This window comes from Manihot esculenta, chromosome 12 (genome assembly GCF_001659605.2).
Source record: "Manihot esculenta cultivar AM560-2 chromosome 12, M.esculenta_v8, whole genome shotgun sequence".
NCBI classification, from domain to species: domain Eukaryota; kingdom Viridiplantae; phylum Streptophyta; class Magnoliopsida; order Malpighiales; family Euphorbiaceae; genus Manihot; species Manihot esculenta.
Window position 1 is genome coordinate 34175422 of NC_035172.2, and position 103841 is coordinate 34279262.

At 32.4% G+C, this 103841-nt stretch overlaps 9 protein-coding genes and 1 long non-coding RNA gene across 18 annotated transcripts; 3 read left to right on the forward strand and 7 right to left on the reverse strand.

Moving 5' to 3' along the window:
* Positions 1-1519: 1519 nt before the first annotated feature.
* On the reverse strand, positions 1520-2324 carry LOC110627710. The gene has a single exon (XM_021774060.2). It carries the CDS (start codon positions 2218-2220, stop codon positions 1705-1707), a length of 516 nt encoding a protein of 171 aa, XP_021629752.1. The 5' UTR covers positions 2221-2324; the 3' UTR covers positions 1520-1704.
* A 985-nt stretch (positions 2325-3309) lies between these two features.
* On the reverse strand, positions 3310-11076 carry LOC110628535 (UDP-N-acetylglucosamine transporter ROCK1). 3 transcript variants are annotated; one of them, XM_021775252.2, is made up of 8 exons: positions 10726-10865; positions 9648-9800; positions 9453-9501; positions 9097-9323; positions 5966-6164; positions 5729-5872; positions 5100-5174; positions 3310-3743 (listed from the first exon to the last, which is right to left on the reverse strand). In XM_021775252.2, exons 3-8 carry the CDS (start codon positions 9468-9470, stop codon positions 3582-3584), a joined length of 825 nt encoding a protein of 274 aa, XP_021630944.1. In that variant the 5' UTR covers positions 9471-9501; positions 9648-9800; positions 10726-10865; the 3' UTR covers positions 3310-3581. The 3 variants fall into 3 exon arrangements, 2 of the variants coding, with proteins under 2 accessions (XP_021630944.1, XP_021630943.1); XM_021775251.2 differs by lacking the exon at positions 9648-9800 and having other exon boundaries at positions 10726-11058; XR_002490076.2 differs by lacking the exons at positions 3310-3743; positions 9648-9800 and having other exon boundaries at positions 5596-5872; positions 10726-11076.
* A 12126-nt stretch (positions 11077-23202) lies between these two features.
* Positions 23203-30390, forward strand: LOC110628468 (asparagine synthetase [glutamine-hydrolyzing] 3). The gene is made up of 14 exons (XM_021775130.2): positions 23203-23478; positions 23844-23982; positions 24784-24879; positions 25194-25335; positions 25978-26073; positions 26538-26632; positions 27124-27285; positions 27817-27897; positions 27983-28204; positions 28334-28468; positions 29105-29185; positions 29309-29395; positions 29572-29679; positions 29846-30390. The coding sequence occupies exons 1-14, from the start codon at positions 23399-23401 to the stop codon at positions 30032-30034; spliced, it is 1713 nt and encodes a 570-aa protein (XP_021630822.1). The 5' UTR covers positions 23203-23398; the 3' UTR covers positions 30035-30390.
* Positions 30391-31121: 731 nt separating this feature from the next.
* On the reverse strand, positions 31122-35731 carry LOC110628613 (oxidation resistance protein 1). Its single transcript, XM_021775385.2, has 8 exons — positions 35156-35731; positions 34011-34534; positions 33804-33876; positions 32998-33078; positions 32852-32915; positions 32009-32096; positions 31770-31854; positions 31122-31509 (listed from the first exon to the last, which is right to left on the reverse strand). The coding sequence occupies exons 1-8, from the start codon at positions 35270-35272 to the stop codon at positions 31426-31428; spliced, it is 1116 nt and encodes a 371-aa protein (XP_021631077.1). The 5' UTR covers positions 35273-35731; the 3' UTR covers positions 31122-31425.
* A 7311-nt stretch (positions 35732-43042) lies between these two features.
* On the forward strand, positions 43043-45861 carry LOC110628852 (annexin D2). Its single transcript, XM_021775671.2, has 5 exons — positions 43043-43228; positions 44083-44228; positions 44376-44594; positions 44952-45164; positions 45306-45861. Exons 1-5 carry the CDS (start codon positions 43153-43155, stop codon positions 45600-45602), a joined length of 951 nt encoding a protein of 316 aa, XP_021631363.1. The 5' UTR covers positions 43043-43152; the 3' UTR covers positions 45603-45861.
* A 1746-nt stretch (positions 45862-47607) lies between these two features.
* On the reverse strand, positions 47608-52066 carry LOC110627388. Of its 2 annotated transcripts, none has more exons than XM_021773677.2 (6): positions 51922-52066; positions 50920-51072; positions 50742-50815; positions 49111-49240; positions 48678-48992; positions 47608-48115 (listed from the first exon to the last, which is right to left on the reverse strand). In XM_021773677.2, exons 2-6 carry the CDS (start codon positions 51034-51036, stop codon positions 47843-47845), a joined length of 909 nt encoding a protein of 302 aa, XP_021629369.1. In that variant the 5' UTR covers positions 51037-51072; positions 51922-52066; the 3' UTR covers positions 47608-47842. The 2 variants fall into 2 exon arrangements, with proteins under 2 accessions (XP_021629369.1, XP_021629371.1); XM_021773679.2 differs by having other exon boundaries at positions 50920-51087; positions 51922-52058.
* A 2621-nt stretch (positions 52067-54687) lies between these two features.
* On the reverse strand, positions 54688-55608 carry LOC110628644. The gene has a single exon (XM_021775424.2). The coding sequence runs from the start codon at positions 55509-55511 to the stop codon at positions 54876-54878; it is 636 nt and encodes a 211-aa protein (XP_021631116.1). The 5' UTR covers positions 55512-55608; the 3' UTR covers positions 54688-54875.
* Positions 55609-57852: 2244 nt separating this feature from the next.
* Positions 57853-58629, forward strand: LOC110627284. The gene is made up of 2 exons (XR_002489865.2): positions 57853-58122; positions 58240-58629. It is a non-coding gene; the product is annotated as an uncharacterized LOC110627284 (long non-coding RNA).
* Positions 58630-60124: 1495 nt separating this feature from the next.
* Positions 60125-88062, reverse strand: LOC110627270 (ABC transporter D family member 1). 6 transcript variants are annotated; one of them, XR_002489862.2, is made up of 28 exons: positions 87768-88061; positions 87527-87589; positions 87327-87390; positions 85051-85330; positions 81741-81965; positions 80087-80284; positions 79443-79897; positions 79157-79292; positions 79001-79079; positions 77701-77939; positions 77264-77568; positions 77072-77174; positions 76812-76970; positions 72981-73080; positions 72791-72899; positions 72191-72281; positions 71773-71897; positions 71476-71625; positions 71239-71311; positions 65342-65522; positions 65106-65264; positions 62761-62922; positions 62434-62670; positions 61477-61640; positions 61320-61372; positions 61158-61236; positions 60463-60878; positions 60125-60303 (listed from the first exon to the last, which is right to left on the reverse strand). XR_002489862.2 is itself a non-coding variant. In XM_021773520.2 (27 exons), the coding sequence occupies exons 3-27, from the start codon at positions 87386-87388 to the stop codon at positions 60792-60794; spliced, it is 3987 nt and encodes a 1328-aa protein (XP_021629212.1). In that variant the 5' UTR covers positions 87389-87390; positions 87527-87589; positions 87768-88062; the 3' UTR covers positions 60125-60791. The 6 variants fall into 6 exon arrangements, 5 of the variants coding, with proteins under 5 accessions (XP_021629212.1, XP_021629209.1, XP_021629211.1 ...); XM_021773520.2 differs by having other exon boundaries at positions 60125-60878; positions 61477-61616; positions 87768-88062; XM_021773517.2 differs by having other exon boundaries at positions 60125-60878.
* A 3676-nt stretch (positions 88063-91738) lies between these two features.
* LOC110628524 lies at positions 91739-96176 on the reverse strand. The gene is made up of 4 exons (XM_021775223.2): positions 95883-96176; positions 93893-95014; positions 92534-93407; positions 91739-92101 (listed from the first exon to the last, which is right to left on the reverse strand). The coding sequence occupies exons 2-4, from the start codon at positions 94859-94861 to the stop codon at positions 92037-92039; spliced, it is 1908 nt and encodes a 635-aa protein (XP_021630915.1). The 5' UTR covers positions 94862-95014; positions 95883-96176; the 3' UTR covers positions 91739-92036.
* Between the last annotated feature and the right edge of the window lie 7665 nt (positions 96177-103841).

Here is a 103841-nt window from a genome sequence, read left to right on the forward strand (position 1 = left end):
CTATTAGCAACCAATAGAAATACTAAACCAAAAAACAATAGGAATAAACTAGGACAATTCTAAACCTAATATTCCTAAATAATAATAATAATAGAATTGCAAATAAATAGAACTCTAAACTTGCTTATTTTACAATGAAAACCTAAATCAACATAATTCCTAATTGAATCTTCCTCATTGTCTTCCTTAACTGCATCAGTAGACAAAACAACAAATGATAAACAAGTCTTTCCAATCTTAAGTCATTTTCATGTGGAATCCAAGCACTTGCATAAACGGTAATGTTAGTGCCATAGTGGTAGCTTGCACAATTTACTAAGATATCATCAAGAAGTATGTTGATAAAAGTACATGAAATTTTCAGTGCAATCAAGCAGAATGATGATAAACAACGTATGTGAACCTGCACTGTAGAATAAAGGAGTTGACAATCCTGTTGACTAATCAGTAACAAGTGGATCTTTAGTTGACTGGTCAAGGACCAGAAAATAACATGCTCAGCTGTCAGGACCATCAATTACACGCACAAAAGAGAGGGGGAGAGAGAGAGAGAGCTCCAGACATAAACCACGCATCTAGGCTAAAAACAAAAGCAAGTTAAGCAAATCCACTGCACCGAGAAAGCCCTATTCCAACAGTATTAATTTAAAAAAAAAATACCAAAAGGAAACCTAATACTCATTAACCATTAATCAAAGGTAAGGAGAAGTTCAGATAATAACATGCATGTTAAATTGGTAATGCACTAGTATTTGATGCAGTTTCAGATAATCTTAAGTTATTAATCAATCAAAATCTCATTTATTTGTTTTTCAAAAAGTAACATAGGTGATTCAATAAACATGCCCCATTTGCAAGTATCATGCCCAAAATAGATTTTATTGCATTGAAATTTAAGATTTATCATCATTAATCCAAATTCTAAAATCTGTATAAAAGTATAACTTCATTCATTCAAAATAGGTGCCTACTGTCACATTTATCAAACCAATTCCTCAGTTAAGTGGTAAAACAAATCAGCCATAGGTACACTAAAGGAAGGAATGATAACCAACTCCAAAACCACCCAATCTCCTTCTCCTTCCCATGAAAAAGGTAAATCAGAGAGAAAGTGTGTGCATGGGTAAGAAATTACTGCAAAAATTACTGTATAGAAGTATAATGAAGTAGTCCATCTCTTTGCTAATATAGAACATCTCATCTCTTCATTCTAAATTCCATTTTGATTCTTTCTCATTTTTGAAGTAAAAAGTACAAGAAACAAAACAACAGAGACCACAAAGTGATACTAACTAAAAAAAATAAATGATAAGGATAAACCTAAATTTTGTGAAATAAACCTGAAATTTCACATTTCCAACTCACCTAAGAGCAACCATTTGAACTAGTAAGCAAATAGTATCCAAAATTTCTTATCTGTCTGTCTACTCCAGTCAACAAGACGTTCAAGCTTAAACTTTAAACTATGGCATATTTTCATGAAAAATAAAGCAAAGATACACACAAAAATGCAGTTAGTAAAGGAGAACAATTTTCTGAAGATAAAATAAATTCCCCTCTGAAAAGAGCAAGCCTTATTCATACTGTAGAACAGCCCAAACAGTACCGACCAAAAACATTCAATAAGCTTAAAAAAGCCCTAAATTATCAAATCAAACTAACAAACTCATATCTCATAACAAAAAATGGAAAGGAAAAAACTAACTATTGACTAGGACTCCTCATGCTGCTCCATGGAAACTTGGCCTTCTCCGCCATGGAGTCACGAACACCAGCACGACCTCTCCCTCTTCCCTGCTCATATCCAACTCTTTCTTCCTTCTTCCCGTCAAGCCAATGCTTTTTCCCCTCACCATCTTCCATAATACTAGACCTCCTCTGCTTGTTCATTCTCTCCTTCTCCTCCTCAATAAACTTCAAAGGAAACAGATTCGGAGATATAGAAAGTGGGTTTCTCAAGGTCACGTATGCCTTTTTGTAGTCAGGTTTGGCGATTAATAATCCGCGTATCTTTTTCTTCTTGCCTTCCATATTGAGAGTGCGGACCTTGTCGACCTCAAAACCGTAAAGGGACTCGAGGACGCGCTTGATTTCGATCTTGGAGGCGGAAGGGATAGTTTTCAAGGCAATTTCCTTGATGTTGTTGAAGGTTGTAGGAATTAGGAGCTTGATCGGGAGGTTTGCGAAGTGAACAACTCTTCTTCCCAGTCTGCTGCCCATCTGTTTGTGCTTTTGCTCCTTCAGCTATTCGAAAAATGAGTGTTCAACCAGTATTGCCTTTCGACGCCGCTGCTTCCCCAAAGTTCACGATCGAGTACCAGAGCGGTCTTCAATATTGGCTTTGGGCTGGACGTGGGTTCATTGTAATGGGCCAGAATGGAATGACCTTTTTATTTCTTAAGACCTGTCGAATAAAAAAAATCATAATTTTATAAATTTTTAAAATTAAAGTTTTTAATTTTAAATTAAAAAATTTTAACTTTTAAATTTATTATAAATGTAATAATTTTTTAAATTAATTTTAATAAAATTTAAATTAACTTACATTACATATTATATATTAATATTTTTATCACATAAATAGTTTAAATAATTACAATTAAATCTTAATTAAAATATTAAAATTTTAATTTAATAAAATTTTAAAATTATATAATTGAAATACTTAAATTTTTTTATTTAAATAATAATTTTAACTGAGTATTTTAAATAATTATAAATTTAATTTTTAATTAAAATTTAATTTATAGTAAAAATAGTTAATTTAAATTTAGTTAAAATTAATTTAAGAAATTATTATCATTATAATAAATTTAAAATTAAAATTTTTTAATACAAAATTAAAATTTTATTGTAAAATTAAAATTTTTTAAATCAATAGACTTTTTTAAAAAGAATCAATTGTTATCGATATTAATTTTTCATTTTTGAAAGATCCTTAAAATTAATTTAATTTGATGGGTTTTATTATATAATAAGTATAAAAAATGCTAATAAAAAAACCTTGGTAAAAAAAATTAGAAGTTCCAAATTTTCAAATTTACATCTTCAAATTGAAATCTTAAAGAGAAATTTTTTTTTTTTTTCACATTTACTTCAATTTAACCAATTAAACCATTAATCACGATCAATCTTTTTTAAATTTACCTATCATATGAAATAAATTATTATATTTAAAGCCTATTAAATTAAAAACCAAACATTTACCTTAACTTATATTTATATAAACACTTGAGAAGTTATGAAGGTATTATATGTTTTTCATCATGCATAACTACCTACATTCATCATTCCTCCAACAATTGAGCATTTTTCAGAAGGCCATAAATCCTATATAGTTCCTTTTTTTTTTTAATTTCCTCGCAATCAATACTTAATTCCAGATTTCATGAACCCAATATACTTGTTCATCAATTTTGCAAATGCATAGTACAACTTCCTTGTGCTCCAATCTGGTAGTGGTGAATATACTCCTAAAGGATATATGCAACTTTCCTCTGCAAATCTGGGATTTGCAAAACTAATAAAAACTTCGCCAACTGGGATGTGCTAATAATTCCCCTGCTACAGCGAAGTGTATTTCACAATTCCTTCTTTTTTACTCTATATGGATACCTTTGGTATATTGAAATGCTGCTAATGACGAGTGGTAGAGCCAGCAAACAATACAATGTCGGTGGTATCCCTTCAAAAATAAACTGCAGCATAGCTGTCACAAGTAGTGCAGAAACAATGACAAACCCCTGCATGCATTAGAAAGTTTTGTTGAGGTCACAGATGTCTTAATAATAAAAAAGAAAATTACTACTTAGACCTATGGTATGCAAAACTCACTATTTGATCTCTCTATTTTGAAAAATATACTCAAACATCCCAAGCATCTTAAAAAATCTACTAATTAGTCTCTCTATTAATTTTAGCCATTAATTATTCTACCGTTTAGTCCTTATGGTTTGAAAAATTCATTAGTTCGTCCCTCAAATTTTTAAAATATCTATTAATTAATCCCCTACATCAGAGTCATTTTAGACTTTTTTGCAATACTTAACGGCTAAAATTAACAAATAGACTAATTAATAAGCTTTTTAAAATTTCAGAAACATTTTAATGCATTTTTCAAAATAGAAGGACCAACTAATGAATTTTATCATACTACAGGGACTAAATAGTTAATTTTCCTAATAAAAAATTCGTTATTAAGAATCCTTCCAAATAGAATCTAAAATTTTTTAAATTGCCCAAATTTACTTAATGTTTCTCAAAAAAGAAAAATTGAGACAAAAAGAGGGCCAAAAAAAGAAAAATTGAGACAAAAGAGAGAGAGAGAGAGAGGGCAATTTTAATTAATGTTTCTCAAAAAAGAAAAACTGAGACAAAAAGTGGGCAAAAACGAGAGAGAGAGAGAGAGAGAGAGGGGGGGGGGGCAATTTTACTTAATGTTTCCCAAAAAAGAAAAATTGAGACAAAAAGAGGGCAAAAACGAGAGAGAGAGAGAGAGACTCCAACTCACATCCTTATAGTTGGCTGAAGTGATCACAATGAGAGAGAGAAAGAACTACATCTCTCACTAAATAAGCCACGCTAGTTACCAATATTAAAACTACAATTAATATAAATTAGGGAAAATTACTACTCCTTATGGTTTAGAGAAAGAACTACTTGATCCCTCTATTTTCAAAATGCATAGTTAATCCACATTTTTCAAACTGTTAACTATTCAATCCCTTCCGTGAATTACAAAAACTAAACATATATAATTTTGAAATTACAAGAATTGAATAGTTGATCTTTTGAAATTGCAAGGACTAACAATAGTATTTTTAAATTGCATGGATTAATTATATACAATAGTTTTTTAGCCCTTTCACATTTTATTAACAATTTAAATAAATGAAAGGACAACATAGTCAACAATTTGTCAAGACAGGGACTAAATCTTTAAGTCTGAAAAGATAAGAACTAACTAATTTATGTTAAAAATAGAGGGACTAAGCAGTTAGTTGCTTTATACCACAATAACTACATGGTAAATTTTCCTATAAATTAGAAGGTTTAGCTGAAAAGCCAGAATACAAATTTATTTACTTTTACAGAGTTACCTTTCTAACACCCCCTGCATGGCTTGTTACCAGGCCAACAAGTATTCCACCAAGAGCATTAGCTATAACTGGAATCTGAAACATAACAGAAGACAATTAATTCAGATTTAAGTAACGAATAACTTATCTGACAGAAGGAACAACAAAACAAAGAAAATTGTTAAATTTTTTGCTTGAGACTATCAAAAGTCATTTTCCATATTCCGTTTAGAATAATTTATACTTCTAAATTTCCCATATTTTTCATTTTCTCTTAAGATGCATGAGATCACTTCAAAAGCTCTAGAGAAGTTATTTTTGGGTTGGGTTCCATTAAGCCCTAAGAAGTATCAATTGCAAACCAGTTCAAACCAAAGATCTCTGCACCTTCGCCATCAGAATAGAAAAAATGGCAACTGTTTCCCAGCCTACATCTCAGCAATTAGTGAATCAAAACACAATTTTCTTAAATATAATGTTTTACTTTTAGGATGCTTATGGTTTACTTAGCCCCTACCAAGGAAAGAATTTTCACAAGATCCGAAATTTAAAACATCAATCAATCCCACTCCATCCCTTCACCACAATAGCAACTGCGAGGAGCTTCCTTTGTCTTTATCTGGGAAAGAATTTATCAGTAATATCATTACCATAGTCAGTGGAGTCCAACCATGAAAGAATCCATATTTTCTAATAGCTTCACCATCTGGAGACTTAGTGGTGCTGGCCAGCAAGCACAAGCTCCCAACAATGGACATTTCTACAGTCATCAAGTATGAAGAATGTTTCTTAACCTGTAACAAAAGGTAAACTGTAAGAGAAGGGCAGGGTCACGATTCACAAGTAAGAAAATATTTTAAATCAAATATTAAACCAGTTTCAGAAACCTGCGAAGCCCATTGACACAAAGCTGAAGCAAGGCCAGAAAGAACAGAAGCAACAAGAACAGGAACAATCCCATAAAATAGAATTTGATCAGGGTTACTACTGCTGGACCCTTTGCTGGACCCTTCACCAACACTAAGAAGAACAGCTGCCATGATCAACAAGAACAAAGCACCAATTTGCTGGATTGACTGCTTCTGCCTACACATTCAGCCTAGATATTAGGCTAAATGGAGATTCCACATGACTCAGAAATCCTATAGCTCATCATAACTAGTTTTATCTACACATACATACTCTATCATGTTTTTCTGCCTGATGAGCAGAAAAGTTAAAACCAAAGGAAAATGGAGAAGAAATTCTAAAAATGCTGTTATGGTCAAGGGTTGCCAATGAGGTCCAATTTTATTTCCCATACACATCAACTTTCCAATTAATTTTTGACATGCTTTGTTTTTGTAGTACTAGAGATGGCCTCATATATGTTGTAGTAACTAAAAATGGTTCTCTTATAAAAATCATACACTAAACGAACATACAACAAAAAAAAAAAAGAAAGTCGTTGTATAGTAGCTTCAGTTTCAGGATGGAATAAACTTAACTTGTAAACGTTGTCCAGATAGTATTTCAAGAGACAGAATGCCAAGATACCAATATATGTCATTTGCATGAAGAATAAATCATAATTTTTGGTCTTTCTTACACTATTTGTTTGTGAACACTATGGCAGAGTAGGGTGTACATGGTTCTTAGGGCCCCAAACTGAACTTATGTCTATTGTTTTGGTTTGACTCTGGCTCTTCATCCAAAACCGAACCGAAATTGTCCCAAACCATACCAAAACAATACTAAACCAAAGAATCAATTTTATACATATGTTTCAAGATATATTTTCCTAATTTTAATATATATATCATTAAAATTATAGAAAAAATTACAAAAAAAGTACCATATGGTTTCACCAGTTTTTCACTTCGGGTTTATTTCAAGATCTGTGGTTCCACATTAGCATGGGGTCTACAGATTGTCACTATTTGCAAATGGCACGATACTATGAGGTAATATTTAGACACACAATTGAACCCCATACCCTTAATTAAACCAAAGACTCTGGAAAACCCATGAAATCACAAATTACTTTTTTATACTTTTCCCAAATTTGTATATAGATATATTATCTAACTTATCTTTAATTACAAGTGTGTATGATTTAGTGTTATTTTTATTTTTTTTTAGGATAATGGCAAAAAAAAAAACTCTAAACTATTCGTATTTTAACAAATATATCGCAAACCGCAACTAATATATCCTAAACTAATCACATAAATTTATTTAACCATAACATTAAGTTTAACCGTTAAATTTGATGGAAATGTCACGTCATCATACTAATCCGTACCAAAAATTAATATAACTGATACTTGTTGAAAAAACTCTAAACTTTATCAATTTCAACAATTATACCCTAAACTTTCTTTTTAACAAATATGTCCCAAATCAATATTTCAATTTTATTTGATTTTTAATTTGGATTTGGTTTATTTATAATTTCGAACAACATATTTTTAAGACCCAATAATTCATTTTTCAATTTTTTTTTACATTGACAAGCGCAACTTTTTGTATAGTTGTAGGTCATAAGTATTGTGATAACATTAACTCTACTAAATTAAGAATCACAATTCTCTGAACTTAAAAAATTAATTATATTTATTATATTCACTTTGACTGGGCTGAAAGTCAATAATATGTTTAATAAATCTAAAATGGATAAATTCATTATACAATATATAAAATATAGTCATAAATTAAATTTACTTTTGCCATTTTATATTAATTAAACTAATTATTGACTTTCAACTCTATAAAAATAGTTATAATAAATATAATTAATGTTTAGATAATGAGAATTGTGATTCTTGATTTACTAGTACTATTATTAGCCCAACACTTATAATTGATAACTACGCAAAAAATTACACTTATCGAAAAAAAAAAATCAAAAAATGAATTATTGGCTCTTAGAAATATGTCATCTAAAATTATAAGTCGAATCAAAATTAAAAATCAAACAAATCAAAAACTGATTTGAAGTATATTTGTTAAAAAAAAGTTGAGGATGTAATTATTAAAATTGATAAAATTTGGGGTATTTTTGATAATTATATATTTGGATTATATTAAAATATTAATTTTTTAGTGCTGACTAGGATTATGACGTGATATTTTTGTTAAATCTAACTGTCAAACTAACGGTAGGGTATAAATAAATTTAAGGGGTTAGTTTAGAGTATATTAGTTAACTTTTATACTTTGAGATATATCTGTTAAGACACGAATAGTTCAGAATTTGTTTGACCATTATTCCCTTTTATTTTTTTCCAATAATTTTCAGTTCTAAATGGATTAAATTACCTTTTAATCCTTAATTATATAACCGAATCACATGTCAGTCATATATATATATATATATATATATATATATATATATCTTTTAATTAAAGATCATATATTTAAGAAATATATAGAAGGAAATGCAATATTCTTATTAAGATAATATAATATTTTCACTAAGAATTATATAAGTATATTTCTTATATTAATATCATTATTATTTTAATATAATATTATTATTTTTGTTATAGTTTGTCATTATAAATGTAAAATTGTTTTCTATTTTCAAATAAACATAAGGATGTAATATTACGTGTAAAAATAACAATTTGAACTAAAATTGAAACCAAAAAAAAAGTTAAAGTTAAAATAGAACCAGAAATATACTGAAATACCTTGGAACTGAACTAGAACCAAACTTTGGTTTGGTTCTTGGTCTGGTTCATAAAAATCAAAGAACCAAAGGTAGGTTCTTATCTAGAACAGTATTTGAACCAAAAAGGATCATCCCCCATGGCTAATCAACCATTAAAGCAAGCATTTGCTAACAGAATATGAAGTTTGAAATCAAGGAGCCAGATGCCAAGTGAATCATCCCAACGATAAAAAATAACACAAGCACAAATTAGTTTCTTGCTTTTATAACATTAAATGTTTGGCTAATGGATATCATCATTATAAGCTCAAAACCATTCAAAAGAGATGAACATTTTGACAAAACTAATATTGGGAAACATACCTCAATATTATAAACGTAAACAATGCAGTGAAAATTATTTTTGTCTGGTTCAGCATTGAGAATGTGAGTGAATCAAGATTCCTGTAAGAAATCTGCAGCAAGCTGTTTTGCAACGCATAAATAGCTGCAGGAAGTCCTGATGCAGTGAGAGAACCAACCAAAGTCCACTCCTTGGATAATTTCTTCAAACTACCATTTCTTGCCATGAGAATTAGGGCACATATTACCTAAGCCTCATAAATAAACAAGTAAATAATTACTTATCAGGAAAAGTACATTTTTTTTTCTTTTTACTATAATGGAATAAAATAACAACAAAAGGAAGACGATAGTCATATATATGACAAATGAATTACCTTAGCCATCTCACACATCAAGACTGAGGTAGTCACGATAACTTCTCGCCTGCATGAAAATGCATAATGCATTCACTAGCATTTCACAGATTACACAACAATTATTGATAACCAACATAAAAGGAGGGAAAAAAAAAAACTACCACAACTAAATTATACACTAACTTGATTTTAGATAAAAAGTGAGAAAATGACCTATAGATCCTGTCAAGAATAAAATCAAGATTGCAAAACTCCCATAATTCCACACATGGGATGCTGCAATGCTCCCAATGTGTGCTTCAGGTTCGAACTTGATACTTGAGATCCCATATCATTGGGCTCAAAGCCATTGGTCAAAAAATGAAGCTGCAAACTTCAGGGCGGTTCAATAAGATATAAAAGCTATAGCTTTTACTCTCAAGCACTAATAAGGCATTTCTAACATAGTGACCACAGCAACTTTAGCATTTTCATCCACAGGAAGAATGCAAAGCCAATTTTGACTTGAGAGCAACGTTGGATATGCAAATACCAAGTGTCTGCATTTTAGCTCATAGAATTGACAAATAACAAATAATTTTGAGAGAGAGGTAAAAATATGTGTACAAAGTGGTTCATATTAAACTCTAATTCGCAGCGAATTTAAACTCTATTATGGATTTACCCAATTGCAAAAAGTGAATCAGAGTATATCAGACACCATAACAGGATACTCAATCAAGAGAAATCACCCAAAACATATAGACCGCATTGTAATAAATCCAATGCAATAAGCCAAAAATACTGATAGTCCAAAAAAGTCCACAAAATTTAATGTTACTGTAGATCACTTTTGCAATGGTCTTATCATGTTGCAACCACACTTGGGCCACAAAAAATACAAGATAAATCTTCAAAACCAAAATTGTATATATGCAGTGTCCAGTTACTCTCCATGAAAATCCGCCAAACCCTTCTCTTTCCTTCCAAAAGTAAGTAAAACTGGAAAGGACATAAAACAGTAATGAATTTTACAACTGTTAAACGTGTGTTCCTTTCTCCTCTTTTTTCTTATCTCACCAAACACATGGATGGAAAGGAAAACTCATTTCCTTCACTTCTTTTTTCTCTTTTCATTTTCCTCAACAATTTACCTTCGCTTTTATTATTCTTCCAAATGATGCAAATTCAAAAGAAATTATGATACATTTCAAACAGTCAATTATTGCTATAATCTTCATGAGCATCTAATTACATTGCTGCACGATCGTTTGAAGGAAGAGCTACAAGCAGTTGAGATAAAAGAAACTACCCGGTGAAACGCTTGGAAATCAGAGGCTGAGCTCCGTATTGAAGAGTGAGTAAAATTGAATAAAGCCAAACCCTTGCATTCATTCCATCAGAGCCTGAGTTGGTTCCTTTGCGCTTCGTCGCCGCCGTCGCCGCCATTTTCGGCAAGCTTAGAAGGAGAGAGCGCTGGGTCTTATTGCTTTCTTCTTTTCGACTTCTCCGTTGCGTGGTGCGGTGTCCTTTGAATCTGATTGAAAGATGAAACTTCAAAAAAATATTTCAGGCAAGGAATAATTCCTTTTCCACTTTCGGTGGGTGGATCCTTCAACCTCGCGGACAAATACAAAAGCCGGGATTTACAGAAACGACGCCGTGCCACTCCCAGTCCATGCTGGATCTACTTACGACGTCGCTTAATCCTTATGGAGAAATTTATGGCAAAATATAAATTTACACCCAGTACAATCCACTGAACAAATAAATTTTGATAAAATATATAATTTGTTCTCTCTTTTTTTATACAAAATTATTTTATTTTTTAATTTTAATTTTAAAAATTATTTTATTCTTTAATTTTAATTTTATTCTATTTATTTCTTTCACTTTCATATGAGATAGCTTAATTCTTATAACTTATTTTTGATATTTACGTGTTAAGCTTAATTCTTTTTTTGCAGTGTAAGCTTAATTTTTATAACTGATTTTTAATATTCACGTATTACTACATTATAAATATTAAATTATTTAATAATTAAAAATTAAAAAAATAATATATATTTTTTAATTTTATAAAAATATTCAAAAATTAAAAGAATAAACAGAACATAAATAAAATTGCCAGAATAAAATAAAAGTGTTGGAATAAATTATATATTTAATCAAATTATAATCTATTTAAATGCTTAAATGTATAATTATTAATAATTAAATATAAATTAATTATATAGCCGATAATTTTAGTGAAAGAAGGTAAATTTAATTACACATATTATTAATTTCATTTTAAAAATTTTGAGGAGAGTTAACAATGCAAACTATTTCCGATTCTTTTAATGAGTTATTAATTTGTAATTAATTATAATTTTATAAATTTAAATATTTAATATATTATAATTTAAATTTAAATATAGAATAAATTAATTTGAAATAATACAGAGATATAAGCTAAAAATTATTGCTTAATCTTTCATAAATTGAAAATAGAAGTTTTACGAATAAAAATAATAAAAATAGAAGGATAAAAAATATCAAGCCATCAGAACTTTATTAGGTTGGATTTATTTTAAGAAAAATATTTTTTTAAAAAAAAATTATTATATTTTTTAATGTTTGAAATATTTAAAAATTTTAATTAATTGAAAATATTTTTTGCACATGAAAAATCAAATAATGTTTTATATTTTAAAAATTTTATTAAAATCTCTCTATACAAATTTATTAATATAATTTACTTTTTAATTAATAAATTTGCTTTTTAAATTAAAATTAAATAATAAAAAATAAATATTTGTATTGTTAAAAAAATATTTTATATAAAAAATATTACAATTTTTTTTTTTTAGTAAAGAATATTACAATTTATTTACCACAAACAAATGGAGCCTCAAAATTTAGATCACAGGGGTATACCTATTGTGTAAATGTGGGAATGAAGCTTTTGGAAGCTAATTAAAGTTTTTTATTTTGAAAAATGTAAACAATTAAATTTTACCTTATATTATCCTCCTTGTTTCACAGAAAATGATTTTTAAAAAAATAATTTTAATCTTTTAACATTTTATATATTAAAAAAATTTAGTAATAGAAAGTATTTTCATAATTAAAGAAAAAAATTAAGCATTTTTCAAGAAAATAATTTATTTTAAAAAATTTATTTTCCATATTTTAATAATATCATTTACTTATATATATATAATTGTTAATATATTTTATTTTTTAAATTAAAATTAAACAATAAAAAATAAATTATATTAGTAAAAATTTTCCAAAAAATATTTTTAAATATAAATTATTTTTTATAAATAAATAAAAATTCATTGTAATTATATATTGAGAGATTTATAATTTAGTCCTTAGATATCATCATTAATAATAAGTCAGTCCCTATATTTTCAGAAACCTATTAAAACGTTCTTATATTTTCTCTCTGTCAACAAGATAGTCCTTTCATCATCTTTTCTGTTAAAAATAGATAAAGAATGAGAGAGAAAATTTTTAAAATTCAATTTTTTCCTCAAATAAAATCCCTTATTTAGTCATTGAATATTGTTATTATTAACAAGTCAGTCCTTATATTTTTAGAAATCCATTAAAACATTCTTATCTTTTCTCATATCTATTAAAACGTTTCCATCGTTTCTTTCCATCAGTGAAATAGTCTCTATCTTTTCTCATATGTATTAAAATGTCCTTATCGTTTTTTTCCGTCAACGAAATAGTCCCTCCTCATCGTTTATTTCCGTCAATAAAATAGTCACTCCCTACATTTTCAAAAATCTATTAAAACGTCCTTATATTTTCTCATATGTATTAAAATATCCTTATTATTTATTTCCATCAATGAAATAGTTCATATATTTTATCACATCTATTAAAACGTTATTATCGTTACTTTTCATCCTCCTCCTCAAAAAAAAAAAAAAAAAAAGAAGATGATGATGAAGGAGAAGAAGAAAGAAGAAGAAAAAAAAGAATAAGAAGGAGAAGAAGAATATGATGATGATGAAGAAAAATAAGAAAAAGAAGAATCGCCTTCTCCTCCTCCTTAAAATAAGAAGAATAAAAATAAAAATCAAAGTAAAATAAAAAAAGAATAATAAGAAAAAGAAAAAGAAGAGGAAGAACCGATGAAGAAGGAGAAAAAGAAAAAGAAAGAGAATGAGGAGAAGAAGGAGGAGGAAAAAAGGGGGTAATTTAGCCTTTTACTATATTTTTAACGACAGAAATAGACGGAATAACTATTTTGGTGATGAAGAAAAAAGATAATAGCGTTTTAATAGTTTCTGAAAAATATAGAGACTGACTTGTTAATAATAGTAATACTCAGAGACTAAATTATAAATCTCTCTGATATATTTTAAATAAAAAATATATAACATTATAGATGTTTGGTGTTATCCTATATTTTTGTGTGATATTTAATTTGATTTTAGCATTTTGCTTAATTAAATTATTATTTTTATGTTATTTTGTCGATTTTTTTTATTTTGATGTAATATTAGTACTATCATTTTTATTGGAATTTCAACGTTTGAAGAATTGTTCTAAATATTATAAAATATAAATCATATTTTTCTGAAAAATAATTTTCATTTTTAACAAATTCTCAATTTCAGTTTCAATTACGAAAATTAGTTGATTTTGTTTTTATTTGAAAGACTTCAAATGAATTGATATTTGATTTCAATTTTCATAAAAAGCAAAATCGAAATCCTGACTGCAACATATATATTCTAAATTTTTATTATTTTAATAATATTTTTTTTAAATAAGAATTAATAAACCACAAATAGGATTTGAGATTTTTCAAATTTATTTAATATTTTAATAATATTTTAATCAATAATAATTAAAATAGGAAGATATAAGAACTGATTTATTTTAGAAAATAAATTATAAATTTATGCTTAAAAAACATTATTTTGGACAAAACATCAATGAAGATAGAAAACCATTACCTTACGCTAAATAAGGACCTCGTTTAGTGGAAGGTTAAAAAATTGAATATTAAATATTTTTTAAGAAAAAAAACAACAGTACTTGAAAATTAATGGGATTTGATATAAGGTTAAAACTAAAATTTGAATAAATATTTTTATATGTAATAAAAATATTATTTATTTATGAATAAAGTAATTTAAAAATATTTTATTAATTTATTAATTTTATAAAAATATATACTAATTAATTATTTTTTATTAAAAATATTTTAAATTTTCTCTCAACACTTAACTATTAAACGTTATTGTATTTTTTAAATTAAATAATAAATTTTCTTATATTATATAAACTAAATAATAATTTTATATTTTTCTTTTAATCTTTAATTTCTCACGGTACCTTCCCGGATTCCCCCTCTCTCTGCCTTTTTTTTTTCTTTTTAATTTTTCTTTTGTGAACAATTCCTTGCCCCACCCACAGAGTTTCCCACACATGCATATCATTTTTCTCATCTTATTCTCTTCTAATTTCATTTACTGTAAATTATTTCATTAATATTCATTCATTTAAATAATTTTAAAACTATAATTTTATTTTAAATAATTGTAATGAGAATATTATGCTCATGCAATTTTTTTTGTTTTTAACGTTTTTTCTGTTTTAGTTATTACTAAAAATAAAGAAATTTTTTTAGTTTTTATTTGATATTTCATTGAATCTTTTAATATGCTACACCATTTTTTTTTTTCAATCAGTTATAAGTAGGCTTATCCTGATAGACCTGAGAGGTCTGAGATTCGACTCCCCCAACCTCCTATTTAAAAAAAAAAAAAAAGTAGGCTTATCCTTTGTAAGAGAGTGAATTCCATTACGGATTTAATAAGTTCAATTAAGTGATTAAAAGCATTTTATTAAAAAAATGATAAAAAATATAACTCTTATTTAGTAAACTCGAATTTAAGTCCCCATATATTAAATTTTTCCTTAAAAAAAACTAATAAATCCACACATTTTATAAAATTAAACTTTAGATTTTTATTAAAAATTAAATATTTACATAAAAAAATAATTGATTAGTCCTTCTACTGTAGGCATTTTTTAAAAAAAAAAAAAATTGTAACCATTCGAGCCGACGAGATTAGTAATATTATACGCCAACGTATTGAGTAATATAATAGAAAAGTAAAGATTGTAAATACTGGTACTGTACTTTAAGTAGGCGACGACATTGCTCGTATTATTGATATGACATAATATTTTCTTATAAGCTAAAACCGTATAATAGCTTATGTGATAATATTTAATAAATTATGACACTCGGTCAAATAAGTATGCTCATAGAAAAAGATTTAGGTATTCTAATGTTAAGATTCGTTCTTTTTTGAATTGATCCAAACTTTTATAACACAAATTACCATAAAATCACTAGCTAACTCCATATTTTATATACAATTCAAAATAAATATTCTTACGCACTCTTTTTAAATGCAAAATACTTGCTTATATTTAACTTTTTTAATACATTACTGATATGAATGCCGGAGTAACTGCTAATTGGCGCCAAACACCTTACCTTATTTCTTTTACAAATTAACCAGTCATTTTAAGTTATTTTTAGCCAAATCAATAGTTTATATAATTTTAGTTGATTTTATTATTTAGTACTCAATTATTCATATTATTTAATTTTTTATTAATACTTATTTTCACATAAACCTAACATAATGATTACAAATTTTTATTCGATATTTGTTACACGTTTTTAATACTCATTGTAATATTTTGTAAATTTTTATATATTATATAATATATTTGTAACGACCCGGAAACCGATACCCTACCGTAACGGCCCGAACCGCCACCGGCGTTAGGATCCAGATCGGCTTAAGGCCGCCGGGACCCGTAGCAAGCCAAACATACCTCATATCACCTGGTCAAATCCCATACATGATCAAAACTTTAACATAAAAACTCAAACATCTGAAGTACAAACCGAACCTGACCTGTATGCGACATAATTGAAAACATAAAAGGACCCCTACTAGAGCCCTCATCAAAACTCTAGCTGGGTCTACATAGCATACATCAAGCCGGAGTCACATCCAGAGAACCAAACCTAACTTGTGCATGCATCAAGCCACAACACAAGACCTCCACTAGGGTCCTCATCCATTACCATAGCGTGATACACAACACATGCCACAAGATTAGTTCAAACATAACTCAACATCTAGCATAACATACATCATGCATTAAACAGGGACTAACCAAGTCTTAGGGCTAAGCACAGCACTATTCCATAAACATAACGCTACTATACTTGTATTACATTCTCTTACAAATCAATATACCAATTATAATACATGTCCACGCTAAAGGTACTAAGCTAATACTATTACATAAGCAAAACTTTTGCTCTTGACGTCTTCCTGGCCTACCGCTGACCTGCAAAACTGGGGTTAGGGAGAGGGGTGAGCTAAAAAGCCCAGTGAGTAGAAACAAAGAAAACAGTTCATTAATTACATGCTTTCATGAAATGCGTCACAGCACAAACAAGTCATATCACAGATTGGACCCAACCCCAAAACATCCCTTCCAGTCTCAGTATGCCCGGCCCAGCCGAGTCTCACAACCTTCGTATGCCTGGCCCGGCCAGGTCTTACAACAACTGTATATGTATGCCTGACCCGGCCAGGTCTCACAACATCTCTAGGGCTAGTGGGGTCGTCCTTGGTCCAATCTCCATCAACAGTAAATAATGCAATGCTTCATATTCGTGTAACTAGTGCAATCAACCTATTACATATAAACATGATGCATGAACATGCTCTAGGCATTTGATTTTATAAAATAAAAGATTAAGTTAGTTCTACTCACCTCTGGCAGACGCTGGACTGACTCTGCAACTGCTAACACTGCTGGCCTCTTCGGTCCCTCGGGTCCAATCCTACACATGTGGACTCGAATGAGGTGCCAAACACACTCTAAACAACTCATAAACAACCCCCTAAAACATCACTTAAACATGCATAGAAAACAACCTTGAAAAGGCTGGACAGGGCACTTTCGGCGGCACCTTCGGCGGCCGAACCCTCTCTCCAGAGACGAAACTCGGGCACTTTCGGCTGCACCTTCGGCGGCCGAAAGTGTAACGACCCGAAAATCGGACCGCTACCGGCGCTAGGATCCGGGTCGACTTAAGGCCGCCGGGACCCATAGCAAGCCTGACATGTAACCTGTAAACCTGTATAATCCCATACATGATCAACAACATGCATAAAAATTTAAACTTTTCTTTCATTCATTTCTCATACACCAAACTCAACCTGTGCATGCACTAAAACATAATCATAAACTTGACCCCTCTGTGGGATCTCATCAATGCCCCAATGGACGATATACATGCGTTGAGTTGGCTAACATCTGTATCATCAAATATCTAAGATCATGCATCAACAAGGGATTACAATACTCATAGGGTCAAGCACATCTATAACCTCAATATACCTCATTACATAACATACTATAATCTCTTACATCATTTTACAATTTATCATAGTACAATTGTCATGTCCACAATCTAACTATTACATAAACATACTTCAAAACTCTGGCTAACCTCCTGGTCTACCCTGTACCTGCACATCTGGGGTTAGGGGAGAGGGGTGAGCTACAAAGCCCAGTGAGCAGAATAGTGAAATCATATATTAAAATTTCATGCCATTATGTAATGCAACACATCACAACTAATCACATCTCGGATGGTATTGTCACCAATAGTCCTCTACATAGTCCAACTGTGCTGGGACGTAGAATGGGTACAACCGGTCTTTCCCTTATCATAACATATCATAATATACCAATGTGCCAGGGACGTAGAATGGGTACAACCTGGACTTTCTCTTACATCGTGCCAGGGACGTAGAATGGGTACAACCTGGACTTCCATACTATATCATGCCGTAACATCATCATGCCATATGAGGACTAAAGGATCATCCAATAACCAATCCACATCAACATCATAAATGCAATGCAACATATTCGTGAATACTAATGCAAACAACCTACTATATCTCATGGCATTCATGATGCATGGATCATGCTCAAAATTCATATTTCATTTATTTTAAAACTTAAGGTTTATTCCACTCACCTCTGGCTAGCTCTGACAAACTCTGTAGCAGCTGGCTCACTGCTGGGGTCCTCGGTTCCTCGGGTCCGAACCTACACAGGTGGACTCCAATGAGGGACCAAACATACATAAACATAACTCTAATATACTCCCCAAAAACCCCCTAAAACATCATGAAATAATCATAGAAATACATGCATGAAATGGCTGAACAGGGCACTTTCGGCGGCCGAAAGTCCCTCCAGAGTCGAAAGTCAGGCAGGTTCGGCGGCCGAAACTCCCAGACAGAGGCGAAACTCATGCATGTTCGGCGGCACCTTCGGCGGCCGAAAGTCCCAGACAGAGACAAAAGTCTCCTTTCGGGGGCAACTTCGGCAGCCGAAAGGCCTGCCTTCCCAGCCATGTTCGGCGGCCGAAAGTGCCTTCGGCTGCCGAACCTGGTTTCTGCCAAAGGGCAGAAACTTGGCTCCTTTATGCACATTTGCCTTCTAACTCTTCCAACATGCATATAACTCATCCAAATCATGCAATTATACATACAATGGTTCCTAGGGGCCTCAAACTAACTTAAACCCCAACTACAACACACAACAACAACACAATCCAACATACATTGTTCAAAACATATCATTAACTCAAAAACCTAACTATGAGCTAAACATGCATTCTACCCCATAGATCTTGCATAAAACTTACTTAAAATATATATTGAGCTTAAGATCGGCTCTTACCTCTTGAAGATCGGGAGAGAGACGACCTAGAACTCGAAGGTGAGAGAAGTTGGATTCTTGAACCTCCAAGCTCCAAAACTTTGCTCAAAAGCTCAAATCTTCAAAACAAAGCAAAAGCTTGTGAAAAACTTGAAAGATTTGAAGGGAAGAACTCAAAGATGGTGAGGAATGGCGGAAGGACTCACCTTGGCCGAAAATGGGGAAAAGCTCGCCCGTTTTCGGCTAAGGGACCCTTTTATAGTGGCTGGCCAGGCCACGTTCGGGGGCCGAAAGTGCTTCCGCATGCATGCCATGTTCGGCGGCCGAACTTGACTTTCAGCGGCCGAACCTGGACTTCCCTCACTCATGCTTTCGGGGGCCTAACGTGCCTCCAAAACGCATGCATGTTCGGTGGCCGAACTTTGAGTTTCGGCGGCCGAACCTGAGTTTCCTCCAAAGGTGTTTTCATTCAAAAACTCATTTCCTCTTTACTTAAAAATCATTAAAACAATTAAAACATTTTATGAAAACATGTTTCTACCCTACTAGAGGCTTCCGACATCCGAGATTCCACCGGACGGTAGGAATTCTGATACCGGAGTCTAGTCGGGTATTACAGAAAGTCCCACTCCAGAGATGAAAGTCAGGCACTTTCGGCGGCCGAATCCTTCCTTCGGCGGCCGAATCCTTCCTTCGGCGGCCGAAAGTCTGCTTTCAAGCCAAAACTCAACTTTCGGGGGCGAGGTTTTACCGTTCACACCCAGGGCTATCCCTCGCCTGGCCTCTTGCCACCTCGGGCTTTTCACTGGCGTATGAACAGCTCTTAACATCCCTTCACCCTCACGGGTTCCGGGCAGGATTTGTCCCCTTGGGTTCTCGACGTCGCATCCTTCCCCAAGTGGATTTGGCCCAAATTTCCCTTAGGAAATTAGGTCGCCTCCCCCACTACTCGAACCCTTGACCTCCCACTTTAAGAGAATAGTCTGGTGAGAGTGAGTACCAGTTGTTAGTGGGGGAGGCGACCTAATTTCCAAAGGGAAATTTGGGTCAAATCCACTTGGGGAAGGATGCGATGCGAGAACCCAAGGGGACAAATCCTGCCAGGAACCCGTGAGGGTGAATGGATGTTAAAAGCTGTTCATGACGCCAGTGGAAAGCCCGAGGTGGCGAGGCCAGGCGAGGGATAGCCCTGGGCCGTGAACGGTAACAGTGCCGGTGAAAGGGCCGGGCTGTTACAATATTAATTTTCAATAATAAGGAATTAAAGGAAAGTTTAAACTACATATTAATGTAATTAAAAAAAAAAGGTTGTTTTTGAACATACTATCTAACTCTATTTAGAAAAAATTGAATAAATATAAAAATTAAAAACAATAGATCTAAACTTCTAAGATATTAATAAAAGAAAAATTATTATGAATCACATTATATATTATATATTATGATACAATAAATACTCTTCTTAATGGTAAGAATATTAATTTTTATGATTTTTATCAAATTAAAATAGAAGGCAATATGCTAATTTAAAACTCAGTATATAATGTAGATAGATATGTAAAATCACAGTATTTTAGTATGAATTTTCAAAAAAAAAAGTAAAATTAGTTAAATTTTTATGGAAATAAATTTAAAAAATGATTTATATTTTTCAAAAAATTATTTAAAAATTTAAATAGTAACATTTTAATATAATTATTAAATAAAATTAAATTTTCAATGTAATAATAATATTATATAGAATACCTTATATTTTAGTTTATGAGTATTAACATAATTAATGGATCAATTTTTATATTTCTAAAATCTAACATTTAAATCTTTATATAATCAACCCGTTCAAATTAAAGGTATTTTCATCTATAATTACATTAGTGAACAGGTTAACGGAAGAATAAACATTTTAAATGCTTAAAGTATTATTGTGAATATTTAAATTATTTTTAATATAGGAGAGAATTTTATATCGTGTAAACTACATTTTAGCTTTTAAATTTTAATGTAAATAATAGGTCAATTTTTATATTTTTAAAATTAAATGTTTGAATTTTTTTATATTTAATCTGTCTAAAATTATAATATTTTCATTCATTATAAACATTAGTTCAAAACTAGTAAATAGTTAAATTTATTTTGAAAAGTATAGTTTTTTTCTAAAATATTATTTATAAAATTTTATTATCTATTTAAAAATTATTTGGGACTACTTAAAAATAGTCAAAGTTGTAAGTATTTTTAAAAGTTTTAAAATTATAAATATTAAAATATTTTAATAAATAAAAATTAAAAAATAAAAAGTGTTAAAAATTAATTAAATAAAATATTATTGACAAAAATTAATGAAATTTAAGTATTTTTTAAAATAAAAAATGAAAGATTAAAATGTTTAAATTATAATAAATGAGAACGAATCTATCGTAGAAGAATTTAAGTATATGATTTTAAAAATATTAGGATTAATTTATTAATTATACTTAAATTTAAAGATTTAAGTGCAATTTATATATTTAAAAAAATATAATAAAGATATTTTTATATTTTTAATGACAAAAATAAATAAGATAACCTCTAATTTAAATAGGAGAAATTTAAGTGTTGAATTTTAAAAATATAAGAATCAATATATTAATTATACTAAAATTTAGGAATGAAAATATAATTTACTTTATATATATATATATATATATATATATATATATATATAAAATTTATTAATCACTATAAAATTTAAATAATATAAATAATTAAAAATATAAAAAATATTTTTAACAATTATGTTATTTTCATATTTTTCTCATTTTTAAATTAGCATTAATTAATGAATCGTTTGTGAATTTATCGTGTTTTTTATTTATGCTTATTTGTTCAATTTATTTAAGCAGTTTAAAAAATATTCAGTTATATTAAAACTCAAATTTTATGGTCAAAACCTAAATTATTTTAAAATTTTAAAAAATAAAATTTCGAAATATTTTGTTCACATGGATTTCTCGTCAAACTATTATATAACATAAACTTTTGTTTTATCCTTACTTCTGTCAACTATTTATTATATATAACACATTTTTATTATTTTCAGTTTGTAATAATTATTAAAATTTTATTATATTTTATAAATTTTTATTTAAAATATATTTTTATTAAATTTTGTAATATAAAAATACTTAAAAAAATTATTAAAGATCTTTTTTTTTCTAAACCCAACAATCTTAACTTAATGCTAATATCATTAGGTTTATGAAAGTTAATTTTTTTAATTTAATTTTATTAACAAAAACAAATCTTGATATTGAGTATTCAAGAAAATAATAAATTTAAACATAACTAACGATTATTAAAAAAATAGATCATTATTTTTTTCTAAGAGTATGAAATATTTAATAAATAATTCTTATGTTTATGATTTAATTTTTATAAAATTTTTCTTTTTTAAATTATAATATAAAATTTAATTATGTAGAATTTAATTATAAGTAGGACTGAGAATTTTATATTTATATAAATTCTAAATTTCGTAGCTAATTAATTTTATTTTTGAATAAAATATAATTTAGATAAAATAAATAAATTTAACTAATTAAATTTAAATTTTAAAAATTATAAAAATTTTAACAGCCAATCATCTTTGGATAAAAATTTAGATACAATGTCAGTTGCATGTTAAAAAAAAAAGCCGAATATTTACATAAAAATTATTATATTTTTATAAAAAAATTATTAATTAATCAGGTATTTCTAATGTTCGCTTATCACTAAGAGATTTTATTTATTTATTTATTTTATTTTAATTATCGTAGAATGATTCACTGTATAATTTGTCTTTGTGTGGACAGTGGTACTTGGTCAAGACAAACACAGTGACATTAGAAAAAAAAAGGTTATTTCAGAAGATCCCAGACCGGGCCCCACCACCAACCCACCAACGGAATCTTTGAATCAAGGGGTCTGATTCCGAGACGCAAACCCTAGTAAAATTCACTTAAAATATTAACAAAATTCGAAAATCCACAAAAGCACGGCGTCTTTTTGAATACGGTTCAGAATCAACGGCCGTGATGTTCGCATTATAAGGCCTTCTCAATTCCTATTCATTTCAGCAGCCTCCACCGACTCTGTCGTGCTTTCTTCTTTCAGCTCCTCTGAGGGACTCCCGCAGAGAGAGAGAGTTGCCTCCTACAAGCTATCTAGCCATGTGTGGAATACTAGCAGTATTCGGTTGCGTAGACAACTCTCAAGCCAAACGCTCCCGTATCATCGAATTGTCTAGAAGGTGAAAATTTCTTGATTTTCCTCTTTTATAATTTCTCTTGCTTGTTCTTCTCTGTTTTCAAGTCTACATTTGGCATTTAATCTGAATCTCATTCAATTTATGCTTACATTTGCTTTTTTTCTCGAGCTTTTTCCTTTTTTCTTCTTAAAATTGTTAAGTTTTGACATTTAGTTCCCTTTTTTTTTCTTCTGATGCTTGTAACGAGTAATTCATTTTTCTTCTATGCTTTGTTTGAATAATGGGTTATCGTTGATGATTATGAAATTGTTTCTTCTTTTTTTTTTCAAAAAAGAAAAACTTGCTTTGTTTCAGAGTTTATTGTCTAACTGAAATGGCATGCTGTTCTGTTGATTTTGGAAGTATAGGTTAAGGCATAGAGGTCCTGACTGGAGTGGCCTGCATTGTCATGGAGACTGTTATCTTGCACATCAAAGATTGGCTATTGTAGACCCCACTTCTGGAGATCAGCCACTTTACAATGAGGACAAGACAGTCGTTGTCACGGTACTTCTCTTACTATTCTAATTATGATAATTTGTGGTGTTGGCTGAATTCTACTTCTGCCAATTGCATCCAAGGCAGAGACAGTAAGAGGTTTTAAGAATCTGTATATAAATATGATTTCCAGTTAATATGATTAATGCAGTTGTCATATAACTATAAGGAGATATAAGGTTGTATACTGTGATCCATATTGGGATACTGGTTTATAATGGAGGATCTCTGCTAAAAAATATTTAGCGGGATAAATATGCACGTGTATTACAGTATTAGATGGTTGGAGAGCATGTAATCTTGGACCAAGCAATTTATATACATATATTTTTATGCTATTATCATTTATCCATGTCTTTGGACTCTTATATCTAAGTTTTATGATAAGCACAATCTTAATCTTTTGACACGACTGTCTTGGCAAATCCAACGCAATGCCATGTCAATTTTGGGCTTTTAGAGATCAACAGCATGACCCTTAGCTGTACGATTAGAAACAATATAGGACTTGAAATGAGATTGATTGCCACGTCAATACAAATTTCCCATAATTTGATGGGTCATCAATTTTAAATTTTCCCTTAATGATATATTGTGGGGATTGCAAGTATTAAAGTTTCCTATGGCACCATTTGAAATTACAGGCATCCCGCAAGGGACCAGAAAAATTATTTTATCTCATAGCAATTATAAACAGAAAATCTTAATTTAAGGATATGAGAATTTCCTTAAAGTAATAATTCAAATTACAGTAAGAACTGCAAAAATGATATTTTTCGTTAATTTGATTCATGGAACTCTGTCTTTCAGGTCAATGGAGAGATATATAACCACAAGCAATTGCGGGAAAAGCTAAAGTCTCATCAGTTCCGAACTGGTAGTGATTGTGAAGTGATTGCCCATCTTGTAAGTGAGATTACTTTATATATTTTATTAGTGCATGCTGATGCGGGGTTGTACCAGAAAAAAAAGATACAAATACCTGTCATATCATTCAAACAAACTAAATATATCCAGTGCAAGAGCTTGAGAAATTACTAAGATAATAATTTTTTTCGTGTTGTTGCATATAGACTTACTATCCTCTTTTCTTACTTTTAATTTGTTCTTTTAATTTGTTCTTGTTGATTCCTGCCCCCCCCCCCCCCCCCAATCCTTCTTTTGCGTTTCTCCTCTTCTAGCCTTTACTTTTCATTTAACTTTGTCATTATCTTGGCCAGTATGAAGAATATGGAGAAAATTTTGTGGACATGTTGGATGGCATGTTCTCCTTTGTCCTTCTTGATACCCGTGACGAAAGTTTCATTGCAGCTCGGGATGCCATTGGTATTACCCCACTTTACATGGGCTGGGGCCTTGATGGTATGTTAGGTTGCCATGTTATATGTGCAACAAATTTGCTTTAGTTAAAGACTCTAAGAGCCTATTTGGAAGTTTTATTATTGTGTGCTATATATCGAGTGACACATTTAATAATCAAGCATACTGCAACTGTAATTTTCATATGAAGGTGTGGCATTAACAAAGAAAAGGAATGAAAACTTTTTGTGCCATTTTGTGCTATCTAAGTTGCAACTTGATAATTTAAAGTTGAAACACCTAAATGTTAAATCATCATTCTTCCTTAACCGAATGTAGGAAGGAAAGATACGATAAGGTACTGCTGTATTTCACCTTGTTTTGTCTCATTGATGAATTGTTGCTGATGGAAGGGTAGAGGCCCTCAATATGCTTGTGCAAAAATGGTGGGGTAGCCTGGTTGTTTTTGAATTTCAGGATGTACTTATAGATTAAATTTTAAGAGCTATATTTTGAAAAGGATTTGAAGGTTAAGGGGAAAAATTGATTAGCTGGAATTCTAAAGATCTAGTTGCAAATTTCTTGTTACAGTATAATATTGAAGTATGGTTTTGTTTTAACCAGTCTAATCAGCAGAGATCAGTTTGATAAATATGTGGGAATGTGCACATTTTTATATTAATTAAATTATTCTTTACTTTTCAGGATCGGTATGGTTTGCTTCTGAAATGAAAGCATTAAGTGATGATTGTGAACAATTCATATCTTTCCCACCAGGGCATATATATTCAAGCAAACAAGGTTTGTATGTGTTTGTGCTCGTCATAGGTTTCCTATATTATATCATGTTACTTCCATTGTAAGATCCCTATTATATCATGGTCTTCACTCTTAAATTTGCACGAGGTTTTTGTGAAGATGAAAGTTTCAACTTTGATAATTCCTCTTTTATTCCTTAACACTTACATTTATTCAAATTTTAAGTTGATATAACTGTTTATAGATTCAGTTCTATGATAAAGGGATCCGAAGAAAATGAAAATAAAGTCCATATGGATATTTTAAATCCTTCCCTTGTTTCTCACCCTCTTCTAGTAAAGGTGAAAAGGAAAACCTAAGGATGAATGCTGCATATTTCAGTCATATCAGACTAATGGTCTGGAAGACTTTGGTTGTAGAATGTATTTAATCCTTTTGACCATGCATCTTTTTAGTATATGTTTCCAATGCCATCACGTTTTGTTTGGTTGTTTGAATCTTTGCAGGAGGACTTAGAAGGTGGTATAACCCACCATGGTATTCAGAGCAAATACCATCAACCGCTTATGATCCCCTAATTTTACGGGAGGCCTTTGAGAAGGCATGTTCTATATTTTTCTTATGTGATTGCTTATATATAATCTTGTGCTAAAACAAATTGCTTTTTTTGAAGAATATCGTCTTTTCTGTTTGTATGTCTCTATGGGCAGGGGCAAAGCTAGGATTTGTAGGTAAAGGGCATCTTTTATAAAGATAATATATGTTATATATTTAAGTTTCTGATTTTTGCTAAAACAATATCTACAATAAACAGTATTGTCTTAGATAATTAGCAAAAAATAAATGTTTTATGTAAAGAATCTACATGACAATGTTCTCATTCATTTTTCTCCTTTTTCATTTCTCACAAATGTATCTTGTCCTTGCACTCTAGCGTGTCATCCAAAAAATTCATGTTCTTTTTGTTGAGAGTTTGGGAAAGGAAGAAAGAAAAGAAAAGAACTCTCGTATCCATTGATGTTGCTAACTGAATATTACTCTCTTTTCTTGTTTAATCTATTTCAACTGGTAAGTTATTTCCTTTTTGTGCAGGCTGTTGTCAAGAGACTTATGACAGATGTACCTTTTGGTGTACTTCTATCTGGAGGACTGGACTCATCACTTGTTGCAGCTGTCACTTGTCGTCATTTGGCTGATTCAGAAGCTGCTCGTCAGTGGGGATCACAACTACATACCTTTTGCATTGGTTTGAAGGTCTTAATATTACATTTACTGTCACACAGCCTTGTCTTGTACATCCTTAAAGTATTTAGAGAGTTTGACATTTGAAAAATGCTTTATGATATTTTTCTAAGGTGAGATGTCCAGGGATGTATGATAAGTAAGAGACTAAGAATTCAGTATGTTGTCATGCTCTCTCTCTCTCTCTCTCTCTTGTGCAACATGACATGATGAGGTTTTTGTTCAAATATATCTGCGATTATAGTGATACAATTAAAACATTGTATAAATTGAATTGACATGACTGATTGATTCATTACAATGTTTGCAATTGCTAGCATTATTGTGCATTAGGAAATATAGAACTGGTAGAATATAAAAATGCCAATTTGGTGACACCTAACCCTTGGCATGCCTTGAGGCAGTTGTATGAGAAATGAGATGGAAGATTGTAACAACCTTTTGTCCTTTTTATGTCGTTTTTTCCCAATATTGCTCTGTATGTATTTCTCATCCCAGCTATGTTCTCTGTCCATTCAATTTATTTTCTTTTTTGCTATTCAGGGTTCTCCTGATCTGAAAGCTGCAAGGGAGGTAGCAAACTATCTCCAAACTCGTCACCATGAGTTTCACTTTACAGTTCAGGTAATGACTGTTTTTGAAACTTAAACATGAGAAAGAATCCATTCCATGTATTTCTGGTAATTGTTGGTTTTTATTGCCCCATCAGGAAGGAATTGATGCTCTTGAGGAAGTCATTTATCATATTGAAACATATGATGTGACGACTATTAGAGCCAGCACTCCAATGTTTCTTATGTCACGAAAAATCAAATCCTTAGGAGTTAAAATGGTTATTTCTGGGGAAGGTTCAGATGAAATCTTTGGAGGTTACCTGTATTTTCACAAGGCACCCAACAAGGAAGAGTTTCACCAGGAGACATGTCGAAAGGTACTCATTTTTTTTCCTGTCTATTATGAGTGCAAATGTATGTGTGGCCTAGTTATCACTTAACTGAATATGTTATTACTCGTGAAACATTGTTTTATACCGTTGATTGTTTCTTCAATAATTAAACAGATCAAGGCTCTTCATCTTTATGATTGCTTGAGGGCGAATAAATCAACGTCAGCATGGGGTGTTGAGTCTCGAGTACCCTTTTTGGACAAAGAATTCATCAATATTGCAATGAGCATAGATCCAGAGTGGAAAATGGTATAACCTCTATTCACCTGGGGCTTATATTATATGCCTTGATGCGCAATCCACGAGAAACTGCTTTTTTATATAATATGAACTATTGGAACCACTAATCGGACCAATTAAAATAAAGTGATATAACCTAGTCATTACAAGAGCAAGTTCTGAAATAAAATCCAGACCAAAAGTTTCTCACCCATGACCCATCCCATCTAGGAAGCGCGACAAAATCCATTGAAGAGTCTCAAGGTCATGGTCAACCTTTTCAAAATGATATATACCCTTATTCATGAGTATATACATAAACTCACCTTTCATACTAAGTGCTTGAATGATGCCAGTTTTGTGGTTTGTTTTCTTTTGCATGTATAGGTTCCCTATTTTGACACTTGATGGAAGGTGCATGCTCTAAATTGTCAGGCATGTTGAAAGTGTTTTGACACTTTATACCGTCATCAGCTTCTGTATTGTTAATTTTATTTGCATATAAATAAAAAATGTGTAAATTGGAATTGTTATATGTCTTGACCTCAATAATTCTTTCCTGTTGGTCCATGATTGCTGACAAATTGTTGAGAAGGTTGGATGTTTGAGGTTCTCTTTCATTGGTTCTTATAATATTACAATGGTTACTTGCATTTATCCTGACAGATCAGGCCTGATCTTGGAAGGATAGAGAAGTGGGTCTTGCGCAATGCATTTGATGATGAGAAGAACCCTTATCTTCCAAAGGTTTATAACTTTCTTCTTCTGCTATGTTTTCCACCATTTAGGGAATTACCTCTTGCCCTTTAATATCCTTGCACAATGTCTATGGAGGAATTCTTGACGTGTTTGTTTTTCTCTTGGATTCAGCACATATTGTACAGGCAGAAGGAACAGTTCAGTGATGGAGTTGGGTATAGCTGGATTGATGGTTTGAGAGATCATGCAGAAAAACATGTATGTATACCTGGGACTTGTGGAGCATTTTCATTTTGGATTTTCTTTATCTCAATTATGTTGCATTGTTTTTTTAGCGTAAAATATTAATTTCAGTTTTTACTAATTTATTTAATTATAATTTTTAAATTTATCCTTACTGTATGTGAACAATTAGTAATTGTATAAATGGACAGGTCACAGATGCAACATTGATGAATGCTAGGTTTATTTACCCAGAAAATACTCCTACCACAAAAGAGGCATATTACTACAGAACCATCTTTGAGAAATTCTTCCCTAAGGTGTGTCACTGTCTTCTATAATCTACTAGCCTTTTATTCTCTGTTGGTTCTCTCCAATTTCTACGTCATACATCTATCCGATGCATTTATTTGTTTCATGATGCTGCTTAGTTCTTTCTTTCTGTTCAACTCTTATGACGTCAAGTAATCTCCCATTTCTGAGCAGAATGCTGCAAGGTCGACTGTTCCTGGAGGCCCAAGCATAGCGTGCAGTACTGCAAAAGCAGTGGAATGGGATGCAGCATGGGCTAAAAATCCTGACCCTTCTGGTCGTGCCGCTCTTGGTGTTCATGCAGACGCATACAAGGAAACGGAGGATTCGAAGACTGAAAATCTGATGAATGGTTCCCCTTGAACAATAAAAGAAAGGATTGTAGAGAAGACTGCAACAGTTGCTTAATTGCGGACTTTTCAGCAGGCTTCTGGAACACTGGAACACACAGAGAGAGAAGATAGTGATGACAGAAGCCCTCTCATTCATTTCTACTTTGTTTAAGGAGATGATTATGAGACGAGTTACCTCCTATTCTCTCTCTCTCCTCTCTCTATCCACCCCTCTCTCTCTTTTTGTGATACTAGTGTTATGTAAAGTTCGTCATCATTAGAACCCAGAGTCTATGTTTGCTAGGTTTCTTCTGTTTATTTATGTAACTTCGGAGGGTAATAAACTTATTTGATGTTATGACTTCAGTCCGAATTTTCTTTTTTCAATATCTTCCTCTCCAAACAAACTTCAATCAATACTTGTGTTGTTTAAGAAGTTGATTAGATAAGATTCCTGCGATCAAATTGCGCTTTCACTGAACCTGAAGATAATCTCCTGGATTTAATACGTAGCATTTTTGTATTATAATTTTATGAATAAAAAATATCGTAAAAATACATGTAGAAGAAAATATTATTGGCCTCTAATGTTGTTTTCTAGCTCCATAGGTGATTATTAGTGATTTGGAACATTAAAATTGGAAACAACCATTGCTAGACAATCAAAGAAGCAAATCTCACATAAAGAAAAATAGAAATTCGCTGAATTTCTGTAGTATAGACATCATAACAAATTTTTTTCCCCCATATCTCATAAAATTATAATAAGAATAGCCATGCCAAGAATTTTGAGGTTCAAAATGGTTTAGGTTGCATTTGGACGGAGAATCTGAAATTCAAGGACATAAATACGAGTTTTTAGTTCAATCATATTTAAGAAATTTCGGAATGCTTGGAGGAATAAGATTACAATGCTTAGCAGACGTTAGAAAGAAAAAATTGAATTTTCTTTTTGGAAATTCTTCTTAGAAAAAAAAAAATTGATTACAATGCCCAACTTTTCTCTGCCAGGTTCACATTGTAATCTCCCCTGTCGGTCGAATCACAGCCACTGTGATTTGGAGGAAGGTGCATAAGTACGAGATTGTTCATTTTCTATCTCAACAATGCATATGAGGTAAATCTCAAATAAAGCTCTCTTCCTTTTTGCTTTATATATCCCTCAGCAAGTTACTTATCAACAAATCAGAAGTTTGAGATTATTGTTATGCTTGTATTATCAGCACTTCACAGTCAATGTCCAAGTTACAAAACTTTCATCACAACTCGTAAACACTCTTCATATATACAGGCTCTATGTACAAATGTTAACAGTGAATGTAGTTGCTTTTTGCGGAATTAGTCATCGTTGAGCATCAAACAAAGCCAGCTCATCCATATTGACAATCATAGTGAAACAAGATCTGCCATATGCTTGCATATTTACCACCGGCATATCCCAGGAGCCTCCGTTCTGCTTAAAGCAAGTATTTCCTCGTACTTTGAACCATATACAAATCCCCACAGCTACAGTTTGAAAGAAGTAAAAAAAGGTTGAACTTTTGCATATTTAAAAAAGCTGGTACTAAAAGCAAAATGCACTCGAGTATCGGTGAGCTTTGTTAAATATCAAGTGCATGGAGAAATACTTCAATACACTAAGTGCATTAAAATGAATAGTGTATTCCTCCCTCAAATTCATGTGAAATGTAGAAAGTAGGTCCAATATGAAATTAAGAGTTATTCTTGTATTATTTTCCCACATGAAAGATTAGCTCTGTGCATACCTCAATCTCTTTAACTTCAAAATCTTCAGAGTGTGCAAGACAAGGATTTCCATAAGTCTCTGACACTGAGCTTGATCCGTTTATTCTACGATGGAAATTAACAATAACAATATCAATTAACCGGTATAATCTGAATGTGGTCACTTTCAACTAATTAGATTCTTGCAAGTGAAAGTGCAATTCACATCACTCAAATGGTTGTAGAAATGAGTGCATAAATAATAGGTAATTGGACTCACAGATCCCCATCCAAGTAGAGGGCAAAGTGGCCACCCCCACCAATTGCCAGAAAATCAGTAGAGCACAGAGTGAAATATCGATTTGCACCTGTTTCAATACAACCATTAGTAACTGCTAAAGGAAAGATTCTAAACCAGATGTTCAACATTACAATTCATAATCAGCATCCTTTTATAAAAAACTTGGGCGAGGCCTCATGTGTTTGTTTGTGCCGTACCTTTTATAACCTGTTCTTCAATTATGTGGAAGGTTCTTCAACTAAGTTTCCACATATTTCAGATATCCACAAATGTCATATTGAATCTTAGATTAACATCATGGAACTGTTATCTTGAAACCTATCTATGTCGTGATTTGATTTGAACTTTATCTAAACGTGATGTTCAAACATGATTTTCATAGATTTTATATTCAAGCATTTCCAAGCACTAAAAGCGAAGTATTGAGAATAGTATTTAGCATAATAGAAGTTTTAGCATATAGGACTGTAATGTATAATGTCCTTGTATAGAATTAGAATTTAGAAGGATTAGCGTAATTTCACGTTGCTTATGTCACTCATGTTGCAGCCATTGGAACTCTGAGATAAAGGGGAGAAACTACATTATGTCACAAAGCAAAATATCAGTGGAAAACTCCTATTTAAACCCATTTATCAAGGGAATATACTTGCATGAAAAAGACATCAATGGCACCCATTAAAAAAAAAAAGCAAATATAAGTCACTTTTCCAATCTTTCAGGGTAAAAAATGACATTTTAACAGAAGAACAAAATCAAAACCAATAATTCCTTCCCAAGCTGCAAATCAAATTTGTTGCACAGGGGCAGAGCGGGGTATACCTGTGGGACGGTATAGCATAGGATGGCCAGGTTTATTTGTAAAAACAAAGGTATTGTTTGTTCCCTGTCCAAAATTCAATGTTAACATGCTTTTCAAAGAAAACATCATCCAAAAGAATTAGAGGGAAACATCTAATCAGCAGCACCTGATATTTCCTCTTGTTGGTTGGTCTTAGGGGTGCCTCAACCAAGCCACCAAAAACTGCACCTTTTCTGTCTCCAACAACCTGAAAGAAATTTGAATCAATCAAATAAGCATTTTTATCCCCAATTGAAAACATCTATGGACGTGATGAAACATGAAATCAGTAATAATGAGCTAGAAGAAAAGACTTCAGAGTATACAGTTGCAGTTGACCCTGCAGCTACAGTAAAATGATAAATTAAATAATAAATAAACCATGAATGACTCAAGAATGATAAAATAATTCATTTAAAGTAGAAAAAATTAGACATGTCAGAATCATTGTTTATACAGAAAATACTGTAATAGTGAATTAAAGAGAACAGACCTCTAAGTGTAGCTGTATAGACCTATATTCAATATTTTATGTCATGTTGCTGATACATTTACCAAATTGTTATTGTGTTTAGACATCCTTATTTTTTCTTCTACAGGCTGGTAACTTATCCAGCAGGTTAAGAATAACTGGGATCTATCCAATCATTTACCTTAGGAACCAAAGATCAAGAATATACTGTTGCAGAGTAACTAGGAGAGGATAATTTTCCTCAGAAACACACATCATAGTAGCACAGGATACACAGAATATCAATGCATATGCCACACAATTAAGATTTGTTAATAAGTCAAATCATAAACAGGAATAGAAAATCACGATTTTTTAATATGCACAGCAACCTCAGTAAAACAATATGAAAAAGGACATGCAAACAAAAAAAGAACAAAGAAAAAAAAATCATACTAAGACAAAAGATAATAAGCAATCACCAGCAGACTTGGTCCAGGCCAAAGCATGCTTCTTCTATATAAGGTAGATAGTGATATCCCGTGCCTCCACGTACTGCAAATAATAAACACATGAGTGCATGCACATATTGAGAATAGATAGATAAATTGAATAGCCATAATGAGCAAGCTGCACATATTTACAAAGCTGAAATTTATTTTTAATTTAAAAGTTAAGAGTTGTTAAACCTGTAAAGCAATAACCATTTCCTCCCTTGAACAAGTGCTGGAAGTGAAGCATAAAGAGCACTTCTTGCTTTCTCTGAAAGCAGCATTGAAGGCTCAGAAGAACCTGGAAGATCTTCCAACTCAACAGGTTCTTTCTCATTTTGCATATGTTTCATTTCCAGTCCATCAAAATTATCATCAGTCTCATCAGCTAATTTCATGTCAGATTCACCCTTACGCTCTTGACTCCGAAATCCACCAATTCTAGCAGCTTGGTAAATAGTTCTAAGAGATTGTTTACCCCTAGAAAGTAAGCCCTTCCTTTTACCACTCTCCTTCCTTACATTTTCAGATGGCTGGTCAATCACTTCTGCTGTATTATCATTTTTCTCATCTGCATTTGTATTATCTCCAGTATCTGAAGATGACAATAAAGAATAGAGGAATGCAGTAAAGGAAGAAGTATCCGGCCCATCAACTAAATCCCTATTATCCTCTTCGGTAATAGACTCTAGCTGACTATTTTTGGGCTCACTCTGGTCGTCCTGTCCAAATAATAAATCAATAGTTATGATTGGGCAACATCCCAACGGTTCTACACTTGCAATTATTACATTTGAATGCTCAAATAAATGGAAGAAAAGCAATGGCGACTTGAAATAAGAGTATAATTTATTAAGCTATCAGTTGACATTTTTAATTTGTAATGGGTTAACTTCATGCTCTGTTAAGGGTTAACAGGAAAAAGGTAATAAGATTAGAATCAAACATTCTTGTAAACGCTCCCAGGAGTTAGTAAAATGTATTCAGCTTTTCATTGGTGAATTTTAGCTAAAAAATCAGCCCAATTATTCAAATGCTTCCAAAATTATATATGAGAAAGAAAAAGGAATATGCATCACCCTCATTCCACCAACCCATAAGAAAGCAAAGGGAAACACTATAGAAACATTAAAAAAATTACTAGAACATCACAAACCAAAACACCAAGGACATCAATTATTTACAGTCAGGCAATCCATCATCAATCTAGAAATGGGTATTTAAATAACAACTCATTAATGGAATTATCAAGGTTTAACACCAAAATGAAAAGGAATCCTTCAAAACAAAATAAGGGAGCATCAATGCGCAATTACAGATAGAAACAGAACAGAGATACTTACAGTGAGAGGAGGAGGAGGTTGCTTAGAGGGTTTATCAGAGATAGGGTTGAGGAAGACGGTGGTGAGATCAGACACAAAGTGAACTGCTTTGCTCCTAAATGACTTCGTTTTTCCCATAGTTATGTTGAATTTTTGCTAGAAATAGAGATCAGATAATGGATTTCCACCACAGACCCGCTTCAACAAAGATTCTCTCATTACACACAGAATTCATGATCCTTTTTCAATCTTTCTCGCTTCTGCCATACCAGCTCTGGGAGAAGAAGAAGAGTATTTTCAAAGTTACTCTTGGAAATTAGCTATTTCTGACTTGTTACACCCCTTGAAGCTGCAAGGAGACACGATGACACCTGACCCACCAACGAGTCACGACCAGAGCTTAACCAACGATTCCTATGGGAGCTTTTGAAGAATCTAGCTGAGCAAACAGAACTTTTGCTGTTGCAACCACGAAGCATAAGGCCAAGCAGGTGGGTTGGACCATCTAGCCCATCAGACGGTTTTAGGTTTTCGGAATCTTCAATTTTAAGGGATTGACATTTTCAACATTTATATTTTGACTACTACTCAAGGATGATGAGCATTTTCTGTGGCAGTGGTTTGGATAGACGGAAAGTCAGATGAGGAAAAAAAAAAAGTGCAATAAATTTAATGCAACATTTTATTTTGTGTGGATAAATGAGAAAAATAAATAAAATATACTTTACTTTTCTTTAATTATATATTCTTTTCCTAATTCAAAGAGAAAACAACTAAATATGGAAGCTTTTTTTTTTCTGTGAAATTACATTTATGTTTTTATTCTTATTTTGTTTCATCAATTTCTATTTGTAATTTATCCAAATACAAAAAGAAACATAAATAAAGAAAAAATAAATAATATTTTCCTTTTTTTAAAATTATCCAAAAATAGAAGTTATAAAATTAATTAATATATTTTTTTATAAAATTAAGAAATAATATTTTTTTAAATTATAAAAATTAAATAATAAAATATTTAATGAATAAAATTAATTATTAGATTTTGAAATATTAATAATATTTTAATATATTTTTTAAAATTAAAAAATTAATTAATGAGTTTTTATAATATAAAAATTAAATAATAATTTTTTTATATTAATCGGTGTTATATTTAATAATTTTTTTTTTTGAAATAACAAGAAAACTTCATTAATTCAAAGAGAACAAAGAAATAATATGAAGAGGAGGGATATCAATCCAAACTCCTTGACCTGACTCAGAATGAGCCGATGTTGCTAAAACATGAGCGACATCATTCGTAGATCTATGAACAAAAACACACTTTGCTTCCTCATAACTAGATAGAAGCAGTTTACAATCTTGAACCAAAAGGATCATCTAACAAAACACAATTAACTGACATCACAAGTACCTGAGCATCCAATTCGAAAAGAACTCGATCCCATCCACACTCTTTAATCCAGCTCAATGCTTCCCGGAATGCTATAGCTTCAGCACACTTTGCATCCATCTGGCTATAAAAAGAGCCTGCTCTAGCAGCCACAAAACTCCCATCATCCTTCCGGATTACACAACCGAAACCTACCGAACCTCGTTGCAAGCTTAAAGAGGCGTCAATGTTCGCCTTGATCCAACCGTGCGGCGGAGGAGACCAAATCGGGCGAGCCGGGTCAACAATGGTGCTTACTGAGGACACGACCCGAGCTGCTTTCCATTGCTGCAAAAAATTCAGAGCCATGAAGAACACACCACTCGCAGTCTGACCCTGGCCCTTCCATACAACATTGTTCCTATTTTGCCACAAAGCCCATAAGATCATTAGCATAAGGGAGGCATTTTCCACAGAAGCAGAAGAGAAGGCTAAAGAAAACCACTCATTTAAAGAAGATACAGAAGGCGCAGGCCAATTATATTTAATAAATTTATATTTATATATTTAATTAATTTCTAATAACCCACTAATTGAACTGACCCGCCAATTCATATCCACTCGATCCCTCCACCGAGTCAACATCAGGTCTGGATTCAATAACACTGCCATGAACTATTAATCAAAACAAGTTTTTAGAAATCTAAGTATGAAAATTACAATATAAAAGATTACAATTCAATAAGTTTCAGAAATATACAAATGAAAATTACAACTGATATTAAAATTAACTCCTTGATCTACTCACCTCGTTAAAAAATAAAAAAAAAATCTGAAAAAAAAACTTAAAAAAGAAAATAAAAGAAAAAAATTCCACGAAATTGGAATTGCGCCTTGTTCAAAGCTTAAAGATGGTGAAGGTGGCGAATCAGCTCCTTTTTCTTCCTACTTTTTTGCATTGTTTTATTGGAAAATTTTCACATGTATAATATTCAATTTATATATTATTATAATATAAAAAATGAGTGTAAATAATAATTTTAAAATAATAAAAATTATGAAATAAAAGAAATAATATTTAAAAAATGAAAATTAATATTTTAAATAAAAATATATGATTTTTTATATATTTTTTAATTAATTTTATACTAGTAAATTATAAAAAAATTTAGACGAATGTTATTTATCATTTTGCATAAATGTATTATGAACTACATATAATTATAAATTATAAAGTTTTTATCTACCATGTATTTATTTATTGATCTCTTTAAATTAAGTGGAGAGTTTTATCCTTATAAATATAAAAGTTTTTTTTTAATAATTTTTTTTAAATTATTAATTATTAATTTTATTAATCATATGATCACTCAAAATTATTATATAATAATATTTTTTTATTAATTTAAGTGATAGACGTCCAAACTAAGAATATGAAATATGAGAATCAGAATTCTCGTAATTGAGAACTCGATTATGATAAGAAGAGAAATTAATTGAATCAAATTAATTTAAAAATTCAGTTGAATATATTTCAGTTTAATTCAGTTTTTAATTTTAAAAATGTAATACTCGGCTAGACTCCGGTATCGGAATTTCTACCGTCCGGTGGAATCTCGGATGTCGAAAACCTCTAGAAGGGTAAAATCATATTTTTATAAAATGTTTTAATGCATTTTATGATTTTAAGCAAGAAAGAAATTGAGTTTTGAATGAAAAAGACTATGGAGGCATTTCCAGGTTCGGCCGCCGAACTTGCATGAGTTTTGGAGGCACCTTAGGCTGCCGAAGGGTGGTTTGACCAGCCCTATATAAGGACTCTATGGCCGAAGAGGGCGAGTTTTCTCCCCATTTTCGGTCAACGGTGAGTCCATACTCTCTCATGGTCGTTTTTGACGATTTTCCTCCAATCTTTCAAGTTTTAACAAGTGTTTGCTTGGTTTTTCGAAGATTTGTGAGCTTTGAGCAAGTTTTGAAGCTTGGAGACCCAAGGAGTGAAATTTCTCCCATCTCCGAGTTGGATCGTCTTTCCTCTCGATCTTCAAGAGGTAAGCTTAGATCCCACCTTTCTCTTATGTTTTAAACGAGTTTTATGGAAGTTTTTGGGGTAGAAATGCATTTATAGGTTTATGTTGTGTTTATGAGCAATGTGAGTTGAATATGTTTGATCATGTATGGGATTTAACAGGTATACAGGATGTACGTTGGCTTGCTACGGGTCCCGGCGGCCTTAAGCCGATCTGGATCCTAGCGCTGGTGGCGGTCCGGTTTCCGGGTCATTACAGATTGGTATCAGAGCCCTAGGTTCATATGGTCGGACATAGAGTGTCGGGCTCATAGATGTTCTAGAAGGTCAAGCACAATAGGAAAAATCATGTCCACCAGGATAGGATATAGAGTCCTGTCTTGAATGTTGATGTGAAATGCCATGATTTTATGCATGTGCATTGACGATATGCTATGTATGTGATGTATGTGATGCGGGTTCATGTGTTTGTACATGAACCATTTGATGCTAATGTTTGTTTGATGTGCTTTGGTTGGGGTTTAGGTTAGTTTGGGACCCCTATATGCTTGTTGGTTTGAGTTTGCATGTTGTAGAATAGGTAAATGCATGATTGAATGGTTTGGGAGGCAAATGTGCTTGTTGGAGGCTGAGTTCTGCCCTTTGGAAGAACTCAGGTTCGGCAGCCGAAGGAACTTTCGGCCACCGAACCTGCCTGTGGAGGCAAGCCTTTGGCTGCCGAACCCTGCCCCCGAAAGTGGACTTTCGGCTCTAGAAGGGAGTTTCGGCCGCCGAAGGTGCCGCCGAACATGCATGAGTTTCGTCTCTGGAAGGAACCTTCGGTCGCCGAAAGTGCCGCCGAAGGTGCCACCGAAGGTGCCTGACTTTCGGCTCTGGAGGGACTTTTGGCCGCCGAACCTGCCGCCGAAAGTGCCCTGTTCAGCCTTCCTTTGCATGATTTATGTGATTGTTTTAAGGTGTTTTAGGGGGGGTGTTTGGGGAGTATTTTAGAGTCATGTTTATGTTTGTTTGGTCCCTCATTTGAGTCCACTTGTGTAGGTTCGGACCCGAGGAACCGAGGACCCCAGCAGTGAGTTAGCTGCTTCAGTGTCTTGTCAGAGCTAGCCGGAGGTGAGTAGAATGACTCTTTATGTTTCAAAGTAAATAATGAAAGTTTTAGCATGATTCACGCATCATGAATGCCATAAGATATATTAGGGTGCTTGCATTAGAATTCATGAATATGTTGTATTGCATATTATGTTGTTGATGTGGATGAATGTTGGATGATCCTTTAGCCCGCACTATGATATGATATGATATGAGATAGTGATGATACGGTATGAAAGACCAGTGAGACCCATTCTACGCCCCTGGCACTACTATGTAAGAGAAAGACCAGTGAGGCCCAGTCTACGCCCCTGGCATATTGGAATGTTATATTATGTTAATGTAAGAGAAAGACCAGTGAGGCCCATTCTACGCCCCTGGCACTATTGGAATGTGTAGTGGGCTATCGGTGACAAGTTCATCCTTGATGTGATTTGTCTGTGATGTGATACATTCCATAATAGCATATGTTTTAAATGCTTTATTATTCTGCTTACTGGGCTCTAGTAGCTCACCCCACTCCCCTTATCCCCCAGGTTTGCAGGTACGAGATAGATCAGGAAGTCAGCTAGAGTAAAGTCATGGTTATGTAATAGCCAGTGGTGGACATAATGAATATTGAAATGTAATGAATAGTATTAAACAGTTATGTAATGTAATGACGTTATTGAGGATTAGAGTTGTGTTTGACTCCAGTATGTTGTTAATCCCTTTTGTTATATAATCTTTCAAATGTAATGGTTTAATGATGTTTTGTGTAGACCAAACTTAATATATGTTATGTTACTCCATTGGAGAAATTGATGAGGACTCCAGTGTGGGGTTTGATGCTTATGATCATAAGTTGTGCATGCACAGGTTGAGTTTGGTGATTGAATGAGAAAGTTTAAAATTTTTATGAATATGTTTGATCATGTATGGGATTTAACAGGTATACAGGATGTACGTTGACTTACTACGGATCCCGGCGGCCTTAAACCGATCTGGATCCTAGCGCCGGTAGCGGTCCGGTTTTCGAGTCGTTATAAAAAATTTCAGTTATTTCGATTCGATTCGATTTAAAAAAAAAACCGAATCGATTAGTGATAATAATATATTATTTTTAATAATACAGAGAGTTAGATTATATTAAAATTAAAATATTTTAATTAAATTTTAAAATACTAAAAATAAGGAGTAAAAAATAAAAAATTTATTAAAAATTAAACAGAGCGAATCGAATCGAATCAGATTGATTCAATTCGATTTAATTTTTAACTAAAATTTAGTTTGATTCAATTTATATAAATATTAAAATTTTAATTTTTAATTTATTTAATTTAATTTAATTTTAAAACGTAGAGAGCGCGAATGCTTAGCCTAGTTATAACAAAGGCCCACCTAACATAAGGCATAAAATTTTTATGGATCGTGCTTCTTACTATTGAGAGCCTGTACAAAATAATTATCAAAATTTTAATTATTATGAATATTTTTTATCTATTAAAGTGATATAATTTAAATTTTTAGAAAAAATAATTAATTAATTTATTTTTTTATAATATAAATTATTGAAAATATAAATTCAAATTATATATTTTATTACATCCATTTAAGTATTATTTTAATTTCAACGTTGAAGCGATTGACTAATTTCAGACACTTTATTTTCATGTTTTATAAATAATTAAAATATTAAAGAATATTTTTGATAAAATTAATTAGTTATATTATTTTTCATGCTATTAACAAATAATTTAATATTCATTTAAAAGATAAACATTTTTTTGTGTAAAAAAATGTCATTTGTAATGATTATAAACATTTTGTTAAAGTTCGTCAAATATAACTGTTTATAAATAATTCTATATAAAATATTCATTAAAACCATATATGTGTAATAGTATTCTAAAAAAATAAATATCCCATAAAAATATAATTTTATATTATTAATAAGAAATTAATAATAAAAAATTATATTTTTTAAATTTTAATCATTAATATAATATTACATTCTTTAAAAAATAATGGATTAACATTGTAATTCTATTAATTAAAATCATCAAACGAAACTAATAAGCTGTATTCAAAAAAAAAATTAAAATTCTTTAAATAAAAGAAATGTTAGCCACAATTATTTACAGACAAAAATAATTATCTAATACTTTTTATTTATATATTAATTATTATTATTATTAATTTTTAATTAATTATTAATTATTAATTATTAATTATTAATTATTATATATTTTAATCAATAAAATTGAAAAGGTAGTATTTCTCTTTAGATAATGCAATATTCTGAATAAGGGTCTAGTTGAAAGTAAATTATACATTAAAAAAACACGTGGAGGGACAGGTTAGAATTTTCCAGAAGTGGGTGCAGTGAAGACGTGTGTCACATGCGATTTATTTTTCAAAAATATCATTCAAGCAGTGCTTAGTTGTCACACCGTCATCATTGCCTTTGATGCAGAAATTACTATAATAATGCCATATGATATAAATATATATAATTGAGCAGCTGCTTTTTGACTCATTATTAAATAATTCTTAATTCTGTAAAAAAAATATTATTTATATTCAATTATATAAACCTAATTAATCATAATTTAAAAATGACAATTTATTTTATATTTTTTCGAAACTATAATAGACTTTATATATATATTTTTTGAATAATAGACTTTATATTAATTGAATAGATTTATACATTTTAATATATATATAATATTTTCACTATTTCATGATATTCACTCTTATAGGATTTTTTTTCTTCATCCGATTTAATTCATAAATCATTATTTTTTAAAATAATATTTATTTAACATTTTAAATGTATGTGTGTTTAACACATATGGATGACAGTTAAATTTTTAATTTTTGAATTCAAACTAAATTTTAGAAAAAAAATTTTAAAATTCAATAAAACTCATTAAATCGATTGATTTAACTGCACGTAATTTAATTCATTGCTAAAATATGTCGAATTGATTTAAAATTTAAATTTAAATTTATCATAAGAGAGTTAGCTCGTGCGATATGATGAGAATAAAAAAATATATTCGACTATCCTATAGCACTATTAATATACACACCGAAAGAAAATTAAATAATTTTTTTAAAAAATAAATATATATATATATATTTACATAAAAAAATATGTGATTCTATCAAATTTATAAATTTTAAATTTTATTTTCTCTATTTTCTCTAAATTTTAGAATATAAAAATAAAATTTAATAATTTTAGAAATTATTAATGTGTGAAATTCAATTTGAATTCATTTATTTTTTGAGTATATTAATCTATATTTTATGGTAATGTATATTTAATAATCCTCCATATATCAAATATTTCAATTTTTAAATATATTTATGGTAATAAATTATGGAAATGAAATTATATTATATAATATACCTGCATGCAAATTATAAATGAGGTCAAAAGCCAGACCAAGCAAGCTCAGCCTCAGCTCAATTTCAGTGCAGCGTTTTCGATTGCTTGCATACACTGGTAAATACTTGACGATAAGAGAGTGAGAAGCAATGTCGACCCTTAAAGTTCCTGCCCATGTTCCATCTCCATCCGAGGATGCTGAGCAGCTCCACAAAGCCTTTGAAGGTCTTCTCTCTCTCTCTCTCTCTCTCTCTCTGAGATCCATCTCATTATTTGATGGTCCTAGTAATTTGATCAGTCCACTCTTTCCATTTATTTGAATGCTGATCGTGAAATTCTGTATCAGATCATATGTAGTCAATGGTTAATTAGATGATCGCAGTTAATTTCTTTAAAATTATTGGTCTGATTTTTAGTCAAAAACTGGGTTTGGGAGGGTTTTGATGTTTGATCTTGTACCTTTTTTTTATTGTTAGATTACATTTGCTGGGCTTTGAGTGTTGATGTTAAGAAATAGCATACTTAATCAACAGTAGTTTTTTTTTGGATTTTTTAAAAAAATTGGAGCAGACCTGTGAGCCAAGCTGAATCGCCAGTTTCAGTTGATTGTAAGGTCGGGAAAGGAGAACTAAGGCTAGCCTCTGGGGTCTCAGTTCTAGGCCCAAGGAGAGCCTTTCTGTTTGGATAGCAATTTTGATTTCTTTGGAATAAAGAGTTCCAATTGCAAAAGTTTACTTCTGCCTTACCGTTTATTTTATGGCCTATTGACAATGACCAAAAACAAGAAACATTATGGAAAAAAAAAATAGCAAGAAGAAGAATTTGAACGTGTTTAATTAGCATTTTTAGAGGTCTTTTGGAATATGATCACCAAATGTCTGTATATTTATAACTAATTAATTGTGAGAGATCTAATTTTCAGTGAATTAGCATGATCCTTATGAATTGATCTATCAATTGATGTCCTGATTTGATGTGGTGATTAATTTATATTCACAGCGACGTCTATGTCTCTCTGACATTTTGCTCCCCTGTATTAAGATGGATCTATTCTAATATGTTTTGATCATGTTTTGCAGGATGGGGTACAAATGAGTCTCTGATCATCTCCATTTTAGCACATAGGACTGCTCCTCAACGCAACTTAATTCGAAAGACTTATGCTGAAGCTTATGGGGAAGATCTCCTTAAAGCCCTGGACAAAGAACTTTCTAGTGACTTTGAGGTTTGTTTTTTTGATGCACCAAATGATCTGTTCAAAATAAGAATGCAATCCCCTTCTTATTTGTGAGGGGACTTGAGGCACCGTTTCATTAGTGTTTTGATAGCTAGAGCTAATTCTTAATTATGCAAATTTGGTTATCTAATGCAGAGATCTGTATTGTTATGGACTCTGGATCCTGCTGAGCGTGATGCATATTTGGCAAATGAAGCTACAAAGAGGTTCACTTCAAGCAATTGGGTTCTCATGGAAATTGCTTGTACTAGGTCTTCTCTTGAACTATTTAAGGTTAGACAGGCATATCATGCTCGTTATAAGAGGTCTATTGAGGAAGATGTTGCTTATCACACAACTGGAGACTTCCGCAAGGTACTTCCATAAACCTCTTAATTTGGGGGTTTCATCCTCATATGTTTGTTGATTTGCTGATTAAACATCGAGAACTACTGAATATTAGTGATTTATCAGAACTCAAGTGGACATATGTGAATGAAAGTATTAGTTTTAATGTATTTTTCCAGTTTGCATTACTTTATTTTCATATTCTTTTTCAAACAAGCCAACTATTTTCTTTGGAATTGGGATAAATATGCATAGAGAATATGCACTATCCAGAATTTATAAATTAATTTGTAGGCCTTCTTTGAATTTGTGTTCTTTCTTCTACATAGAACTTTTTTTTTTTCTTTTTTGGTTGCTTTGGCTTGAAGTTGAATTCCTGTGCAGCTGTTGGTTCCTCTTGTGAGTTCATTCCGATATGAGGGAGAAGAGGTGAACATGTCATTGGCAAAGTCTGAGGCTAAGATACTTCATGGGAAGATCTCAGACAAAGCTTATAGTGATGATGAGATCATCAGGATCCTGTCTACTAGGAGCAAGGCACAGCTTAATGCGACACTCAATCACTACAACAATGCATTTGGGAATGCCATCAACAAGGTATTAGCATCGGATAATTTTTTTTTTTGGCTATTGGTCCTTTAAATAATTCCAAATTCCTTTTATGGTGCATCAAATTTTCATGTTGAGTTGCTGTGAAATCATTATTTGTCTAAACATGTGAAAGAAATCTGTTTGTAGAATTTGAAGGCTGACCCTAAAGATGAGTTCCTTCTATTACTGAGAGCAACAATCAAGTGCTTGACCTCTCCTGAGAAATACTTTGAGAAGGTTCTGCGCCTGGCTATCAACAAGCTGGGGACAGACGAATGGGCTCTTACTAGAGTTGTCACCACCAGGGCAGAGGTGGATATGCAGCGTATTAAAGAGGAATACCATCGCCGAAACAGTGTCCCTCTGGATCGTGCCATTGCTGGAGACACTTCTGGAGACTATGAGAAAATGCTTCTTGCGTTGATCGGCCATGGGGATATTTGAGCCATTCCTTCTGGATGCAGAAGAATTTATCATTTGAATCATATGTTGTTTGGTGTGAGATGTGTATTGCATGGACAGATGTACTGCTATTTTGGTTTCTTTTTTCCTGCAATGTTTTTGGTACCTTGCTTCATGTTAGTGTGGAATGGAAGAAGTGAATGTTTTCTATTAAATATAAAATCAATATGGAAGGGACTTAGTGGCCACAGTTGATATGTTACTGAGACTTCATTTAAAGAACAAGAATATTTTATCTCCATTTTATTCTTCTCTTCTACAGCCCTCTGGGTGAAATAAGAGGCTGGGGCCTTGGGGAGAGGGTAATGGCATTGGTGCAGTGGCATTGGAAAGGTTTAGATATTACAGGTCGGGAACTTTGTCTGAACCAGAATTAAAGACGAAGGATTTTATTTTAATAAATTAATTGCAATGAGTGAAAAAATGAAATAACCACCAAAATTGAGAGAGGACTGTTTCTTTATTTTTATTATATTTTTGGACAATTGTCAAGTATATTAGATGGGCAAGTAGTGCATTCTTCCGTGTGTAAATGAGATTTCCCTGAAATGAGTTAAAGGGAAGCACTATAATCTATCATTCATTATCGATTGCTGCCTTTGATGGGTAAAGGCTACAGAGATGTTCATTTACCTTTCGATTCGAATGATTTGTATCTTTAATGATTTATTTTGTAATAAAAAAATTTAAATAAATATTAAAAAATTATATATGATTTTATATTTTTTAAAAATGAAAATTTTACAAATTAAAGAAAAAATAAATTTTTTAATTTTAAATAAAAAATTTAATAAAAAAATAAATTAAAGGATTATATAGAAAGATTAACTTATTACATCTCTGGACAGATGTACACAATTGTCTTAAAAGAACAATTTCCCTCATTTATTTATCATTCAGATAAAATTCACTTGTAACCCTTATAACAGTAAAAGTTCTTAAATTTCAATTTGTAACATAAAATTCTATTAATATTAATATAATTAATATAATTAACATAGAAGTACCTGTTATAATAATATATTTCCTAATAACAAATTAGCAAAATGACTTAAACATCCTTTAAAACAAAAAATAGATATATTTTAAAAATCAATTCTCTCCAACTCCTCTCCTCTTCCCTTTTTATCTCTCATTATACTCTCACATACACCCATATTCTGTCTCTAATTTTAATTATCTCTGTCTTTCCTCTCAATTCTAATTTTAAAAATGACTGCACTTTGCCCTCTTAATAAAAATTTAATTCAAGGAACTTACCTTTTCACTTGCAGGTATAATAATCCCTTGGAGGCTTTACACTTACCTTTTCATTGGAAGCAAATGCATTGGTTTTCAATCCATTGATGAGGACAATGAGAGAGAATTGGGTGAAATTAAGAGTTTACATATAATAAAATAAAATCATGATAGGATTAAGGAGTAGGTGTGGAAAAAAGAGGAAGAACAGAGAAAGGAAATCAGGGTTTTCAATCCATTGATGAGGACAATGAGAGAGAGAATTGGGTGAAATTAAGAGTTTGCATCTAATAAAATAAAATCATGATAGGATTAAGTAGGAGTTGAAAGAGAAGAAGAACAGAAAGGGAATCAGGTTGGGAGAGAAAATAAATTACAGCGGAAAGAAGAAGGATGAGAGAGGCATGGGTGCTTGAGGATAAATAAGTCATTTTAAAATGTTTTTATATATATAATTTTAAAAGTAAATTTCATAATCGGAAAAGCTGGCATAGCAAGGACTTTAATTTTATGTTACAAATCAAAGTTTAAAGTAATTTTTGCTAAATAAAAGGCCAATAGACCAAAATAAATGCAAAAGAAAGAAGCCTTAGTTAAATAAATTACAAAGGTAGTTAAGCAAATTATATTCTCTATTCGAATTTAGACTTACCCAAACTCGATTCATAATAACAAGTAAACTGAAGGTTCTATAAATGTACCGACAGTAAAAAAGGTGGTCGGAAAGAAGCGATCAAGAGGATAGAAATAACTAAATCAGGCATGATTAAGATTTAAGAAGTAGAAATAACTCAACTGGCCATCCGATCCAGTACATTAATCTAAATGTCAAATGGGTTATACATAATCCAAAGCCATCATACACCACTCTAACGTCGAAAGGGCACTTCACTAGGGGAAACACAAGCGCTCACACAGGAATAATGTAGAACAATAACGTTACCTGAATCATGCAAATATAGCTAGTTAGATTGGCCCACAAGTTACACCAATGCGATGCTGCTCTCACCACCAGGAGGCTTGCGAACACCACCAAAGTAGTCCCTGGATTCTGACTTTCCATCGGCAAAGATGTTACTGCCACTAATTTCTTTCAGTTTAGCATTGCTTAGTGGCTTTTCTGCAGATCCTGGAGGAAAATCTCCCTTGAAAATGTTATTGCCTGTCAACTCTTGAAACTTCTGGTTGTGTATTTTCTTTGATGTTCTCTTAACTGGTTCTTCACCAAACAGGATATTACTCTGACCTCCAGCAGGCTATAGAAATTACAGAACAAAGTTCAGTAGTGGCTTCAAAAGCTCAATGGAAATTATATAATGCAAAGTCATGAATCAATCATGCCAGTATTCACATGCAATTAAGCAATTTTTCATAAACCAACTAGAGAATAAAAAGAAAAAGTTAAAACATGGAATGGAGGTGGAGAAAGTCAGTTATTGCTGTCGATTGTAAAAGGTGTATTCTGTAAGCTTGATGATAAATTCCAAGAATAATTCAGAACTTCAAACATTCTTGAAAATATCATATAAAAATTAGCATGCAAAATAAGAGAGAGATTTGATCATTATGGGCGTCTTTTGCATTTAACAACCACCATGCAGTTGAATTGCATCTCCAACCATATAATTTTTTAGTCTAGGAGTTCCCAGCTAATTTTTGCCGTGCTAGGGGTTATTTCTGAAATGTTGCACGGTTGATTGATTCGTTATGCCAGAACAATAAAGTAGCACCAAATAACTTTTCACCTTCTTATCCAAATAAAAGTATGACAATATAAACAAGTAAAGAAAGATTGTTCAATGCACAAAAATAACTCACATTAGAAACTTTTACAGAAGTGCGTATATTTCGTGGGGCAGGTTTCTCAATGTCTTTGTTTTCTTTTGGTTCCAATGTGCGAGCAGCAGCTAAGGATCGAGGTTTGATTTCGGGGGAAGGGGCAAAGATGTCATGCCCACTGATCTCCTTGAATTTTGCGTTTGATATCTGCTTTTTACTCTTCATGTCAGATTCACTTTGCAAAGTCCCGCTTAACTCACGCTGTTTTGCTACTTCAGGAAGAGAGGTAGGCTTCTTAGGAGAGATTCTCTCCTCAGCATTAAATGATATTTGACTAATTCCATTCATTGCTTGCTGAAGATGCAACCATTGGAATCGTATAAGGAATTCAGCTATTATGATTAATCTTTGATATGCAAGTAATCAAGAATTATTATCCAAAATTCTGATTATAGAAATGTCAAATAAGTACCTGATAAACACGCACACTAGTTTTGTTAATTGGATTACTGGCACCAGATTCAGATGCATCTCCTCCACCATTAGCTTTAAATATACCACTGCCAGTCATTTCCTTTAATTTATACCCTGAACAAGGCTTCCTGAGCAAGGCAAAAGAAACAGTGAGTTGGCTTACATAATATATGCACAAACTTGTTACGAAGTCCATGAGGTGAACTCTCTTTGATAATGCCTTGAAAGATGCATGTGGACTCAAATATAAAATTAGCAAGATATCTAGGAAAAAATACATAGTCAAGAAGAGTAAACCAATATGGGGAAAAGTAGAAAGCTTTTGTGCTCAATCAGTTCCTCATTAGTTGTGAATTCTGCAATAATTTGAATACATGAAGAGTTAACTTTGAAAGAAATAGTGGCCAAGTCAATTAGCACTTCAATATCATCCAAATGACTACATCAATTATAGGCCTTGGATAAAGGAAGTGTATATATATATATAATCCCAATGTGTTTCAAAAATATCTATAAATGTCTCCCCCTTTCCTTCCCAACAAACATTTCAAAATTCTTGGACTAGTAGTAGCTATACTCCCCAATAAATATTCAAGTCTTATTTTCCCTCCCCATCCCATATTCTTGAACCAGGTTGATTACTGATAAATATTAAAGTCTCCATTTCAAACTTCTCATGAAAAATCAAATCATATTTGCAAAAGTATTAGGCTTTAAGTCCCTCCTCCTTTTGATTCAACAGACTGTGTCTGTACAACTTGAAATTTTATTCAACAAGGATAAATAGACCATATATGGGCTTTCTTTTTAGTTCAATAAACAAAAAGCAATGCAGTTTCTTTTCAATGTTTACTCGATATTACTTTATGATCGTCAATGTTCAACCATAGAAAGGGAAAAAAAAGAAAGAACGCAGATGTCAAGGCAGAAAGCCAACATAAGTACTCCTTACCCTGTATCTTGCTTAAACTTTTGTTGCAAAACAAGTTGGCCACAATAATGTTAGCAGCTATTGGCAGCCACCTTAAAGATAACACCATTGTTGGCTTCAGTATCACTACTTCTTCTGAATTTTGATGCGGGGTTAAGTTAGCATTGCCTGATAAGCGATCTAACATTCGAGAGTCTAGCTAAAATTGTAGGGTCAATCAGATAATGACAACTTATATGGATGCAAAAGACCAAATCATTTGTAGAAATAGGCTGTGTAAGAACTGTCCGAAAGAGTAAACATATTAAGCTGCCTCTCATAATTGTTGCATGAATAGTTCTCATTCTAGAAAATTTAAAGGAAAAAAAACTGTTTTATTAGAGGAAAAACAATTTGAACACTTAAAACCTTTCTAAACCAAGTTGCATTACTTGCATGGCCAGGAAAGAACCCAAATTTAGGAAATATTTTAGAAGGCAGCTTAGCATTTAACTTGCAACACATCGGAAAAACAGACCATTCAGTTTTCAACTTAGTAGCTCATTGAATTATGTATTACCCAAATTTAAGCTTTACTTTAAAGGAAAACAGAAAATGCAGCACTAGATCTGATTCCAAAAGCTGAAAACAGCTACAAATCTTTCGCATTCTTCACTACAATTACTTTTCGAAGTCCAAAAAGACAGAACGATCCTTACTTCTTCATGAGACTATCAGCTTCTTCATCGGTGACCTGACCTCCAAACAGAACCTTGCCGATCCTATCCGACGGCTGATAATGCAGCAAAAAATAAATAAAAACAATAACAAAAAAAAGTACTTTATTATCTTTTTCTCGTTGAACGGAACTTAGTTTAGTAGAATTAAGAAATAAACCTGGTGAGAGCGGTGGGCGGTGACCTTGGCCGGAGATTCAGAAGGAGGAGCCTCCTTCCACGTGAGGAGATCGGCGGTGGAAGTGTGTGGCTTTCTCACTGGTGTATTTCTCTCCATTTTTGTTTTTGGAAAATCTGCGTACGTGTGCTTGGTCTGCGAGTAAACAATCCGTTTCGAGTTTTAGATATATAAGAGAGAGAAATAGAAAAATCTGTTTTTCCTTTTGTTAATTGAAAAAAGGACTGAAGAAATTTTATTTTAGCCCTTGAACTTTAGAGTCATGTTCAAATAAACCCAAAATTTTAAAATAATCCAGACCTCATTTAAGTTTTTTGCAAAAAATTTGAAAATAATATTTTTATTATTAATTATATATTTCTAAATATTTAAAGTTATTACTTGTATTCCACGATAATCACCGTCATTTTAGAACATTTTTGTTTCAATTTACCAATTGTTTTATTTTTTTTATATATTTTCTTACTATTTTTACTAATTTTTAAATTATTTAATATTAATATATAAAAAATATAACTATTAAAATGATATTTTAAATAAATTATTATAATTTTTAAAAAATTAATTAAGACTATCAGATAGTATCATAATATTTAATTGAAATAAAATAAAAAGAAAACAAATACATTTAACGCAATTATTAGCAGAAATCCAAAAATCAAAAGCAATCTAAATTCAAGAAATTAAAATTTCAAATCAACAAAAATCCAAATTTTTCTGGAAGATCATACGAACCCCAAAAAAAATCCCATATCAATAAATACAAAGTATAGAACCCTAGATTGAGAAATTCGATACAAACTCAGATAAATGAAAGGTGAAACTACAGTAGATCTAGATCAAATCCTCATAAAGTAATTAAATCCAAAACACCAAGAACAGAAATAAAAAACACCGTAAACATAAATCGCCGATGCTGGCTCATAGCAAATCGTTATCACACAAATGATCCAAATCAAACTCTCATGGCAGCGAAATTGATACCTGTTAGCATTTTTCCAAGGTATGCAGCTCGTACGACATTATCGTTGGGCATGAATGAAATCTTTATTTTTTCCTTGAGGAAGATGACTGAATCTTCTGAAACTAAATTCGATTCGAGTTTCTTTCGGTAAAGATAAAAGTGAATGAAATCTTCAACTTTTCATTAAAATCAATTAAGAATGATGATGAATGTTGTTCAAATTTTATTGGTATCCAGTGAAGATGATGATAAATGGTGTTTAAATTTCATTGGTATTACAGATCTGTTGCTGTTCTAATTTACTGTTGAATTCTTTTTTTTTTCTTCTTATTTTAGTTAAAATTATAAAAATTAGTATTAAAAAATGAAAATTTAGTATTTTATTATTTAATTTTTAAAAAATTATTTTAAAGGAAAAATGGATCGACTTAGACTTAATAAAAAAAGTCTGAATTAATTAGGTCAAAAACTTCATTTAACCGTGATTAGAAGTCAACTTAAATTTAAGGACAAAAATAGAATTAGATGAATTAAAAAAAAATAAATTCAAGATTTCAGTATGCCATAAAAAATTTATTTTTTAGATAAAAAATAATGAAAATGAGATATTTGCTTTTTTTGATTGACATGATGTAACTCTATTTTTCATAATATATATATATTTATTAGAAAAGATAATGAAAAAATTCAGATAGATATATTTATTATTTGAGAGAGAAAAAAAGGTAGTTCTGACGGAAAAAAAAGATCTGCAAAATTGAGATGGTGAAAAGGAAATATGAGGAATGAGAGAAAGAGAACACCGACATTTCTGTTGGTTGTGTTGATAATATTAGATAAAAGAAAATTGCCAAGAAAAGAGAGATACTTTATTTTCTCGCTATTTAGGAAACATTTATTTAAGCATAAAAGGTGCCGTTGGAGGTAGGGGACCGAAATTTTAGTGTTTATAAAAACCGAACCGAACCGAACCGATTTTGGTCAGAAACCGAACCGAATCGGTCTGATTCGGTTCGATTCGGTTCGGTTTGATCGGTTTCGAATTTTAATAATTTTTTTTATTTTTTACACTTTATTTTTAATATTTTAAAATTTAATTAAAATATTTTTATTTTAATATGATTTAATTTCTCTATATTATTGAAAAAACATATTATTATTACTAATCAGTTCGGTTCGGTTTTTTCGATTTTTTTCTGATAAAAAACGAACCGAACTGAAATCACCAAAATTTTTGAAATTAAAAACCGAATCGAACCGAAATATATAAAAAACCGAACTAAATTTTTAAATCGATTCGATTCGGTCGGTTTTTTCGATTTGAACCGAATACTGCTCACCCCTAGTAGGAGGGGTGGATTTGTGGGCTTTTTTTTTTTTTTTAAATGAACTCGTTCGATTTAATTTAATGAAAAAAAAGGGTTGAATCCATATGATTTATGGTTTTTTTTTTCATATAAATTCAACACATTAACATGAGTTTATAATTAAAAAAAATATTAATTCTATTAAAGTATATAAACATCATATTGCTAAAAATATTTAAAAAATATTGTTTATACAAAATATTTTTTGAAAAAAATATTTTTTTAAAAAATAATTTATTTTATTATTTATTTATAATATTAAAAAATAATGAATATTAATAAATTTATATATAATGATGTTAATAAAATTTTAAAAAGTTTAGAAAACTGATCTTATAAAAATATTTTTTATAAAAAATAATATGTATTTATAAAATATAAACATTTATGGAAAATAATTTATATTTAAAAAATATTTATTTTATAAAAAAATATTTTTATACAAAGTATTTTCTAAAAGGGTAATTTATTTTGTATTTTTTTATAATACTAAAAAAAAGAATATTAATAAATATATATATATTTTAATTAACAAGATTTTAAAATGAAAATTGAAATTCATTTTCCTTTAAAAATACTTAATTTTTTATTTGATTAGAAAAATATTTAATTAATTAATTTTTTAAGTGATCTCAGTATTAAAAATGTGAAAAATATTTTTTTTTTAAAAAAATTATTTTTTCTAAAGTAAATGAGGCTAACCATTTATTATTATGTATTTATATGAAATTTATCATATGATTTTAATTAAAATAATAATTATTGAGGAATTAAGTGCCTATATTAATAATGTAAATAAAATTATTCTTAATTAGTACTAGAATTTCATTTTCAGCTTTTTTCTCTACTTCTTTCTTTTTTCTTAATTTCACCTCATATATCCTTAGTTTATTAGAGTATCAAGTTAGATTAGTCCAGTAATTAGTAAAGTGTTGTGAATAAGTATTTATTGTATATATTTACAGAAAATAATATATATTTTTTTATAAAAATAGATGACTTTATTCATTTATTATTTAATATTAATTTAAAAATAAAATATATTAATAAATTTATATAGAATAAAATCTTTAATAATAATGCCATTAAATAAAACTTTTATTACAAGGTTTTTATGCATAACAATATTTATATTATTAATGTTTTTTTTATAATGGTGGAATATTCAACTTAAATATTTCAAAAATTCTATTTGAATTAGAATATAAGAATAAAATTCATTTGATTAAATTTAAGTTTAGAATTTTAGCTTTTTCAATGGAGTTAAAATTTGGATTGCATATTTGCATTATATCCTTAATAATAATATTTTTGATAAAACAAGTGAATATATATATATATGAATAATGGAAAAATAATTAATTCAATAATTAAATTTGAGTTATTTCTTTTAAAAATATAATAAATTATATTATTACACTAAAAATATAATAAATTATATTATTACACTAAAAATTATATTATTGCAAAACGTTGAGATTCACAAATCCCAATTGAAATAATTAATATCAATAATAAGATCAAAGCCAAAAATAAAAAATAAAAAATAATAAGAAAAAGTGATACACCAAAGTGGCAAAGTAGTGGAGATATGCTTTGGCAGAGGCCTATAGTGTTTCAAAGGCACCCACCATTGCAAATATCTCATAATCTTCACATTTACATCCACTTTCTCTGCAGCATCCATACTCTTCTCTCAACTTCCCATTTCTCTTCTTCTTCTTCTTCTCCATGGCCGCCATTTCTGAAACCCTAACCTTCATTGCTATTTGCAGTGATGGAGGTTTAACACCATCAACAAGTAAACCACAACTCTTCTTTGATGAGCCGATCATCATAACCCACTTTTCAATTTCCATTTCTGGTGATTCCACAACTGTTTTCCATGGAATCTCAGCTCGACCCAAGAGTTGTGATCCTCCTGTTATTTTACCAAGAATTGGGTTTGTGTTTCTCCACCGTAGCTCAAAAACCACACTCTCTTCCTTCAAGTTGTCAATGGAGAACTCTCTGTCTAGATCAGTTCCTGAAGATGAACACTCTAACGAGAACGACTGGTTCCAAAACAGGCTTGATTTGGAGGAGATTTCTTGGCTGTTTAGCTGGATCAACTTCCTGTTATTTCCAGCAGAGAGATAGAATCTAACAAAAAGGTTGCCATGAGACTTGAGTTCTAGGTTTTTGGCTTGTAATAAGCTTATTTCACAGCTCAGAGAGGAAGGGTAGAGAGAAGAGGCACCCATTTAAAGAAATTATGAAGATGAGAGGCTTAGGGTTTGTGTGGTGAAGAGAAGATTTGGCTATGGAGATTGTTTATATAGAGGCTTCTATGCAACTGTGCATGGATAGTGGGAATTTGGTGGGAAGGTGGGATTTGCTTTTGAAGAAGAATCAGTGTGAAATAATTAAAAATGAGTCATAATGTTTAGATTATATTTAATTAAAATAAGCCCTTTGCAAATCATGAAGGGTTGGATTATCTTATTAAACGACCCTTGCAAGTTGAAATGGCATTTGGATTACAGTGGTTCTATTTGCTTTTCAAGATTCCTAGGTTTTAATAATAACCTTAATTATATTTGCAAATCTTCAGAATGATTCATGCATGTTGAAGTAAGTGGATATAAATGAGGGTGATTTGATTTGATTTTTTAATTCCTCTATCTAATAATTTTTTTTTATTCTACTTTTCACATATATTAAAAATATAATTATTTTTATTAACTTTTTAATTATACTTATTTTAAATACATTAAATTTTTATTTTTTTAAAAATAAAATAAAATTAAATAGAATTATAATAGTTAATTATAGTTAAAAAAGTGAATAATAATTTTAAAATAATAAATAAAATTGATAAAAATTATGAAATCAAGAAAATAATATTTTGAATTTTTTTTTCAGAAATATGCTGGATTAAAACTGTGAGTGTTTTAGAAATTTTTAATGCGTTGGAAATCTTAATTTAAGGTAATTATGTGACTAATTAAACATAGACTTAATTATTGAATGAAAGAAATTCTTTAAATCAGTATTTGCTATAAACTTATTACTTTCCAGTTATTAAGAAGTAACATATTTGCAACGGATTTCGCAATTTAATACTAAAATTCTTTTTTTTTTTTTTTATTTACCAGTGTATTTAAAAGCAGTTTTTAATATATTAGTACTCTAATAATGGATTTTAAATATGTTCTTAAAATTTTAAATTAAAAAAATGTATATATTTTAGTAATAGATTTGAAATTTTATTGCTAGACTGATTTTATTACGTAATAATGGTAAAAAAAATTTTTATACTGTTCATACTTTTACATATATATCTTAAATTATAAAAATTAATTAATATATTCTAAACTAACCCTAAATTTATGAATAAATTTGATTATTACATTTAACAGAAATACAATATCATTATCCTAATCAACATTAAAAATTAATATTTTAATATAATCTAAATATATAATTATTAAAAGAATTTTAAATTTCATCAATTTTAATAATTATACTCTAAATTCTTTTTTTAATTTTTAATTTTAATTTGACTTATTTATAATTTTAAATGATATATTTTTAATAGCCAATAACTTATTTTTTTTATTTTTTTATCGATAAATGTAATTTTTTACGTATATTATTAGCAAATCAATAATCATAATTCTCACCATCTAAAAATATAATTATACTTATCATATCTATTTTAATAAAGTTAAAAGTTAATGACAAAATAAATTTAATTTAGGACTATATTTTATACATTATACAATGAATTTATTCAATTTAAATTTATTAAACAGATCATTATTTGACTTTCGGTCTAATTAAAATGAATATAATAAATATAATTGATTTTTTAAGTTAAGAAAATCATGATTTTTAATTTATTAGACTTAATATTATCACAATACTTATAATCTATAACTTTACAAAAAGTTGCATTTATCGATGTAAAAAAAATTAAAAAATGAGTTATCGAGTCTTAAAAATATATCATCTGAAATTATAAATAAATCAAATAAAAATTAAAAATCAAATAAAATTAAAATATTGATTTAGAATATATTTATTAAAAAGAAAATTTAAGATATAATTATTGAAATTGATGAAATTAAAAGTGTTTTTAATAGATTATTAGTTATATTAAAATATTAATTTTTAGTATTAAATAGAATGATTACGTGATATTGGTTAAATTTTATGGTAGGATATAAATAAATTTATGTGATCACTTCGAATTATATTAGTTAATTTTTATAGTTTAACATATATATTTGTTAAAATACGAATAATTAAGAATTTTTTTTTGCGATTATCCATAATATCTGTTGTTAAAAATACATAACTTGAAATATATCTACAATTTAGTAGGAGTTCAAATTTGTTTTTAATTTGGGGTAATTTATGGAGACATCACTGAAATTTGACCAAATCCATAAAATAGTCCTCCACTGATTTTGTATAACAATTTAATACAATATTTAGAAATAATATAATTAATTCATTTTGTTAAATTAGAGGTTAAACGGCCATTAATATAAAATAAAATGATCAAATTGTTCTTTAATAAAAAATTATTAAATAAAACCTGCTCTAGAAACCTCTCATTCCTCTCGTCTTGACCCTCTGTCATTGCAAGATTGAGCAGACTATGGGATTGCGTTTGCTCATCGTTGTTCATCGCACAATTCATTGGATTTCATCGAGATTGAGTCTCTGCCTTAATCCCATGGTCTGTTCGATGGAATTCCATTGAGATTGAGCAGATCATGTGATTGAGTAGATCAGTTGTTACAAGGTCCTATGAAGTTAGACCTATAAAACTGTTACACTTGAGAGCATCTCTATCTTCTTCAGGTGAGAAACTCCTCGAAACCTAACTAATTTGTTGAATCATCCCCTGCATGTGTATTTTTAAAGCATATGAATGTAGGAGATAACATTTAATCATGTATGGTTGTTGGGACTTCTCAGCAATGGATTTGGAGCTACACAAGGAATGGTGGGGAATAATCTCATCTAAGTTGTCTCAAAATTGTAAGTTCAAGTAGATCAATACCCAATCTAGCAAGTTCATAATCTAGACAGCGATAAGAGGGAGGAGGGAGAGAGAAAGGACCACAGAAGGAGTCTGTTGGAGGCTAGAGCATGGATTGAGCTTTCCAAAATAGAGCTCCTTATCCCTCTAGATTTTCAGAGGTGTCTTAGTTTTAATATTTTGACAAAACTAATAAATTCCATTGTGTTTTTATAGTTTGCGGAGGGAAATATGAGAACTTGTATAATCATGGAGTTTTCTGTTGGAGAGGGCATGTGAGCTTTCCAAAATAAAACCCCTTGTCTCTGTGTACTCCTTATTCTGCATCCTGTTGTTCCTCTCATCTCTTGTATTTTGGTTTGGACTCCCTTAATCCCTCTCAAACGGTAGAAAAACAAAAGTTATTTTGAATCTTTGTAAGGAATGGAGAGGAGAGATTAATTAAAAATATGATCCATTTGGGTATTTGAAATTGAAGTGTTAAAAAGAAAAATCCATCACCATCATCGGATAAAATTGAGGAACTTTATATGGAAATCAAAGAACTAACTAAAGAATAACTATAAAAAACCAAGTAGACAAATTAAGAAAACCTTAACAAAATCTCGTACCACACAGCAAAAGGATTCCACTTTACAACTCAAAAGCCTTATCTAAGATTAATTGTATTAATATCCCTTAGAGATCTCTAGCAGATACTGCTTTTATTTTTTTATTATATATAATTTTTTTAATTAATAATTATGAAATTACAGTTATTTGATCTTCATTGGTATAATACTGAGTCCATTGTTTGTGATAAACACGTCTGCAAGAAAATGAAAATGGAGGCTGTGCTTATCTTCGCTATTAAACTAAACTTTCTTGATAAAGGGTAAGTTGAGGTTCATTTTCGGTCAAATCTTCTTCCTAAACGATTTTTAAATGCATTTAGTTGCTCCATTTATTTTGTAATAAAAAAATTTTAATAGATGCTTATAAAATGGTCATAAATAAATTAAACGGATTAAATTTTAAAAAGTTTAAATTTGATTTATTAAAATTTTTTAATTAAATTTTAAAAAATTTAAATTTAATTTATTTAAACTTTTTCAAATTTAGTATTTATTTATATCCAACTCGAGTGGAACATAATAGATTCAGGTTCAAGTCATTTAACAAACTAGTAAAAATAAATTTAATTTTTATCGAGTTTAATTCCGAATAGTTTTATAAATAATTTAATTTTTTTTTAAATTGATGTAAATAATTTAATTTATTTATGATTATAATAAATTTTAATTTAAAATTAATAAATTTAAAATTAAATAATTTTAATTAAATAATAAATTTTAACAAATTAAATATTATAGCATTTTAAATTTCGTTTATTGACTAAATGAGTTTAAAAGTTAAGTTTAAATTTGACTCATTTATAAAATAAATCAAGTCTAGTTGAGTTTTAATAATTCACGAATAGCTTGAATAGATTGATTAATGTAAACCCAATAACGTTATATTTTATTTTATTTTAATTATTTTTTATAAGTTAAAATATGTTCTCTTCTACTTGTATCATTTCTTTATTGCAATTCACCAACTTTTTCATGCCTTTCTTGAAGGCCAAACAGTTTCAGAAATTTATCTGTAACAGCAGTTGATAACAACTCGATTGTAAATTTCAAAGAATTTATGACTCATCATGTTACATGTAGAATTGAGTTTCATAGAGATTTATCTATAACAGCAGTAGATAACAACTAGATCATAAATTTCAAAGAATTTATGGCTCATCATGTTACAAAATTGAGTTTCAAATAAATCGATGGAGAAAAGTGTTCATGAAAGAACTCAAGCAAAATAGAAATTTCATTGGAGGCAACAGGCTTTTTAAGTTTTACTACATCTCGAATCACATTTTTTTTTTAAATTACAAAGAAATTCATCACCACGATTTGGAATTTTGTCTCTTCCTCTCTATATGCATTGATGTCCAATCACCCACACTTGCTCACTTGCTCCTGCAGTCGAGAAACATAAAGGAAAACAAGACATACCGGAAAAAGCTAATCGTTTTGCTGCTTTATATTATTGAGGCCAATTCAAATAATCAAGCATTCAATTCATACAACAAAGTGGACCCCAAAAAAAAAAGGTAGCCCTGAAAAAAGAGAGTATACCTGTACACCAGACCACATGAAATCCCTGCAAGGATTCTGAAATTGGGTTTTCTTCTTTTTCATTCTTCTGCTGTGTTTGTTTGCAAAAAGAACTACACCTCTGGTATATGATTAAGATGAACATATCCGATTATAATGAACGGTTAAAACATGGTGGGCAGCTTTTTTCTTTTAGCCGGGACTCGTGCATTGCATTAAACAAAATAATAATTTGAAACATGTATAATTCTTTCTGAATGGAAATGACTTTGTCCTGTTCCACCACTGCATATGAATCTGCTGCTATCATTTACAAGCTTCAATCATCAAATGCTGATGCCACTCCCACGTCATTGCTTTATCGTCCGAAGCTCCCAGTTACCCTCACCGTCAGTAAGCCGTAATTCCAAAGAATGGAATGGTATTAGCGCAGGACGCTGCTAAAGGAGAAGAAAAATGTGAGAGACGATAATTGAACTTCTAATCGTAATAATAGAAAGGCTAATTGATCACATCACATTGCAAATGTTCTGTAAATTAATATATTTATCATAAGCATTGAAATGCAGAATTATTGTTTTTTCAAATCAGAACGAATCAAACAAGATGTTCTAAGTTCTAACCCATGACCATGATTCAAGTGGTAGAAAGCTTAATCTAGCAAATGAAATACAGCATGGTTTCACTTTCCATCATAATCAACACACCAAACTTGCCTGTGAGGATGTCACAACTGTGATGTTCATATCATGAGCAAGCTCATAAAGTTGTTCCTCAACATCAACGCTCGTGGCACTGAAAGACGAGATATAATTAAGATACCATTATGTTATATATAACTGGCCAAATTTTGGGTGAGGTTGAAAAAAATGACATACTTCGTACACTCATCAAGAATGCCAAATTTAGGCTTGTGAAAGAAGAGGCGAGCCTTGCAAAACAAAAACACTTGTCAAACAGTGCTATAATCCAATTGTACGATTCTGTTTCTTCCTCAATTCACATTTGAAGATGGCACAGATTATCTTTTCTCACCATGCCTAATCTCTGTTGTTCTCCAAGAGAAAGAATGTCTTCCCAATTCAGATTAGCATCCCAGCCACCTTCGTCCCTTTCCAGAAGATAATTTAGTCTAACATTCTCCAGAATAGCTTTCAAACGTGCATCCAGAATTTCTGTGGTGTCATCAGATATTTTATCTGAAATTTGACATGGTCAAAACACCAAAGGAACAATAGAATGAAGAAGTTTGCATCTCAGAAAATTACAATACCACTACGAAGGGGAAAAATAATGCCCAAGCAAGCAAATTCTAAAATCTCGTTAACTTATTTGATGACAAATAAAAAAAGATTGCAATACCTTACATAAAACACTCCTAACTAATTGCATATAATTGTTAATTTCATTAGTACAGCTAATGAAAGGAGTTTGCATCTTTAAAGAAAGGAGCTGTTGGAAAACCATCCACGACTGAAATTTGGCATATAACTATAAGCAATGTCTGTCCCTGAATGACAATAGCTGATAGCGATAGAGACTAAGAGAAAGCTACATCAACAATTCCAAGGTTCTCTGGATAATTTGTTGCAAGGACCAGCAATTGTTTGTGTTCCCTACACATGTTCCACTTCAAGATATTTTTCAAATGCATCAAAGAAGAACAAGCATGGAACTGATAGAGGTGATATCAGCATTTCCAATTTTCCACAAATAAAATGCCACGCTTCATCATCGGCTGGGAAACAACTAAAAACTGGAAATAAAAATTGAAAAAGGGAGAAAATTTTGCCATGAATGTTATAGATATACATATGTTTGGTGTCTATATGTATATATGTATATCCTCATTTTTTATTAATCAAATTGTTAATCAGCAGGAGCGCAAAACCCATGCAATGCCTTGCCGGATGAATGTATTTAGACTCTCAACCATGTGAATAAGAGACATCAGAGGCTATCAAGGATTTACATTACATGTGAGTTCTTTACCTTCACGATGTAGCTTTAATGTCATCTGTACTGCCTCATCATGAGAGAGAGGATATATGATTTGATCTCTCAAGGTTCCAAAGCATGTGTATGGCTGTTGAGGAACATAGAAGATGCCACAACCAGATTCACTATCTCCATTAATATGTCGTGATGGTTTGGAAAGTCTACCACTCACAATGGGCCAAAGACCTCTAAGGACTCTGAAAACGGAACTTTTCCCACTTCCATTTGGACCTTAAACATTTGGTATGATGTCATAAAAAAGTGCAAACACCTAAGATGTAACTTTGCATGTTCAGGTAGATAAAGAAATTAATTCACTACCTGTGACAAGCAAGCTTTTTCCTTGTACTATGTCAAACGTCAACTGCTTTGCCAACAATTTCTGTGCTGGGGAAATGATATCAACCTCCGTAAAGGAAATGAAATCTTTTGCATCAACATCATTCTCCTTAGACGGGGACAGTTTATCAGTTGGCCAATCCCCTGGTTGGCAAACAATTTTAGCAGTTTCTAGATATAATCAAATAAAACCAAGCTAAAGGATTATTTTGAGCATCCACATATAAATATTGATGGCATAATCTGCATGTAAATAAAGATAAGAGTGGTTTAAGTGCCACAATGAAAGGACCATAATTATATTATTACTAGGAAAAATTACTTTTATATCTCCAAAATATGTCAAAATTAACTCATATATCTCTCTATTTTTAAAACTAAACATATTAGTACATGTATCTTGACTCCGTAAAACTGAAGATCCCTCTGCCAAAATAGTTTTTTTTTTTTTTATAAGTTTGACAAAGTTAAAATACAAGAGCTAAACTATTTATTTTTAATAAGTTGAAGGACACAAGTGTAATTTTGACATGACCCAAGGATTAGAACATTTTATATTTTTAAGGGTATTTTACTCATTTCAAAGATAATTAATGGAAAATTGAACGGATGAACCTCCAATTTAACGGAGTCGAAATACAAGAAATAAACTACTGAGTTTTAAAAATAGAAAGACGTGTTAAGTTTGACAGACCTACGTAAAAGTACTTTATCCTTATTATTATATACATTAGTTAAGATTTTGAAAGAATTATTTTAAACATAATAAAATAATGATATTTTTATCATGAAGGGAATTTGTATAATAATTTAGTCTCAAGAAGGCTTCTTTGAACAAAAAATAATAGAAAGCATTATTGAGATCAGGATTCCAAAATAGCTGTGATGAAATGCACAGGAAGCTAGAAGTAGTACCTGGTGCAGTTGCAGTCGAGAAAAAACTAAATTTAGAAATTATTTTGGTTTAATATTTCATTGTATAATTAAGGGCATTAGCTTTCTATTATTTAGTAAATTTAATAAGGAAGTAGTCTTTCTAATCTTTTGGAAGTATATTAAAACTCTTTAACTATTCCTAAATAACAATATACTTCCAAAAGATTAGAAAGACTACTTCCTTATTAAATTTACTAAATAATAGAAAGCTAATGCCCTTAACTATACAATGAAATATTAAACCAAAATAATTTCTAAATTTAGTTTTTTCTCAACTGCAACTGCACCAGGTACTACTTCTAGCTTCCTGTGCATTTCATCACAGCTATTCTGGAATCCTGATCTCAATAATGCTTATTCACCTTGCAACATTGCAAAAGAGACCCACAGCAGTTTTCCATTAAACCATCCCACCTTATCTCTGTAACTGTAAGTGACTTTCTCCTCTTTCCTCATCCCCTTGTGGGTTAGTCTAAGCATTTCAATATTCTTTCAGAGCAAGTTAAACAAAATAACTTCTAGCTGTCAGAAATTTCCTAAGAAAAAAATAAAGGCAAACCTTCTCAAGCATGCAAATCCTTACTTTGTACAAAGAAACATGTTGAATCCCACATCGGTTGTGGAAAGGGGTAATGTGCCCCTTATATGAGCCATAGGCACTCCTCCCCCTTGAGCTAGCTTTTGGGGTGAGTTAGGCCTGACCCAAATTTAACATGTTATCAGAGCCTCCCATCCGATATTGGGCGCCCCATAAATGTGCCACGCACCAGTAAAAAATTCTGGGCGTGAGAGGGTGTGTTGAATCCCACGTCGGTTATGGAAAGGGGTAATGTGCCCCTTATATGAGCCATAGGCACTCCTCCCCCTTGAGCTAGCTTTTGGGGTGAGTTAGGCCTGGCCCAAATTTAACAAAACATATAGGCTCTTTAACAGGACATACAATGCATATTTATACATAGGGAAGGACCTACAAGCAAAAATACTGCTACCATAATTACATCCATTTGTTTGCTACATTCCACTAATTTCAAATGCATTTACTGATACCTTAGTAAGATAGGTTACAGTTGTATCACATCATGACAAATACCAAGCGAAGTGTAAAAACATCTCTTCATACTTTTTTATTTTTAGTGTAGTATTCATACTGCTTTCTTTTGACTACATGCATGCCATTTATTTTAATCCGACCCTACACAAAATTTCCCCTGTTTGTTTCTCTCAACTTCATGCCTTTTTAACTTCAGTTGCAAATGATATGCAAAGCTATCAATTCTGCTTGCTTGTGGAATAATATCAAAAGAACTCTCAATCTCCTTTTCTTTTTCCGCACAGTTAAACCTTTTTTTGGGGGGGTATAAAGAAAACGACCAACAGAATGCAGGACTTACCAAACTGAGCAGCATCTAGAATCTCTTCAAGCTCAAAAAGTCTATTTACACCACCAGAAAGCTCAAGGAACTTCTTATGCAGTTCAAGAATGTCCCCAAAGGCTAAAAAGCTCTGTGAAACGACAGAGGCTAAGAAACGCAATGCATGTGCCAGCTCCGCTGAAAAATATTTAACAGCATGTAGGAGAGAAGCAGAAAGAAAGCTACAATCAAGTTAATTACAATTGTAATCTCACCTTGATTTGAGGTCAAAGCTCGGTCTCCCTTGTGTTCCATAGCATACAACAAGCTCAAGCCCCAAGTAACATTATGTGGGAGTTGCTTGGTGACAAAATCATCCAGGATACCGTATAACCATTTCTTCTTTAGAAGTAACAGAGAATGGTCAAGCAGTTCCCTGAATCTTGAGTCGATCATCTGCTTAATACATGAAACTTATAAATTGAGGATAAGATGACATAACATTACCATGGAGTAATAGTGGAAAATATTTCCGTAAGTGCATTGCAATACAAAATTGACATGCAGGACCGTGATTGCTAGTAAAGCAGCTACCACAAATCTCTAACCAAAAATCAACTTTATTCCATGTCTATGGTCTAGAGGCAAAGCATATAGGAATATAGTCATAAATCATGATGGCTGTTAAATTTGGGCCAAGCCTAACTCATACCAAAAGCTAGCTCAAGGGGGAGGAGTGCCTATGGCCCATATAAGGGGCACATTACCCATTTCCACAACCGATGTGGGATTCAACACACCCCCTCACGCCCAGAATTTTTACTGGTGCGTGGCACATTTATAGGGCGCCCAACATCGGATGGGGAGGCTCTGATACCATGTGTAACATCCTTTGGGCCCACACCAGTGAATATTGTCCACTTTGGGTCAAGGGATTGAAACATGTCAGTAACATCCTCTGGGCCAACATCATTAGCACTATACAAACATGCCAGCATCACAGACTTGTGTCTAGCAGAATCTACGTTGAAAAATAGTTCCAGAGTTGTAAATTTTTGCAGGCCAGTTCAAGCGGCTTACAGATAGTCATCAACCCATTCATGTAAAGTTTAATTTCTAAGTAGTTTAACAGTACAATGAAAACTTTAGGCAAGTGATTTGCACTTCAGGATAGAGACAATAGGATCACTATACAATAGTGTTGACTTATTTGCTAATCCTAACTGATTCTAGGGATATGATTTGATTTGATTTGATTAGGATCCTTAATTATCTCTGTAATTATTATTTGATTATTTGCTTCCTGTTTAGATATAATTCTTTGTGTATAAATAGTCATATAAACCAATTGTAAAGATTAAGAGTGAAATACAAGAATTCTCTAAATTTTCTCAAAAATCTTCATGGTATCAGAGCCTTTTTCTGATTTTAGGGTTCAAATTTAATTTTTTCCTCTTTAGGGTTTCAAAACCCTAGATCTACCTTTTTTTGTACTAATCCATTTAGGAGCCTTTCCTCCTCTCACCACTGGCACCAGGACTGTCGCTGGCCGATCGCCCAGTTCCAACGCCGAAAAAGCCCGCACATGAGGCTCACGCGCCTCCCTTTCCCGGCGCGTGACCAATCGCCTGACGCTGCTTCGCGGCTCCGATCACTTCGGCGATGATTCCGACCATCTTTCCGGCCTTCCCGTGCCGCTACCTGGTCCTTTGGTGAATCAATTGGACTCTCTTGTGTGTACAACCTTGGGTTCCTCCTATTCTTTCACGATTCACAAATCTTTACCATGGCAGAAGGTAAAAGGATCTCGACTCCTAACTCTGATTCCTCGTCCTTCGGTACCGCATCTAACTTTGTAAAGTCAGGTAATGCTTCCTCTCTTAATAATGTTCCATGGATTATCGATTCTAGTGCAAATAGACACATGACAAGCTCTTCTAAAGGCTTTCTCAATTATTTTCCTTCTCTAACCAAATATAGTGTCAAAATTGTTGATGGCTCTTTTACTCCCATATCCGGAACAAGTTCTGTTATTTGCACATCCAATATTAAATTATCATCTGTCCTTCATGTTCCCCACTTTCCTGTCAACCTTTTATCTGTCAGTGCTATTACCAATGCCCTTAATTGTAAAATTGAATTCTTTCCTGATTATTGTGTTATTCAGGATCTTCACACAGGAAAGAGGATTGGCAATGGTAGGCTGCATGATGGCTTATATATGTTGAAGGGTGATCCAGGTTCTTCGATATCTCAAGCCTGTTTTGGAGAAAATAAGGATGTCAATCAGGAAATAATACAGTGGCACAGACGGTTAGGGCAGGCATCATTTTTTGCCTTAGAAAAACTTTATCCTAATTTGTTTGCTAGAACTCAGTTTGATTCTCCATTTTGTGATGCTTGTGAGTATGCTAAACACACTAAAACATCCTATCCTTTGAGTCATACTAAAAGTCAAATTCCTTTTGCGACTATTCATTCTGATGTTTGGGGGCCTACTCAAACTGTCTCCTTGTCCGGTAATCGATGGTTTGTCACCTTTATTGATTGTTGCACTCGAATGACTTGGGTCTATTTGATTAAAGCTAAAAGTGATGTCTTTTCTTGTTTTCAATCCTTTCATAAAATGGTTTGTACTCAATTTGATACTAAGGTGAAAATTTTGAGAACTGACAATGGAAGAGAATACACGGATAGTAGCTTTTCTGCTTATTTGGAGAGTAATGGGATAGTACAACAGACTAGTTGTCCTTATACTAGTGCTCAAAATGGCGTTGCTGAAAGGAAAAATAGGCATCTATTGGAGGTAGCTCGATCTCTTATGTTCACCATGAATCTACCCAAAGCATATTGGGGAGATGCAATTCTTGCATCTGCTTATCTTATCAATAGAATGTCTCTCAAGACCCTTGACTTTATGAGTCCTTTGGCGGTTCTACAAGGGAAGAATTCATACGTTGTTCCACCAAAAGTATTTGGGTGTGTTTGCTTTGTCCATACTAGGACGGCAGGAAAATTGGATCCCAAGGCCCTTAAATGTGTGTTTGTTGGGTATTCTACAACACAGAAGGGATACAAGTATTATCATCCTCTAGGAAATACTTAGTTAGTATGGATGTTACCTTCCAAGAAATTGAATCCTACTTCAGTACCACCCACTCACCTCTTCAGGGGGAGAATAATGAGCAAGAAGAGGTGATCCCGAATTCTATGATTCTGAATGATATCGTTCAACTAGAAAGTTTGAGTTCTAGTAGACAGGGGGAGATGTCCAATCAGGGAAAGAGAACTGGTCGTTTGGACAAGCCAGATTTGAGAAGGTATTCGAGGAGAGACAAGGCAGAAGAAGCCATTATGCAGTCTACTCAGAGTCAAGAATCTTCTCCTGGTGAGTTACCCAGTCATGAATCTTCTTCTGGTGAGTTACCCACAACTCTTTCTTCTGGTAAGTTACCCACAACTCTTAAATGTTTCAATGACTTAGATAAACCTATTGCACAAAGAAAAGGGGTCAGATCTTGTACTAAACACTCTATTTCTAACTTTGTTTCTTATGAATCTTTATCTCCTTCCTATAGAGCCTTTGCCTTGTCTATTTCCACAGTGTCTATTCCACAGGATTGGAAGAAAGCTCTTGCAGATCCTAAATGGAAGAAAGCAATGATTGAAGAGATGAAAGCATTGGCTAAAAATGAGATTTGGGAGCTTGTCACTCTCCCACCTGAGAAGAAACTCGTTGGTTGTAAATGGGTGTTCATAGTGAAACACAAAGCTGATGGCACAATTGAACGGTTTAAGGCCAGATTGGTTGCTAAAAGATTCATCCAAACCTATGGAGTGGATTACCAAGAGACATTTGCCCCAGTTGCAAAAATGAACTCAATCAGAGTTTTGTTATCCTGCACAGCCAACTTGGACTGGGACTTGCAACAGTTTGATGTGAAAAATGCTTTCCTCCATGGAGATTTAGAGGAAGAAGTGTTCATGGAAATTCCTCCTGGGTTCGCTGATGAGAAGACACAAGGAAAGGTGTGCAGGTTAAAAAAGGCTTTGTATGGGCTAAAACAATCTCCTAGAGCTTGGTTTGACAGGTTTAGCAGAGCCATGATGTCCTTTGGTTAACAACAAAGCAATGCTGATCACACTCTGTTTATCAAACATTACAAGGGTAAGATCACCCTTCTTATTGTTTATGTTGATGATATAGTGGTGACAGGCAATGACAAAGAGGAAATGACTCAACTAAAGAGGTTGTTAGCTTAGGAATTTGAAATCAAAGATCTAGGAAAACTGCAATATTTCCTAGGTATCGAGGTGGCTAGATCAGAAAAAGGAATTTTCATCTCCCAAAGAAAGTATATTCTGGATCTGTTGGAAGAAACTGGTATGATGGGGTGTAAACCAGCAAAATCTCCCATTGAAAGTAATCACAAGCTGGAAGCAGGAACTGGTGAGTCCGTGGATATTGGAAGATACCAGAGATTGGTAGGAAGGTTGATTTATCTCTCACACACTCGACCGGATATAGCCTATGTTGTTAGCTTAGTCAGCCAATTCATGCATGACCCTCGCGAAACTCATATGCAAGCTATACTTCACATCTTAAGATACCTAAAGTCTGCGCCAGGGAAAGGACTTCTTTACTCCAAATATGGTCACCTCCGAGTTGAAGCTTTTACAGATGCAGATTGGGCAGGATCTCTCGATGACAGGAGATCCACCTCTGGCTACTGCACAGTTGTGGGAGGGAACCTTGTCACCTGGAGGAGCAAAAAACAAAGTGTTGCTCGGTCAAGTGCTAAAGCAGAATACAGAGCAATGACCCAAAGTGTGTGTGAACTCTTATGGTTACAGAAGTTATTGGAGGAGTTGAGGTTGCTCGAGAGAGACAAGATAACTTTATATTGTAACAATAAAGCTGCTACAAGTATAGCACAAAATCCAGTCCAACATGACCGGACGAAGCACATTGAAATTGATCGGCACTTCAATAAAGAAAAAATAACAGACGGTGTCTTGAGCCTAGTTCATGTAACTTCTACTGAGCAACTTGCAGATGTGTTTACTAAAGGGCTCAACAACAAGATCTACCATAATCTGATTTCTTATTTTTAAGTTGGGCATGTACGACATCTTTGCACCAACTTGAAGCGGAGTGTTGACTTATTTGCTAATCCTAACTGATTCTAGGGATATGATTTGATTTGATTTGATTAGGATCCTTAATTATCTCTGTAATTATTATTTGATTATTTGCTTCCTGTTTAGATATAATTCTTTGTGTATAAATAGTCAAATAAACCAATTGTAAAGATTAAGAGTGAAATATAAGAATTCTCTAAATTTTTTCAAAAATCTTCAAATAGTAATCAAGCTTTAATTTGAATAAAAAAGAAAGCTGTCAGACTTCTTTGCCTATTCTGACTCAGGTTGTAACCCAGAAGAAGGGGGGAAGGGGGGAATGTCTCATAAAAGTGTGAGAAATCTTATGGTTACCGGTGAACTTTACAGAAAAGAAAATTTGTTAGTCCCTTGTGAGTACTGAATCTGGATTCAAAGATGACACTATTGTAATATACTCCTTACTTTTTGGTGAATTTCCATGTCCGAAATCCTGTATTCAACCTATAACATATGGTTCATGATTGGTGATCATTCAATGTCCGGAACATTAAGCTGTTTTACACAACAGCAAAAGCACCAAAATACATGCTAATATGTTATGAAGTCAAACATGTTTTATTTATTCAGTCTAAAGGTATTTTATTCCATGCCTGATATGCTGGAAATCTCAATAGCAGAACCAGTATGGGGACAGCAATTGCCCCCCGGTGACCCCACTTATTTTCTTTGAATATATTATTTTAATATTATTTTGCTCTATGCCTGCCAAAGTAAACTTTCCACCGATGACACCACCCATTTCTTCACTTTAATTGTATTTTATGCTGCTAAAATTTTAGATTTGCCCCATTGAATTTTTAAATTTGAACCCAAAGTAATCTTGCTTTCATTGACCCATATGTATACGTACACTCTATTGACAAATATCACTGGATTTGCCACTGTTAAACCCTAATGTTAATATAAGCACACATCTAATTAAAGGTTACAGCTTCTCCAAATTCTCTCTCTGCATAACATGCATAATGATGAAATGCAAGTAGCTTACAGCTTTTTCTCGTGTGCCACCTCCAAAGAAAGCAATAGACTCAGCATGCATACGCAGTCTTTCATGTATGAACCTAATTTATGTATGACAAAGTTAGAACAGCTTATACAACAAAATGAAGCACCAAAATTTGTTATGATTATCATATACATCAAAACATAGACCATTTTTACCCCTTCTTAACATGTAAAATACAAGTCAACACCAAATAAACAAGGATATACTAGATTCGATCACCTAAAAGTTCCTTCAAGTTGTTGTGCTTGACTTGTAAGATCACCAAAGTCGGGAGTTGTAGTTCTCAAAAAACCCAGTCCAAGCAGCATATAAGCATACAATATGGCAACTCCTTTCTGACCCATTAAGAGCTTCATTCTCCAGGTGAACCTTAAAAATTGAGCAGTGGAATCATCATTAGCACATGAATATGGTAAAGAGATCAAAAGTACTTATCAGAACGTTAAATCAGGCATCTGAAAAATAAGAAATTAATGCCATAATATGGTAATTAGATCAATTTGCATAAGTACTCACCATAAGATGTCAACTGATGGCTTTATCATTCCAGTTAATAGTCCAGAAAAGTCTCTGGATAGCTTTTCAAGATCATGAGTGATTCTCTGATCAGCATCAATATTTTTCCCCAACATATGGAATACCTGCAAGAACACATGTTTTGACATGGCTTTTGACGGCAGAGACAAGAGTTAAATGAAAGACTATATGCACATATAAACATATAGCTCAACTAATTTAAGACCATTTTCAAAAATAAAGTTGCCTGAACTTAAAAGAATGCATGATCAATAAATTTTCCATTTATTGTAAATGCCAGCTAATAATAGCAACTGTTAATACATTGTATAATGTTTTCTATGCACATAAGCACTGGACAATTCAACTGAGAAACAAACTACAATAATAGATGGTAAGCACTTACAAACTTGATTACCTTGTAAAATGCGTTGTTTCTCAAGTATTTCTTTAGTAGATGCTGAGTCAAACAAATCCTCCATCCAAGAGCCAACCTGGCTTTCAAGTGCCTGTGAAGGAAGAAAGAATTTACTCAGGAAGGCCAGTGTAGATTACATTGTTTTTGAAGATTGGTGATGAGCAGAAGTGCAGAACCTTTATCGGCAAAACAGCCCAAGCATGAAAATTAGGCTAAAAGTTTGTAATATAGGAATAAATAGGGCAAATGGCCTGAATCCACCACCCATTTCTTTGGAGTAAAACTATATTCAATCCAGAAGATGATAATTAAAGCTTAAATTCCCATACAAGCACCAATCCCACTCCCCAAGCCTTTAAAGAGAGGAAAACCAAAAAAATGGGGCCATGTTCAGTTAGTTACGCTTTAATTCATGCCAGAATATGAGTGAAAGTCACCATAAGTAATATCGAACCCAGGCAAAGAAGACCGACAGCTGTATGAATCACATGTCTAGTCGTCAATAACACACATAGTTGCCACACATAAACAGTAGATATTAATTTGAACAAATTGGTACAGTTAGAGTGCTTCTACAAGTAAATTTAACACTAGAATTACCTCAATGAAGGTGCAATAAACGAGGATGCAGCACTTTGAAGAATACTAACACCAATTAATTGAATAAAGGATGTTTTATCTTGCTCCAAAACATATTTTAAAGTGGTTCCTGCAAAAATTAATGCATTAAAAAAGAAAGAAACTATTCATTGGATTATCAAAAGCATACAGTCAATCATGGATGATATACCATTCAGTGAGGCAATCCGATCTGTGACCCATGTTCTTGAAAGAACAAGAAAAGCAAGTGCAAGTAAATGTGCCCCTTGTTTATCCAGAACAGTCGATGCCTGAAATGAAAGCATTGAAAAAGAAAGTGGAAAAAGAAAAAGAAGGTATAATCAAGCCAAAGCAGATAAAGGAGACAAAATTTTGGGGCATTGTGTAGGCTGTAATGTGCCATTCAGTAACTTGAGAAATTCGAATGCAAGTCAGCAAAAGGCCACAAATATATTATACAGTCATGGCAGCAAACATCAAGATGATAGGTAGTGCCAGAAGTATGAAGTCAACGTGCCTAATATTTATGAAGTTATAAGTTCAACAGTAGGTTGTGGTAGCCTTCTTCATTTTTTTAAATAATTACAAATCAGTCGCACAAACTAGATTTAGAAAAAACCTTATTTGTCAAGTAATATTTTAAGTAACTTACTATAAAGTCCATGTATTTTGACATTATTAACTACTTGGTTCCTCTATTTGATAAATATACTAAAAAGTCTCTGTATTTTGTTTCTGTCAACATTTTCATTCCTCCACCCATTTTTTAATTAATTAGAGTGTTAGTCAATGGACTAAAATGTAGTTTAATGAGAGAATATTTTACCACTTCCACTCCTCTGTCTCCTGTTTCTATCTCTCTCCCATATTTCTCTGTTTACTCTATCCTACTTTCTCCTACAGCTCTAGCTCTACTTTCCCTCGCCTCCTCTCCTTTTGCATCATTCACCACTTTCTTATTCTTATTTCATGTCCCAATCAGAATACAGAGATCACAAAAATGGACCAACTGAAATATAAAATTTGGCTGAAACTGGCCTCCATATCCAGATGGAGTCATCCTCAAGTGCAACAGTGAAGGTGGAGGGAAGCTGTTGGATGAAAGGTTGATGATGTCAACGAGGGAGGCCTTGATGCCAGACAGAGGAGGTAGAGACATCATGCATCAGCACTAGACTGTAGATCCCTATTGAATGCAATTCACACTATTTAATGTAATTCCCTCTGTCTCCTCAGTTTTCTTGTGTTGATTGAAATTATGCAACTTGCGGACATGAATTTGTGAAAATCTATTTTTATACATTTGGATTATACTATAATTTTATTGAAAATTGTGTATTTTTAGATCAATGATGGATGATTATAAAAGTGGTGGAGATGCGAGATGAGAGATGAGAGATGAGAGATGAGGAAAGGAAGAAACATGAGAAAGAAAGAGAAATGTGGAGAAAGAAACAACAGGGGAAGAAAGAGAAAAAGTTGAGGCGAGAGGAAGAGAGATAGAGATAGAGAGAGAGAGAGAGTGTGTGTGATGAGCAGAAGCATGCACTCAGCAGAAACCCAAACATGCAATCTGCACAAGGGGTCAGAACACGTGGAAAGTATATTTTGGAAGGACGAAAATCTCATCGCAGGGGCAGGACAGAAATTAGTTGTAGCAAGTGGCAAGGTGCATGTGATTAGGGTACCTCCACATTATAAATAGCAGAAATAACAGGGGGGAAATAACAGGGGGGAGAGCAGACAAATTTTCTTTATTCTTTTTTAGGAACAGATATTCTCTGTTTGCGAGGGGGAAATGAAAGCATATTTCCTTGTAACCCATCATTGAAATTTCTGAAATACACACCTTGTTTGGAATTCATCTTCTCTTTTATTATTTCTTATTAATTTTGAGGATTCCTTACTCTATCAGAAAGATAGTATTTAAAAATTTTCTTTCTCTTTGGACCAGTGTGTGTGAACTCCACACACTCTCAGCAAAGATAGCTAAAAGGTGTGTGAACTCTCAGCAACGCCATGTTGAGCACTAGTATAAGGACAACTAGTCTGGTGTAATATCTCATTACTCTCCAAATAAGCAGAAAAGCTACTATCCATATATTCTCTTCCATTGTCAGTTCTCAAAATTTTTACCTTAATATCAAATTGAGTACAAACCATCTTATGAAAGGATTAAAAACAAGAAAAAACATCACTTTTAGCTTTAATCAAATAGACCCAAGTCATTCGAGTGCAACAATCAATAAAAGTGACAAACCATCGATTACCAGACAAAGAGACAGTTTGAGTAGGCCCCCAAACATCAGAATGAATAGTCGCAAAAGGAATTTGACTTTTATTATGACTCAAAGGATAGGATGTTCTAGTGTGTTTAGCATACTCACAAGCATCACAAAATAGAGAATCAAACTGAGTTCTAGCAAATAAATTATGATAAAGTTTTTCTAAGGCAAAAAATGATGGATGCCCTAACCGTTTGTGCCACTGTATTATTTCCTGATTGACATCCTTATTTTCTCCAAAACAAGCTTGAGATATCGAAGAACCTAGATCACCCTCCAACATATATAAGCCATCATGCAGCCTACCATTGCCAATCCTCTTTCCTGTGCAAAGATTCTGAATAACACAATGATCAGGAAATAATTCAATTTTACAATTAAGGGCATTGGTAATAGTACTGACAGATAAAAGGTTGACAGGAAAGTGGGGAACATGAAGGATAGATGATAATTTAATGTTAGATGTGCAAATAACAGAACCTGTTCCGGATATGGGAGTAAAAGAGCCATAAGCAATTCTGACACTATCTTTGGTTAGAGAAGGAAAATAATTGAGAAAGCCTTTAGAAGAGCCTGTCATGTGTCTATTTGCACCAGAATCGATAATCCATGGAACATTATTAAGAGAGGAAGCATTACCTGACTTTACAAAGTTAGATGTGGCACCGGAGGACGAGTAATCAGAGTTAGGAATCGAGACCCTTTTACTTTCTATCATGGTAAAGATTTATGAACCGTGAAAGAATAGGAGGTACCCAAGGTTGTACACACAAGAGAGCCCAATCGATTCACCAAAAGACCGGGTAGCGGCACGAGAAAGATGGTCAAAATCGTCGCCGAAGTGATTGGAGCCGCGAAGCAGCGTCAGGCGATTGGTCATGCGTCGGGAAGGGGAGGTGTGTGAGCCTCATGTGCGGGCTTTTTCGGCGTCAGAACTAGACGATTGGCCGGCGACAGTCGTAGTGCCGGCGGTGAGAGGAGGAAAGGCTCCTATATGGGTTAGTACCAAAAAAGGTAGATCTAGGGTTTTGAAACCCTAAAGAGGAAAAAATTGAATTTGAACCCTAAAATCAGGAAAAAGCTCTGATACCATGAAGAATTTTGGAAAAATTTAGAGAATTTTGTATTTCACTCTTAATCTTTACAATTGGTTTATATAACTATTTATACACAAAGAATTATATCTCAACAGGAAGCAAATAATCAAATAATAATTACAGAGATAATTAAGGATCCTAATCAAATCAAATCATATCCCTATAATCAGTTAGGATCAGCAAATAAGTAGACACTTTTCAAAGACAAGACTTTTATTATAAAATCAATTGAATTTTATACTAAGCGGATTGAAATAAATTCTAGAATGAGAATTGTTGCAAAGTACTCTAAGTGCTAGAAATAAGGAATCTACTGAGGTTTGAGGTGCATCCCTAATGCTTTGATCTTGTTGTTTATGGCCTTAAAATCAATCTCCACAAAAGTGTTGATAAAGGAGTCAACTGCATCAAGGGGTAACATAAATTAAATTCATGATACAAGTTGAATTTCTAAAACTCTAGGCATGGAATCCAATTGAAGGAGATTGAAAGGAGCCTAATGTATAACTTTGCCCTGAACATGCTCCATTGAATTCATAAACCACCTAATCTCTTATTTTCATGACTGATAAATGTGTTAGATACATGCATTAGCTGATTAGCATAAATAAATTCTTGGTGAAGGCACAAAAGACTCACCAGTATTCTAAACATTGCAGCTACTCTCAATGCCAATACCCTTGGTGCCCTTTGGAGTTGTGGAAAAATTGGCAAAGGAAGACCAGCATCTGCCCTGGGAGATGCCACTATCACCTCTGAAATATATGATTGTGCCTTTGACTTTGAGAATGCAGAATCCTAGACATAAGTTATATTGAGTTCTAGACTAAATGAATTACATCAAATTAAGCACAATAGTCCATATAGACCAAAAAAAAAAGTTCTTAGGATAAAGGCACCTTATCACTTGTGGCAAATGCACGTTGAACTACCACTGCATCACTTCTACGCTCTGTCGCAGTAGTCTTCTTGACATTGGTCATCAGGGAACTAGAATCCTTTCTGAAGTCTCAATGATTTCAGAAAACACATACGCATTTTCTCATCCAAAATTTAAAATGAAATAATGGTTTTCCAACTCAAAATCAAACCTTTTGTAACTAACTTGCCAGCCTCCTTCTCCATCCAAGGACAAAACAACATCATGAAATGCAACTAAAGCTGGACGGTGCGATATGGTTATGCATGAAGTTCCCATAGCTCGAACTTTAGTGCAAAAGCGCTCCTCCATGTCAGTAGTCACTGCACTGGTGCACTCATCAAGAATTGCAAATTTAGGCCTGTGGTAGAACAGTCTGGCCATCCCTAACCTTTGTTGCTCTCCTAAAGACAATTCCTCACCCCAATTAACCTCCTGTTCAGCTGGATAACGGTCTAATAGATACTCGAGATCAACCTACAAAGCAGCAACCAAATCTCCAACAGTGTAAAATCTCATTGAATAATGTTACAGGTAAACAAGCAACAGTCACTACATTTTGAGGAAAGACCAAAGGAAGAAAAAAAAGGGATAGGACAAGACAATTACATTTTTCAAGAGCTCCATCATTCCAGTAGGCGTGAGTGGTTCAACCTCTTGATCCACAGTGAGAGGATATATTAACTGATCACGAAGTGTGCCTATAACCGTATATGGCCTTTGTGGCACATAGAAAATCTCCTTATTAAGATCAGAACCAACACCAGGTTTTACAATATGGCCAGATAACAAGGGCCAAAGGCCACCCAGAACTCGGAAAAGGGAGCTCTTCCCACTACCATTTGGACCTTCAGCAAAAAATAACAAATACATTTTTTAAATTAAAGCATATCAAGAAAGCTAGTATTCATATAAACATATTTTGACTCCTAGTTTCCATTAATTGAAAGAAGAAAATTAAGGTTAAGAAAACACAGAAAAGTAAGGAAGACAAGCTACTTATGTATTTGAACAAGATAACACGGAATAGCAGAGGTGTAAGGATAAATTATTCAAGCTTGCTTACAACTTACAATTGTTTCTTAAGTGCGTGATAGGTGCCCACCAGATGCTTAACAAAAAGGTTGTCAATCAGTTAGGATCCCACTAAAGCAAGGTCAGAGGATGGAAAAACTCAAAATAATGTACTCAAAATTTTTATTTATATATTTTTCAGTTTTAAATATGTTTCCATTAATAGTGTAATAGTAATTTTTTGCACCCATTTCGTTTAAAATTTTATCAATGAAATGTAGCCTAAATAGGAATTTATAAGTTATGATCTTAAAAAAAAGGCCCAAAAAAGAGTTGGGTTTTCTATTAGTGGAGTTACAATAATATACACAAAGAAGAAAGAAGGAAGAGGAAGACAGAAAGAAAGAGCTGCATGAGTACACAGCTCTCTCTCCCTCTCCTCTGCTTCTTCTGTCCTGCACTCAGCCACTCATTATATAACAAAGTTTGTTGGACATTTCCCAATATGCACAGCTACAGATGAAAGATTGTGATCCGTGTTGGACATTCCCATATTCAATAATTCATAATGGCCAATCCAGCATTGGCCATCATTTTCCCATTATGTCCACAAAATAAGCCAATAAAAGATCAATATTTGTCCTGATCAAGTACTTCATATCAACAAGGGATTGGAGATAAAGCTCCTGTGAACTGTCATTCTTCGGTATTATTACACCGGATCTACAAAATTTGAGATTCAGGTGCCTTGGTTTCCCACAAACAGATTCTTGCTAACAGCAAAAGCTGATATTAGAGCAGTAAGGAACCATACTGACAGGACAAGAAACAAAACTGACAGAAGGAAATAAAGAAAAGGGCGATCTCTTTAACTTTCAAGTTCAACAAGGCTAACCTGTAATCAACAGATTGGATCCTGATTCAACCTTCAGAGTCAGATCTTCCACCAAAACATTACCAGTTGGGGTGACAACCTAGGAGGCAAAACTACTATAAGAACACAGAGTGCACAACATAAAACAAGGTTAAAAATATCCACAATTTCAAGTACCTTGACACCAGAAAACTCAACATGGTCAGCTTCACTAAAGTAGTTGCCACTTCCAATTTTTTGCAGATAAGCTCTATCATCAGAATTTAGCTCTCTTGATACGACTATCAACTCATAAATGCGACCAGCATAACCACTACAATAACACAAATATTAGGTCGAACATAGCCACAATCAGGTGCAAGGCATGCTCAATGACAATCAATCAATTTTCTTGAGGAAGAGGAGCAATAAATAAAGTTTCCTTGGAGACCTACAGTGGCATAAATCATGGATTATGAACTACCTGAGACGATTAAGCTGTCTTGCACTTCTAGAAAGAGTTCCCAAGGACTGAAATAGTGACGTTATGACGCTGGTATGATATCTTAAGTTGCTTAACATTGTTGCCCTTCCCAAAGTTGATGTATCAGGTCTAAGAGGGCCAGCAAAAAAGGGCTCCATAGTCAGTATAACTGCAACTGTAGCACCAAGATACTTCAACAAGAAGTCTTGAATCATGCCAAACCACCAATGGTCATGAAGGGCAACTCTCATATGTTTAACAAGATCCTTAAACTTCTGCTGAATGTGTGATTCTTCTCTACATTCTCCACCATAAAATGCTATACTTTCTGCATGGGCCCTTAAACGTGAATGAAGCTGCCGATATTCACCTTCCAACTGTTGTTCTTTTGACATCAGTTTCCCAAAAGCAGGAGAAAAGTTTCTAATCATAGTTCCTGCTCCCACAACATAGGCCTGAGAACGTTACGATAATGTGTCAAGTGGAAAACTGTTAAGACTGAAATGTCATCATACTAAGCTGCAAGTCTATTAGTTGCCATTCAAAAGAATAATTTACAGAAACATAAAGAGTAATGAGAAGTGTGACAAATATAAAGAATACTGAGAAGTCTGATAAATATGATAGATGAGAATAAAGATTACCAATATCCAAAAGAAATATTTTGGGCCAGCATATGAACAGAGGCGCCAAGTATAGAGAAGACTGTCAGTAACTGCTGTCAAGTCATCCTGTACTAATTCGCTCAACTCTGAACAGAACCTTGGCACATCACTTGCAATTCGTTGCTCAGGATTAGTAATCCGACAATCAACATGTGACATCCTATAGTACGCCATGTTCTGGAACCCAAATTATAAAATAACACAGAATATAATTCAGGCATCAAACAAAGGCATCAAAATGCATTCATCAGGCAACATTTCAAAAGTTACTTTTTTTTCTGTGCCAAAAAGGTTCAGGCCACATAATTTAAAGTAAAGAATGGAGACAAAAATTGTAGTTTCTGCTAAATTGCAAGTTCCTTTGCTGTTTGCTAGAATGAGATTTGGAAGACTATCATCTAGAAATTTAGTGCCATTTGGAGCTAGCAGTTAAGGGTTGAAAACTCGACATAAAAATTGTTTGGTAAACAAAAAACAAAAGCTACCTGTTGAAATTCTAAAAGATGACTTTTGATTTTTTATAACTGAAAGTTGTATAAGCTATAAATCCTAGTTTTGGGACCCAAAAATCGGCATTCATAAAAATACACCATCAAATTTCAAAATAATTATGATAATATTTGCTAAGAATTTAACAATAAAAAATTTGTTATTTCTACTTTCAACCTTTTGAATATATACAAAGTTACAAACATTTATGCCTGCCAGATAGATACCAACTTGTTGAAATGAAAAAAATAACTGATAAAAAAATAAAAGTATTAAATAATTCCATACATGCAGATGCCTACATCACTATGACTTTATTTAAAAGAGAGATTCATTTGTATATAATAAATAAAACTGATCATATAATTCGTAACAAAAATTAAAATGCCCCTAATCGGTAATTTTACAATTCAACTGCAATTCCAAGTTTCCAACCATTATATTATCAAATTCTTTACAATCAATTGCAACCACTAACTACAAATAGATATTTGATAGCCATTTAGCAACCACTCACAGCTGGCCATAATTGCTAAATCAAATATATGGTTAATATCTACACCTAAAGACACATGCAAGGTGTGGACACACATGCGGTCAGACCCACTTATGAATGCCACACTGATGATACAAAACATGCAAAATTATTACTTAAAACCAAATAAGAAGGTTCACAACTTCACATGAAACACTGCCTAGGGAATTATAATTACAAAATGTTTCAATACAAGAAAACTATAGAAAAGGTTCACATGCAAGAACAAAATGAAAGGTCAGCCTCAAATTATGACTTATCACAATTATTATTTTTAGTAACATAAAAGCTAAATGATGACCAAGTCATTGTCAACTTGGATACTAAAGAAAAAAAAGGAGCTTTTTCCGCCACTACTTAACACACATCATTTCCTCAAGGAGAACAAAGAAAATCAACTCCTTAATTAAAGATTGATTGAGATAGATTCACAGGATTCTAAATTCAAATCATATGGTTAATGCAATAAAAATATAGCAAAATGTGAGGGGATGAGGAAGACTTTATGCAACCAAGTCAGAATTAACCAAACTAGAGCACAGAAATAAAATCAATAAAAAATAGTTATTTCCCACAAACATAAAAACTAAAAAAAGTTACTGTGATTACCTCAAAATAATTTGCATGGATATGTTTTGTCAATATTTTTCTGAAACACAGACTTAAGGTCCCAGTAACGTATTTTGAAGTAGAATGAATAACTGATAGAAGAAAACATAATAAGATGTTTTCAGATATCAGCCGGAAAAATAATGGTACACGTCGGAGAAAAGCAGCACGGAACAGAAATCCCTGTACTTTTGCTAATCTGTTGCTCAAAGCAGTCCTCAGCACCTGAAAAAAGTGCAAAAGCACGTTTGTACTTAAGTAACCATCATTTTCAAGAATTCAGGTGTATGCAATCAAAATGGGGATGTAACTCAAACTAACTCAAATGAGTGAATCCAAGTGTATTTGGCATGCATCAAGTGAATAAATGAATAAAGGAAATCAAAGGACAATGGATCAAGTTGGTGCTCGTACCATAAATTCAGTAAGAGCAGTAACGAGCACCCAATATTTTTTTTTCTTTTCAATTTTTTCCATCTTTCCATCTCAGCAATATAGCAAAACTTCCCAGAAAAGTAACAGCATAATGAAAATAAAAGATATGAATGGATAAAATCATTGGGAACACAAGATACACTGATTAGGTAACAATAGGGCTGTGCAATCGGTCGGTTTGGTTTCAAACCGAACCGAACCGAAAAAACCAAAAACCGAATTATAAAAATATTAAAAACCGAAAGAACCGATTATAAAAATATAACCGAATCGAATCGAACCGATAAAAATCGGTTCGGTTCGGTTCGATTCAAACCGAAATCTGTAATTTTTTTTAATTTTCTGCTTTTAATTTCAGTAGAATAATTTAATAAACATTTCACATAAATTTATCAATAAATATTGTTTGAATACATAATAATAATATTTAAAAAATCCATAAAAATCCATATAAAATTTAAAAATATATATAAAATCAGTATTTCTATGTATAAAATCGGTTTTTCGGTTTTTCAGTTATTTAATACGTTTAAACCAAACCGAACCGAAAACCAAATAAATTGAAAAATATTAACCGAACCGAACCTTCTGATTAACCGAACCATTAAACCGAAATTGATCGGTTTGGTTCGGTTTTTCGGTTCAGACCGATTTATGCTCTCCCCTAGGTAACAAAGAAAAGGTAAAAGGTAGTGATTGAGTTTAAGTACACTCATGACTTGTAGACTAGTTATCTAATTCAAAACCAGTCATTTTTTATTTCTTCTTTCTCATTTCATGGTAACAATTTCAACAATACAATTTCTTTTCCCCCAAATCGCAGTACAGATTAGATGCCTATGTGATGGCATCGAAAAAGTTGCTTACCCACTTCAAACACCTTTTCTCCTAAAAGTGGAATCTCACCCAACAGAAAAAAATAAAGGGGAAAATGCAACAAAATCCTCAGCTCTATGTACAACAAAATCCTGTTGCCTCAGTTACAACAGAATTTTCCATCACCAGTGATGAAGTTCTATGTACACCACCAATCCTACTTCTGTTGTGTTAGTTCATTGTCCTCATTCCCAAGTAAGAGCACCAAAAGTTGCAAGCTTTTATGTATTTACAGAAAAAGGTTCAGCAAATATCAATAATATTATGCTTTCTATGTGCTTTTCTGTTCTGATCATTTTGTAACTAACAAGACATCGTCAGTCTTTCTCAACAAATGATAACGACCATGTATCTCTTCAAATTAAAAGAAACCAAAGGTTTCACTATTCTCAGTTAAGTCTGCTCATCCAATCATTGAGTTGTTAATATGTGACATTCCAAGAACCAAGCCTGCATCAGACATTCAGACTGTCATAACTTAGAAGGATTGTGTAACAGGAAGCTTTGATTAGGTTTCGAGATCGAGAAAGAAGAATCAGATTGAAGAGAAGAACAGATTTGAGAAGACAGAAGAGAGAAGAAAGAAGAAGAAATAGAGCGAGAGAGAGAGAGAGAGAGAGAGAGAGAGAAAGAAAAGAGAAGAAGATTTCAAAGGATGAGGTAATCTTTGTATTGAATTCTTCAATGAATCATCTGATACAATCTCTAACTGTTTTCCCTCCTGTTCTAACTGCTTTCTCTCCAATTCCAACAGATTAGCTGCTCACACTACTCACTACCAGGGTTCCCGCCAGCTTATTTAGTCAACATCCTCTCCAATCACCTTCTTTCCCTCTCTTTTTTTAAACCTTCTCCTCTTATACGTAACAGATTGCAGGGCAAGAAAGACTCTTTAGAGAATGGACCAAAAACCCATCACTCACCAGATTATGGATAGATTAATCTGATGCACAAAGAAACTTTGTGAAAACTGACAAGTAGAAGGGAAGAGTCAGAAGACAAATGGCTTAAAGAGGTTTTTTCCACCATTTGTACTAAGAAAACTGCTTGAAATATACAAAGGGTATAAATGGTATAATGATCAACTAGGGCGCAAAAAACTTTGAAAATATTCCTTGCAAATTAAAACCCTACAATATCTCAGATCACTTTAGGGCTTCAAAAGAGCAGTTCAAATTTACAAATATAATTCTTACAGCAAACTTACCAGGGTTATTACGCCTCTTCAATTGCTATAAACATAAAACTAGTCTTAGAGACCTTATCTACAAACTTCAGCTTTTGGGTTAAATGGTTTCATGACATCATATCAGTTTATTTAAAGCCAAAAGATCAGGAGTTCGAATCTTGATCACCCCCATTTATTAATTAAAATTTTCAGCACAAGGTGATCCTATGCTTGTTCACGCTCAACCCCTATGGGCTTTCACATGCACAAGTGTGTTAGAGGTATGAAACTAAACTTGAAGCTCACATCTATAAGCTTGAGCTTTGAGGATGAGTAATTTCTTGATATAAACCAAAGGGGAAAAGTAATCAAACCTCATGAACCCCAATTCATCTAAGGCACGCCATGGCAAAATGTTACTGGGAGCCTACACCAACATAAATAATACATGCTCTACTCGTAGTGATCTATCTCATCTTGTTCCCATCTTCTATACTCAGTTTTGATACTAGGTCACTTTTTGTTCCCTGACCTTTATTCAAGATGTAACAATAACTACACCTTTAATCTAATGCAATGGCAAATTTGTCACATATGACTAGCTTGGTGGAAGAATATGAATGCCAGCACTAAAAAGAGACAAGGAGAAAAAACTTTAAAACCATAAGTGAAGGTAAGAACATCGTTGCCAGTATTTATTGTATATTTTGTCAAATATATCCTATGATATATAGCATATGCTGCACAATCAAGAAACACAATTTGCTACAAGAAAAACTTTGAGAAGGGAGGAAAACACAATAAATGACTGCACAGAGAACAAAGACTTACTGCTATGGCTACCATAGTGAAGAGGTCCCTTGCTCCCATTTTGCCCATATCAGACAAAAGAACAGCAGCTAACACATGAAGTGGTTTCAAACTTCCTTTATTTTGAATGGTTTTCTTCAAATAATATTCATCTGTAACCTGCTTGTCCAATTTGTCATTATTGTCTTTAAGCCCATTGGAATAACCAAAAGAATCAGGCTTTTTACTGCTATGTCGTGACTGCACATATGCAGCAGTCCCACCAACTACTAAGATGCCAGTAGCAAGCAGTAGAGATTTCCTGTTTGGACAATAAATATACCATGGTTCATCACTGAAATAGAAGACAGATTGTGTTTCTGAAAATTGTATGCAGTACGCTACAGTCAATAAACAACTTTCTACCATGAGGATATCTAACAGAACAGATAAATATAAGAATTAATAAGAGAGAGAAGAAGAGAAGTATCTGCCACAAGCACAACCAAAATGGATGGATAAAAAGCAACACTAGAAGAGTTCTCCAACCAAATGGATGGCAGATGAATGATAAAAGAATAACAAAATCAGAGATTATAATTAAGTGAAGGAACAAAGGTATAATAACAATAGAAGAACAACAGGGAATGTAGGTAACAGAACACGGGTCTGAGAGTCTGAGACAGAGACTACAAGGAGTTTGGCTTGCTTGCTTAAAGGGCCTAGATGAGCAGGGAGCTGCCTAAAGAGAGAAGAGAAGGAAACATTAAAGTAAACCAAGTTTTACTAAATAGGGGAGGTTGTTATTTGCAGAAAACAGTCTTCTGTGTTCTATTTTCAGTTTTATAGTTCATTCAAAATGGAAAATGCCGTCAGTTTCACCTGGATTTTTTACTGCATTCTGTTAATAACATATTGTACTGGAATTGGATAATGTATCAATGTCAGAGTGAGATGTCTATGATGAGTGACAACAATAGGGTAGTCAAGGTGGATAGTGAAAGTAGCAATAACAAGGCTGAACGTGGAGGATAACAACAGCAATAACATCCATATGACTGAATGCTTTGGTTGTCATTAGGGTGACACAGAAACCAACAATGGCAGGATTGAGACGGTGCCGATAATGATGGTGTAGTGGTGACAGCATTAGTGTCAACTAGCAAGTGGTAATGGCGATGCTGGTTAATACAGGGGCTCTACAAACCTATCTAAAATATAATATTATTTATAACAGAATTTTTCTTATTATAGTAGTATAATTCCTTATATTTAAAGTATTCCTAGTGTTTTTAGGATTCTTATTTTGGTACACTTGTCCAAGAATGATTAGGATCTCTACTCTTCTAAATGGGCATTTTATGCACCATATACAGTTTTAAATTTTTTTTCTACTTAAAAAAAAAATTCTATCCCTCATATGAGCTAAAGGATTTCTCGTTAAGGAAAATAAAGTTTATTCAGAAGTATTTTTGAAAAGTAAAAAGAATTGAGCCAAGTGGTGCCTAAACCTATCAAATGCACCCTTAATATAGATGCTCTCAAAGTGATCACTATATGAACATAACAACTTCATTAAATGGTGATAAACCCATAACATTCTGAACCTCTAAGACTATCCACATACATGCTAAGTGTGGAAATATACAGCAATTCTGATGCCTAATTATTAGGAGTAAATCAGTGTGTATATTATTTGTTAGGAAAGTTATTCAGAATCATTGATGCATGGGATTGACAACTGTGATTGTCAACTGTAGATAGTTTTTCTATTTGTATCCCAGGAATAGTCTTTATATACTTACGTAGCCTCTCAAGGCTGCATATCAAATATAATTAATAATAGATCATTATCATTCTTCCTCTTTTCTCCACATAAAGTTCTATTTGTTATGGCATATAAGTCTTTAGAAAACATTTTTTTTTCCCATAATCTAATTGCAATAACTTGACTGAATCCGAGTTAACTGTGATGTTTATACATCATAACCAATTGATCATCCTCAAAACTTCATGGGAAACACCCTATCCCCTTTCCATAGTTATCATCTACTTGCTTAAAAGCCTTAAAAATCACCTTATTAGTTCATCTCTTAAGCTATTTTAATAGCCAGCAGTAAACAAAAAAGAATCAGAGTCAAGAGGCTGTACAAAACTGAACGCTGAATAATAGCAAATGGGTAGGCTAAATGCACTGCCTATTGAACACATAACTAGACTATAACACCTAACATTGGGATAAAACTTAAGTCGATTAAAGAATACCCTATGAAATAATTTTTTTCTTAAAAAATAAAACATGGAAGAACTGTCAATACCTTCTAGAGGCAAGGAGACTTTGACCCTGCTTAGTTAGTTGCAACAGTTGAAGGGACGGCATGGCTGAAAATAAAGTTGATTGAAGCTTAAAAACAGCGAAAATAGCAAGCATTCAATCAAGAAACACGAGTCCAGCTAAAAAAATCAATTCAATTCAATTCATCGTAAGAAATTGCTAGTAAACTTTAGCATGCCTCACCTTTAGCTGATGGTATTGTTCAGAACAGCACTCAGTCTTCTGTCCCTCTCATCCTTCGCTGCCCTATATAGTGAGCATGATTTGTTTGAAATGGGTTATGATCGACTGTTATCCAATTTCCAATTAGGCACAAAATCTAAATTAAGCAGCAAATAGTAAATTTGTCTTTAATGAAACACGATTGCAGCAGAAAAGTATAAAACCCAAAGAGATTCTTCTTAAAAAATCGCAAACTTCTTACCCTCTCAGTAAAAGGGCTGTTTGTTTTTATCTTAATATCGTAGGAGTGCTGCAGATTATCAAGAATCTACAGAGCAAAAAGATTGCGGAGGAGGAGAAAGATGAAACAGAAATGGGTAGCAGAGAAAAAAAAATCCTCAAAACATTTAGAACGATACTTGGAGGATCGAAAATCCGGGGATTTGAACCACTGGAGGTAACATCTGGTGGTACAGGCATCGCTGCAACTTTTGCGTAAGAGACTGGGACTGCAGCCATTGCAGTTCATCCTCATGTTTTTTCCTTCGGATAATTCTTTTTTCTAAAATAAAAGGGCATAAATTAATTTTTCATTTTTAAATTATGTCAATTAATTTAATATATATTACTGCATTCTTAAAATTTCATAATTTAATTTCGGTATTTTAACTTTAACCAAATTTTTTTTACCATTTTCTAGTGTCACGGCTCACTTATTGGTTCTAGCCAAGTCTCCAATTGAATAGGCCGAGTGTTTCGGTATGCGATATTAGGTTATTAGGGCACAGTAATACAAAATAGTAAATTAAAAGCCACCAAAACTAAACAAATCAAACCAAGAAAAAATACATTGAAACCAAACCGCAAATTACCAACCGCAATCGCACCTAACCTAAACCACCGAATAAGGAGACCACGTGCTTAGAAATCCAAGCAAGGCACAACACACCAGTACCGCTAGAACCCTAATAAAATGAGATCTAGAAGAGTATTCAGATGATAATATCTGCATAAAGAATTGATTCGATAGATTGATCGTTGATCCGTAATTGGTTTCATATAGGTCTTTCTATATTTGATCTTGAGAAAAGGGCAGGTCTTTCTATATTTGATCTTGAGAAAAGGGACTTGCAAAATATGAGAAAGTAATTAGGGTTCACCGAGATGTTTCGATGGAAATCCTCTAAAGCTCAAGTTATATCAGAAGTTATCTGAGATTTATTAATACGAAGAGAAAGTAAAATAAATAATACTAAAGCATTTAAAGGAGTTTTTCAAATGGCATGTATTTTGAGAGTTTTTCTACGAGTGTATTAGAGAGAGTGGGATTCTTCTGTGAGTGTGTGAGAAATATTAACTTTCAGTGAGTTAGTTTCTGAAAGAGAGCTTTTGAGATACCAAACTCTTTTTTAGGATAAGATCAGTGATATATATAATAGAAAGTCATCCTAATGACGTCCAATCTCAAGTCCCATCAAATCATACACGGATAGTCTTTAGCAGCTGTGTTAGGCAGCTAATAAATGTGGTGCAGGTTCAATCCATACCTTATCTATCATGTATGTCACGTTAGTTAGGCTTTCCACACACGCATTTAATACTGCGAAGGGGATTAAGGGGATCGACCATCGTGTTGGAGGTTGGTGCTTCATTCTAGTTTCATCAGATCATGCTCGATCTACATGACCTTTATCAAGGTTGGTAGTCTCCATATTTAACTCCTGTGTGTGGTACGAGCAGAGATCAGCCTACTCGTTCAGGGTATTGAAAAAGTCAGGGATGCTAATGGTCTGATATTTATATTCTATAGGTCGGACTTTCTACAGTCTGGTGATCTAGGTGGAAAGGTTCGCACATCCCTTCCAAATCGCATGTACACATGTCATGATCTTAGCGGGCTCTACTTTTTATATGTTACGGTTGGAGGAGCAAACTTATTTCCATTGAGCCATTGTGCACGGTTTCTGACACGTTTTACTTCAAGAAACACGTTTTCATCGTTATCGATTTCAAAAAGGCACTATTAAATAAAAGCAATAATTGTCCGATATCTTTTTTAAGAATTTTGAATTTTAAATTCTCTAGCTTATAAAAATCTTCTTTTGGACGCTTTAAAACACTTTGGTATCTTCAAATTATTTCCTTCTTACTTCAAACTCCCTCCTCCTTCGGCCCTTCCTTTGAAAAATTTCTTACTTTAGGTATGTCTCCTTCTTTCAAAACTCCTTTAGGATTCCCCCAGTAGAGGGATTGCGATCTAATGTTACCTCAAATAACCTTCAGAAAGCCATTATTGAAGAGTTGCTTTGCACGGAGTCTTATTAGATCAAAGCTCCACACGGTAAAAAACTATTATTTACTTGAAACAGTTTGACTATGGTCTGTCTTTTCCTCTTTCTCGTTTATTTGTTGAGATCTTTCAGTTCTATCGAGTGTCTCCTCGAATGTTGACTCCTATTTTGTTTATACATGTCTTTTGAGGCGGTGTGTTGGGGATGAGGACTTAGATCATCTATAAACCTCTTTAGTTTTTTTCTTTTAGGATTCTCAAGTCAAATAACATGTTTTAGAATTTTAGTAGCTATATAGATTTGTCTATTTTTAGAGGCCAAAAGATTCTATATGTCATTAGCTTGAGAATTTTGCTATTGTCCATTTGAGTGGAGAATGTTTTGAGAGGACATTGATTTTAAATATATTTTTTTGTCTGAATGGGAACAACTATAATTTTTTCATTTAACCTATTTCTCTTATAAGTTTTTAAATGTCTGCGACTCTTTTTTCAAGGGCAATTGTTATGCAACTAATATATATTAACTGATTTCTTTCATTTTATTTGCTTCTCTAAAATGCTAGGATCTTTAGTCGATTTTGGTCTAACGGCAGGTTAGCCTCTAAAATTCATTTGTGGGCTGATTTTTTAATTTTTAGACCTTAGAGACTTTCTCCTAAACTATGTATTTTAAGCCTTTAGCCTTTTATGAATGAATCATTCACTTCTGACAAAAGTTGTAGTAATAATGATAATAATACTTTTAAAAATATATCATATTTTCATCCTTCAATTATATAAAATTAAAATTATATACTTAAATTCCTTAAATATAAATAATTTAATCTAATTATATTAACTTTAGTCCAATTATATTAACTTTATCAGACAGAAAGTCTCTACGTATTAAAACATAATGTACACTTTTCAATTTAAAAAAATCGAAGTACTAAATTTAAATTATTTTTTTACTTTAAAAATAAATAAATATATATATATATATATCATATTCTAAATAATTTATTGATTAAAATATAATTTATCTAAAATAAAAGAAATTATTTAATTGGGTCCTATTAGCTTTATTTGAAACAATTTATTATGTATGGAAAAAATGAATTATTTGATAACCATGTATTTTAAATAATATAATTAATAAAAAAAAGAATTTCCACCAAACAAAGTGATTTTAGTCGGAGTAAATAGAATAATCACGAATAATTCTCCACCTCTAGACCCAAATCCCACGATAACCAAATCACCTAAAATTAATTAACAATACATGATTTCGATTGGATTAACACGTAGATTTATTTAAAGTTTTTTTTTTTAATAAAAATAATAATTAATAAATTATTTAAAATAATAAATTAATAAATTAATAATTTTTTTCATAACATTTAAATTAAATAATAATTTGAAAAAAAAAAAAAGAAAAAGCTTTGTAATTCTCTATAAGATTACTGTTCCACACTAAATTTCCACTGGCCTCGGCTCAAAACAAAAGAGTGGGCACGTGGGCAAGTTGGGCTGCGTTTTCAAATGAATGACGTTTGATGCCGTGCGCTTCCTACCCGTACTGTGCATAGTTTCACAGTTTGAACCAATTTCGGTTTAAAAAGATTCTAATACAAAATGGTTATGTTTTGAGTCAGTTTTAAACTTTAGTTTAATTCCGATCCAACCAGTTCAAAATTCCAAAAATTAAATCAACTGGTTCTGTCTCAAGTTCAATAAAGGTGGTTTTAGGCCAGTTCATGAACAAAAACAGTTGAGCCGGTTCAGTTCACGGTTTGAACCGGCCAATGGCTTTTAACCCATAGTGTATATCAGCAGAAAGACCATCATCTGCAGGGTCCCAAAATGTTGACCTGTTAACATCTGGTAATGGAATCTGCTTTTTTTGTCTAAAATTGTCAAATACATGATTGATTTTGAACCCCAGATGAAGACTGATCCAATCAACCAAGTACAGAGCATGAGGATTTTATATACACAAAAGCTTTCTTTAAATTCACTCAAAAATAGCTCTTCACATTCTCTAGGCTATAATTGTTCTCTACACTCAAAAACCTTATCTTCCATTTTCTACAGTTGAAACAAACAAGAATTGTGGGACAGAGAGTAAGGAAATAATAGAATTTAACACTATTACACATTTCTGCTGAACCTGCTTCTCATGAAACCAAGCAAGATTCAGAAGCCCATTTTCAAACTCAAATGCATTGATGAGGTTCAAGATAGTTCTTCATTGCACCTTCATGTCGTCCCTTCCAAATTCCGATTCATTTCCGGAATCTGCACACTGTACCCTTGCTTTATGTCTGTACCAAGTCAAGTGTCCAACACATCATTTAGGAGTTCAATGAACATAAGCTTACACATTACATAGCAAGTGTTGGAGGATATTCTTTCCTATTTCTATAGGAGAATGTGAGAAATTAACTAATATATTTACGACGAGCAGTTTATAGTGAGGACTAATCGGGCGTACTCGAATTAATGGGCATATAGTTTGAGCTTGTAATTGGACTAAGAGGGTGAACCACGTTAAATTTTTGTATTATCACAACATAATCGAACAAAAATAACTCAGATCTACCGATAATATATGATTCTCGATTAAAGAATTATCTTCTTGGGTCATAGCACATTGTCAAATACAGTAAATTTTTTAATTTTCTTTATTCATTAAAACATGGGTAAATAAATCACTTGAAACATATAGAATTACTTAGTTAAATGTTGAAAGGTACCTTTTAATGTTGCCTTGTCATATTTATCTTTCCTCTCATCCTCATTCTTCCATTCAATATCATCATCATCATCACCCATTTCATCTCTCCCATCATTTCCTATATCACTTTCACTTGCCGTTTCCCATTCTGAACCATCACTGTCTTGGCCATAAACATCACGAGCATCTCCTTCACAGTGTACCCCACCATGTTTAATAGCTGCCTCTCTAAATAACCAGGCTGCACGCATCTGCTTCTTGACTAAGCGCTCCGCGTAGTCAGGAACTTTATTTTGCCTCGAACATAGATCAGGGTCATTTGATTGAGAGCATTCGTTAATGAACAGAATGGCGTCTAACAAGCTCTCTTTAGCTAATCCTAGCATGTCATAAGCCTGAGCTCTTCTCCAAAGGCTTTTTGCATGACGATTGAGAGGGTTGTGAAGACAAAGTGCTCGTGTAGCATCACTAATAGCAGCCAAGGGTTGTTGTAGTAGAAGATGACACTGAGCTCGGTTACTGTATAGAACAACTCGCTCTTTTTTGGATCTCATTGGGCACAATGACAATGCTTCAGAGTACTTTGATGCAGCTCCAGATATATTTCCTGACGAGAACAGTGAATTTCCTTCAAGCTTGACTACTAATGCAGCCGCCTGCTTGATATGTAGATCTTCCTTTGGCATATTCTTTTCCCATTTCATCCTTTGTTTTGAGTTCAACAGTTCCTCAATCGGTTCCTTTGTGCGGCTACTAACAGAAGTACGCCCTGTCCCTTGTGATTGAATACAATCCTGAAGAACATTAACAATGGAATCTCCAAGCTTTTTTTGATCACCCAGCGTCGTGATCTCCGCAAGGTCAACAAGGACAGGTACTGCCTTATCGATCACCTATAAAACCGGGGAATAACAATAAGAGAAAAAACAAGAGCTTCTAAATTTGAATATCCAAAGCAAATATTTAACGGTATTAGAATCCCTATTTGAAAAGCATTTCTGGCATGAAGATCTTCCACAACATCTTATTCACTAATTTATGGGTAAATTATAAGGAGTTCCACTCTTCAAAAGTTCCACCATTAACTCAAGCAGTAATTTTCATAGTAAGCAAGATAGTCCAATCAAACATCCACCCTATCATCCTCAATGTTGAAAAACTATTATAGTAAACAAATGTTGCTACAATGAGAATTAAAAAAGAATTTTGTGCCAGACAAGAATAGGACAGGAAGGAAGTTCAATAGTAAGCAGTTTTCAATAGAAAATTCAAATAAATCCATCATTGTCACTGCTAAAGAAAGTTTTATTTGTAACAACAATACTGGAAAACAAGAAGAAAAAGAAAAAAGAACATCTCATGTAGATATTCCATTTACCTTGTGGCATGTATTTGGATCTTGAAGCAACCAAAGAAGACAATCTATAGCCATATACTGCCAATCATCTGACGAGCGAGCTATGTTACACAGTGCCTCAATTATACCAGGGCAGCTAGCAACAGGTCCCCTACCAAGCTTATGATGACAAATTGTTCTCAATAAACCAATACCAGCAGGTGAATTCTCATTAACAAGTCCACCCCACATGCCTGGCAGTTTTACTAAGAATTCTGGCTTGCAAATGGTAGGAAGAAACTCCGGCTTGAAAGCAAAACAATTAATAAGCTGAAGTGACCAGCATTGTAACTGACTAGCCCATTCCTCTGCTTTCCTGGACTCCATTTCAACGCCTCCCATACCACGAGTAAGCAAATCACAGTGATAGCTTAGCCTTCTATCAACATACTGGTAAAAATGAGAGTAAACAATTTCTAGTGAACTCATTGCAAGTTGAATCGAAAGCTCAAGGATTTCACCATGACTTGACACAGAAGGAAAAGTGCTGGCATATGTAGCCAAGTGTCCTAGAGCTCGTACTGCCACTCTCTGTTCAACCCATGTCAATCTCCCCCTCAGTAGCTCAACCAGGGGAGGAATTACACCAGCATGAACAGCACTTTCTGCAAATTCTTCCATATTCATGGTGTAGGATCCAATGATATGAGCAGCATAATAAGGAATATAGATGTTCTGATCATGAGAAAGCCATCGGCGATTCTTTAAGCCCTTCCAAGTAAGTGCAGCCATGCATTCAAATATTCCCAACTCAATAAACTCAGGATCATTGGGATGTGCCATGGCAGTGTTCCAAAGACCACTGATTGGGAGAACCTGGCCATCATCGTCCTGTGAAGGAAGTTCCCTGAAAAATTTCAATATACTTGCTCTACGCTTACTCGGGTTTCCTTCCTTCATGACGCAGAAAAAGCATCCTGGGTATGGACAGTCTGGAGATACTTTGTCCATGCTCAGATATTCAACTTTACAGAATTCACACACCACCAAATCAATTCTTCATTGAGTAGTAAACTGCCGAAAATAACACCTCAATTTCCAAATATAATAGCATGAACTACAAAACTGTGGCAGCAATAAAAAGACGTCCACAACCTTGTCTTTCTGTAAAAAGAAAATTCACATTCTCACAACCATTCATTTAGAAATTAAGGTTCTTAAACAAACCATAACAATTCCATTCTGCATATTCAAATAAGTGGTGCATGTTGCAGAAGTTGCAAACTATCATTAAAAATGCATAAAAATGTCAAATTAAACTGAAATTTTGTCAATAAAACAAAAGCTGCATTTTCCTCATATTCCAATTTCCAGCTCAAAATCGTTAAAAGTAAATATAATACATAACTAACCAACTAGGTTGCAGTATTCTCGTGACAACCTTAACTGTTACCCCCATTTTAGCGAGTGTTTCCCAAGTGTATGTGCATGGGAATTTATACCCGATATCAAAACAGTTTGTTACGTCAATAGAAGTTGATTGTTGTCATCTTATCCATTAAAAAAAAAAAATAGATTTTGAGAATTTGCATTCTTTTTTAAGTACTGAAACAATTTCATTAGCAGTTTGAATCAGCCATAAACATCCATTATCTTGTCTAGTCAATAAACATGGACGTTAGGTCAAAAGAAATAATTCAACTAGAATCTTAACAGCAAACGAACAGCACCACAATCTCTTCCCCCACAAAAACAGTACACTGCGAAATCGATTAGATCTAAAAGAACCAAACTTTAATCCATTAAACTAAAAACAAAACCGACCCATGTCCTTAAATAAGATCCAAAAACGCATAGACCAAGAATCCCATATGACAACAAAACCCAAACGGAGAAAAGCTCGACCATTAATGCTGTGAGGCTATATATGCAGATAAAAGTCGAGAAAAGAAAAGTTAAAGATTTTAAAAACAAGGAAAAAAAAGCAGAAAAATATTTAAGAATCAGAATAACAGAGTAATCAATGAGATACCTAGGAAGAGTAGGTTTCCGTAAAGGCTAGAGAGGAGAGGAAGGGAATAGCAGTGAAATTCTTCAGCGAAAACGCGCAAAGCAAGTAACTTTTTTGTGTTGTGTGTAATCAGATAACAAACGGCTACTTTCTGAGTCTCTTGTTGCAGAGTGTAAACACTAGAGCAGAGAGAGAGAGAGAGAGAGAGAGAGAGGGAGGAAAGTGGCAGAGTACACCGTTGAGTTGATGCAAAATTGGGACGGAGGTGCTTCCTTTTGATTTGTTTGATTCTGACAGCGAAGAGTGGAGGAGGATATCATGTAATGAAATCAAAGATATATTACTGTTTTAATGAAATAGCCAAAATTAATCAATTTATTATATTTCCATTTTCATAAAACTGATATTTCCTCCCCCGCACTTTTGCCCTGCTAATCACGCGCTTAATATTTTAAAAATAATAATAAAATAAGAGATAGTGGCTGAATTAGGAATTTCTTTATATTTTTAAAATTATTATTGAATCTCTATTTTTTTTAAAAAAAATTGCTGGTTCTTCTTTATAATCTTTAAGTTTAATTAAAAGATTATTCTACTATTTTTAAATATAATAAATTAGTCATTTTATTAATATTTATTAGGAGTGAGCAGCATTCATTTTAAATTAAAAAAACTGATCATATTAAATTAATTTAAAAATTCAGTTTAATTTTTTATTTATTTTAATTAGATTTAATTTTTAATTTTAAAAATTTTAAATTATTTTAATTTGATTATAAAAAATTAAAAAAATCAAATCGAATCGATTCGTGATAATAATATATTATTTTCAATAATAAAGTTAAAATATTTTAATTATATTTTAAATATTAAAAATAAAAAATAAAAAATAAAAATATTATTAAAATTTCAAACTGAATTAAACTGATTTAATTCGATTTAATTTTTATTAAAAAATAAATTTATTTAATTTATATAAATACCACAATTTTTATTTTCAATTTATTCGATTCAATTCAATCTCAACCCAGCAAATGGCTAACTGTTAGTATTTATTGTCGTTTTGCATTTAATCTCTACCTTTTTAAACAAATTATTATAAAATATTTCACATTTTACAATCATAAATTAAATAATAATTTGATTAATGAAAAAATATTAATAAAATAATTAATTAATTACTTTTTAAAATGATACAAAAAATCTTTTAATCTAATTATATAAGGAATTATAAAAATGAATGAATAAATTTTTTTAAAAAATTAGAGACATATAGTAATTCTTTCTTATTTTTCTAAAGATTTGCCCTATTTTATTGAATTACCAAAAATACATATTCTATATTCTTATATGAACTAAATGTAAATAAAATTTGAATCTTTGAATTCATCTATCAATAACAATTAAATTTTTAATATTAAATTAGTTAAAATTAATTATATAAGACTTTTTCCTTAATAAAAAAATATTTTTAAAAAATATTATTTAAATTTTCTGACATTTAAATACTTAAAAATTTTAATTAATAAAAAATATTTTTCTAATAATTTTATCCGAAGAGAAATTCATATGTTATTTTAAAATTTTATCTCAAGATATTAAATTTATATGTTAATTTAGAATTGAATGAGATAAATAAAAATTTATTTAATCTTATCTTATAATGATGTAAAATTTATTTTTTATATTTTTTATTTAATAAAAAATTGTTAGTGATAATTGCTTTTTAAATAATTATTTGATATTTTTTATTTTATTGGGTAAATTATATTAATTATTATTTTTTAAAATTATTATATTTTTTTAATCGATAAAATAAAAAATATTAAATAATCACTGAAAAAAAAATTTCGCTAGCCTTTCTTTTATCCGAGATAAATAGGAGCGTGGAGAGAGCGGGAGAAGGGGAGCGCGTGGAGAAATGGAAAGGGAAAGGATGGGGGCAGGCATTTGGGGAAGCATAATTGCGGGCAACAGCAACAAAGGATGGCTTTAGTTTTGTGGATTTGGGTCCCATTTCCTTCCCACGCCTCTCTCTTTTTGGTCCCACCTCTTCTTTCCCATTTTGAATTTCATGCTCCCAATTCACGATAATACCCTCACAAATTTCCCAACCACAGGGATATGTTAAATTCTAAAAAATAATAACGTATTAAAAAATTAAGAAAAGCAATTTAAAATTTAAAATTCGATAAAAAATATAATTTAAAATTAATAAATAAAGTTATTTTTACAAATTCAGAGACTAATTTATTTTTTGAAAAAAATTATAGATGATTTTAATGCCTGAAAAAATGAATAATGCAAATTCTGATTTTTATAAGATCATTTTGTTACCTACAATTTTCAAATATTTAATGTACAATAAATTGCAAAAATTATTGGTTTAAAAATATATATTAGCCACATCATTCCTTTGAGAATTTTAATACTACTGTGTGATTAATTAAGATTTTATTTTGTTTACTCACATCATACTCTCACTATTTTTTATAATTTTAATATTTCATTATTAATTTATTTTTAATAAATTAAGTATATCTAAAATATTAATTGATTTAATCATATTTGCATATATATTTTAATTAAAGATAATTGTTGTGGCCGAAATAGAGTTGTGTTTGGGCTGTGATTATCAATCCTGCAATAAAGTGAATGTGAGGTGGTTGACACAGTTGCTTCAATATTCAAGTCAGCAAACTGAAAAACATGACAAATGTAATAAATTGATTTACAACTCAATAGTAATTGTGTAAGAGTTGCGTACTTTTATCTATATGGATTTTAGCTTTTATACTATAAGAAAATGTAGTTAATTATAACATTCTCTAAAAATTCAGTTAGCACCGGCTAATTGATGAGAGATCCCATCGACTAATTGATCGATGATTTCATGATTATAGACGTAACGAAGATCTGTTGGATCATACATGCTAACGATAATATTATGTGAAGACTCAACCTCTGCAAAGAGAAGGCAAGTTTTGATGAAGAATCGAATGTTATAGTGTCTGGGTCTTCCTTTTCACGGATAGGACCGCGTATCAGTTTATTAGACTCTTCCCACACGGCATTGTCTTATGATGACAACTTATGCCTTATTTTGGGCGATTGTTGTATTACATCAGAGATCTCCCACTGGTATTTGATTCTTCATATTCGAAGGTGATAATTGTTTTCACGATCTGAGGCACGTGGCTAATTTAAATTGGTCTTTCTCTGTTCACGTCGTTTTGCCTACTCTTGCCTATCAATGATAATTGTCTTACTTCTCGAGGCGCATTTAAAACTTGCCATCAAAACTGTAATATAAGAATCCTTCTTCTTCTCCAAATATCACTTTTGTTCACACTTGTCATTTTTCGCTTTAGAGAAGACTCGGTCACTCCCCTTTTCCGTTCATATTTTCTTGCTTTCACATGAATTCTTGTTTGCTTTTTTCTTTTAAAATGAATAGGAATACCTCATCTTCTTCTCTTACTCCTAGTGAAAGTTCCACCACAAGCTCCTCCTCCGATAGCCTCCATCCACGCCCCAGCTCCTATCGTTTCTCTGAGGACGGCTAATGAAAGCGAAGGAAGCTTGATCAATGACATCCTTTCCATACTAACAGAGCAAGATGTAGATCGCATTCATGACAAATACTAAATTTCTCAAGAAACCTTCCGCAATAACCAGATCCCTACGGAGGATACCATCATAGTCTACGAAGAGCAACTAAAGGTGAACTTCAGTTCCCCATAGACTCATTTTTCACTGAGGTCCTTCGATTTCATAAACTTTTAGTCGCCCAGCTGCATCCCAACAGCTGGAGAATCTTGATGGTCTTCTGATTTGTTTGTTTCAACAACAACGTTGAGCCGAGCGAAGAAATTAGAAGTTCTAATTTTTTAGTGGAATGAAATGCCAGATACTGTTTGACCAAATACCTTCTTCACTAAAGAGATGAAAGAACAAGTTTATTATCCTCTATCATCAAACGTTCGGGGGGTTTTGGACGTCTCCGAACAAGCTGGAATATGTGGGTAGAGCTGAGAAAGGATGGGGTCCAGTCACGGAGGGATGAGAAAGAGGTTTAGACTTCCTCTAAATGATGGCCATGTCTCAGAAAATGGACATTACCAAGGCGATGAGGAACGCCATCTTATCTTGGCAGAGCCTTCTTCAGGTGAGCCAGGCCTGGATCCTCACCCGCCTAATCTTTCTTACCTTGGGGAAAGTATTTATCTGACTATCGAGTAGGGTATTTTTCTTTCCGACTTCTTTTGTTCTTTAAACTGCCTTACTCACCTTTTGCTCTATGCAGATATAACCAGATCAAGAAATAAATTTGCCGAAGCGGCACATGTTGCCCAAAAAGATAAGGCTATTGCTGGAGCGATCATGCCTCCATCTAAACATGCTCGCCACACTGAGGAGGTCATCATGCTTCCTCCACCCCCTCCTACAACAGAAGAATCAACCCCTTTTCAGCCCGAGTCTTCTACAAGGGGTGTCTCTGTAGCAATCTTTGTCCCTGCTGAGCCCATTCCAACAAAATGCGAGGGTCGAGTCCTCGTGCCCTCATACCATCCAACACCTGGTGTTGGCACTAACCCTGACAACCTCTCTTCTTGAGGAACCCAACTTGTCAATCCTAATAGCCAATAATGCTTTGAAACTTGGGAACTGTCATCGCCTGAACGAAGTTGAGACGGACAAGCTCTTTGACAACATCATACACTCTACTATGGAGAGTGTCCTGAATGATTGGTGCCTATGGCAGCTACTCTGATATTCAAGTCAATAAACTGAATAATAAGGCGAATATAAGGAATTACTTTAAAACTCAAGAGTAGTTGTATAAAAATTGTGTCTTTATTTCTGTGGTCTTTGGCTTTTATACTGTAAGAAAATAGAGTTAATTATAGTATTCTTTAAATATTCGGTTGGTGCCGGCTAATTGATGGGAGATTCTATCGGCTAATTGATCGGTAATTCTGTTAATTACAGACGTAATGTGAATTTGTTGGATCATATCTGCTAACGGTAATATTATGTGAAGACTCGATCTCTGTAAAAGATGGCGAGTCTTGATGAAAACAGAGTGTTATGGTGTTTAAATTTTTTTCTTTTTCCATGAATGAAACCGTGTATCAACTTATTACTCGACTTCTGTAAAAGATAGCGAGTCTTGATAAAAAACAGAGTGTTATAATGTTTAAATTTTTCTTTCCATGAATAAAACCACGTATCAACTTATCAAGACTTTTACCACATGATTTTGTCTTATAACAATAACTCATAACTCATAATTATTTTCAACTTTATTTGATCTACTTAAAATCTCATAAGATGAGATAAAAGAACAAAAGAGAGTATTATTTTTTTATAATTTTTCTGTAAACCAAAGGCGGGGAAACATAAAATATTACAAATTCTGAGAATAAATAAGTAATCATTAATCATGTTCAAAGTTCATGAACCTTGGCACCTGATTTAAAAGCTAAATCATGTCAAGTTTCAATGGCTTTGCCAAATAGGAGAGAATCTGAATTAATTTTATTACTTTCAACACTTATAAAATACAGATTAATAATGAAATTTGAATTTGTGAGGCTAGTACTCGTGAAATTTATTTTTATTTTAATATAAATATAAATATAATTAATATTATTAAAATAACCAATTTTATTTAATTCTTTATTAATATTAAATAATTTGAATTAAATATTTTAATCTGAATGAAAAATAAATTTAAAAATTATTTAAATTAATTTTTAGAAGAATTACAATTGAGGTCCAGTCCAAAAATATATATGTATAAAAGGGTTTCATATGACATGTCTTGGAGCTGTGGGGGTTGGAAGATTTAGGTGAATAAAATGGAAATTGAAGTCTCCATCTTATGAGAGTTGATGGAGATGGACACTCTACGACCGCGATTGTTTTTGGACAGTGAGGGAGGCATTGCCATGTATATGTCGTTTTATGGTTATGGAGGGGCAAGTGGGACCCACTGAAATCAAAGCTCACGAGTCATTGCTTATGGCTTTCTCATTTGAGGTCGAAAAATTGATGAAGTTTCGGAATAAAATTTTGTTTAATAAGTATTTATAAGTACTTCCAGATAAAAAAAGATGGGCGATGTTACCTTGAGATCGCAGTCACAGCAGCACGTGGGTTCGTGTACACGGCGACCAATATCCACTCTAGTGTGCCTTCTCTAGATTCATCCTCTCACAGCTGGTGGCAAATGGCAAAAGGCAAATGGCAAAAGCCGAAATCCTTTTTTGGCCGCATTCGGCAGACTAATCACACACCTCCCTCGAGATTCCACATTACAAAGCCATGAAACGCCAACGGCGGCATCACATCTTAATCATGGGATTGGGATCAAGTCTCACATTTCCCTTCTCCTGAAATGCCCTTTTAGCTTCTTTCTAGGATTCAATATCTAGCTCAAAATTTCAGAGGCTATTCTTTTTGATGTTTGAGATCTCCGAATTGCTTCGTTGTTGATGATAATAATAACAGGCGGCTTTCTCTCATCAATTGAGCGTCTGGGTTTAGTTTGGCACTGGACGAAATTACCATTTTTTCTTTTTTTAGAGATTTGAATCCTTGAAGTGGTAGTTGGCCATCTTCACTGAAAGACAAAGCTGTACTCTTAGCCAAAGCATGTAGAAATTGCGCATACTAAGTTATGAAGCTGAACACTAGCAGTTGTATGGGGAAAGCTCTCAGACATGATCATGGAGATTAGTTCAAGAGAGTCCGACTCACTTCGTAGAACCAATATCAACAGCTCCGGACAAACCAAACCTAGCCCGCTTCAATCTGTCTAATTGGGCTTGGATTCGAATGTTGGCATTCATCAACAAAGCCCATTACCTTTTAATTTCCAACACCCCAACTCTTGCCCCCTTTTTTTAAAAGAATTTCCGATCTTCCAGCATAACTACATTTAAATAATTTGCTTATAATAAAATATCTCAAACTCCTTCCTTCCCGTTTCCATTCAGTAATTTGCTGCGTTCTCATCATTTAAAAAAAATTACATAATATTATTTGATAATATGAGATAATATGAGATTTAAAGAATAAGTTTTACAAGGACTGAATAAGTTCTAGTGAGAGAAATGTGTCGTCTCTCCTTTATTCATTTTTTTTTGTCTGCTAGTGATGTACAACGGTATTTCCGCTATAGTGTTACTTTGTCTTCGTCATATAGTTTTGTACTTACAAAACCGTTAGATGCCCTCTCCATGCCAGACGATCATTTAATTCTCCCGACACTCGTGTAGACAATACTGCAAAGTAACTGAACCTGTTGTCTTTTCTCCTGTCACATTTTGAGTTGGATTTGGTATGAAAGAACGGAGTCTGTGGGAAGTCCGACCTCAAGACTGGATGGTTCAGACCGGTTCAATGAAGAGATCCGAAACCTTTAAATCAATGTCACTATCATGAATTAAGCCTTGTACTGGCGTGGTGAGGTTTAACCATCATCATTATTTATGTGTTTTATACAGAGAATTATCCTGCATATTTTATTTCGAGCATTTTACTATTCTTTTAGATTTTTTTTTTAAAAACCCTTAAGAGTGATGACATAATGAGTCTAAATCCTTAGTCAATGTTTCACCTAAGAGCTCAACTAACCTTGTTAACCACGGACCCAAACAGGAGTCAAGGGGCCATTGGTTCCTAACTTTTCGAAAAATTTAATAGAATATTTATATAACTTTCATTAATCGAAAAAAAATATTATTCAGTCTTTAAAATTTTAAAATATTTATTAATTTATTATATTTAAAAATATTCAATTAAAATATTTTTATATTTATAAAATGAATTTTTGAATCTTTATAAATTTATTAACATATCTTAAATATTTATACCATTTAATTCATGTAATTTTAATTATATATATTATTTAATATCTATATATTTAAATATTTATACTATTTATTCTTTTTAATCAAAGTAAAATAATTT

What these genes read in the sequence shown, in the direction of transcription:
- LOC110627710 (XM_021774060.2), bottom strand. Translation starts at nt 2,220, where the DNA reads ATGGGCAGCAGACTGGGAAGAAGAGTTGTTCACTTCGCAAACCTCCCG.
- LOC110628535 (XM_021775251.2), bottom strand. Translation starts at nt 10,862, where the DNA reads ATGGCGGCGACGGCGGCGACGAAGCGCAAAGGAACCAACTCAGGCTCT. An exon ending in ATTTCCAAGCGTTTCACCGG is followed by an intron (nt 9,502 to 10,725) that starts GTAGTTTCTTTT and finishes ATTTTCATGCAG; the next exon opens with GCGAGAAGTTATCGTGACTA. An exon ending in TGATGTGTGAGATGGCTAAG is followed by an intron (nt 9,324 to 9,452) that starts GTAATTCATTTG and finishes TATGAGGCTTAG; the next exon opens with GTAATATGTGCCCTAATTCT.
- LOC110628468 (XM_021775130.2), top strand. Translation starts at nt 23,399, where the DNA reads ATGTGTGGAATACTAGCAGTATTCGGTTGCGTAGACAACTCTCAAGCC. An exon ending in TATATATTCAAGCAAACAAG is followed by an intron (nt 26,074 to 26,537) that starts GTTTGTATGTGT and finishes GAATCTTTGCAG; the next exon opens with GAGGACTTAGAAGGTGGTAT. An exon ending in GAGATCATGCAGAAAAACAT is followed by an intron (nt 29,396 to 29,571) that starts GTATGTATACCT and finishes ATAAATGGACAG; the next exon opens with GTCACAGATGCAACATTGAT.
- LOC110628613 (XM_021775385.2), bottom strand. Translation starts at nt 35,272, where the DNA reads ATGGGAAAAACGAAGTCATTTAGGAGCAAAGCAGTTCACTTTGTGTCT. An exon ending in AAATGGTTATTGCTTTACAG is followed by an intron (nt 33,877 to 34,010) that starts GTTTAACAACTC and finishes TATTATTTGCAG; the next exon opens with TACGTGGAGGCACGGGATAT. An exon ending in GGCCTGGACCAAGTCTGCTG is followed by an intron (nt 33,079 to 33,803) that starts GTGATTGCTTAT and finishes AATTTCTTTCAG; the next exon opens with GTTGTTGGAGACAGAAAAGG.
- LOC110628852 (XM_021775671.2), top strand. Translation starts at nt 43,153, where the DNA reads ATGTCGACCCTTAAAGTTCCTGCCCATGTTCCATCTCCATCCGAGGAT. An exon ending in AACTTTCTAGTGACTTTGAG is followed by an intron (nt 44,229 to 44,375) that starts GTTTGTTTTTTT and finishes TATCTAATGCAG; the next exon opens with AGATCTGTATTGTTATGGAC. An exon ending in TTGGGAATGCCATCAACAAG is followed by an intron (nt 45,165 to 45,305) that starts GTATTAGCATCG and finishes ATCTGTTTGTAG; the next exon opens with AATTTGAAGGCTGACCCTAA.
- LOC110627388 (XM_021773677.2), bottom strand. Translation starts at nt 51,036, where the DNA reads ATGGAGAGAAATACACCAGTGAGAAAGCCACACACTTCCACCGCCGAT. An exon ending in CCGCCCACCGCTCTCACCAG is followed by an intron (nt 50,816 to 50,919) that starts GTTTATTTCTTA and finishes CTGCATTATCAG; the next exon opens with CCGTCGGATAGGATCGGCAA. An exon ending in GCTGATAGTCTCATGAAGAA is followed by an intron (nt 49,241 to 50,741) that starts GTAAGGATCGTT and finishes TGCCTTGCTCAG; the next exon opens with GAAGCCTTGTTCAGGGTATA.
- LOC110628644 (XM_021775424.2), bottom strand. Translation starts at nt 55,511, where the DNA reads ATGGGTGCCTCTTCTCTCTACCCTTCCTCTCTGAGCTGTGAAATAAGC.
- LOC110627270 (XM_021773517.2), bottom strand. Translation starts at nt 87,388, where the DNA reads ATGCCGTCCCTTCAACTGTTGCAACTAACTAAGCAGGGTCAAAGTCTC. An exon ending in AGTCTCCTTGCCTCTAGAAG is followed by an intron (nt 85,331 to 87,326) that starts GTATTGACAGTT and finishes TTGTCCAAACAG; the next exon opens with GAAATCTCTACTGCTTGCTA. An exon ending in TTTATTGCACCTTCATTGAG is followed by an intron (nt 72,282 to 72,790) that starts GTAATTCTAGTG and finishes CTTCCTTCACAG; the next exon opens with GCACTTGAAAGCCAGGTTGG.
- LOC110628524 (XM_021775223.2), bottom strand. Translation starts at nt 94,861, where the DNA reads ATGGACAAAGTATCTCCAGACTGTCCATACCCAGGATGCTTTTTCTGC. An exon ending in ATCCAAATACATGCCACAAG is followed by an intron (nt 93,408 to 93,892) that starts GTAAATGGAATA and finishes CCGGTTTTATAG; the next exon opens with GTGATCGATAAGGCAGTACC. An exon ending in TGACAAGGCAACATTAAAAG is followed by an intron (nt 92,102 to 92,533) that starts GTACCTTTCAAC and finishes GACTTGGTACAG; the next exon opens with ACATAAAGCAAGGGTACAGT.